Here is a 104,756-nt window from a genome sequence, read left to right on the forward strand (position 1 = left end):
TCTTATTGTGTAGAGTTGGCAAGGTTTTAGCATAGGTCAGCTCCAGCTTTTTCTCCTGTTTAATCAGAAGTGAAAGTCTGTGTTTCTTATGTTTCTTAATTATAATCTTTTTCTTTTGAAAAGCAAAATACATGAATGTTAGATATGGACATGAAAATACCCTTTCCCTAAAAGCAGAAATATAGTCTATTCAGATAAAGTAAGAGATCATGAGAGTAATGAAATACCTACGTAACAATGCACTTGTACCCTGAACTTAAAAAAAGATATATCATGTATAGAAACCACAGATAAGCAGATGTACGAAACCAAGCAAAAATGAGAATTTTGAATTACAGTCACAAGTAAACTGAAATCGTTACTTTTCATTTTTGTAAAACTTCAAGACATTTATTGTTAATTTTTTACTTTATACTTAATTTTTATTATTTCAGTAACAATATATTCTGATTTATAGTTTACTATATGCTAAATTACTTTATAAACTTTCCTGTACTTTATAAATGTAAGGTATTAGTTTTATTATTCTCAAAGAAAGACCTACAACGGAAGTATTGAAAATCTTTACATTCCTGATATACCCTGATCAACTTCAATATGGAAAGCCTTGCTTATGTACAGGCTAATCTTTTCTATCTCTGGGTAGGGAGAAAAAAACAACAACAAAAAAACACCAGCAACAACCCTTGATGTCCTTTAACAAACACAGATTCAAAATGTCCTGATTACATCTTTAAAATTAAGTCAAATGTTTTCATCCCAAATAAATTCTGTTCTTTCAAATAATATTTTCCCTTCATTTCTAATAAAAGTTTATGAGGGCAAGATTCAAAAGTGATATTTCTGACTTTTTTTATATATCAATAGTAAGAAAGTTATAGGAGCTAATTTCACTTCATATTAAACCACTTATAGATTTGGCATTAACTTTAACTTGCTAAAGTACAAGAGTTTTTATAATAACAATGTAAGCCTTTCTCAAATAAAATTTTCAAGTTTCATAAAATTATTTGTCTCAGCTAGTTAATTCACCTGGTTTTTAGCCATCTCTGTTTCCAAGAGGAGAGAATCAAAGGAGAAAATAGTTCTACAATCAAATACTATATATCTAATCCCATTAGTCTCTCAAAAAAAAGAAGAAAAGAAAAGAAAGACGGTATGAGGTTGGCTACCTTAACCCCTGCCTTAAGCAGCACAATATCCATCATTAAACCCCTCAGCCTCAATTCTCCCTTTTCTGTTTTTGTCCCAGGAACTTTATCACCCTGAATCTATCTACAGTATCCTCCCCTATCTCACACATCCAAATGGTTCATTCTATTTTATCTGTACCCCTCTTGAAGTACTTCTTCATTTTGCCATTGCATTACAATCATTATTAAACATGTCTTTCTCCTTTACTAGGTAAAAAAAGCTGCTTTTGGTTGATAGCCAGTTCGTATACATCTCCCCGCACACTGCTGGCATGATGAGTGAATGAATGAATGAATGAATGAATGAACAAATAAATAAATAAAATATTTAATATATATTCCATTAAGTAAAGGGCATATAATATAATATCAGTACACACTTGTAATTAACATGCAATGAGACAAGTGAGTTATAAAAATTACAGTACAGTAAACAATAAATAAAAACATCTTTAAAAGTATTTAAGAGACTTTTTTTGTTCAAACTTGGATAACGCACATCCTTCTCATTGAGATGCCGCTTCCTCATTGGTTTGTGCTGAAATATGAGTGCAATTTCCTGTCCCCTCAGCAGTGTTGGTTTCTCTTCTTGACTTGATGCAGGCACAGATTTATCAAGCTCCTCGGTCAACAAACACATCACCGGAAGAAACATGGGTAAGTATAAGATTAAAAAATAAAATAATATTTTAAAGTAGATAACATGCTTTGGCATAATTGTCAGCGATGTTCGCAACATTCTACCTGGTTTAGGCTGTATAAATGTGGTAATGCAAAGCATGATAAGGGAGAAAGAAATGAGGAAGACACATGGTTTCCTCTACTTTGAGCAGTGGTAAAGGGCCAAACTTTAAATTTAGAACTAATTAGGCAAAACTATAGATATAGAAAAAGGGGGTTGTTCATACTTTATTTTCTTTTCGGGAAACAGTGCTTTGGCAAACTTCATTCAGTATTTAGGAAGAAGCCTACCAGCCCCTGGCTTTAGAGCTATCTGGCACCAATCCCTCATCTGTACAATGGTCCAGTAAATACTTTTTATATCCATCAGAAAAAAATGTGATATAAGAAAGAATATTTCCAGTATTAATAAATGTCAAGTAATAATTATTAGTTAATAAGTGACTACCACAGTGCCTGAAATATATAGTAGAGTCTTAATAAGTAACTATTAAACTGATAGATGAAAGCAAGCATTTTCTATAACACTGTAGGAAAATATTGTACTTTTGGTCATCGTCATCAATGATTTGTACTATTTTTAGATCTGTTCAAGAATAGATATACTTTAATATACTGTAGACTGTCTTTTTTGACATCTGGTAAAAATTTAAAAATTAAAAACTCACCAAAATTTCTCAGTGCTTGTTCTAAAAACAATTTTCTCAAAATTTGATTAAAGGAGCCAAAATAATATCTGAAAAGATATGTGAATACTGTAATAGGAATTATATACAGTATTCCACTAAAATCTCAGATCCACCCAAATTAAATGAACAACTATTATCTGCAGAGCCTAGTATTATACATGAAGTGTTACCATATAAATTACACTCTGAGCACCTCCAGCTTTTCTGCTATGCTCTGGCTAGATGACTAAAGATGATTTCTTTTCAGGAAATGTAGGGGACAGCACAAAGATTGGTGCAGACTACCAATGTCATTAAAACAATATTACCAGCTAACGTACAGTGAATGCCTCCCATGTGCTAGGAACTTTGCTTCATATGTCATTTCATTTAACCCTCACAACAGTCTTAGAAACTGGGTACTAACTTACACATGTGAAAACTGGAACTTAGAGAGGTGAAGAAACACCAATGGGCCCAGAGTGCTGTTGAGAGGCATTCGAATTGTCTCCAGAGCCCACGCTCTTAACCACAAGCCTGTACTGCCTCTGCGTCACTACAAAGAAGAGGGCCTCTGCTTTATCAACCCATCCTGTCTTGTGGTTAAGTCAAGGCAGGAAATGCTTTTACAGCTAGAGAAATGTATTCCATTGAAAACTTTATAAACCTTTCTAAAAATCATTTTTTCATTTAATCTGTCATACCATCTTTAAAGAAAATGATGACTATCTATTGAGTAACACGGACAAAGGAGGAAGAGGCACATGCTGCCCATTACCCGACTTTGTCGGTCCTGGTCTTAAGGGGAGGATGTTTTCATGGTTCAGGTGTTCTTCCCAAGACACATGAGCCTGGTGTTGGACGTGTTGTGTGTGCATCAGAGTCCCATCCGCGGGGGCTGATTCAATCTTCCTGCATCTCAGACATTACCCTAGTGTCCTTTTCCTACTTCGGTTATATCCTTTAGAAGTTTCTTTAGTGGGGATTTTGGATGTAAATGTTCTGAGTGGTAGTTTATCTGAAAATGTCCTAATTCTTGCTCTGGTTCTTGAAATTTAGTTCTGTTGAGTATATAATTATAGGATGACATATATTTTCTTAGCAATTTGGAACTTTTAATCTTCTGCTGTCTGTTATCGCTGTTGAGAAGTCTTTTGTCCGTCTAAATTCCATCCTTCATAGGTAGTACATCTTTCCTCTCTGGCTCTTTTTTCCTTAGTCTTTGGTGAACTGCAATTTTATTGCTATGTGTCTAAGTATAGGTTTCCATTTTTGTGTTTTTAATCCTATTTGGGATTTTCTAAGCTTCATAAATCTGCAGATTTCATGAGGATTGAAGATGCATGAGGATTCTTCATCCATCCTCAAGATTCCTTCATCAGTTCTAGAAAGCTCATCATCTTTGTGAATATTGCCTTTTCAACATTCTCTCTTTTCGATCTTTATGGAATTCCAATTATGTATATGCTACCCTTTTCACCTTTTCTCCATATCTCTTATATTTTCCCATGTCCTTAACATGCTGATAATTTTGTGTTATTTCTTTATCTCTATCTTGCAATATACAAATTTTCTCTTCAGCTGGATCTAATCAGTTGGTTACTCCCCGTGTTTATTTTTAAATTTAAATTATTTTAATTTTTATTTTTAGAAAGTCTTTTTCAATCTTTCTAAAAATATGGCTTGTCATTTTTTAATCTCTTCCTCCTTACTCATGTGTTTAAATCCCTTCTTTTGTTTCTTTAAACATATTAAACATATTTTGTGTTTTATATATATATATAAATTTTATCTCTAAAGTTTTGTGGATCTGGTTTACTTTGTTGTTTCTGCTCAATCTGACACGTAGTTGCTTATTTCTCTCTCTCTGTGTGTGTGTGTGTGTGTGTGTGTGTGTGTGTGAATAAGGTCATATTTGTTAGAACTCTATCTGTAGGATTCTTTGAGGCCTGAGTTAAAGAGGACTTGTTCAAGGGGGGATCTGTGTCAACTTCTTCCAGGAGCCTAGAATTTATTTTTTCATATATAGTTAACCTTTATTTTTGGTGAAGTTATTTTCATAATTAGGTAAATTATTTATTTATTGTTTTCTCTCAATTACATTTTATATATGAGGATAGAAATAAAATCAGATTTCTTAAAAAGGCATATATGTTCCATCTGTGGGTAAAACAGATGTTTGTTTGTCAAGATGCTCTACATGCCATCTCACACAGCCTTTTGATTCCACTCTTTAATGTTTCCATTGCAATACAGTACACATGCAGCAAAATGCACATATCCTAAGTGTACAGCTTGATGCATTTCTACAAACTGAGCATGCTCATGGAACCAGCCACCCCTATCAAGAGACAGAACATTGCCAAATCTCAGAAGTCCTCCTCATGCCGTCTTCCAACAGTACTCAGCCTTTCCCCAAAGGTAGCCACTACCCAGACTCCTAACATCATAGATTAACTTTGCCTGGTTTGTATCAGATAATACATACTCTTTTGTGTCTTTTTTTTATCACTCAGAATTATATTTGTGATCTTCAACCATGCGATTGCATGTAGCGATAATTTATTCATCTTCATTGAGGTGTAGATTTCAGTGGTGTTACTATATCCCAATTTACTCATCTATTATACTGCTAGTGGGCATTCTAGTTAAGGGATATTACAAGTAGTGTTACTGTGAATATTCTAATTCTAGTACCTGTCTTTTGGTTAACATATGTATGCGTTTATGTTGAAAAAATACCTAGAGGTGGAATTGCTGGATCATATGGCATGCATAAGTGCCTAGTGTTTTTTTAATCAACAGCATATGAGTCAAGATGTTGTATTTCCTTCCTAACACTTGATAGTTTGTCTTATTTTCATTTCATTTATTGTGTTGGGTGTGTAGTGGTATATCATTTTAATTTTAGCTTGAATTCCTCTGATGACTAATGAAGTTGAGCATGTAGGTTAGCCTGAAGTTTGCAGGATCAAACTAATAATGTAGACCCAGACCTAGTTTCCAAGTGAGGACCCCACAGGCCACAACTCCTTAGGGTAGAATTTTTTATTGTAACTCCTCACAGAAGTCAAGCAGAAGCAGGGAAATTGCCATCTTTTCTCTACTGTCTGCAAATGTCTGTGGAATTTATTTTATTTTGTTTATTTTCTAGTTCACCCTTTCCCTGACAGCAGAGGTTCTGGATCCCATGTGTTTGGGATGGTCAAGGACCCCTTCTTACCTGCATAGGCCCAAGTTTTGTCTCTAGTTTCTCTGATCCCTAGTGAGTTCCTCCAGATCTACATATGTCTTCAGGCCATCCAGAGCTCCAGCGCTCACTCACCTCCCTGATAGCAGCTCCCACCTCCTTTCTTCCATCACAAATTTTTCCCCCCTTTGGAAGCTTCCCTATTTATTTAAAAGGCTGTTTTTCACATTTTATTCCTGTTTTTTAGGTTGATAAAGCTAAAAGGTTTCAGGAGTTTTAGTGCCCTGTTTTTTCGGTTGATAAACACATTTTATTCCTGTTTTTTAGGTTGATAAAGCTAAAAGGTTTCAGGATTCTGGTGCCCTGAACAGTGTTTCTAGAAAGCTTTCTGTGAAGGTATTCGCCATGTAAATAATCTCAGCCACCAGTAGGCCTCAGCAGCAAAGGGATATAGACAAAGTATTTCTCTACTCCAGTATGGAGAGGAGGATGGAACCTTTACTCTTATGTGAATCTATGACATCATAGCTTTAAAAAGACACTAACCTCTTAAACCATCAGATATAAAGGTGGAAATTAATGATTCCAAGATTTTACCCAGAATGAGAACATTCTGTCCTCTCATTTATAAAAGTATAAGAAAAATAAAGTGAGTTAGTCTACAAAGGAAATAAAAAGATAAACAGAAGTAGGATTGTCTAATTATATGCTAAGGCTTAACAAACTGCTACATTTTAAAATTCTAAAACTTTATTGTATTTCTATTATAGTATTTCTTTGGATAATAAGGTGATTTTTGAAAGTGCCGTACACCTAGATTGCATATGAAATTAGAAATTTGAAATCATATAACCATACAGTTGATCACACATGCAAAAGTATTTACCAATCACAGACAAATAACAGAATTTTTTATCTTTCGCTGCTGAAATGACTTTTTAACTTGAGTTTTGTGTTCTTGGGTTATATCCATTGAGAAATATAATTCGCTGTAATCTAACATGCCTCAGGTAATTCTTATTTGATATAAGTAAAATGTCTTGACTTGATTTTATTTACTGAAGTCAATAAGATAATTTTCCCATTTTAAACACCTTCACTGTAACTTAATGCATTTTCAATATCTTCAATAAATGAAACAAAAAGGGATTATTTCAAAATCCTGATTGTAATAAAGTCATGCATCTTAAACATCTAAACAATTTTAATTCATCTTTCATTACAGAAGGAAAGGAATTTTAAAAGGAAATACCAATCTCTGTGCAAACAAAGCCTTGTATATTCATGTTTGCATCAATCTACTGTGAGATTTATGAAGAAAAACAAATTGCGGACAACTCTCTATGTACACTTACAAATGCCTCAGTTGATCCTTGTGGGCTGTTTGTCAGCGTTCTGTGATAATGAACACATGGGCTTCTGTTTATTAAATTCAGTTGACCCCTTTAGCCAATTGCCAGGAGCCTGGATTTTTACTTCCAACTGCTGATATCTGTGTAAAAATTGATCTACATCCACCCTTTAAAAGCATTGATGAATTAATTAGAACTTTAGACAACAAAGAAAAATTGAAAAAGAATTCTCAGTAAAAGAGAATTCGATGTTCAAAACAAACTACAAAGAGACAAGACTTTTCTGTTTACTTTCTAAGAACTAATGTAATTGCTACCTTAAAAAGGAAAAAATGAACAGCACATGTATTGAAGAACAGCATGACCTGGATCACTATTTGTTTCCCATTGTTTACATCTTTGTGATTATAGTCAGCATTCCAGCCAATATTGGATCTCTGTGTGTGTCTTTCCTGCAAGCAAAGAAGGAAAGTGAACTAGGAATTTACCTCTTCAGTTTGTCACTGTCAGATTTACTCTATGCATTAACTCTCCCTTTATGGATTGATTATACTTGGAATAAAGACAACTGGACTTTCTCTCCTGCCTTGTGCAAAGGGAGTGCTTTTCTCATGTACATGAATTTTTACAGCAGCACAGCATTCCTCACCTGCATTGCCGTTGATCGGTATTTGGCTGTTGTCTACCCTTTGAAGTTTTTTTTCCTAAGGACAAGAAGATTTGCACTCATGGTCAGCCTGTCCATCTGGATATTGGAAACCATCTTCAATGCTGTCATGTTGTGGGAAGATGAAACAGTTGTTGAATATTGCGATGCCGAAAAGTCTAATTTTACTTTATGCTATGACAAATACCCTTTAGAGAAATGGCAAATCAACCTCAACTTGTTCAGGACGTGTACAGGCTATGCAATACCTTTGGTCACCATCCTGATCTGCAACCGGAAAGTCTACCAAGCTGTGCGGCACAATAAAGCCACGGAAAACAAGGAAAAGAAGAGAATCATAAAACTACTTGTCAGCATCACAGTTACTTTTGTCTTATGCTTTACTCCCTTTCATGTGATGTTGCTGATTCGCTGCATTTTAGAGCATGCTGTGAACTTCGAAGACCACAGCAAGTCTGGGAAGCGAACTTACACAATGTATAGAATCACGGTTGCATTAACAAGTTTAAATTGTGTTGCTGATCCAATTCTGTACTGTTTTGTAACCGAAACAGGAAGATATGATATGTGGAATATATTAAAATTCTGCACTGGGAGGTGTAATACATCACAAAGACAAAGAAAACGCATACTTTCTGTGTCTACAAAAGATACTATGGAATTAGAGGTCCTTGAGTAGAACCAAGGATGTTTTGAAGGGAAGGGAAATTTAAGTTATGCATTATTATATCATCAAGATTACATTTTGAAAAGGAAACCTAGCATGTGAGGGGACTAAGTGTTCTCAGAGTGATATTTTAATCCAGTCCAATAAAAATATCTTAAAACTGCATTGTACAGCTCCCTCCCTGCGTTTTATTAAATGATGTATATTAAACAAAGATCAATATTTTCTTAATGACTCAGGGTCTTTATTGTTAATGCCAATTGTTTTTGTATCTGTGCTATAATCCCTTAGAGTGAGTAAAGTATGTAGGACTGTTTCTTCCTTTGTGTCTGGGTTTATGATTTTTTTCACTCTTTCTTTGGACTCCAGGGTGTCAGCCGTCAGTTCTCCTAATTTTGTGTACCGGTCTCCAACAACTCCAGCTACTGAATACTTCTTCTAATCTCCTCATTCATTAACAAATCTTTATTTTTTTATCTTGTATAAAATAACTGCTTTATTGACACAAAATTTACATAACTTAAAATTCAACTTTGTATTGTGTACAATTCAGTGATTTTTTGAATATTCACAGAGCTGTGCAACCATCACCACACTCAAAAAATTTTCATCACCCACCAAAGAAATCTTATACTCTTAGCAGTCGCTCCCTGTTCTCCCATCCATGCCAGTTATTAATTTACTTTCTGTCTCTAAGGATTTTCATTATTCCGAACATTTCATATAAATAGAATTATACAATATGTGGCCTACTGTGACGTATTTCACTTAGTATAATGGTTTCAAGTTTTATCCATGTGTAGAATGTATCAGCACTTCATTTCTTTTTATGGCCTGATAGTATTCTGTTGCGTGGTTATACTCCATTTTGTTTATCTAATCACTTGGCTTCATTAACAAATATTTATTGAATCCATTCCATAAACTAGGTTTTGAGTTAAGTACTGGGGCTATGAAAGAAATGGTCTCATGAAGCCTCACGAAGTTTACACTAGTTCAAAAGCCTAGTCACCGAGCTTGAAAGATTTCTATATAAAGGAAAAGGAAATAGGCTCTGAGTTTTATTTTGATCTCTTTTTAATTTATAACTGGGTATAACATAGCTGAAATTACCAGAAGTTTAATGCATAGACAAATAAATAGTTCTATTATATCTTTCTTTTTGGACTTAGAATCTTAGAATATTTTGAGAATTCTTTTTTTTTTGAGTCAGAGTCTTGCTCTGTCATCCAGGCTAGAGTGTAGTGGTGCGATCTCCACTCACTGCAGCCTCTACCTCCCAGATTCAAGCGATTCTCCTGCCTCAGCCTCCCAAGTAGCTGGGATTACAGGCACCCACCACCATGCCCAGCTAATTTTTGTATTTTTAGTAGAGACAGGGTTTCACCATGTTGCACAGGCTGGTCTCGATCGAACTCCTGACCTCAAGTGATCATCCCACCTAGGCCTCCCAAAGTGCTGAGATGACAGGCGTGAGCCACCATGCCTGGCAAAGAGAGTCTTGATACAACACATTCTTTTGAATCCTCATTGTGGAAATTGCCTAGTTGTAAATAGACACTCAGTAAACATTTTCCTCACCAAAATATTTTTAAGGATTTTTCTACCCTTCTCCTTTTCTCTTTGCTTTCCTTTTCTTGCCTGTTCTTTCCACTCCCCCCAAAATGATCAGATAGCAAATGTCTTGATAACATGAGGTGCCCTCACATTAAAAAACAAAATATTGAGCCGGGCGCGGTGGCTCATGCCTGTAACCCCAGCACTTTGGGAGGCTGAGGTGGGCAGATCACCTTAGGTCAGGAGTTGGAGACCAGGCTGACCAATATGATGAAACCCTGTCTCTACTAAAAATTCAAAAATGTGCCAGACCTGGCCTGGTGGCATGTGCCTGTAATCCCAGCTACCTGGGAGGCTGAGTCATAAGCTTGCAATGGGAAAATGGATCGAATCTGGGGTGAGGGGGAAGTGATGTGGGGGTTAAGGTCCCTCTTTTCTCTTCCAAAGATGCTGTTCTTACTGCATCACTTGTGGCTGGCTAGGAAAAGCCATGCAGGAGTTTTGTTTGTGGCCACTAGGTGACGATCGTGTTCTGTACGGGACCTCTTATTAATAGTTCACCACTAGCCGCCACTCCAGAAGAGCGGAGGAACCCAGGATAATATTTTGTCAACCAAGAAACAAGAAGTCCCTCCCAGGAACTGGAAATGAATGGGGAAAATGCTGAAATCTCATTTGCACTATTCATTTCTCTTCTCTCTGGAAAGCTCGGCAATCATCAGGTCATTTCATTTGGCTTAAATTCCATATGTCTTTCCAAACTTTTAAAAGCTGGTGAAAATTGTTCCGCCCATATGTAAAAGAACATAGGCTAAGTTGTCTAATTCTTGCAGGGATGTGGATATAGCATTAAAAATATGTCTTTGTATACTTATCTTACCCATGTTAGAAAAGAGTGGCCAACTTTCATATAAATAGAAAGAGAACATTTAAGCTATATGCAGTTTGCATTTTTGTCTACTATTATGAAATTATTATCTATGAAATTCAAGCTGTAACTCAACATATGTATAATTTTAATTTCTAATTTATTGTTAGATCTCAGCACTTAAAAAATTACATCTTGTATTTGAATTGTTAAGTCTGTTCCCTGCAAAAAACAGTAACACAATCATGTTCTAATTTACTAGCATTTGCATATCTTAGAAATATAATGGCCTGTAATTTACTTTTCTTTTGCCTATAATTTTCTGAAGCTCTTTATGATGCACCGGTGCATTTTTATTTTAAAAATAGGTTGTGACTCCTCAAATAATGTTACAATTCGATGTTCAAAAAGCAATCCATGTACATAGCCATAAAGGGATGAGCTAGAGAGGTCTCCATATTATCATTCAATGTGAGCTCTAGAATAAAAACATAAATTTCTTTATCTAGCAAATGTGTGTTCATTGAACTTCAAATCTAACACATGCAAGAAACCTTACCCTGCAATGACTTGATTTGCCAATACTGTTAAAAATATTAACTTCAGTTCTCAGCATTTCATTGAAAGCTGTTAGATATTTGCTTGAGCTTGTAAGCATCCTTCTAAAAGAATTATTTTCAGAATTACTCTAAAATTTCTGGTATTCCCTCCAAGACTGTTGACACTAACAAAAAATTTAACTTGGAAACCTCAATTGAAAATTTAGAAACAATTCTTGTTCTGATCCCCAGAAAGGACAATTTTAAGGGTATTCTCACTGGTAATCACAATTGTTTGTTGGATAAATAAATAATAAGTTAATTAATCAAACAAACTAAAAATGCTGCAATTTTACAGTTTGTCCTAACCTCAGGATTCAGTTCCTAAAACCCTTAGGGCTATTTGTATTCCTGGTTGAAAAATTTTAAGATTATATGGGAAAGTAAGGTTAAAGAGAAAGAGTCTCCCTTTAGGAAAGCTGTTATTAATAATTTTTACATTTGCTGAACTAAAATAGTAGGAACAAACATTAGCAAATGACATTTTATTCATCTTAAATTAGTAGTAACAAGAATTGTCATGTTAATTTCCAGCTATCATTCCTTGCTCATGAGAAATGTTTTTAGGATATCCCTTCCTTAAATTTTTAGTAAGCTGTTCATCAGTTGACTTACTTTTGTTGCAGACTACACAGTGGCATGAATCTCTGTTCATGGAATCAGTGCTGCGAGAAAACATTGTTACATTTTGTTTATCCGCTTAATTGTAAATCCCAGCCCACATACCACCAAGCTATAGGAAATTCCATCTCAGGCATTATGGGATTGTCTTCCCCTTTTTGGTTTACACCAGAATCGGGAGGTTTACATGATGCTAAGAAAATGAAAGGGGTCTTTGATTTATAGTCACCAGTGATGGTAATAATGCCTAACCTTTTAGTGGTTGCTTGATTCCTTTACGGCCTCCCTGAATCTCTTGGGGCACAGGGCAGGACCTGATAGGAGCCCAGTTAATGGCCCAGATTCTTGTGCATCAGGTAGAGATTCCTTCAAAATGTCGTATATCCTCATGCGAACTAAAAATAAAATCCTAAAATTCTAAGCCCCCCAACTGACTGAAAAGACCCCTCTCGGCCGGGGGACCCCAGAGAAACCTTAAAAACTGAGTTCCTAGCCATGACAGAATGGGAGCTTGTACACACCTCATTGCACCCACTCTGTTTTACAACTTAGACGCAACAACTGACTAGTGTTAATGTTAAAATGGAGATCATAAGACTGACAAAATGGGCTCTTTATGGCTATAAGATACTAAATTGCAAACAAGACCTAAGGTCACGCCAAGCAAGAGTTAAGTCACGTACCCCCTGTACTTAAAGAATAAACTATGCTCCACCTGCCACAAGATTTTTCTTTTCCTCTAGCAGCTAAACAAGCACTGGCCTCGAGATAAGAAATATTGAAACAATTACAGCTCACCAATTGCCAGATGCAGCCTGATTTCACCCCTCTGTTCCACAAGCCATCACTACAGCTCTGATGTGACAAGAGGTTGATTTTGGTAACTTTCTCTTGATGAAAGACCACCAACCATGGACTGGTTCTGGCTGGTTTACAGAGGTTGCACACTTGAATGCCTCTGTGTCTCTGCTTCACCTTTTGACATACAAGGCCTAATTGTAATGCATTTATATGTTAAGTCTCCACACAAAAGTGAACATGCAACATGCACGTTTATTCAGTGCACATGCATTAGGACACCCTTCATGAATATTTATAGCTACTCTTATAACCTGCTAAATATGTATACTTGGCTAACCTGTTCAGCATAAATCCCTGTTCCATCCTCCCCTCCCTCAGTGTACCTGCCTTCTGGCTTCTACCAGAGGCTACATTTCCCAGCCTGTCAAAATGACCACTCTGCAGGCTGTAACCCTTTATGAGAAATCAAGTCTCCATTCTAAATGTAACATCTCATAATGTTTCAGCTGACACTTCAGAGCTGCCTCTTTTTAGAAATGCCTGACATCCAGACCTACATGGTTCTTGGCTTTAGCAATGGAGCATGTAGTACCTAAATAAGTCAATCAAAGCCACAATGATTGGTTCAGTGGTGGGCATGTGACCGAACTTGCTTAGATTCTGGGACAAAGGCTCTTTCTTTTAATCTGGATGTGGTTGTATGTGAATGAGATGCCTGGAATCTTTGTGGCCATTTTGTTAACATGAAATAGCCAATGCATGGGAAAAAGGAGAGCTCAGGGAATCACACAACACTGGAGCTGTGCTCTAAAGATACGGAGAGCCTTGAATATTGCAGGTACATGAACCAAATACACTTCCTTATTATTTTAATGTGAATCTGGTATTTTTGTTCCTTGAATCCTGAAGGATCCTAATGGAATTTGGAACATGGAAGTGAGGGTGATGTTACAGACTCCAGACTGTTGAATAGGCAGAGCTGAAGAGCTACAGTGGAGAAGGCAATGCCAAGATAGAGCTAGCTTGTGATGTTAGCAACCCATGTTAAGTGGTAGCAAAATCTCTGGTTAAATTATTTCCTGCTATATCCCGAGACTCAGATAATGTCCACCAAGGGTCTGGAATCAAGACTTTGGAAGGAAAAATTCAAAATGTTGGTGGTTTTTGGCTTCCTCTTATAGCTTTCAATAAACTGCCACAAAAGACAGATAAAATAATACAATTTTTGAGAGAGCTTTTCTGTTAAATTTTTCAAATCCAGAAAACACTGCTGCCCTGTGGGGCCTACACACAGAAACAGTGTGTTTTATGCTTCAGGAAAAGGGTAAATTTTAGCTAGAAAAAGCAAGTCAGCATTGTTTGTGAGTCACTAGCGAGTGGAGTCTCAAAAGCCAGACATTATGGGGAAATAAAAGAACTTTTTAAACCTCTTAGGCTCCCATCTCATCAAGAAGTAGGCCTGGCTGACTTAAAATTGGAGTTTTCTCTATGCCAGGGGGTAGTGAGAACCAATCATGATGTAAACGAAGCTTCTATCATTCAGGGAAATGAAAAAGCCTGGGCTCCTGACCCCAGTGGTCTAAGGGGAGGAGGCAAAGAAGAGTTAAAATGAGGATGTCGGAGACAAATGTTGATCCTCATGGCCTGAGATCAATAGAATTTCCAGAGTTGCCAGGATGGTCAATGCCAATAGTCTGCTTTCCCTGAAGATAGCTGCAAGCCTCTGGGGAAAACCCCATATTCAGCCTTATGCATGCACTTTACTGTGGTACAAAAATAGAGACTGGCATACAGTTGTGCAGGTTGAGTGTTGCACAAAAAATCCATGTCTAAGAGGGCACCATTCATTTAACAGACATTGAAGATTTGCACATTTATTATGTCCATTTTAAAGCATATGGCAACAAGATGCTTGCTCTAATAAAAGCAGCACGACAACTTTCCAACAACTGGAAGGAAGGTATCATAAGGAAGCCACATCTTACTTTTACAGAACGCCCCATGAGCAGCATAGCCCTGCCTCTGCCCTGCTACCATAAGGTCACGTAAGCCTCTCCAACCCCGGAACCACCATGGGAGGAGCTAAGGTAAGTGAAGTATATCTGAAAGACTGAATGTTTAGCCCAGAGTAGCTGAGCCAACCTAAAAAGACAGTTTAAGCAAGAAAACGTGGTGATATCATTAATTCGCAAGTAAAATAATTTTTTGCACTGATACCCAGTAGGTTGGTAAATCAGAAAGAAGAATAAGAATAAGGAGTAGAAGAAGAAGAAGAAGAAACAGGGAAAATAAGCTACTGTTTTAGGTGCGCATGCAGTTGAGTTGTTGTGTGACCACTGTCTCTCAGATGTCCCAGCTTTGAAAGGAGGTGGCCTCTCTGGAAAAGAGAAGAAAACATAACTTTTAAGAAAGGATGAGTTCATGTCCTTTGCAGGGACATAGATGAAGCTGGAAACCATCATTCTCAGCAAACTAACACAAGAACAGAAAACCAAATACCACATGTTCTCACCCATAAGTGGAAGTTGAACAATGAGAACACATGGACACAGGGAGGGGAACATTACATACCGGGGCCTGTCAGGGGTTGGAGGGCTAGTGGAGGGATAGCATTAGGAGAAATACCTAATGTAGATGATGGGTTGATGGTGCAGCAAACCACCATGGCACATGTATACCTCTGTAACAAACCTGCATGTTCTGCACATGTACCCCAGAACTTAAAATATAATAATAATTTAAAAAATGATACTATCCACCTATGATCTAGAATCCAGGTTGAATATAGATCCAATCACCTAGTGCAATGGTTCTCAAACTTCAATGTTTATAAGAATTAACTAGGAATCTTAGTTTAAAAGATTCTTATTCAATACATCTGAAGTGGGGCCTGAGATTCTACATTTCTAAGAAATTCTCAAGTAATGCCAGTGCTGCTGGGCCCTGGGTGTGGGTGTGGAGTTACATAATTTTAGAGTCTAGAGAAGAGGTTCTCAAACTTTAGTATGGATGAGAATCACCTGGAAAGCTTGTTAAGACAGAGCACTCAGACTGTAGGCTACTCTTGTGTCATCACTGAGTCTTGGCCAATCAAAGGTGACCAACTGTTCAAACTGTGTTCAAATGATGCAAACATCAAGTAGCAACCCATCTGGTTGTTTCTGTACCTCACGCCATTTTCTGTATGTCACTTTCTTTCTTCTATCTATAAATCTTCCACCATTTGGCTGCGCTGGAGTCCCTGAGCCTACTCTGGCTCAGGAGGCTGCTCAATTTGCAAATTGTTCTTTGCTCAATCCCTCATCCCCAGAGATTCTGATTCAGCCGGCCTAGGGTGGGGTCTGAGAATTTGTGTTTTTGACAAGTTCCCTGATAACACTGATGTGAGTGGGACACACTTCGAGAACTACTGCTCTCAAATAGAGTGCAGCCCTTTCCTAAGTACCTCCTATTAATTGCCATCTACCAGAAAAAAGGTACAGTCCCACACAGTGAAGAGATGGATCCCTCCTACCCCCAAGTTCAGGCCCAACCTGATGTTTGCTGAGACAGAAATTCTCAAGCTAAGGTCTAGGCTCAAAGACTGCAGCTAATCAGGTTTCTGGCTGTGGTGTCTAACCTGCAGAATTGAGAAGAAGCAAACTGAAAGCAGCCAGCTTTTTAAGGGATCTATGTGATCTTTCACCACTGTCTGATCTCATCACCCAGTGGTGCAGGCCACATTTGGTTCTTATGCCATGCCTTGGACAATGGTGTTCATATCCATCTCTTCCTCCAAGTTAAAAGCTATTTAAGAACAGAAATCATGTTTAATTCACGTCTTAATTCCCTCTGAGCCTATCCTCAGCTCCCTTCCTAGAAACTAGCAGAGTTTTACATATCCTAGATGTAACAGGAATCCTATTTAGAAGATATTAAATTGTTACATTTTCCATTCCCATACAAGTGATTGTTCTCCCAAAGGCTTTCCATCATTAAAGCCCAGTTTATTGCCCAGGAAAAAGGAGGAACGAATCAAAATGCCACAGTGCATGAAGGAAGATATTACTTGGTGATGCCCTACTGGACAGTGTTAAATCAAGTTTAGCTTAAAGCTGCCTCCTTGTGTATTTTAAGTTCAGCCTAAAGGTTTCTGTGTACATCATGAACTATAACCTAAATGGAGTTGCACTCAGACTGTAGTCTACTCTTGTGTCATCACTGAGTCTTGTCCAATCAAAGGTGACCAACTGTTCAAACTGTGTTCAAATGATGCAAACATCAAGTAGCAACCCATCTGGTTGTTTCTGTACCTCACACCAGTTTCTGTATGTCACTTTCTTTCTTCTATCTATAAATCTTCCACCATGTGTCTGCACTGGAGTCCCTGAGCCTACTGTGGCTCAGGAGGCTGCTCAATTTGCAAATTGTTCTTTGCTCAATTAAACTCTGTTAAATTTAATTTGGCTAAAGTTTTTCTTTTAACAACAAAAAGATTAAGTAGATATACCTTCTGATTCTACGAAGAATCCATGAGGTACAGAAAGCGAGAGCAAGAGATAGGACATATTTCCGGATTCCAAGAGAGATCAGCAAGGAAACCCAGAAGCAGAGCGGCAGAGGGGACTCATGCCTTGTTTGGGGTTCAGGGAGGAGATCACCTTTTAGGGCACCCCTGCATTAGTAAAATTGCAACAGAACAGAAAAATCGACATGGTGGTATACCATGGTAGCGATACTTAAGAAGAAAAGATAACTGGGAATAGGTCCTCTGCTGTGGGATAGGGAAGGAATCCAAACATTGTCACTTGCTCCCAGAGGAAGAAGAGTATGGAAGAGAGATGAGGGCCAGTGGGCCTCCCATGGATCCCAGTGGGAGGGAAACTTGACCCCATGGCAGAGGCTGCTGGGTGGACAACCAAGGCCCAGGGTGGATGGAGGAGGCAGCTGAGACCATGGGGAGCTGCTGCTCTAGCAAGAACCAAGATAAGGGAGTATAACAGGAGGGGACACAGTAGACCCCCAGCAGGCCACCAGATCACCAATTATACTGACTGTGGTCTCAGCAGCTTCTGCCAGGGGGATGCCTAATGGACAGACAGGACATCATCTCAAAGGCCAGAGGGGACCAGAAGACAGTATGAGGAGCAGCAGGTTGACATCCTTACAGCAAAGAGGACAGGTAAGCTTTCCTCTCCATCCAGTTGCCATCTTATGGAAGACTACATCTTGTGAGAGGCACCTCTTGTGGAAAGTGCCTTCTAGTGAGTGGCTCTCCGAGACGAGAAACAGTACTAAGAGGGGCAGGGAACTTAAACTTGATTGAGTCTTTATCCAGAAGACATAAACAAGTCTTTAAAAGACTATTTAAGCCAGCAGACATGGAAATATCTTCTACACACAAATTTAGGGTTTTTTTTTCTCCACCAATGGTGGGAATGAGGTTTTCAGGGCGCAATGATGATAGTTTCTTTCCTACATCTAAATGTAGTGTGCAAATATGTCACCTTTCAACTCATCAAATGCTTGGGAAATTATGCAGGATTGTGCTATTACACTGATTTTACATAAGCCTAGTTTATTTAAGCTAAATTTTCATCAAATAAAAAACAATAGCAGAAAATAGAGCTACTGTGAACAGCCCAGAAACAGTGCCTTGGTCATTGGATAGTGGAACAATGAATGGATGAATAATGAGGAAATTAAGTACTTTTCAAAATTTTCCTTCATCTTTACTTTAAAACTCATTTGTTTTTCTGGCATCCATTTGATGAAAATAATTTTCATCAAATGGATGCCAGAGGAAAGTATCAAAAAGCCACAGTGCATGAAGGAAGATATTACTTGGTGGAAACTTGGAGGGCTTGGAAGGGTTTTTTGAGTCCCTTTCAAGGAGGATAGACATAAAGATGCAATGCTAACAATTGCAATAACTAGCACCACATTTCACTTCTGGTAAACATTGAATATTTCTTTGGACATTTGGTGTGCTGATTAGATTTTAAGAGAGGTATCATGAAAATTATATAGTGTATTTGGTTAATTGGATTGAAGTGGGAAGATGGTATGAGCTCTCCTGGGAGTTATCAATAGGGCTGACCAGGGCTGGGTAGGGCCCTTATTTGTAATGATGTCTGTCCTTTATTGGGTGGACAGCAGTGCTGCAGTGAACGTGCTAGGAACAGAGAATGAGCTCACTTGGAGGCATAACTTTTCTTTCAGTTCTAGCTGACCTGGAAGATTGGCTACTGTTGATCCTTGTCCATGTTCAGCTCTAGAAAGGCATTTGAAGAACATACAGTACAAAACCCTCATTTTATAGGTGAGGGATCTAAGCCCAATTCCAAGTCTCCCAGTTCATAAATTTTTTCTTTACTGTAGATTTTTCTGGATAAAGGTGACAACAGATCACACACACACACACACACACACACACACACACACACAGATTATTGGTCCAGGGGAGAAAAGTGCAGGGACACTTTCAGGTATGGCTGAATTCAAATGCTCAACCTCTGTGGCCAGGAGGACATTTTCACCATCTCTCAGTTCCACCTTTTGCTATTTTATTTTGGCTTTTATATGATGTCAGAGATGGTTAACAGCATCTCCAGGCCTAGGTTCCACAGATTAGAAAATCCAGCGGGAAGAGAGCCTCTTTCTTGGTATCTCTGGAAAATGTAAAGGTTCCCCTGCCCTTGTTCCTTCCCATCTTTAAACTGATCACTGTGGTTAGGGGTGTATAGTTTTCTCATAAGCCAGGGCAGGGCCCCATGCCTGCCCTGGAGAGTAGGGTTGGTCCCACCGTAATAACAGAGACTGTAAGGAGAAGAGAGGATGGTTTCTCAAGGGAAAATCAGGATGCTGTTACCAAACGAAGGAGAGAAAAGAGTCTGTTTCTATGACTACATCTTTCTGGGCTGTGTGGTCCAAACACACCTGTGACACCAGACATGTCCCCTACATTATTTTCCATTGAAAACGATGTTTATTTCCTTTTATACATGGTGAGAAATTGAGTTTCTTTGCATAGAGAATAGACTCCTTCAGAAATATTCATTCTGGAAGGTAATGTCAGGAAGGATCCTGGCAGGCAATGGAGAGATCACTCAAATTCAGGTATTCTGAGGAAAGTTTAGTAAAGAGATATTTACAAAGGATGGGCAGGGTACAGGGAAGCCACAAGGATGATGTGGGAACTGGGGATAAGAACATCTGGGCACCCTGAGGCCCCTGGCTCTGAGAGGGCAAGCGGAGGGGGTGGTTACCAAAGCTGGAGGCACAGAAGTCTGTCTGCAGACCCCCAGGCATAGCCAGCCTATGGCCAGGCATTAAAATGAGAACTAGGGAAAGAAACAAAAATCGATACCTGCTTCTCCTCCCTCCCTCCAACTTGCTGCAGGAATTCCCTATTGAATGAACCACCAGGAAGCCAGTGAGAAATCTCTTTGTTGTAGGTCCTAAGATCAGCCTCCCAGGGCACAACGGGAGAAGGACAAAAAGTGGGAGCAGAGAAACAAACAGGAAGTCAGTTTCTTATCTATTTTTACACTCTATTCATGGGCCCATTCAGGGAAACATCCATAAGATGTCTAAGCACATGCCCTGGTCTGATTTCCGGTGGCATTGACTGCTCAACATGTATGTTAAAAATGGCCTGTGTAAACATCAAAATACATGGGACGGTGAACATATCTAACAGCAGTATCAGTGTGGTCCCTTGAGGCTTCCTCTTGATTTGGAGGCATGAGGTTTGTTTGAACTTTTGTTCTTTCATTTACAGGCTACGTGACCTTTAACAAATGAGATAACCTCTCAGAGACTGTGTCCTTGTCTTTAATGGGAGGATATTTCCCCTGCCCACCTAATGGTATCCGTTATTCAGTGCAAATGAAATATTGGATATAAAAGTATTTGAGAGTGATAAAGTACTAATGTTATATTGATCTTTTCAACCTTAAAATATGAGCATAAGAAATACAGATTAATATTTTTATGGGTATGATTTTTTGCAATGTTTATTTCAGAGTTCTACGTGGGGAAAAGAAAGAGAGATCAGACTGTTACTGTGTCTATGTAGAAAGAAGTAGACATAAGAGACTCCATTTTGTTCTGTACTAAGAGAAATTCTTCTGCCTTGAGATGCTGTTAATCTGTAACCCTAGCCCCAACCCTGTGCTTGCAGAGACATGTGCTGTGTTGACTCAAGGTTTAATGGATTTAGGGCTGTGCAGGATGTGCTTTGTTAAACAAGTGCTTGAAGGCAGTATGCTTGGTAAAAGTCATCGCCATTCTCTAATCTTGAGTACCCAGGGACACGATACACTGCGGAAGGCCGCAGGGACCTCTGCCCAGGAAAGCCAGGTATTGTCCAAGGTTTCTCCCCATGTGATAGCCTGAGATATGGCCTCGTGGGAAGGGAAAGACCTGACCGTCCCCCAGCCAGACACCCGTAAAGGGTCTGTGCTGAGGAGGATTAGTGAAAGAGGAAGGCCTCTTTGCAGTTGAGATAAGAGGAAGGCATCTTTCTCCTGCTTATCCCTGGGAATGAAATGTCTCAATGTAAAACCCAATTATACGTTCTATTTACTGAGATAGGAGGAAACCGCCTTAAGGCTGGAGGTGAGATATGCTGGTGGCAGTACTGCTCTTTAATGCACTGAGATGTTTGTGTACATGCACATCAAGGCACAGCACCTTTCCTTAAACTTATTTATGACACAGAGACCTTTGCTCACATGTTTTCCTGCTGACCATCTCCCCACCATTACCCTATTGTCCTGCCACATCCCCCTCTCCGAGATGGTAGAGACAGTGATCAATTAATACTGAGGAAACTCAAGAGACCAGTGCTGGCGCCCGTCCTCCGTATGCTGAGTGCCGGTCCCCTGGGCCCACTGTTCTTTCTCTATACTTTATCTCTGTATCTTATTTCTTTTCTCAGTCTCTTGTCCTACCTGACAAAAAAGACCCACAGGTGTGGAGGGGCTGGTCCCCTTCAGTTCTAAAGCCCATTTGGCTCATTCCACATGTGGCAGTATTTTTTTACCATGTGACACCAAAATGAATTCGTGACAAATGAACCTCCCGTTTATTGCAGGCTTGCGTGAAGGAAATGATTTCCTATGATTCTGCTTACTGCTTACAAAAATTAATCAAGTTTTCTGCCTGACAAGTAAGTAACTGTGTTTATTTTCTGTTCATGACTAGGCAAAAGCACATAACATCCCTATGTGTCCAGTGAGTTATGAAAGTTCTTTAAAAGCAGTGCATTAGCCATGGATCTTCCTGCTATCTCTCCCCTGCAGTTTGCTGAGAATGTTTTCCATAATACAACCAGGCTTATCACAATTTATTCCTGCCTTACTGACTACTAGGTCATTGCCTAGAGTTCTGAACCCCGGGTTGGAAGCTGTTAAAATTTAATAAAAACTACTTTACAGAAAATGGTCACTCTCCCTTCATCCTCTCTCACCTCCCTCTGGCTCCTTGACCCCCATCCCTCCCTGAACATGCTGGTCCCTAAGGCTCTTTTAATAGACTTCCTTATTGTCCCAGGTTTCTGGGAATTCATCAGTGATAGCTGTCATGGGTATGTTGAGAGGATACTATATGCTGAGAACTCCACATCTGATATTTTACTTAATTTCCCAACAATATTATGAAGTAGATGTTATTTTCCCCATTGTACAATAAGAGATGGAAAGCTAGAGAGGCTAAAAGCAGAACAAGAATTTGAACCCAAATGCCTGTGACTGTAACCACCATACATATAGCCTACCTGTTTCCGTGTTGTTCTAGCAGGATCCTTGTTTTCTTCCTTCTTACAGTAAAATCTGACTGATCACTGTTGAGTAACGGATCTTAATTAGGTCGAGATGCGGAAGGAGTTTGCTCCTGTAATTTCAGGAGGTCTTTGCATATACCTATTATTGCAAATAGATTTTGCTTTATTGGAAAAAGGCTATCAGTATTCCCTGGGGACTCTATTTTTACAGCTGAGACTGCTGCTCTCTATCAGTCACTATGAAGTAGAAATTCTGATTATGACATCACATAAGATTCAAGGCCACTAGTGATAAATGTTCATGAGGAGGTGTGTTCAGCTTTGTGATACACTATTGTGATAAAAATATGGCACAGGATTTTAAAAATATGAAAATGTAAAAGGAATACGAATATGATAAATGATTATAAGTCTATGTATGGAATTTAATCTATTTTTCCTAAATGCTGACTGTAAGCGGTTTAGCCCAGTGATATAAACTGTGCCTGAGAAAGGTCCCAGTCAATTTCATGCTGTTCATGTGCCATTTATTTTTACTTTTTAAGTACACTGGGAAAATACATAAGAAAAAATGTACATTCATCTTTTTAATGATATTATAAAAGATGGTGAACAAGTTAATCGGAAGAAAAGAAAAACAATTCATCTAGACATTCTTGCAATGAATTTTTGCCAAATGCTTAATTTTTACTAGATGCTAGGAGAATTGGGAAGCCTTAAGTCTGACACAGGATCCAGAGATAAAAATTACAAAGCAGTGAGTGCTATGGTAAGAGTTAAGTAAGAAGGTTGGATAAGATGTCCACTACTAGCTCAATCTTGAAAGGGTCCAGGACACTTGCCTCTGAGACCTAAATGACTGAGTGAGCATTGATCAAGAGTGGGAGGTTGTTTCAGGGTCAGCACATGCAAAGGACAGGCTCCATTTTAGGAAAATGAAAGTAGTTCAGAGTTATTGAAGCTGATGGTGAGGGAGGAAGTGGCAGAAGATAAAGGCTGGAAAGAAACAAGTCAATAAGAAGCCACAAAAAAGTTTTAAGTAGATGAATGACATGATCCAATTTGTGCTTTAGGAAGATTACTTTTGTCTCAGTGTCCAAAATAGGTGGAGGGAGGCAAAATGAGAAGCAGAGAGTTATTTGATGGTGGAAGGAGAGAGCTGTTCAAACAAACAGGCAAGATTCAGTGGAGACCTGAACTAGGCAGGTGGCATCTTGGGTTGCAAGAAATGGACAGATACAAAAGATATTTAGAAGGACAAGAAGGTATTTTAGTTGGATGACGTACATTTCAAAGGAACAAGGAAGAAGAATGGTCTGGGAATAGTATTGGTGAGCCAGGAGTCTTCACTTGAGTGGGCTGCAGGGAAAGTTGTGTCCTCAGAAGATGCCACATTTCAGTTATGGTACAATGGGAGGGAACGTTCACTGTGGCAGTGGAATCACCAGAGGGCCACAAGTGGATCAGATTGGGAAGTGGGATAATATTCCAGCCTGAATTAGATTGTACAATCCCGGGGAGCAGGAATGAGGAACAAGGGAGTAGAATAGAGAAAGAGGGGGAGTAATATGAGGATGCATTATAGGTCTAACTGCTTCCAGGTATGACTGATTGCCCAATCCCATAGGACCATCTTCTAAGAAGTTGTAATAATTTAATCACAGAGAAAAGTGAAGAATTTAGCCACTGGCTGCAGCCTCCAATTGGTCAAAGGTTTGTCTCACAGAGCATGAACCTCCCTGCACCTCCATATAACACATATTTGAGTGCAACAGGGTTCTTATATAAGTATCATCAGGGTGGCCCCAGGGAAGGAGGTGAGAAGTTGCAATAATGTCAGGTTGCGCTTGCATGCAAGTGATCAGAATATACCCTAAGAGCAAGTTATCTCAGTGGCAGCTTGAATGACATCGGTGAGCCAAAGCATATAAATTAGCACATAAAAGGTGCACAATACAGTCCACCTTCTGCACTATTCAGGGCCATTTTCCCCTATCATTATATCCAAATCGCATACTACAATATAGGTCCCCATTTTTGTGAGAATAAGTTGTCCTTATCTATTCTACAAGAGGGGAAGCACTCGTCCAATCTGTCACAAGGTCCCCTTCAAGGGAATGGTCCACCAGAGTCTGGTTGAGGGTAAGTAAGACAAACTTCTGTTCCATAGCTGGACCTGGATCTGAAGTCATAAGTAATATTTATCTCCAACCTCTTCCAGCAATTCTATATTTCCCTCACTATGGGCCAGCACATTAGCTATCTGTGTTGGTCTCCTGGTGGGATGACACAAACATTCATCGTTGAGGGGCTTGAAACTTCATTTGCCTTATCCTTTTTGGGCCATAGTTGTTGCAATACAATTATGCATCAACTTTTGACAATACAATTATGTAGGTACAATACAAACTATGTACAAATCTGTTATCGCTGGACACAGGAGCACCAAGAGATACCCTTGTGAAACCCTTGGGTTCCAGATGTGTTTCTTCTTGTCCTCACTGGTAACAGCAACTCTAGCTATTCAGCAGAGTCAGGGGCTATTACTTTTAATGATGTGCTAACTATTTATTCCCTGCTGGCCCATAAGCATGAGGAGTTCAACTGATATTTTCAGCTTCAAATTCAGGGGACCCTTACATTTTATCTGGCAGAATTATTCTCTTTCCCATCCACAGTCACAATTAAGATTTCTAATCCAATAGAGGCTAAAGTTGCAAGATGGAAGATAGTAAACACAAATTCCGTAATCACTTGGTTCCCAGTTTTATATAATTGAGCTACTGGGGATTCAAAACCATATATTGGTCATTGGCTTAATGTATATGCCATATCCTGGAAGATCACATTCAACCCTGCTAGATGTTGTCCCCAAGCTGGGATCTTAATGAACCTTTAATATGATTTCTACCATTCTCTTAGGATGGCTGCTTCTGGGTGATGGGGAACAAGGAACAATTATTAGATTCTGTTTCATGCACTCATTACCTTGATTCTTATAAATCAGTTCCCTTGGTGTGTGGCAATGCTGTGTGAAATATGTGTTGATAAGTCAAGCATTCTAAAAACTTTTGGATGGTAAGCCAGTGGAGGTACTACAGACAAGGAGGGCAAACCCAGGGTCTATTCACATTAAGGATCAATTCCTACAAGGACAAATTTCTGTCCTCCCCAACCCCCAGGGTAGAAGATGTCTAATTGTAATCTACCTGATACCAAGAGACTGGCTGATCTCCTCAATCTCTGCTGTTGACAAATTGAGCATTCAAGAGTACCATTAGCTAGACTAGAAGGAATTCATGCAAACCTTTATCTCTGCCATGAGACCACCCTTTTCCTGGGCTCACTGTCCAGCATAGAAGCAGTCAATGAGAGAGAGATGAAGTGACATACATGATGAGGTAGCCTTCCCCACTGGTTGCTGAGAGACCTGTTGGTGGTAGATGTTCTCTGGTGGGTAGTAATAGCTGCAAAATTTGTGTCCATTTTTATAGGTCAATCTATATGCCTCATCCTGTGACATCATCATTCCCCAGTTTTCTATTTGATTCCTTCCAGACTCCTCACCAGTTATTCATGTCAAGTGGATGACAAATTTACTGCTCACCACTTTCCCGCTGGCTAATTTACTTTAACCGCTGCTCTTTAGAGATACCACTGAGTGGATCTATAATATGTCAGCAGTGTATTTTTGACTAGCATCTGTTGACACACTTGTGAGCCAGGCGTGAAGTTTTTTTTCAATCTTCTATCAGTTGGTCATAGGGAATCCCCTATAAACCATAAGTGCAAGATGAGATAAAAGGTATCAGAGTGATAGAAACAGATGACATGCAAATTTGTGCCACCTCTTTGTGCAATTTACTCTTGCCTTTTGGACCTGCCTCAGTCCCATTTCCAGGCACGACATTCCATAACGTAGATTGCTGCTGTGCTAACCCAATCTATGATTTAGTGGATCTAATCATACACAGCTTGCTGTAGTTCAGATATTTGCTCCTTTCAAATCTCATCTTGAAATTTGATTTCCAATGTTGGAGGTGGGCCCTAGTGGGAGGTGTTTGGCCCACGAGGAGTGGATCCCACATGAATAGCTTGGTACCATTCTCTCATTAGTGAGTGAGTTCTTGCTCTTTTAGTTTCAATGACAGCTGCTTGTTAAAGAGTCTGGCACCTCCACTTCTCTCTCTCTCTCTCTCTTTCTCTCTCTCTCTCTCTCTCTCTCTTACTTCCTCTCTTGCCATGTGATCTCTGCACATACTGGCTCCCCTTAGTCTTCCACCATGAGTGGAAGTAGCCTGGGCCCCTCTGCAGAAACAGAAGCTAGCACCATGTTTCTTGTACAGTTTGCAGAACAGTGAGCCAAATAAACTTCTTTCCTTTATAAATTACTCAGCCTCAGCTATTCCTTTATAGCAATACTAAATGGACTCAGAAACAGCTCACACTTGGTGTCTTGTGATGTTATAACTAGGCATTCAATCTCTACAAATATCCGGTAGCAGGCCAGGAGCTGCAAAAGAAATTGCAGTCTGCAAAAGCCAGATAACTCTTTGTCAACTCTGAAGGAGATTCTCATTTCCTACAGTTCCTTCGTCATGGAGAGCTCTATCACGATTAGATCTATTGAGTTTTATAGTTCAATAGTCTGGCTCTGCAGAAGGCTCCTGCAGAGCCTTCTGTTAACTATGGCCCAGGAAAAACTTCCATATCTCCCAGAATATAGACCAAAGCAGTATTTTTAAATGCAGTCTATTCTTCCACCAAATTCAAAAAGGCTCACCAAGCAGTGTACCTCTTTCTTAGTGGTAGGAGTTGCAAGTAGAACAATGTGCTTATTTCTTTGTAAGAATGTCCTAGCATATTCTGGATTGCTGGATATCTACTAAGTTGACCAATATCATGGGAACCTGAACTTCATTGGGTTTATCACCTACCCTCTGATGTGCATGTATCTTACTGGGTCACCTAGGGTATTAACATTTCCAATAACCATGGCATCATCAATACAGTAGACAAGTGTGATACCGTGACGTTCTGCAGAAGGCTAAGATGATGGAAATACCTAGCTATTATGTTGTGACAGGGAACAGGATAGTTAGCACAACAGTGAGTGTGTAGAGTTGCCCCTCTAAATGTAAAGTCAAATTCCTTTTGATCATTTTTGCTGATGGAAATCTAGTCAACAAACATTTTATGTAAAGGGTCATACAATAAATATTTTTAGCCACGTGGTTCTGTTATAATTATTCAACTCTGCTTTTGTAGTCTGTGGTCATATTTGGCCCATGAGCTGTAGTTTGCCTACCCCTGACTTAAAAACAAAGTGTTTTCCAGATTAGTAGCTGCATATAAAACGCCAAAGACCATGTTGATCTTTTTCATGAAAGGTACCACATTTTGTCTGCAATGACCCATATTTTTTTTCAGGATACACATAAACCAACTGAATAGGGATATGATGAGACCACCACACCTTCATCCTTTAAATCTTTAATGTGTAATAAAGATTTACACATTAAAAGAATTACACATTGTGTAATTCCTTTTAGGATGCAGATTGCTTCTTATTTACCATATAGGGCATGGATGTGTACATAGGGGTGTGTGTGTGTGTGCGTGCACGCATTCGTGCATATGTGTATATGTAGGAGGAGAAGGAATTGCAGAAATTTCAGGGGTTTCCACAGAGCCCTTGCTACCGTAATGGCCCTTAATCTACAAGTCGGAGAAACAATGGGAGGGTTCTGCCAGATGCTTAAAATAACTGTGTTTTTGGAGACTAGAAAAATAACTGAGAATTTTTGTCCTTGCGATTGAACAATGAGAACACATGGGCACAGGAAATGGAACATCACACACCGGGGACAGTTGTGGGGTTGGGGGAGGGGGGAGGGATAGCATTAGGAGATATACCTAATGTTAAATGACAAGTTAATGGGTGCAGCACACCAACATGGCACATGTATACATATGTAACAAACCTGCACATTGTGCACATGTACCCTAAAACTTTAAGTATAATAATAAAAAAAAGAAAAATAACTGAGATAAACTTGAGCTAACGTTTCATTTATCACCTAGCTTCCATATACCTACTCTAACTGGAATTCCATGATGAAGATTTGAGTCCACTAGCATCAGAAAACTCGGATCCCATATTTAACGGTGCTCAAAAACAAATATATGTACTGCCTTCCCCAGTGTACAATAGTCTATCAATGGCCACAGGTCCCTTTTGGGAAGGATTATAAGGAATATTTCATATTTATATATATTTTTTCAATAGCATTGCAATGTTATTCCTTAAGGGAACTCAGTCTCCCTTTCAATTAGTGGGTTCTAGGTCTACGAAATAACTTAAATTTTGAAACTGGAAGAAAGACTACAGATTTCACTGTGGTGACTGATGTTAACACTTCTATTCTGTAGTTCTCCATTTTTTAAAATAAAATAGTGCAAGTCAGCAATCCTTGTCAGCAGTCTAGCTATCTCACACCTAAGAACACCATGGTCTATTAGCCAACACCAAAGATCCCCATTAGGGCATTTTGATTGACAGCCTGACCTTAGTGCTCATTATAGACATTATGTCCACCATGTTTCTTATAGTTCAACTATCAGAATCCCAAGCTCTGCCACTGTGGAATCCTGTCATCCCTGCTGATAATATACAGCCCAATTTAATGGCAGCATCTCCAACCCTCAGTCCTTTTACAAAGACAATTTCCATTAAACTTCTAAACAATTGTCTGTACCCTCTGCCCACTGCATTCCTTATTTCTTTGGTTAATGGAAGATATTTTGTGTTCCCTCAATGAACACAGCCGGGTGATATGTTTTTAGATGTTACATAATAAATTAATTCTAACAGCCCCATCTTTAGGATCCTTCTGATCCTTTCTTCAATACTATACATCAAGAAAGTCCTAGCATTTCTACCTCATTTACTGAAGGCCATCATCCTGTATAAGCTTAAAGGATCCATCCAAACAGATTTTCGGAATCATCTTGAGATATTTCCAAAGCATTGAAATCCAAGTGATGAATGAGCTCTCCCTTGTTGAAAATGCTCCCTACGCAGCCTTATATCTGTCTTCCCACTCCAGGCCAATGCCCTCTAGATCTACTTCCACATGTGTTCCAGGTCCTGAAAATCCTTTTCAGTATAGACTATTCCTCCTGGGGCAGAGGTTGTACTTACCTGATCAGACTGTGCTGAGACCTGACTCTGGTCATTGGCCTGAAACTAATGAGAATTGGATCTGGAAGAGAACTAGTGCCATATTGCAAAACACCTGCCTTAAGTGGTGTCATTTCATTGCCTCCAGAAAAGGGGAGACTGTTCCCCTCAGGCAAGTTGGAATCAGTTGCTTCTGCCATCCTGGGGAGTTCAGGGACATCTCGGAGTTCAGAACTCTCAGGATAATATACCCAAATATTCCTAATACAAGTTAGGGGTCCCATTCTTTTCCCATCAGGGCAATAACTTTGACAGATGAGATCTGTTGGGGCTATGCCTTGAGTCACCTGTGCAGCTCTGCTACACTGAAAACTAGATGCCGGGCCTGCTTTTCAGCAGTCTGCAGGAAATAAGAGTCTCCTTCAAAGTTGCCATAGAACACTTTGACTTTTTAAGGGTGTCTTTACTTGGCAGTTGGCTGTCATGAGCTTCTCGTTTTCTTGTGCCAAGTCTTTCATTGCAGTTAAGAAACATCCCACTCAAAATTTTGTGTAATTATCATCGCCCTCATAACATTCAATTACAACATATCCCAGTGCCACATCTTCTGCCTGCACCTCACTCCCAATTACTCTCGGGTCAAGGGCAAAAAATTACATGGAGGTATGGGGTAGGAATGCAGGAAAGGAAAATGGCCATATGCAAATTGAAAACTTAGGCCTTCTGAATAAATTGGCCTAGAGATGCATTTTGTTTGGCAGGCTCAACTTCCAGAAAAACTTCTGAACTTAAATATCTTTAGGCAGAGCATGCGTTTTTCCCATTTGCCACAGTTCCTACCAATCACGATGATGTTACTCCACATATTCTCCTTCCCTGCCTGACTTCTGAGGGCATTTGGGCTTAGCATCTCTGGGTGTCAGGATCACATCTGGTAAGAAAGCATAGTGGATTTAGCTAGCTGCAAATTTTCAAGAGGAGTTACTCTCAGCAGCCTCCAGATAGGAATGCCCCATGCCTCCTGAAAACAAGTGAGCAAAGGCCCAGATTCCCTGAGCTCCTTTGAGATTTCCAGCACAGGTGAGCAGGGAAGCAACAGGGTTAGTTGATTCCCAGAACCCTGGGCACATGTTAGAGACAGCAGCAATCTCTTTTTAAGAAAATGCTTAACATTTTCAGGGGATGAGAAGGCACTGAAGTATCTTTATGCAGATGAAGTTTCATCTTGGTTCTGATTAAACAAAACGATGTTGTACCTGGTTCTCTTCCCTACCATTTTTTAGTGGCCTTCAATTTAGTCATCATTTTCCCCCATTCTCAAGTGACATAAGAGTTAGAGTTGTTATATATCCCCGAAGCAAAGCTTGAGGTCGATTGTCTGTGCATACTGATAATATGGTAATGCCATTCTGTTAAGTGAATGATCTAGATTTGTAAGAGATGTTGAATTTCTTAAATTCACTCTGAGATAGACAATAGATACCATAGACATTTTATTAGAAAATTTATATCATAGACATATTTGAGGCTCACTCTGTGCCAGGCATTGTATTGGGCTCTGTTGATGCAAAGAGAGTTAAGATATGGGTTGCCGCTCTTGGGGAGTTCAGAATCTAGTAGGAAAACACATGATATCATGTGAAGTCTAAGCAGAGTATTATGGAGACACCAAGGAGGGAGAGAAGGCTTCACTGAGGAAGTGACATTTGTCCTGAATCTTGAAGGATAACTTGCTCCTGAGGCAAAAGTGAGAAGATGGGATGGCAGTTCAGAACAGTGAGTTAGGGACAAGATGTGGGACTGCTTGCCCCTGTCTTACTGAGCTGCCTTCACCCCATCACTCCTGTTCAGCACCTCACTTTGGTACTACTGCAGCTACCTTCATGAACAATCTCTGATAGACTCTGCCTCCCCACACGTCTGAGATGAGCAAATTGTACCAACTGCGTACAAGTAGCAAGCCAGTCACTAGTGCCCTCGACTGGGCACATGGGAGCTGGCTGAAAATCCATCCCCAGCTGTAAATTTTAAGTGTAACATTATACCAAGGACATCTGTCAGTAAAGTGCCTAGACATACCTTATTTTCCCATTTTCACAAGCTTGGAGATCAATGGGCAGGAGCAGGAATAAATTACTATGTTATCACACTTTTCTGAGCATCTGGAAGAAAAGCTGTATCTGAAGAGCTGTGGGTGAACAGAATAGCTGAGTGGGTACTTGGGTGATCAGGTGTATTATCAGTGGAATAGTTATTTCATCTTTATGATGATTTGATAGTGAATGGCATTTTCTACTTCCAATGACTCCATGTTCTCAATCAGTTATATTGTACTCTGATATGCACACAATGGGATTGCCTTGGTGCTTAAAAAATAGATGCATGGACTCCACCGTTTAAATCAGAATCTCGGAAATTGGGGCCCAGATATCTGTATTTTGAAGGCTGCTCACAAGGTTGTCATGTGCAACCAGGGTTGCTTACCACACTTCTAGACTAACAGAGAGATAAAAGATAGGGGAGCTTACACTCAAGGAGCAAGGACCCTTATTGGCATCTTCCCACTTTATATAGATATAGCTTCCATAACAACGACATGGGAAAATGTAATCAGAATTCTTCTTGGAGCAGCATTCCACTAGTTTGACAGAAATACAAAAATACTTTGATAAGCTGCTGGGGGTAAGGGGTGAGTCCTCTCAGGGGCATGCTTAGGAAACAAAGTAGTTCCCAAAATCTATGCATATGACAGAGAAGAATTAGATGGCCTTTGAGAGACCCAGAAGAAAATGCAAAAAGGAATAGGGAAAAAAAGGGCAAAGCAACCTGCTGTGAGCCTCCTAATCTTCCAGGGCCTGAATTCCCAGCGCTTGAGGTAAGGATTTCAGTGCTGAGGGTGAATGGGCAATGTGAAGCAGGAGCCAGAGAATCAAGATTGTCTCTGCAGAGGTCTGGGTCTCAACCATGGTGATGGCTAATATGCACTGAGAGTTCTTTAGACATTCAGGAGTAGGGGGAAAGTGGAAAGATTCTGTCACATTGTGACAAAAGAGAATTTGGTGATGTCGGTGGTCACCTTGGTGACAGGCTCACAGCTAGAACTGCATTTATGAGGTTCTACAGAGAGCCATTGTGACCAAAAATCCCCCTCCAGGGTGTTAAACTCCTGGAGGATACTCATAAGCCAGGACTTCCCAAGAGTGTCCCATTGAACTTGAGTTCTAAGGATGGTACATGACAAAAATCAACATGGGTTCCATGATCAAAGAAGTTTGGGAAATGGGCTAAATGAAAGGACTTCCAAGACCTTTTATCTGCTAATGAGAAAGGTGATGTTTCTAGAGGCAAGATACAGACTGCAGCTCTCTCTGCATGCTCTCATGAAATATCTCAAAGAAACAGAATTCCTTAAGGGTCCCTTTGGGAAACACTACTGCCGGTCTACGTATGAATGACTGGAGCCACATAGAATGTTTTGCAAGAAATAACCAGGACACACAAATGTATAAGAATACATACCAATGCATTTTAAATTTGCCCACTTTTTCGATCAAAAACAAACAAGTGTAAGTTGTTTTCCCTTTCCATGTCCATTTCTAGAACAAGCCCTGTGAAAAACAAGCTGCTGTCCCTGCTAGAGGCATCCTGCAATCCATGGATGTTTATCACCAAGCCATTGTTAAAGTGAGGTAACAGCTATGCGGGATTTGTTTCACTCACCCCTTGGAACTCAGATTCCCTGTGGAGAGTTGGAGTAATATATATGAGGACAATAGGGAGCCTGAAAGTTAAGAATTCATCCTGTTGTATTTCTCCAATGGCACATTCACGATGTGGCTCCATGGTTTAATGCAGACTGAAAAGCAGTTGGCATTTCACAGCAGGAGGTTAGAAATAGAGTGTGCTACTGGGTCAGGGTAGCTTGACTGGATAGAAGTGTGTGCGATGGATGCTGTAATGAGGTGGGAGGCAGGTGACCTGAATTTTAGTCCCAAAGATACCACCCTAAACTCTTGCTATGTGACCTTAGCCAAATTCTTAGTTTTCTTATCTGTAAAATGAGGTTTAGATGGTCCCGAAGCCACACACTCATGCTCCTCCTCCTCCTCATCTTTCCTGGCTGACTGGGATGATGACCATGAGGCAATGTTGGCAGCCAGGAGTAGAAAATGGCAGACTCACTAGCACACCTGAATCCCTGAAAAACAGTATCGCTGTTGCTGCTGATTAAACCTCCCCCTTGAGAAAGGAAAACATTTTTTGTAAGCTACTGGATGTTTTGGGTCCCTGTGTTTGCCATCTTCCTTATTTTATATGAGAACTAGTACCAAAAAGTAAGCACTATAGCAAACATCTAAAATGGAAGGTATTAGCTTAGCATTCAGACTGAAGGCAGGAATAAAATGGTTATGAGTGGCTAGAAAGTGAAAGCCTCATGTTATCCATGGATAACTTTAAAAATTATCATCTATGATTATTTGGAAGGTAGACCAAGAACGTATTGAGTCTGTGGCTTTAGGGAAAGCAGGTGAAAAGAGTAGGAATATTAGTGTATGTCAACTGCTATTCGTTGTTTTTAATCAAGTGCTACAAGAAACAGATAAACTCAAGCAAGAATTGGTTAGTTTGCCAGCCAAAGTGGAGCTGGAAAAAAAATACAAAGCTTCTTGGGGCTGAAAAAACTCTTGGGTTCTATACCTCAGATACTAAAAGATAAGATTTGCAGATCAAAAAAAAAAAAAGAGAGAGAGAGAGATCCAGCCAAGTGGCAAAGATAATATCAATAAAGTTGCTTTGCCACCCAGGCTATTTTAGACTTCAATGTGGATTCCATGATGGTGGAATAGATGGTATGATCCAGGAAGACAAACCTTAGATCAGGTCTAGAAAGGAATTTGGGGGTTATTTACGAGCACATGAAACAGACTGGAAACAAATAGGTCAGATACCTATCGAGTTTTTGAGAAAACTGTAATGCCCAGGAAACCACAAGCTTGAATCTGTAAAATTACCCTCATGTAACAGCAGAAAGTGGGCTCTGGGAGGTGTGCAACTCCTAGTAACATACTCCTCAATATTCACCGTATAAGGGTCCATGGAGGCTAACGGACAAAAATATTCTCCAGGAGGTCAGAGCCAAGAGACAGAGGAAAATGAGGAAGAAAGTTCCTTGCAGAGGACAGACCCAGGGTCTATCAAAACATTTTCTTCTAGGGTTTGGGGATCTTTGCAATACCTACCCTACAGGATTCCATTATTGCTCTGGACCAGGGAATTCTTTAGGTATTTTTACTGTGGTTAGCCAGTCCACTTTTGTGTATTGAATAGGCAGATGGAGCAAAGATAACTGGTCTTTTAGTTCAAAGGATGCTGAACTTTAAAGAACTGTATCTAGACTTTCAGAAGAGGCCAGAGCATCATTTGGAGATCCTAGACTTTGATATCAACAAGTAGACAATTCAATAAGTGGACAAAATTTTGGGTTTTCTCCCCAGAGTAATATGTACGTATGTTTTATGTAAAGGATGATAGCAGTGAAAGGGGCTAACTGTGATAGAGGTTGCTAGCTACCTACTAAAAATCCATTCTCCCCTTCTTACTGGCACAGAGCTAAACTGCATTACTCAGCCTCCCTCGCAGTAAAGTGGCCAAGTTTTCTTCAGTGAAACATGATTGCAGTGACACATGTCACCTCTACGTTTGGCCCATACAAACCTCACACTTATCCCAATATGTTCTTTCTTTCTACTGGTTGATTGGTGTGGCAAAGCTTTGTATAACTTCTAGATGCCACATATTGAGGATGGCAGAGCTATCCCCAAATGGCTCTATAGGGACCACTAAGTGACTGTGGAGGAGAGCTGACATCAATCCAAATCCTATTATAAAAATTTTTCGTTTTTAAGCCACTGGAATTTGGGTTTTATTTCAACTGCAGTTCAGAATACTCTAACACGTCACTGTAAAAGTAACGATGTCTATTTATGCAGAATATGCCAACTTTTCCAAGGAAGTCCACGGTTGATCTATTGAATCTAAGAGCTTTACACTGTCTAATCTGATCATCACTCTTGGTCGGATTAGATTACACGGTCCCTTCTTATGACTATTTTAAATATATACAGTCAATCTCTTCTCTCCCATCCTCTCCTCTCCTCTCTTTATCTCTCTTCCCCGACTCCCCTGTTGCACTCTCCTGGCAAAACCCCAGCTCTGGTTTCATCCAACTCTACCTATGCCCACACTCACAAGTTTCCTGTGGCTAGTTTCACTTTAAACTCATGACTGCTGATGCAAAATAAATCCATAGTGCTGCCCAATAATCTCACTACATTTCCATAATTCATTCATTCATTCATTCAATCTCATGCACAGCTATTTCATACTTTCTCTTCTCTCCACAACTGTCCAGTTCCTCCCCACTCCTCTTCTTTCTCAGCTGATGAGCTAGAATTCTACTTAAATAAGAAAAAAGAAGCAATCAGGGAGAAATTTCCGTTGGTTCCCAACACTTCCTCCACTGCCTACCTGCATCTGTTCCTATGTAATTTGCCATCCCTCCTGGGTGAATTGTCTGTGCTCCTTTCTAAAGCCAAAACCTCCATATGTGCACTGGGCACATTTCCTCTTACCTACTTAAGAATCCTACTCCAACAATTCTCTCCTCTCCTGCATCATCAAAATTTCAATCTATGCTGGATCTTTCCTTAACACACAGAACATCTTAATATATATCCCATCTTTCAAAACAACAGCAAAAAAACCCCAAAAAATGGACTTTGCATTATCTTGCAACTACCGTCCTATTTTGTTGCTAGCTTTTATACATATATTCCTGAAAATAACTGTCTATATTCACTGTCTTCCTTTCTCTAATTTCTTTCTCTTTTGAGCCTATTCCAGGCAGGTTTTCATACTCACCATTTCACTGTGTTCCACCTATGATCCCAGCTACCGGGAAGGCTGAGGCAGAAGGATCGCCTAAGCCCGAGGTCAAAGCTTCAATGAGCTGTGTTCGTGCCACTGCACTCCAGCCTGGGCAACAGAGCGAGACTCTGTCTCAAAAAAAATTTTTTTTAAACCAACTTACATCAAGATCACCAGTGATCCTCATCTTACCAAATCCGGTGGCCAATTACTAATCTTCAGTTTAGTCATCCTGTCAGTAGCATTTGATACAGCGTATCCTTCACTTCTTGAAATACTTTTTTCTCCATGGACTATTCTTTCTTGGTTCTTTGTTTTCCTTACTGGTCTCTCCTCCTCATCTCCCCAACCCTTAAATGTTGGAGTGCCCCAAGCTCAGTTCCTTATGTTGATTCTTTCCCATCTGCACTCATTCTCCAGAAGATTTTGTCAAATTTTATAGGTGTTCATACCAAATCTATGCAGATGGATCCCAAATTTCTAGCTCTAAGCCAGACGTCTCAGTTGAACTCTGGGCTTGCATATCCAGCTGCCTTCTTGACATCTCTACTTGGGTGTCTCATTATTGTCTTGAAATTAACATTCTTCAAAATCAAACTCCTGATTATCTTTACCCTCAAGGTTGCTCCATAAAAGTAGCTCCATTTCTCATTTATTTAAGCCCGAACCTTCATGATCTCTAGCTGTACTCTTTTCCTTACATCCTACAGCCAGTGCATCATCATATCCTGTTGCCTCCACCTCAAACCATATCCAGAATCTGACCATTTCTCATGACCCCCTTACCATCACCTCCCACCTAGATTACTGCAATAGTAGCCTGTGGACAAAACTACTTGTTCCCTCCCTATATCCTGTGCAAATACAATTTTCATCTGGGTACTTGGTCTTCCAGAATGTAGATTATATTTCCTAACATTTCCTGTAGCTTAGTGTGACCAAGAGGATGTAATCTGAAATATCTATAGAACCTTCTTTAAGAGATAGCTCCAAGGTATCCTTTCTTCCTTTTTTTAAATCTGTTCTTCCATCCTGTTTTTCAGTACAGAGATGACCACTTAGACCACAGGGATACATCCTTATGTTTATTCTTTTCTACTGTACTCATGGCAGTGAGTTGGAAGGTCTTGGGGTCCCTGAGGACTTGGTGAAACAGATCTGTCATCTACTTTTGGATTTTGATGTCTGAATCTATAAATAAGAGAGAAACTAACTTCTACCTAAAGCCACTGTCATTTGGGTTTTCCTCTCACCACTGAACTTCATCCAAATCAATACGCTTTCTAACTGGTTCTCTTCCGGCTACTTTATAAATGATTCTCCCCACAGCATTAGCAAGAGTAGACCCTTTAAGACTCAGACTGGCTCATGCTACTCTTGTCCTCAAAGCCCTCTGGTAGCTCCTCTTCTTTCTCCCATTGTGCTGTCACCAAAGCCATTACTGGACATCTCTGTTCTTCTATGCTGTGTTGCCTGCTCCTCCTCTCCTCTCATCCGTGTCCACTCTTCATCCCATTCCTTCCATTCCAGGGCAATAATCTATGCACTGCCTTGCAAGCACATTCCTGCTGCAGGGCTATGCAATCCTTTCGTTTTCCTGAAAGCCTCTTGGCCCTGTTATGTTATGACCCACTCACTCACTTTCCTCAAGACTGTACCCAAATATTATCTTATCAAACAGGCCTTTTCCACCCACTCAGTCTAAACTATCACCACCACCACCACCAGAACATATTCTGTAAAAATCAGAATGCTCAGCTTCTTTAGAGAAAGCAACCACTATGCTAAAACTGGGCCCAAATTCTCAAAGGGCAACAATAGACTTGATCCAGGGAACATCAAGGTGGGGCTTAAGGCAGCTCTAGTTATTCTTTCCATATAATTTCCATCAGGACTCTGTCCTCATTCCTTGGTATGGAGAATGGCTGTTGTGTTTTTTTTTTAATGTAAACTTCTATGCAAAGTTAGCTTCGAACACCAGTACCCCATCCCATTCTCTCCATTCGTCTTCTGCCAACCCATTCCCACTCCTGCCCAGCTAGATGGCCATCCTTCTAAATGAAAAGCATAAAGTTGCTATTGGCTAGAAATTGGATGGCACAGATACTTGACAGTTTACAGTACCCCAAACTCCCTGTTTCCATGTACCTCTCTGCTTCACTAATTCATCTCTGTCTGGTTTCTAAAGGCATATGATTAGCAGATAACACATTAGGATATTTCAGTCCTCCCAGGTTCATAGGAGAAAAATCAGAAGATTAAAAGGCACTTCGAGACCCCAAGGAATGACTCATCAATATGGAATTCTAGATATCAAGAGACAATCATTCCACGTAGTAACTTTCTTTTTATTATTATTATTATTATACTTTAAGTTTTAGGGTACATGTGCACAACATGCAGGTTTGTTACATATGTCTACATGTGCCATGTTGGTGTGCTGCACCCATTAACTCGTCATTTACATTAGGTATATCTCCTAATGCTGTCCCTCCCCCCTCCCCCCACCCCACAACAGGTCCCGGTGTGTGATGTTCCCCTTCCTGTGTCCATGTGTTCTCATTGTTCAATTCCCACCTATGAGTTAGAACATGCAGTGTTTGGTTTTTGACCTTGCGATAGTTTGCTGAGAATGATGGTGTCCAGCTTCATCCATGTCCCTACAAAGGACATGAACTCATGATTTTTTATGGCTGCATAGTATTCCATGGTGTATATGTGCCACATTTTCTTAATCCAGTCTATCATTGTTGGACATTTGGGTTGGTTCCAAGTCTTTGCTATTGTGAATAGTGCCGCAATAAACATACGTGTGCATGTGTTTTTATAGCAGCATGATTTATAATCCTTTGGGTATATATCAAATGGGATGGCTGGGTCAAATGGTATTTCTAGTTCTAGATCCCTTAGGAATCGCCACACTGATTTTCTATACTTTCTACTTTTAAGACTGAACTCCTTCTACCAGATTATTTTACAAAGCCAAATGGCTCACTCCTGGAGAGTTGTTTGATTTGGTTCAGAATCCAAGTCTGTTTTCTTTTGAAATGTCAATACAGACCAACCAGGTTTTGAACACGTGCAAAGATTATTGAAAACAGATTAATTTTTCCTAAGAGAGAATCTAGCCTTGTGCAAAGGAACTATTATTTTAAATGACTAAAAGAAGAATTGCATTGTTTAGCTTGCAAATACTATATTTAAAAGTTACTAAAGATATAAATTCGAATCATTGCCAGGTCAAGTGAAGTTCAAATCTGCAAAGTGAATAGCTTCTAAGAGGTTTATACAGAGCTTGGTAGTTCCCTGTTACATATTTATGTTGCATTTTTATTAAAGAAAAGTGTTGGTAAAATTAGCATGCTTCCATGTTAATTTTACCATGTCTTTATAAATTCTCTCAAAACCAGATGCTTGGAAATGGTAACAAAAACTACTTTGAATGGAGTTTATGGACTTTTCTTTTTAGCAGTTTGTCCAGGATTAAGCAATTACTGTGAAATAACCTCATTTGAATGGAGTTTATGGACTTTTCTTTTTAGCAGTTTGTCCAGGATTAAGCAATTTTTGTGAAATAATCTCAATAATTAATTCTTTCAGCAAAATCATGCAACAAATATTTGCACAGTGACTAAATGCTAGTCACTGTTCTGTGCTCCCTGTTCACAGGGGTAAACAAAGGGCAAAGTCTGTGCTCTTTTGGAGATATTGTCTGATTGAGGGGAGAGGTGATTAACAATTGTGTAATATGTATGGACTATGAGGAAAAGTGTTAGCAAAGCAAACAGGGATGGAGTTTTATTCACATTTGCATCACCAGCATCTGGGGCTTGGAAAGGGGCTTAAGGGATGAATGGATTAATGACTCAATATAAACTGTACCTGCAGAATCTCTGATCAGACAGAACATTTGCTCCAAAGCCATTGAATGGGCTGGGATGGAGCATGCATGGTTTTAGCTTCATCTCCCACAACTGTGGCTTTGTTATGTGTTGGTGGCAGGTGGTTTCCAAAAGGAAAAGCTTTGGGAGATAGAAGTCCTCGTTTTGACCTCTGCCCTCCTTGTACACCAGGAGCCAGAAAAACTTCATCTCTTTTACAAGAAACATTGAGATTCCTGTAAAATTAAGAAATCACACAATTTGATGGTCTACATTATCTAAAGCAAATGAGACTTCTATTTGGAACAAAGACTACCTTGTTGGGAAATGAGTCTGCAAGTTAAAGTGTTTTCTGGTAAGTTTCTTTGGTCCTTAGCTTCCTTAAAGGGGAAGTAATCATTGCCCATGGGCCCCTTTTAATTTCCCCAAGTTAGTTTATCTATTGAGTCATTTATGGTAGTTTCGAATTGCCTCATAGAACAAAGTCAGCACTTCTTGTTTACGCATACTGTGCCACACTGGCAGAGTTATCTGGGTCTTCTCTCTCTCAACATTTCCAGAAAGATGGTATCTGTATCATCTAGACTGTGTTTGCCCTGAGGAGAAACTAAGACAGACATGCCCAAAGGCTGAACTCAATATCTTTGTAGAAATTATTAAAAACAATATCACCTTTAGCCTTTAACAAGACCTTTTCAGACCAAAGTGCCCTCAATACCAGAGCATGTAGTCACCCACCCCAGGTTGACCCCGGAAGTATGAGAGAGCTAGGGTGGGAGCCAGAGGCTGAGACAAGAAAGGGGGTGATCTAGTTCATGCCAAATGAATCTCACAAGCAAGACTAGATTGTAAAATCAGCAAAGTTGCTCACAGCTGCATTATGTCCTCCCTGAGCTCTGGGCACTTTTGCCTCTGTGACCTCCTTCCTCCAACAATTAACATTAAAAATTGTATTTTATTATAAAGACAAACATAATCATGACTGAATTTATTATTACAGATATGTTATGATTAGAGTAATTTTTGTTCTAACTTTAAAAGAAATGAAAATCAAACATTTTTGTGGACCCCAGGCACTGTACCTCCTGTGGCTTATGGAAAAGTGTGCCTTAAAGTTGGTGCCTTAGCATCTTTGCCTCCTCTTATTTTTCCTGTGTGTGTCAACTGTCACTTTGCCCTTCTTTGGGACACCACTTTTTACAAACGAATGTCTCAGTTATCTAACACATTTGTGTTTCCATTGCCTCTCCTGCCCGCTGACCCGATTGAAATATTTTGGCCAGCAACAGAGTTAGGAGGGGTGTGATTCCCAATGCACTTCCCATTTCTACTTCCTCATTGCCCACTTGGCACTAGCTTTTGCTGCCACTTCTCCATTGAAACTGCCCCTGTAAGGTCATCAGAGTCCACTAGATTGCCAAACTCATGGATGATGGGCAATCTCTAACTTTAGACCTTCCTGTTGCATTTGACACTATTCTTCATTTAACTAGTTTTTACTGAGTACCCACAATGTTTCAGGCTGTGTGCCAATTTGGGAGGCATAATTATCAAGTAATCAGACAAGATTCTGGCCCTCATAAGGCTTTTTGGCTAGTAGGAGACACAGATAAATAAACAGCAAGTACAATACATTTGGGGATACTATAGAATCACCTAATTGGAACTTGAGAAATCAAGAAATGCCTCCTGGAGATTACACTTAACCTAAGACCTGAAATATGAATAGAAGCTAGCCTGGTAAGGGGAGGAAGAGTGTCCTAGGTGGAAAAAGCAACATGCACAGAGCCCTAGTGATAAAAGGAATAGCTGCACACTCTGGTAATAGAAAGTAATTGCACATGGCTAAGGCCTAGATATATATGCATGAGAGGGGAGTTTGTGCTGGGTAGTGTCATGAGCATATTGACATTATATGAAGATGGCTCTAGTGTCAGTGTAGAGAATGAATTGGGTTGGAGGTGACACTGGGGTCAGGGAGAGCCACCAGAGAGCTGCCGAAGGGATGTGGTGGCTGGGATGTGGACAGGACATGGTAGGGTTCTGAACCAGGGAAGCAGCAGAGGAGAAGGAGAGAAGTGAACAGATTGAAAAGATCTGTCTTAGTAATAAATTGGATTTGGGGGTGCAGGGGAAATAGGAATCAAGGACAGCATCTGTATCTGGGCTGTTAGTGGCAAAAAAAAAAAAAAAAAAGAATCCCTTTGCTGATTAGTCAGAAAGGAGTTTGAGGATATTAAGAGGCAACTCAATCTTTGGGAAGGGCAGAAAAAAAAAAACACACCCAGTTAGGAAAGCTCACATCCAGGACCACCGTAGCCAAGAGCAAGCCCAGCTGAACACCACACCACTGAGCAGAATTATTCTTCTTGTTCTTTGGCTCCCATAATACTAGGAACTGGACACCAAGAGCTTTCCTGCAGCTATCCCGGAAGAGCCTAATTCCTCCACATTTGCCATTGTCACAAGAGGCTACTTCCCCTCACCCAACAGCAGGTCCTGTTGCTCACTTCTGCCTCCTATATTTGTGCAGGTGCAAATGCTTGACCAAACCTGGGTCCCATGTTGAACCAAGTGGTAAAGAAGCTTGGAAAACGTGGTTCCTAGCTTTCCAGGGAGGCAACTACAGAGGAGTTGAGATGGATGCTGAATTCTTTATTGTATCAGCCATGATTGGTGGCTCTAGGGCCAGGCACATATTTTCTGAGGTTCTTCCCTGAGTCACTTCAATCATATACCATCTGGGCCATCTAAACTTGAAGCTCCCTCTGCTTCTGGCCCTATGTTAACTTTTGAATTGTCACCAAGTAGTGTTTTTGAACAGAAGTTCAAGATATTCAGACTCACTGAGTAATCCATGTTCACAAGGCTCTCAACCTCACCAGCATATGAAACTTCCACAGTTAACCTGCCCTGCATACTTTTCTATTTATTATTAAAAGTTGCACACATGCACAAAGCAGAGAGAATGGTGTGATGAGCCCCTGTGCACAGCAACCAGCTTTGACAATGATTTGCATTTTGCTATTCTTGGTGTCCAGCATTCTTTCTTCTGCCTAGATCCAGACTCCTTCCATGCTGGGCTTTGTTCAATCCCAGTTCTCTGTTCTGTCAACTTCATCCTCCAACTCAGAAATCCTCTCAAGCTGATGATACCACGTGTACACAAAGTCCTCCTACCCCAGCTTTTTCCCAAGCAGCTGAAATACATTCTACTTTGACTGTGGCTCCCATCCTACCAAACTCATCTTTCTCATTTATTAAGTAAAGTGGTATTGTTGGACCAGATGATCCTTTTCCACAACAAAATTCTAGGATGGAGTGTGAATTTTCACCTTTTGGCTTTAGACTCAATAACAATGTTGAATGATTTTAATTGGATTCTTGAGAGCCAGGACTCATTCTTTTACAATTAATACTCCTCCCCATCCCCGTCTTCTGGGAGCCTCTACCAACTGCGTCAAGCAGCTCCCCCCAACTTGGCCAGGCACCCTGTGTCCACCTCTTCCACAATATTTAGTACTTTCATTTTCATTCATATTTGTTTCCCAACAAAGGCACCTGTACAATTGTTTCCTACTACCCTGCTTGCTGCTTAAGTCTGATGAAGACATTCTTCTTTGGAGTCTGACAATAGGTAATAAGGACACATAAGGTGATTTGAGTCCCTAACTGGACTCAAAAATGAGATGGCTTTTGTTTGGGAAATGCTTTCACTTCACACCAACCAACTTACTTACAACAAATGATATATAGCAGTGAGCACGTGAGCCGGAATCCACTAATCCTATCATACACCACACCACTTAGAGCAATGGGACAGCTCTTTAAATGTGCAGCTGAAGCACCGGATTGGAGATAATACCCTGCCAAGTGGGTGCCATCCTCCAAGATGTGGTATTCTCCCTAAATCAGTGACCATTAAATGGCACCATGTCCTCAGTAGCTAGAACACACAGGTTTGCGTACCAACAAAGAGAAGCAGGAATGCCCTTGCCTTACCATAACATCTGGGGAAATTTGTGCTCTTGGCCTTGGTTGCCCAGGGCAGTACTTAGTCATTATCTTATTCCTTCTTGGCTTCCTTCCTCCTCTGTGTCACTTCCTAGTACCTTGCCGTACTCTCCTGACATTCCCTCCAAAATAAGCTACTTGCACCTGATTGTATGTCTCAGAATGTGTTTTGGGGAGATTCATGCTGAGGTGTGGGGTTAATGCTAATATTCATCTCACAGATTTGTCAGGAGGAACAAATGGAGAATGTACCAAGCACCACGTCTGGCTTTGAGTAAGTGCTTGGTAAATGACAGTTATCATTGTTGGTGACATCATTATCATTATTCTCTTGCAAAGAGAGCTGAGGCTGGGCTTATTCAAAGTTCTAAGAGAGGCAACATTAACACACTGGCTTACTCTTTCCACATCTTCCCTCCAATAAGTAAATTATTGATTATATTAGTAGCTGTCTTTTGTCTACTCTGCTAGGTACTGGGCTAATTGCTTTGTATGAATTATTGCAGTACAATGTTGTCTCAATGGCCTTACCAGATTACAATAATCAGGAGTATAATTATAATCCTCATAATAATAGACAACATGTGTTGAGATTTTTCTATAAACTGGAAGAATCTTCTGAGTGTTTCACGTGTATGTAGTACTGTAGTATCTTTCTATTTTACATGTGTAGCAATAGGCTCAGAGAGGAGAAATGGTTTGCCCTTGGCCACACAACCTGGACAAGGAGGAATCTGGATCGGAACCCAGACCTAACTGACTCCAGAGAGCTTGCTCTTTTTAGACCACAGTCTTATAATCACTTCTTGTATTTCTCTAGATGTGACTGTATATTTGTGTGATTTAAACTTTTCAGGGTAATGAAACATTGTCCTTCACAGGAGCTAAAAAGAAAACTACCACTCAACATAGACGAGGAAACTTCACAGGAAATCTGACCCTGTGACAATAATTTTAAGGAACAAGAAGGCATGAGTCACAATCCAAAATAGCAAGAATAAAGCATAGGATTCTGCTTATGCCAAAATATTCCTCTGTGATTTAAACAGATGCAGGGACTTTGTTTCAACCATAGTGGATATGGGAGGGAGAAACGTCTACTGTAAGTTGGGATGTCTACAGAAGAAATGGATATCCAAGACACAAATAACTATTTTTAAACAAGTACATAAAAGACAGGGATGTGTCTATTAAATAAATTCTTATCATTTTCTACCCTTAGAAAAGTTTTACTTAATCAATAATTTATGCTAATGTGGAATTATTCTTAGAAAATTAAAATTCAACCTTATGAAATAATCCACTGAAATCTTCCAAGTTAAGATTACACGTAATACAAAAACATTCTTACTAACTACAATCACAGAAGGAAAATGGAGTCATTTTACCAGCTCTTCGAGCTATAAAAAGTACATCTGATAGATTCTCCCTGCCCTGTATTATTTTCAATCATCACAATGGCTACTATTTTTCAGAGGCTTGTCATTTGCTGAGAACTGAGTTAAGACCTTTACATTATTTCATTTAATTCCTATAATAACCCTAAGAGGAATATACTATCATTATTTTCATTTTACACAAAAGGGAACTATGGATTAGAGAGGTTAAAATCTTGCACAACATCACTCAACTAGTATGTGGAGGAATCAAGACTCAAAATATGATTAACCAATGTTATTGACTGAACGGATTATTCCTCTCATTGTTCTTTCTACGTAGACCCAAACATCTAAGTTCCACAATGGCTGGAATCAGGGTAGACAAAAGTACAATGACAAAAGACACTGTATTACTGAGTTCTGAAACTAAAGATTCAAGGCCCTTCTAAAAGTGACATCTTAATAAACTGCTCCAAGAATTGGCTTTTCTTGGGGACATGCAAAGAGCTCACTTTTTGGCACTGTGATTTACAGATAAGTAGCCTCATTGTCAGGCTGTGGCAGCCATCACAATGAGTCAAAAACACAGGCTCAAAAATGTATACTTCTCCAAAAACAAGAGTCATAATTCACACTCACGGTACAAAATTATAAACATCCTGCACCACCCAGTGACCCTGAGCCAACTTGGTGATCAAAGGTGATTCTGAATTTAGTAGGAACCAAGAAGTAAACTGTATTAAATACTATAAATTCCTTAGTCCATCTGTTACATGCAAATACTAATAGTAGTTTCCAGGTTGATTGTTGAAAACCAAAATGAAAATTTGAAGAAGTAGAGGCAAGGGACATATAATGAATGTGTCTTCATCATAAAGATCTTCAATTCAGCCTGATCTATGACAATGATCATAGATCATTATATTGAGATATAATTCACATACCATAAATTCACCCATTTAAAGAGTACAATTCAATGGTTGTTAGCATATTCTCAGAGCTGCACATCCATTACCACAATCAATTGTTGAAATTTTCGCCACTCCAAAAAGAAACCCCATACCCTTTAGCAGTCACCTCCCATTCTCCACATGCCTTCAGCCCTAGGCAAGCCCTAGGCAGTCTGCATTCCATCTATATAGATTTGCCTATTCTGGATATTTTATATAAATGGAATCATATATGTAGTATTTTGTGGCAGGCTTCTTTTACTTAGCACAGTGTTTTCAAAGTTCACCTATGTGTTGCAGCAGGTATCACTATTTCATTTATTTTTATAGCTGAATAACATTCTATTGTATGGATATGCCAGATTTTGTTTGTCCACTCATCAGGTGATGAACATTTCAGTTGTTTCCACCTTTTGGCTATTAGGAATAATGCTGTAATAAACTTTTTGTGTACAAGGTTTTGTGTAATATGTGTTTTCAGTTCTCATCAGTATATACCTAGGAGCGGAATTACTGGGTCATAAGGTAACTCTATCTTTACTTGTTTGAGGAGCCACCAAATTGTTTCACATTTCTGCCAGCAACATATTAAGGGTTCTTATTTTCACATCCTCATCAACATTTGTTATTATCTATCTTTTTAAATTTTATTTTTTATTCAATAATTTTTTAAGGAACAGGTGGTGCCTGATTACATAAATACGTTCTTTAGCGGTGATTTCTGAGATTTTGGTGCACCCATCACTCAAGCAGTGTACACTGTACCCAAAGTGTAGTCTTTTGTCCCTCATAGTTTAGCTCCCACTTATGAGTGAGAACATACGATGTTTGGTTTTCCATTCCTGAGTTACTTCACCTAAAATAATAGTCTGCAATTCCATCCAGGTTGCTGCAAATGCCATTATTTAATTGCTTTTTATGGCTGAGAAGTATTCCATGGTATGTGTGTATAGATACACACATATATATATATATATATGTGTGTGTGTGTGTGTATATATCACATTTTCTGTATCCACTCATTGATTGATGGACATTTGGGCTGGTTTCATATTTTTGCAATTGCCAATTCTGTTGCTAGAAACATGCATGAAACATGCATGTGTGAGTATCTTTTTCATATAATGACTTCTTTTCCTCTGGGTAGATACCTAGTAGTGGAATTGCTGGATCAAATGGTAGATCTACTTTTAGATCTTTAAGGAATCTCCACACTGTTTTCCATAGTTGATATGTCAGTTTACATTCCCACCAACAGTGTAAAAGTGTTCCCTTTTTACCATATTCACGCCACCATCTATTATTTTTTAATTTTTTGATTATGGCCATTCTTTCAGGGGTAAGGTTTAATTTGCATTTCCCTGATAATTAGTGATGTTGAGCATTTTTCCATATGCTTGTTGCCCATTTATATATCTTATTTTGAGAACTGCCTATTCATGTCCTTAGCCCACTTTTTGATGGGATTGTTTGTTTTTTTCTTGCTGATTTGTTTGAATTCTTTGTAGATTCTGGATATTAGTCCTTTGTTGGATGTATAGATTGTCAAGATTTTCTCCCTCTGTGGGTTTTCTGTTAACTCTGCTGATTATTTATATTGCTGTGCAGAAGCTTTTTAGTTTAATTAAGTCCCATTTATTTTTGTTTTTGTTGCATTTGCTTTTGAGTTCTTGGTTATGAAGTCTCTGCCTAAGCCAATGTCTAAAAGGATTTTTCCAATGTTATCTTCTAGAGTTTTTATGGTTTCAGGTCTTAGATTTAAGTCTTTGATCCATCTTGAGTTGATTTTTGGATTTTTGAATAAGGTGAGAGATGAGGATACAGTTTCATTCTTCTACATGTGGCTTGCCAGTCATCCCAGCACCATTTGTTGAATAGGGTGTCCTTTTCCCATTTTATGTTTTTGTTTCCTTTATCAAACATCAGTCAGCTGTAAGTATTTGACTTTATTTCTCAGTTCTTATTCTGTTCCATTGGTCTATGCGACTATTTTTATGCCAGTACCATACTGTTTTGGTGACTATGGCCTTGTAGTATAGTTTGAAGTTGGGTAATGTAATGCCTCCAGATTTGTTCTTTTTGCTTAGTCTTGCTTGGCTATGAGGGCTCTCTTTTGGTTCCATATGAATTTTAGGATTGTTTTTTCTAGTTCTGTGAAGAATGATGGTGGGTTTTTTTTTTTTTTTTGAGACTTAGTCTTGCTCTGTTGCCAGACTGGAGTGCAGTGGCGCGATCTTGGCTCACTGCAAGCTCTGCCTCCCAGGCTCATGCCATTCTCCTGCCTCAGCCTCCTGAGTAGCTGGGACTACAGGTGCCTGCCACCACACCTGGCTAATTTTTTTGTATTTTTAGTGGAAACGGGGTTTCACCACATTAGCCAGGATGATCTTGATCCGCCCGCCTCAGCCTCCCAAAGTGCAATGGTGATATTTTGATGGGCATTGAATTGAATTTGTAGATTGCTTTTGGCAGTATGGTCATTTTCACAATATTGATTCTACCCATTTCATGGTCATGGGATGTGTTTCCTTTTGTTTGTGTTGTCTACGATTTCTTTCAGCAGTGTTTTGTAGTTTTCCTTGTAGAGGTGTTTCACTTCCTTGGTTAGGTATATTCCTAAGATTTTACTCTTTTTGCAGCTATTGTAAAAGGGGTTGAGCTCTTGATTTGATTCTCAGCTTGGTCGCATTGGTGTATAGCAGAGCTACTGATTTGTGTACATTAATTTTGTATCCTGAAACTTTGTTGAATTCCTTTACCAGTTCTAGGAGCTTCTTGGATGAGTCGTTAGGGTTTTCTTGACATGCAATTCTATAATCAGCAAACCGTGACAGTTTGAATTCCTCTTTACCAGTATGGATGTCCTTTCTTTCTTTCTCTTGTCTGATTGCTCTGGCTAGGATTTCAAGTACCATGTTTAATAGAAGTGGTGTAAGTGGGCATCCTTGTCATGTTCCAGTTCTCAGGGGGAAAGTTTTAAACTTTTCTCCATGCAGTATGATGTTGGCTGTGGGTTTGTCATAGATGGATTTTATTACCTCAAAGTATTTCCCTTCTATGCCAATTTCACTGAGGGTTTTAATCATAAACGGATGCTGCACTTTGTTAAATGTTTTTCTGCATCCATTGAGATGATCATGGGATTTTTGTTTTTAATTATGTTTATCTAGTGTACCACATTTATTGACTTGCATATGTTAAGCCATCCTTGCATCCCTGGTGTGAAACACACTTCATCATGGTGGATTATCTTTTTGATATGCTGTTGGATTCAGTTAGCTAGTAATTTATTGAAGATTTTTGCATCTGTGTTCATCAGGGATAGTGGACTGTAGTTTTCTTCTTTTGTTATGTTCTTCCCTGGTTTTGGTATTAGGGTGATACTGACTTCATAAAATGATTTAGGGAGGATTCCCTCTTTCTATATCCTGTGGAATAGTGTCTATAGGATTGATATCAATTCTTCTTTGAATGTCTGATAGAATTCAGCAGTGATTTTTGTCTGGTCCTGAACTTTTTTTTGGTTGGCAAATTTTTTAATTACCATCTCAACCTTGCTGCTCTTTATTTGTCTGTTCAGAGTTTCTGTGTCTTCTTGTTTCAATCTAGGAGGGTTGTATATTTCCAGTAATTTATCTGTTTCCTCTAAGTTTTCTAGTTTATGTGTGTAAAGGTGTTCATAGTAGCCTTCAATAATCTTTTGTATTGCTCTGGTATCAGTAGTAATATCTCCCTTTTCATTTCTAATTCATTTAACTCCTCTCTTCTTTTTTTGGTTAATCTCGTTAATGGTCTACCAATTTTATTTATCTTTTCAAACAACCAGCTTTTTGTTTCATTTATCTTTTGTGTTTTGTTTGTTTGTTTGTTTCAATTTCATTTAGTTCTCCTCTGATCTTCGTTATTTCTTTTCTTCTGCTGGGTTTGGATTTGGATTGTTCTAACTTCTCCAGTTCCATGAGGTGTGACCATAGATTGTCTGTTTGTGATCTTTCAGACTTTTTGATGTAGGCATTTAATGCTATGAACTTTCCTCTTGGCACTGCTTTTTCTGTATCCCCGAGGTTTTGATAGGTTGTATAACTATTCTTGTTCAGTTCAAATAATCTTTAATTTCCATCTTAATCTTTTTGTTTACCCAATGATCATTCAGGAGCAGGTTATTTAATTTCCATGTATTTGCATGGTTTTGAGGGTACCTTTTAAAGTTGATTTCCAATATTATTTCACTGTGATCAGAGAGAGCACTTGATATAATTTTGATTTGCTTATATTTGCTGAGATTTGTTTTGTGGCCTCTCACATGGTCTATCTTGGAGAATGTTCCATGTGCTGATGAATAGAATGTATATTCTGCAGTTGTTGGGTAGGATGTTATGTAATTATCTGTTAAGTACATTTGTCATAGGGTATAGTTTAAATCTATTGTATCTTTGTTGACTTTATGTCTTGATGACCAATCTAGTGCTGTCAGTGGAGTATTGAAGTCCCCCATTATTATTGTGTTGCTGTCTGTCTCCTTTCTTAGGCCTAGTAATAATTGTTTTGGAAATTTGGGAGCTCCAGTGTTAGGCGCATATATATTTAGGATTGTAATATTTTCCTGTTAGACTAGACCTTTTATCATTATATAATGTTCCCCTTTGTCTTTTTTAACTGCTGTTGCTTTAAAGTTTTTTTGTCTGATACAAGAATAGCTACTCCTGCTTGCTTTTGGTGTCCATTTGCATGGAATATCTTTTTTACCCCCTTACCTTAAGTTTATGTGAGTCCTTATGTGTTAGGTAAGTCTCCTGAAGACAGAAGAAACTTTGCTGGCAAATTCTTATCCATTCTGCCATTCTGTATTTTTTAAGGGGAGCATTTAGGCCATTTACATTCAACATTAGTATTGAGATGTGAAGTAGTATTCTATTCATCATGTTATTTGTTGCCTGAATACCTTGTTGTTGTTTCTTCATTGTGTTATTGTTATATAGGTCCTGTGAGATTTATCCTTTAAGAAGGTTCTATTTTGGTGTATTTTTAGGATTTGTTTCAAGATTTACAATTCCTTTTAGCAGTTCTTGTAGTGCTGGCTTGATAGGGGAAAATCTCTCAGCATTTGTTTGTCTGGAAAACACTGTATCTTTCCTTCATTTATGAAGCTTAGTTTTGCTAGATACAAAATTCGTGGCAGATAATTGTTTTGTTTAAGGATGCTAAAAATATTACCCTAATTCCTTCTAGCTTGTAGGGTTTCTGCTGAGAAATCTGCTGTTACTCTGACAGGTTTTCCTTTACAGGTTTCCTGATGCTTTTGCCTCACAGCTCTTAACTTTAGATAACCTTCATCTTGACTTTAGATAACCTGATGACTATGTGACTAAGCAATGATCTTTTTGTGATGAATTTCCCAGGTGTTCTTTGAGCTTCTTGTATTTGCATGTCTATATCTCTAGCATGGCCAGGGAAGTTTTCCTCAATTATTCCCTCAAATATGTTTTCCAAACTTTTAGATTTCTCTTCTTTCTTAGGAACATCAATTATTCTTAGATTTGGACACTTAACCTAGTTGCAAACTTCTTAGAGGCTTTGTTCATTTTTAAAATTATTTTATCTTCATCTTTGATGGATTGGGTTAATTCAAAAACCTTGTCTTCGAGCTCTGAAGTTCTTACTTCTCCTTGTTCGATACCATTGCTGAGACTTCCCAGTGCATTTTGCATTTATCTAAGTGTGTCCTTGATTTCCAGAAGTGTGATTGTTTTTTATTTATGCCATCTATTTCACCAAAGATTTTTCCTTTCATATCCTGTATCATGTTTTTTATTTCCTTAAGTTATACTTCACCTTTCTCTGGTGCCTCCTTGATTAGCTTAGTAATTGATCTTCTGAATTCTTTTTCTGACAATTCACAGATTTTGTCTTGGTTTGGACCCATTTTTGTTGAGCTGGTGTGATCTTCTGGGGGCATTAAAGAAACTTCTTTTGTCATAGTACAAGGATTCTTTTTCTTGTTTCTTTTCATTTGGGTAGACTATGTCAGAGGAAAGATCTGGGACTCAAGGGCTGCTGTTCAGATTATTTTGCACAAAAGGATGCTCCCTTGATGTAGTGCTCTCCGCCTTCCCCTAGGGATGGGGCTTCATGAGAGGTGAACTGCAGTGATTGTTTTTACTCTTCTGGGTCTAGCCACCCAGTGGAGCTACCAGCCTCCGGGCTGGTACTGGGGAGTGTCTGCAAACAGTCCTGTGATGTGAACCATCTTCCGGTCTTGCAGCCATGGATACCACCACGTGCTCTGGTGGAAGTAGCAGGGGAGTGAAGTGGACTCTGTGAGGTCCTTGGTTGTATTTTTGTTTAGTGCACTGGTTTTGTGTTGGTTGGCCTCTAGCCAGGAAGTGGTGCTATCAAGAGCACATCACTTTCAGTACTATAGGGAGGATGCAAACTTTCCCTAGGGTCACCTGGTTACGTATCCAGGTTTCTCAGGTGGCGGGCAGGGCCATAGAGCTCCCAAGAAATTATGTCCTTCATCTTTGGCAACCAAAACTGGTAGAGAAAGACCACAAGATTGGGGCAGGGATAGGCATGTCTGAGCTCAGACTCTGCTGGGGTGGGGCTTGCTGTGGCTGTGGTGGGGGGTGGGGGTGTTGTTCCCAGGCCAATGGAGTTATGTTCCCTGGGGGATTATGGCTGCCTTTGCTGAGTCATACAGGTCCCCAGGGAAGCGGGAGAAACATGGTAGTCACAGACCTCATCCCACTCCCATGGAACCTGCAGTCCTATAGGCTGTATGGAAATCAATCTATACATCTACAATGAACTCATTTTTGACAAAGTCACTCATTTCTACCATGCCCCAAAATGAGGGAGCACCGAGTCTATTTCCAGGCATCCAGTGACCAGGGAAAAGAACTTGCCCCAGACCACCAGCCTCCCCACTGAGAAAGCAAGCAGATTCACAGTTTTTCGGCATCTCAGGGAGCCTGCTGTGGCAATCCAGTTTCTTCAAAGGGTCTGTAGATTCTCTCAGCTTTCCTTGTAGGTTCCTTTAGTAGTTCTTGAAGCAAAAGATCACAATGTGAGTCTCCACATGCTGGCTGCTCTTTCTGTCCAAGCAGGATCTGCAAGCTAGTCCTGCCTCCTATCCACCATCTTAAACCTATCTCTCACCACTGTTATTCAACATAGTACCAGAGGTCCTAGGTAGACCAATCAGGCAACAGAAAGAAATAAAAGGTATCCAGATTGTAAAGGAAGTAGTCAAATTATCCTTGTTTGCAAATAATATGATCTTATATTTGAAGAAACTTTAAAACTCTACCAAAAAACTATTAGAACTGACAAATTCAGTAAAGTTGCAGGATATAAAATCAACATACAAAAATTAGTTGCATTTGGCCAGGTGCGGTGGCTCACACCTGTAGTCCTAACACTTTGGGAGGCTGAGGCAGGCTGATCACCTGAGGTCAGGGGTTTGAGACCAGCCTGGCCAACATGGCAAAACCCCGTCTCTACTAAACACACAAAAATTAGCCGGACGTGGCGGCTCATGCCTATAATCCCAGCTACTCGAGAGGCTGAGGTAGGAGAATCTCTTGAACCTGGGAGGCAGAGGTTGCGGTGAGCCAAGATCGTGCCACTGCACTCCAGCCTGGGTGACAGAGTAAGACTCTGTTTAAAAAAAAAAAAAATTAGTAGCATTTCTGTATGCCAATAACAAACAAGCTGATAAAGAAATCAAGAAAAAAGCTCATTTAAAATAGCTACAAATAAAATAAAATATCTAGAAATTAACTTAAAAGAAGTAAAAGATCTTTGCAATGAAAACTTTAAAATACTGATGCAAGAAATTGAAGAGGACACAAAAAAAAGGAAATATATTCTATGTTCATGTACTCGAAAAATTAATATTGTTCAAATGTCCGTAGTACTCAAAGCAACTACAGGTTCAATGGAATCCCAATCAAAATACCAATGACATTCTTTGTAGAAACAGAAAATCCTAAAACGTATATGGAACGATGCAAGACCCAGAATTGCCAAAGACATCCCGAGCAAAAATAACAAAACTGAAGGAATAACATTACCTGACTTCAAATCATGCTACAGACTATAGTAACCAAAACAGCATGGTACTGGCATAAAAGCAGGCACATAGACCAGTGGAATGGAATAAAGAGCCCAAAAATAAATCCATACATCTACAATGAACTCATTTTTGACAAAGTTGCCAAGAACATGCATTAGGGAAAGGGTAGCCTCTTCAATAAACGGTGCTGGGGAAACTGGATACCCATATGCAGAAGAATGAAACCAGACACTATCTCTCACCATATTAAAAAAAATCAAAATAGATTAAAAACATAAATCTAAAACCTGAGACTATGAAATGACTAAAAACAAACACTGGGGAACCTTTCCGGGGACATTGGTCTGAGCAAAGATTTCTTAGGTAATACTGCACAAGCACAGGCAACCGAAGCAAAAATGGATAAACAGGATCACATCAAGTTAAAAAGCTTCTACACAGCAAAGAAAACAATCAACAAAGTGAAGAGATGACCCACAGAATGGGAGAAAATATTTGCAAACTATCCATTTGACAAAGGATTAATAACCAGAATATATAAGGAATTCAAATCTATAGGAAAAATATCTAATAATCCAATTTGAAAATTAGCAAAAGATCTGAATAGATACTTCTCAAAAGAAGACATAGAAATGGCAAACAGGTATATGAAAAGATGCTCAACATCATTGATCATCAGAGAAATGCAAATCAAAACTACAATGAGATATCATCTCACTTCAGTTAAAATGGCTTATATCCTAAAGACAGGCAATAACGAGTGCTGTCGAGGATGTGGAGAAAAGGGAACCCTTGTACACTGTTCATGGGAATGTAAATTAGTACAACCACTATGGATAACAGTATGGAGGTTCCTCAGAAAATGACAAATAGAGCTACCATATAATCCAGCAATCCCACTGCTAGGTACATACCCCAAAGAAAGGAAATCAGTATATCAAAGAAGTATCCACAATCCCATGTTTATTAAAGCACTATTCACCATAGCCAAGATTTGGAGGCAACCTAAGCATCCATCAGCAGATGAATATCGGATAAACAAAATGTGGTACAAATACAAAATGGAGTACTATTCAGCCATTAAAAAAAATGAGATCCTGTCATTTGCAACTACATGGATGGAACTGGAGGACATATCATGTGTAATAAGTCAAGCACAGAAAGACAAACTTCACGTGTTCTCACTTATTTGTGGAAGCTAAAAATTAATACAATTGAACTCATGGAGATAGAGTAGGAGGATGGTTACCAGAGGCTGGGAAGGGTAGTGAGGGGAGGGGAGTGGTGATGGTTAATCGGTGTGAAAACATAGTTAAATAGAATTAATAAGATCTAGTATTTGCTAGCACAACAGGGTGATTACAGTCAACAAAAATTTATTGTACATTTTTAAATAACTAAAAGAGTATAACTGGAATGTTTGTAACACAAAGAAATGATAAATACTTGAGGTGCTGGATACCCCATTTACCCTGATGTGATTATTACATCTTGTATGCCTGCATCACAATATCTCATGTACCCCATAAATATACATACCTACTATGTACCCATAACTATTTTCAATTTTTTAAAAAAAGAAGTTGTTTGTGGAAATCCAGGGAGTGTTTTGTCCCCTCCCCTTTTTCCTTCTTAAATTGTTGATTAATAACTTGATCCCATTCTTAGATTTGCCACCTTCTAAGAAACAAAAAAAGGGAAAATAAGCATCCTTTCAAATATGTATCATGTGGTTCTTAAGATGTATGAGTCTTAAACCAGAAGGACGTTAACAGATGATCTCATGAGATAGTACTTACCAGAAATAGGCTGCTGACCAGCTGGCCACCATCTGAGTTCTATTCCTTGGTTGAGTGCCTTCTCTAAGAGCTGTCCTGTTGTCTTGCTAAATCATCAGAAACACCTGGGCTACATAAGCTTTATTCTGGCTGAAACACTTCCCTTAGCTTTCGATTTATTTTGAGGTCCTTGGCCATAAGGAGAATTCTTCTGCAAGTTGTAAAAAGTAAAACTGTTGTTGACAACCCTTTCAATGTCCTTCATTTAAGAATGCATGTTTTAAATTTCTCTTACAATTTAGGGAGAGAAAATCATTTAATACAAATGAGTTTACAATGAAACCAAAGTGTTTCTCTTGGTTTTCAGAAAGATGAGAAACAAAAATCAGTAAGCATTTTCTTCTGCTTAAAATAATTATTTGCGGCCAGACGCGGTGGCTCACGCCTGTAATCCCAGCCCTTTGGGAGGGCGGATCAAGAGGTCAGGAGATCAAGACATCCTGGCTAACACAGTGAAACCCCGTCTCTACTAAAAATACAAAAAATTAGCTGGGCGTGGTGGCGGGCGCCTGTAGTCCCACCTACTTTGGAGGCTGAGGCAGGAGAATGGCGTAAACCCAGGGGGCGGAGCTTGCAGTGAGCTGGATCACGCCACTGCACTCCAGCCTGGCGACAGAGTGAGACTCTGTCTAAAAAAAAAAAAAATAATAATAATAATAATTATTATTATTATTGTTATTTGCCTGTTCTCCTGAATGATTTCCAGTTTTCCTTTTATTTCTATTTAACTGTCTTTTATGTATTTTACATACAAAGTACATGTTTCTATGGCATACATATATTTTTTACAAGTCTTTACAAATCCTTCTACAAATGATAAATAAATACATATCTAGATACCATATGTAGAAGATAGTTCACCATAAAAACTCCAGAGGTGATAGAAGCAACGACTATTCATCCAGGTCTCTTGAGCTAATCCAGCTGTTAAGCTAGTGTGAGGTAAACTTGTGAAGGAGGCGAAGATGTTCTGAATCCTAGCCTCTCCCAGGCCCCTTGATTATCTATTGCTGTATATCAAATCACACCCAAACAGTGGTTTAAAAACAATAGCCTATCACTCATTTCATTCATGAATCTGGAGGTTCACTGGGATCAGCTAGCCAACAGTTTTCAAATACGAAAAACCACTTTTTCCCTGGAGGACATTTGGAAATGTCTAGAGACATTAGCTGGTGTTAATGAAGTGGCACCATCAGATAGGTAAAAGCCAGCTAAAACACAAGATTTAAATAACATGCAGTCTTAAAGCAAAATATCCCAAATGTCCAAGTTTCAATCAAAAATCTCATATACCAAGAACTATTAGGAAGATCTCAAATCAAATGAGAAAAGACAACTGACAGAGGACAACACCCAGATGACACAGATGTTAGAATTATACAATAAGGATTATAAATCATCCATCACAAAAATGTTTCAACATGCAATTATGAAAATGAGAAAAATACAGAAAGTCTCAGCAAAGACTTAAGAAGATATCAAGAAGAACAAAATACATATTTTAGAACTACAATAAAATACAAAAACCAAAATTAAAAAACTAAAGTATGACCACAACAGAAGAATGACTGGAACAGAGGAAAGAATCAGTAAACTTAAAGATACCTAATTTGAACAACAGAGAGAAAATAGATTGAAGAAATGAGCAGAGCCTCGGAGACGTGGGACTATAACAAGTTTCAGGAGAGCAAAAGAAGGTGGGGACTGAAAAAATATTTCAAGAAATAATGGCTGAAAAAGTCTCAAATTTGGCAAAAAAACAAACCAACTACAGGTTCAAGAAGCAAAGTGAATCCCATACAGGAAAAATTCAGAGAAATCCACAGCAAGACACATCAGAGTCAAACTTCTGAAAACTAAAAACGAAGAAAAAATCTTGAAAATAGCCAGAGAATAACAATACATTATCAACAAGGGAAAAAACAACTGGAAGGACAGTGGATTTCTCACTAAAAAGCATGGAGGCCAGAAGAAAGTGGCACATTTTTCAAATGCTGGAAGGAAAGAATTGTCAACACAGAATTTCACATCTAGCAACAATATCCTTCAAAAATGAAGGAGGAATCAAGATACTCTCAGTTAAAAGACAACTAAGTGAATTTGCCTTGCCCCCAGCACACATACATTAAAGAATGGCCAAAGGAAGTTCTCTAAACACAAATTATAAAAGAAAGAGTCATGGGGACGTCTGGAAGTAAGAAAGAATATTATAATAGTAAAAATATGGTAAATAAAATTTCCTTCTCCTCTTGAGATTTCCAAATTATGTTTGATGACTGAAGCAAAAATTTTAACACTGTCCAATGTGGTTCTCAATGCATGTAGATAAAATATTTATATTATTAATGAGAGAGGGTAAAGGGATATAAATGAAGGCAAGGTTTCTAAACTTTACTTGAACTGGTAAAATATCGATGCCAGTAGACTTTGATAAGTTATGTATGTAATACCTAAAGCAACTACTTAAAAAGCTGCTCAAAGATACATACTGAAAAACACTAGAAATAAAAATGGGATTCTAAAAATGTTCAACAAACCTATATAGAGCCAGAAAGAAAAAAAAAACTGAATTTATTGCTCACTGTGGTAAGGGAGAGGTAAACCGGTTAGACACAGTTTCCCTGAGCAAAACAAAGCATTGATTTCATATTGGGTTTTTGGGAAACATGGAGTTCAAGGCTCGGCAGACTTTAAGAGGTGTGAGGGGTTAATATCATTTGTAGAAGCACGATTACTGGGGTGAGACCCTTGTTGATTGGTGTGCTGTCCCTGGCGTGTTTACAGGAATGAGTCCATCACTGATTGGCGAACTTTTAGAGGCAAAAGACTGACACTGATTGGTTGGCTATATGCACGTTCAGTGAGATGAGTTGTCTTGCCTGTGGAACAGGTTTAAAACTGGCCCTGGTAGCTACTTCTTACCACGGCTAAAGAAAAATCCATCTTTTCCTAACTTTGTAGCAAATTTTAAATTGTCACTGGTATTGCTATTTGAAAGCATGTATTTTAAACTTTATTTCTATTATTTCAGTTTTTTGTCCCTCACATCTGGTAGAGTGGGGAATGTTTGTGAAAAAAGATTAAAGCATATCCTTTCTTCTTGCCTACTCATAACCAACTTTTCCCCTTCTGACAACAATATTCATCCCTCCACCCACACTCATCTGACAGATTTGGGGAATTCTTCCTTTCCTACATCAACCACATGGTTCTGATGAGGGCTGACATTGTCCCAGCCACATAAATGGACATGTGATCCAGACCTAGCCAATCAGAATACCACACTTCCTTGATTACAGTGATTGGTCCAGAAATGAGCATATGACTCAGTTTAGGCCAATCAGTATTTTACCCTTGGAATTTTAAGTAAAGTTTCCTTTTACTCTTGAATCACTAGGCAGAAATACAGTAAGACACAAGCTATTCATGATAGTGTTTACCCCTGCAGAAAGAAAGCACATCTGCAGGAGAAAAAAATGAAGTTACCAGCAGAGAAAAACGGAGATGAGAAATGGGGTGGGGAGAGGTGGGTGGAGAACAGCGTCCACAGCATTCCAGACCCTGTTTCCACATGTCAGAGGCCAGCTCCACCCATGCCCTTCTTAATTTCATGGGCCAATAAAGTCATTATTTGATTAAACTACTTTAAAAGTGAAGGAATAAGGAAAGGCTGGGAAAATAGAAAGCTTTAAGGGTGCTTTGAAATAGAGGAGGACAGGCTGGGGACAGTGGCTCACGCCTGGAATCCCAGCACTTTGGGAGGCCAAGGCGGGCGGATCACTTGAGGTTAGGAATTCGAGACCAGCCTGGCCAACATGGTGAAACCCCGTCTCTACTAAAAATACAAAAATTAGCTGGGCGTGGTGGCACATGCCTACAATCCCAGCTACTTGGGAGGCTGAAGCAGGAGAATCGCTTGAACCCGGGAGGTGGAGGTTGCGGTGAGCCGAGATCAGGCCATTGCACTCCAGCCTGGGTAACAGAGTGAGACTCCGTCTCAACAACAACAACAACAACAAAGAAACAGAGAAGAACAAAGCCAGCACTTGGTCCAAGTGAACATGCCATCCACATAGAACTAAAATAGCTTTTAAAAGATACTTTGGGCAGCAGTAATGAGAAAGCTATTGTTTCAGTAGGTAGTTGCCTTGGTGAGAAAGGTCATTGCGAAGAGTTTAAACCACTGAGTCTCTAGACAACAAGATTATCATGGTTTTTGCTGTGTGCAGACTTTCCTGTCAGATTATCTCTCTCACACTCAGCTACCCTATGAGAAAAACCTTTAGAAGCAATATTTATTAGCGGTCATGTAATATATGAGTCATAAGCGGGTGAGACCATTGACCTCGTTCATCTTCGACCACATGGTAAGGTTTTCTGAATAAAACCAGTCCTCCCTGCTCTAGAATGCTCTGTATTTTTCTCTATCATATCACCCTGTGACACTTCATTGCATAGATATTGTTCTGTGACTGCCTCCCCCAGTAGACTGAGTTCCTGGAGGGCAGCGACCATATCTGACTCATTGGTGTATATCTAGAGCTTATCATCATGCTATTAGGTGCTCAATAAACATTTTCTGATTGCAGGAATAAAGGCATGAATGGGCAATGGGTCAATAATTGGGTGAATACTCAGCTATTATTTGTGAAATAAACAACAGATGTAGAAACTCTTAGAAAATCTAGGGTAGGAAGATATTTAGGAGGGCTCATCACCCAATAACCAGTATTGCAGAGATTGTAGCCCACAAGTTATTAGGTTCAGGAGCTGACCATTTATAGTTTTTCTCTCTAAAAGGAACCACCGAAGCCCTTGTCTCCTATGGGGCATGGAGCAGGCAGGGGAGTAGTGCTTAGCTGCCACAATCAGATAGCCTCACATTTGTACAGAATTTTCTAACTTTCACAATGCGTTTTACTTTGCAGTCCTTCATTTGATAGCCTGTGCAATTGGAAGGACATTCCCAATTCTTCTGATAGAGCCACTTCGGCAGCTTGCTCACACTCATGCAACTAGCACAAGGAGATCAAGTCTCAAAGTGGCTTTCAACAAGTCCTTCTGGAGGTTCACTGTGTACCACACATGGTGCTAAGTCCAGTGTGTTTGATTTTTGTTGTTGCTGCTATAACAATTACTATAAACTTAGTGGCCTAAAACAGCACAGATTTATTCTCTTACATTTCTGGAGATGGGAAGTCTGAAATCACTTTCACAGGGCTAAAGTGAAGAAATCATCAGGGTTTCATTTTATCTGGAGGCTCTGAGGGGGAGAATTCATTTCCTTGTCTTTTACAGGTCATAGTGGCTGCCTGTGTTCCTCGACTTATGACCCCTTCCTTCATCTTCAAAACTCCTTACTCCAATATCTGCTGCTGTCATCACATTGCCCATTGCCTTTTCCTCTGACTCTGACTCCTCTGTGTCCCTCTTATTTGGATTCTTGTGGTTACACTGGGTCCACCAGGATAATCCTGGATAACATCCGCATCTCAAGATCCTTCACTTAGTCACATCTGCAGAATCCCCTTACCAGGCAAAGTAACATATTCAGAGGTTCTGGGGATTCTAAATGAACATATTTAGGGGCCATTTTTCAGCCTACCACATCCAGTAAGCAAGTAAGTCTGCCCATCCTGAAGCCCATACGTGGGCTCCTCTATGACCCCTAACCAGATACCAAGGGCTTGGGTCTTCATCTCAGCAGTTGACTTATTTCTTCTTTATGTGCCACACGCAGGTTTGCCAAAATCAAAAGTAGTGATCCCAATTGGTGGTCTCTTAAAGACAAGGGGACGCACCTTTAGGGTAAAATACCAAAGATACCAGAAGAAGACACAGCTCTGACTGCAAGTATTATCAGAGCCTTTCCCACCCTCCCCAAGGAACCCCATCCTGTTGCAGTTGCTAGAATGGTGAGGCCAGTGTGTCACCCAAGGAGAGATATTGGGGCTGCTGAGTCAAGTGGATGTCAGCCAGCTGTGTCATGTGGGACAGCTCTGTACTTTCTGCAGACATTAGGGCCAGTGCTCAGACTGCCCTCTATTTATATCCCTTAGTAATTCTGAGCATGGGATACAATTGCTCTTCTAAGAACTCTTGAGCAAATAAAGAGGTAGTAACATCAATGACCAAGTGGGTAGACCTCAAGTGTCAGCAAAACTTTGTAACTGGCTGCTACCCATGCCATATTGGTGTGTCCCAGGAAGGCTGAGGGAAGACAGCAAAGTCATAACTTTCTAGGATCTAATTCCTACTGAAAACTCAGAGTAAGGATTGCAAAGTTAGGCTAACAAGAGTCCAGTAACTTAGGTCCTAGTAATCTTGAGCAAGTCACTTAACTTCTGTGGTCCACAGTGCCTCCATCTGATAGTCAGTCCTTTTCATCTCAAAAACCCACCATTGTACTGCCTCTAAGTTTCAAGATGGGAAAGCAGGTCCAGTCTCCAAGGCTGGTGCCATGGCCAAAAGGTCACCCCAAGTCTGAGCAAGGTGGAGTTCCTTTCCTGCAGGCTTTTGTTTTGTCTCCTACCCTTAGCCTCTTTTAACAGAATGTTCAACGGTTGTGGCATGAATTGAGTAAAAGCTCCCAGTAATTCAGGATCTGTCCACTTTGGAGAACATCGACTCCAAAGTCCTTGACCGTGAGAGATGCTACTTTAGAAATGATTGAGTACATCAGTGACTGCCTGGCTTCCACAGGAAAATGTCTCTGTATTCAGGATGTTTCCTTCAGATTCTTTCTCATGAACCTTGTGTGTTTTCCTGAATGTACTACACAACAGTATTACTGGAAGTGTAATGATAGAGGATTTGGACAGTCTTTGATGATGTATTCCAATAAATGATGATGATACATAATAATAAGGTTCATGTTTGATGACACTGGCTGAAAATATAATTATGATGAGGAATTAATAATGCTGACAGAAATTATTCCCTCTAATAACTCTCTAGAAGTTATTAAAAATGTTATTTTTGGAAAGCATGATGAGTTTAAAGTCTTGCCTTCTGTACTTCCTTCAAACACATAAAATGTATTCCAAATTTAGTTTTCATTCCTGATAAGAGATTGGTTTGTTGGGAAAAGAAGTGCAATGTCACAAAATCTTGGAGCAAAAGAATTCTCAGGAAAAATTAAATTCAATATTTAATTTTGCAAATGAGAAGACATGTTTATAATGGACATTATGTGAGTTGCTCAAAGTCACACTATAGTTGTCAGGACTAAACATGACTCTCTCTATACACAATATGTCTCCATATCTATGTCTACCTATATCCAGGGCTTTGTATCTACCCTGATACCCACTATCTAGTAGATATCTATATTCATTGCACCAGTATTTTCCAGATTTCAGTACTTCATAATTCTCAATCTGTACCATATGTACTCACCATCTTCCTATTATTTGTTTCCTTCAAGTCAACTCAGATTTTCCCTCGTTTATTTAAAAACAACATTTGTAACACCAGTGTAAATAAAAAACCAGTTTACTTACCATAAAAGACTGGCAAAATAATCAATTTTTGTCTATGTACTAGAAGAAGTTTATTTTCCAAACCTTGTGAAAATCTGTCTCCTCCCAGGGTGCCTTGCCTATGAAATAAATAGAACCTTGAAATTCTTAAAAGATTAGGGATCACTGGCCTCAGATAAAAGTAATCAACAAATAAACTTGTAGGCTTGAAACAGTTCTAATGTACTGAAATATCACAGAAAATTGCTATTTGTTTTATTACAATGTCTTGCCTTACCAGTTCACACAATTTTCACTTGGCTTATAGGGATGATATTGAAACACTTCATTGTGTGCAACAGGGAAAAGTAGGTCTTAGGGAGAGGTAGATATTTCACAAAAGAAAGCTGAAGCTAGTAAAACATCTCCAGTTGGAACAATTATGCTATCTGTGTGATATTAGACTCATTTTAATGTCTCAGAGCCTTAGATTTTTCTCATTTTAAACATGTGAACAATTGGTACATTTCAGAGTTATTGTAAGGATTAATGAGAAAATATAAATAAACACACAAAATAATTAGCACTCATAAAACATAAACACAAATAAAATAATTAGCCTGGTATAAAGAACAAAATGGAATTTCAATACATATATTTATATGGCAAGTTGGGTTGTTTTTCCTGTTCTCCCTTTTCTGGAGTCTGATGCCTTTTATGGTTTTTGTAATGTAATTCAAAAATGAGAAGCAGAGAAATATTGTTTTAACATCATAAGGTATAGTCATTTTTATTTCATTTTTCAGACAAAGAAATTGAGATGTAGAATTAGTTTAAGTAATGTGTCTATCCAGGTAGTAAGTTCTGAAGCCAAAATACTCTCCATCTTCAGAACTTAAGCTCCTAACAATCTATACTATCTATTGCATAGTATCCAATCTATACTATGAGTCATGGCAGATTAAGATGACCACAAATTCTTTTGACACTCCTCTCACTGAAAGATGGATTCTATGTCTCCTTCTCTTAAAACCAGGTTGGTTCTCTGATTATCTAATGGAATATAAAGGAAATGATGTTGTACCAGTTTGCTGGCCCAGGTCTTAAGAGACTAGTAACTTCAGTGTTCTATTTCTGTAATTACTTATTCTTAGAGCTCTGAGGATGCATATAAGAAATCAGACTATCCTGCTAGAGAGACTATGTGCTCTCCAGTTCAGGGCACAGGCTTACCAAAAGACTGAGACCTAGCCATAGGACTATGGAATGCTTCCCACTCCCCAACACCTTGCCAATGCATTACTAAAGGCCTGTTTACCACAATTCCTCTTACCCAGTACACATCATGTTCACCTGCTATGGTTTTCATGTTTGTCCTCTCCAAACCTCATGTTAAAATTTGATCCCCAATGTAGCAGTGTTGGGAGGTGGAGCCTGGTGGGAGGTGTTTGAGTCATAAGGAAGGATCGTTCATGAATAGATGAATGACCTCCCTTGGGGCTGAGTGTGTTCTCCTTCTAATAGTTCCCAAAACAGCTGGTTATTAAAGACGCTGACACCTTTTACCACTCCTTCACTCCAACTTCCTCTTTTACCATGCAATGTCTTAGCATACACTAGCTCCATTTTTCACTTCCATTTTTCACTGTTAGTTGAAGTGACCTAAGGCCCTCACCAGATGTAGTTGCCCAGTTTTGAACTTCCCAGCCACCAGAATCACGAGCCAAATAAACCTCTTTTCAAAATAAACTACCCTGTCTCAGGTGTTCTGTTACAACAATGAAAAATGAACAAAGACACCACCTTTCATTGAAAAATTACAAGGCTAAAGAAAACATAGTTTGAAGAGTCTAAACAAGCATCAGAACTAGAGTCAGATGTACAGAAATACTGGCATTATCAGACTAGGAAATTAAAATAACTATGATTAATATGCTAAGGGCTTTAATGCAAAAGTAGACAACATGAAAAAACAGATGGATGATGTAAGTAAAAAGATTAAAATTCCAAGAAGGAATGAAACAAAATGCTGGAGATGATATACAATGTAACAGAAATAAAAAATGTCTTTGATGGGTTCATTAGAAACCTGAACATGACTGAGGAAAGAATCTCTGCTCTTAAACATTGGGTGTACATGGACATAAAGACAGGAAAAATAGATACTGGGAACTACCAGAGAGGGGAGAGAGGGAGGGAGGCAAGGGCTGAAAAACTACCTATTGCATACTATGCTCACTACCTGGAGTACATTCATACACTAATCCTCAGCATCATACAATATATCTTGGTAACAAACCTGCTCAAGTACCCCCAATTCCAAAATAAAAGGTAAAAAAAAAATGAAAAAAGGATCTCCGAGTTTGAGGATATGACAACAGAAACTTTTAAAACTAAAAAGCAAAGAGAAAAAAAGATTGAGAAAAAATAGGACCAAATAGCCAAGAACTATGAGAAAACTACAAATGGTATAAACTACACATACTGGTAACACCAGATGGAGAATAAAAAGAGAAAGGTACAGAAAAAAGTATTTGAAGCAATAATGACTGAGAAATTCCCAAATTAATGTCAGACACCTAATCAACAGATACAGAAAGTTCAGAGACGATCAAGCCAGGTAAATGCCAAAATAAAGTACACCTTGGTACATCATATTCAAACTTCAGAGAATCAAAGATAAAGAAAAAATCATGGAAGAAGTCAGAGGAAAAACAATCTTACCTATAAAGAAGCAAAAATAATAATTATATTTGACTTCTTTTTAGAAACCATGCAAGCAAGAGAGTGGAAGGAAATATTTAAAGCGTTTAGAACCAAAAAAAAAAAAAAATCCACCAACTTAGGATTCTGTATCCCATGAAATTATCCTTCAAAAGTGAATGAGAAATAAAGACTTTCTCAGGCAAACAAAATTTGAGGGAATTTGTTTCCAGTAGATCTGCTTGCAAGAAATGTTAGAAGTTTTTCAGAGAGAAGAAAAATAATGTAAGTCAGAAACTCAGACCTACAAAAAAAAAAGCATCAGAGAAGAAATAAGTTTAGATAAAATGAAAACGTTTATGTTTCTTAATCTTAATGGATCTAATAGATAGCAGTTTGTTCAAAATAATAACAAAAATATGTTTGATTACATATGCTCGTGTGTGTATGTTTATGTGTAAGTGAAATGAATGACAAGTTACAAAGGACAGGAGAGAGGAATTAGGAATATTTCGTTTGTCGTTATTATAAGGTACTTGCACTACCTGTGAAGGGGTGTAGTGTTACTTGAAAGTGGGGTTGGATTATATATGTACATTGCAAACTCCAGGGCAAGCACTAAAAATGTTTTTTTTAAAAAAGGATAGGGGCCAGGTAGGATGGCTCACACCTGTAATCCTAGTGTTTTGGGAGGCCATGGTGAGAGGATCACTTGAGCCCAGGAGTTCAAGGCTGCAGTGAGCTATAATCACACCACTGCACTCCAGCCTGGGGGAGCGCAAGGTCAAACAAACAAACAAAAACCATAATTGACCATAAGTGATATGCTAAGAAAGGAGATAAAATTGAATCTCATACAATGCTCAATTAAAACCACAAAAGGCAGAAAAAGTGTGGAAGGCAAACTAGGAAGAAAGAACAAAAACACAAATAAAAATATTAATGAATATGATATATATTAATCAAACTATATCAATAATGATTTTAAATGTTAATGATAGAAATATACCAATTAAAAGACAGAGATTTTTAGAGTGGATCAAAAACAAGAACAAACTATATGCTGTCTAGAAGAAACCCACTTTAAATATAAAGACACATGGAGATTAAAAGTGATGAGGGAAAATATAATATGCTAACACTAATTTAAAAAAAGAGGAAGTAACTATACTAATTTCAGACATAGCAGACTTTAGAGCAAGGAATGTTATCAAGAAGGAATAGAGGTATTACATAATGATAAAGGAGGTAAATACTTCACGGAAACATAATAATCCTCAATATGTATGCACTTAACAACAGAGTATCAAAATATGTGAGGTAAAAACTGATAAAACTGTAAGGAAAAATGGGTGAATCCACTGTTAGGGCTAGACATTTTAACATGTCTTATTAGAAATGGACTGATTCAGGCAGAAAATCAGTAAGCACATTGTTGAACTCAACAGCACCATCAATCAACTGGATATAATTGAAATTTATAGACTACTTCATCCAACAACAGCAGGTTACGCATTCTTCTCAAGCTCACATGGAACATTAACCAGGATAGACCACATTTGGGGTCATAAAACATGCCTTAACAAATTTTTAAAGATAAATATCATAAAACATCTACTTCCAGACTACAGTGAAATTAAACTTGAAATCAGTAACAGAAAGATAGCTGCAAAATCCCAAGATAATTGAAGATTAAACTGCACTTCTAAATAACACATGCCTCAAAAAAGAAATCTCAATTTTTTAATTTGGAACTAAATGAAAATACAACTTATCAAAATTTGCAGGATGCAGCAAAAGCAGTACTTAGAGAGAAATTTATGGCATTGAATGCATATATTAGAAAATAAAAAGTATCTAAAATCGATAGTTTATGCTTCCACCTTAGGATACCAAAATAAGAAAAGCAGCTTAAATTCAAATTAAGCAGAAATAAATAAAAGAGCAGAAATCAATAAAATTGAAAACAGTAACTCAATATAGAAAATCAATAAAACTAAAACTAGTTCTCTGGAAAGATAAATAAAATTGATAAGCCTCTAGCCAGGCACCAAGAGTAGAAGAGAAGACACAAATTGCTAATATCAGGAATGAAAGTGGGAACATCACTACAGAACTCATAGACATTAAAAAGATAATAAGGAATAGTATAAACAACCCTATGGCCACTACTGTGATACCTGGATAAAATTGACCAATTCCTTGAAAGACAGAATATACCAAAATTCAAACAAGAAAAAAAAGACAATCTAAATAGCCCTACATCTGTTAAAGAAATTAAATCAATGATCAATAACTTCCCAAAACAGACAGCACCAGTCCCAGAGCAATCACTGGTAAAATCTACCAAACATTTAAAGAAGACACTATGCCAATTCTCTACAATCTCTTCCTAAAAAAAGCAGAGGGTATCCATCCTAATTCATTCTACAAGGCCAGCATTACCCTAATATCAAAACCAGACAGAGACATTTTAAGAAAATAAACTATACATAAATGTATTTTATGAACATGAGAGATGAGATGCAAAAATCTTCAACAAAGACTTAGTAAGTCAAATCCAAAAATGTGTTAAAATAATTGTATACCACTACCAAGTGGAATTTATCTCAGGTATGTTAGGCTAGTTCAACATTTGAAAATGAATTAATATAATCCATCACATCAAGAGGCTAAAGAAGAAAAATCACATTATCATATCAATAGATGTAGAAAAAGCATTTAACAAAATCTAACATCCATTTATGATTTTTTAAAAATCTCAGTATGCTAGAAATAGAGGGGGACTTCCTCAATTTGATAAATAAAATCTACTAAAAAAAAAAAGCCTACAGCTAACATCATGTTTAATGGTGAGAAACTCAAAGCTTTCCTGATAAGATCAGAATCACGACAAGGATGGCCCTGCTGACTACTGCTTTTCAACATGATACCAGAAGTTCTAGCTAATGTAATAAGACAAGAAAATAAATAAAGTTATATCAATGAGGAAGGAAGAAATAAATCTGCTTCTGTTTACCGGTGAAATGATTGTCTATATAGAAAACTCCAAATAATTGACAAAACTAATAAACAATTATACAAAGGTTGCAGGATAGAAGCTAATATATAAAAGCCAATCACTTTCCTTTATACCAGCAATGAATGAGTGAAATTTGAAATTAAAAACATGTTACCATTTACATCAGCATCCTCACAAAAATTCTTAGATATAAATATAGCAAAGTATATACAGTATCTGTCTGTGGAAAACTAAAAAACTCTAATGAAAGATATCAAAGCAGAACAAAGTAAATAAAGACATATTCTATGTTCATGGATAGAAGACTTAATATTGTCAATATGTCAATTTTACCCAAGTTGAATTAGAGATTTAATGCAATCTCAATTAAAATCTCAGCAAGATATTTTATAAATATCAACAAATTGAATCTAAAATGTATACGGAGAGTGAAAAGACTCAGAAGAGCCAACTCAATATTGTAGAAGCAAAACAAAGTCAGAAGACTGACAGTACCTGACTTCTGTATTTACTACAGTAATTAAAACACAGTAATTAAAGCTACAGTAATAAAGACCATGTGGTATTGATGAAAAATTAGAGCAAAACAACAACAACAACTACAATTAATGGGATGAGTAGAGAGCCCCAAAATTGAACTGCATGAGTATAGCCAACTAGCTTTAACAAAGGAGCAATGGCTATTCAATGGGAAAAAATATTGTGTTTCAATGAACGGTATTAGAACAACTAGACATCCACATAAAAAAACAGAGACACAGACCTTACACTCTTCTCAAAAATTAATTCAAAATATATAAAAGACTTAAATCCAAAACTGTAGAATTCCTAGAAGACAACATAGGAGAAAATCTAGGCAAACTTGGATGTGACGATGACTTTTTAAATACAACACGAAAGGCATGACCCATAAAATAAATATTCGGTAAGCTGGACTTCTTTGAAATTGAGAACTTCTGCTCTGCAAAAGACAATATCAGGAGAATGAGAAGACTAGCCAGAGACTAGGAGAAAATATCTGTGAGACACACATCTTATAAAGGACTAGTATCCAAAATATACAAAGAGCTAAATTCAGCAATAAGAAAAAAAAACAAGTTGATTTTAAAATAAGCAAAATACCTGAACAGACACCTCACCAAAGAAGATATTAAAGTAAACATATGAAAAAATGTTCAACATCAAATGCCATTAGGGAATTGCAAATTAAAACAATGAGATACCACTGCACACCTATTAGAATGGCCAAAATCCAAAACACTGACAACGTCAAATGCTGGGGAGGATGTGAAAGAACAGGAACTCCCACTCACTGCTGGTGAAAATGCAAAATAATACAACCACTTTGGAAGACAATTTGGCAGTTTCTTACAAAACTAAACATACTCTTACTATACAATCCATCAATCAATCATATTTTTTACCCAAATGATTGAAGGCTTATGTTCACACAAAAACCTGCACTTGGATATTTATAACAGCTTTGTTAATGATTGCCAAACCTTGGGAGCAACCAAGTTGTCCTTCACTAGGTGAATGAACAAATAAGCTACGATACATCTAGACAATGGAATACTATTCAGAGCTAAAAATAAATTAGCTATCAAACCATAAAAAGGCATGGAGGAAATTTAAATGCATATTACTAAGGGAAAGGACACAATCTAAAAAGGCTGTAAACTGTGTGATTCCAACTATATGACATTCTGGAAAAGGCAAAACTATGGAGGCAGTAAAAATATTAGTGGTTGCCAGGGGCTACAGGGAGGGAGGGATGAATACATAAAGCACAGAAAATTTTTAGGGTAGTGAAACTATTCTGTATGATACCACAATGAGGAATACATATCATTATACATTTGTCCAAACCCATAAAATGTACAAAACCGAAAGTAAATGCTAATGTAATCTATGGACTTTGGGTGACAATGATATGTCAATATAGCTTCGTCAGTTGTAAAAAAGGTACCACTGTGGTGTAGGATGTCCACAGTGGGGGAGCTTGTGAATGTGTGGAGGTAATGGGGTATGTGGGAACTCTCTGTACTTTCTACACAAATATTCTGTGAACCTAAAACTACTCTTTGAAAAAAAAGTTTATTAACTTGAAAAACATTTAATGAAAAGACTTTTAAATTCCTTCAATAAGGTCATTCATTTCTTGAATACTTTTATTAAACATCTTCTATGTGCCAGTGTATCAGTTTGGGTCCTCCGAGGAGCAGGCATCAAGACAAGACTAAATGTGCAAGAAAGTTATTAGGGGAATGTCTATGAAAGAAATTGGAGACTTCCAGGAAAGGCTGAGAGAACCATTAGACTGTGACGTAGGCCCGACTTTGAGTAAAGAACAGAGAGAAGGAAGGAAGGCTAGGTAGAAGCTTGCTAGATTGCTATGCAGTCTAAGGAAAGTTGGACAAGGCCATTGCAGAGCTCTCGAGCCAAAATTGCCCATTAGTGGAGTCTTGCATCTCTCAGAAATGGGTCTGCTTCGGTGTCGCTGCTGGGCACAGCCAATAGCTGGGAAACACGGATTTGACACAAACTCAGTGATGGATTTCACAGCCAAGCAGCTGGAGCCCTTGGTCCCTACAGTTGGAGATCTGAGAGGCACATTCTCATGGCCACCACGGAGAGGAACTTTTTTATCCACCAAAAAAATGAGAAGAGAGGTTCTAGTGTGGAAAGGAGGGGAGGACTTAGCCTAATCCTGCTTCTAACCCAGTACCTGTCCCCTAGAAGCCATTCTGGTGAGGCAGCAAAAGCCTGGGCCTTTACACCAATCCTCCCAAATATGGAGAGATGCAGACAGAGCGAGAGGATTTTGTCTAAGTTTATTCAATCAAATTGTTGATATATTTTTGGCTGGTTTGTACTCTCCCCTGCCCCCTATTTATTAAGTATTGGAGAATACAGATCCTGTGAGTTTATTTCAATTCACTATTTTAAGTCGTAAGTCCTCCATTAGCTTTCTAATATCACATCAGCTACTATTAGGGGAATGGACTGAAGCAAAGAGACAATTAGGAGCCCAGACTAAAGTAGCGTCAATGGAGGTAAAGATAAAAGAATTGGGCTGGACACCGTGGCTCACGCCTGTAAACCCAGCACTTTGGGAGGCTGAGGAAGGTGGATCACTTGATGTCAGTACAAAAATTAGCCAGGCGTGGTGGCATACGCCTGTAATCCCAGCTACTTGGGAGGCTGAGGCAGGAGAATTGCTTGAACCCGGGAGGCAGATGTTGCAGTGAGCCGAGATCTTGCCACTGCACTCCAGCCTGGGCAACAACAGCCAAACTCCAACTACAAAAAAAAAAAAAAAAAAAAAAAAAAAAAAAAAAAAAAAACAGAGAGAGAAAAGAATTGATTGAAAATATATTTTGGAGTCGTAATCAATAGGATTGCAGGTAGATTAAATGTCCCTGTCTTCAAAATTTGCACACTTGGACAGACTGCTGAAGTATAGACAGTCAAAAGGCCATTACAATGTGGAAATATTAAGTGCCGTAACTCCTTAGCTTCTACCACAATCTTACCATGGAAAAGCCATCTCAAAGGATGCTTTTAATTGCATCATTTCCTATCCTCTTGTGATTCCCACACAAAAAAGACCTATCACTGTCATTTTCATTTGTTAATATTGTGTTTAAATTTTCTTTTCCAAATGAACTCATCTACTAAAAGCAAATGAGAACTCAAAACCATTTTATAAAACCATCTGGGTAATAATGTAACAGCTCAGCAATTTTCAATTAGGTGGAGACAATGTCCCCAAATAGGAAATTTGCCTGAATGTTGGAAACAGGGTATTAAACAGCACATACCAAACATCTTGTGAGCCTTCCATATCTAACACCCAAGAGATCATACTGCATTTTTCAGTGAGAACCCAGGATTACTCTAAGAAGTTGTCTTTGATTTCTTTTCCGAGCACAATACCTGCTTTAATTAGCCTAAATGAAAGTGTCTTCTATTAGACCATGCTCAATCTCTAAACCTGGCTACTGACATTCTTGGAAGAAGGGTGAGTGTACATGAATGTAAGTGGCCTTCCCATGCACAGTGACCTCAATGCCATGCTCTTCACATGGGGTCTCACTAAAGTGCGTTCTGAGGAGTGGTATGCAAATTTGCATCCAGAGAGCAGACAATGAGCACCATGAGGGAGAGTAACCCACCAGCTCCAGAGAGCTGGTGAGATTCAGAAAGGAAAAGCATATCTAATGAGGCTGCTGAGGTGTGATGTAAGTGGGCCCTGGGAGATATAAGTCCCACTTCCATATCACCTACGAATTCTTCAGTGACATATACATCGTACATGGAAGCATTTTAATGAATAGTCTGAACTTAGTAAGAATACAAACAGTAATAGTTTTATTTTTCTCTTTCCACTGCTTTCTGCATATTTGCAGTGATTATCTAATCCCTTTTGTTTTTTTACAAACAATCTCCTTTCTAAAGGAGATTTTTACATACTCTAACATTCTGTCTAATCTAAAATAAAACTTGAACCTCACTTCTAATTTCAGGCCCTTTCCCTTTCTTTTCTCCTCACTACCTTCCTCCACTGCCCACTCCTTCTCCAGTCAGGCTTGAACTTGGCTTGGGACTTGCAGTAGAGGTTGAGCATGACCTGTTCTTCCACCTTCTTCCCTCTCTTCTGCCCTTTTTGGGGTAAGTGCATGAAGAGGGATTAGAGGAAGAGGCAAAAGTCTCTTTTTCCCCTTAGATAGTCACTGTTATCTTTCTCCCTTGGCTGACACTAGGTGGCCCTTCTGTGTTGCCCACTTTCAGATGCTGGCTTCTTGTGAGATGTGTCTGAGTTCTCAGAGTCACAGTGGGAACTGCCTCACTGTTCAGGTCCTGGAGGGGATGGGGTGCTCTCCAGTTGCTCTCTTTGGACCATCTCTTAGCTCCTGCCCCCCACCATGGTACTTTCCACAGTTGAGTCCCCTCCCACATGTGCTGCCCTCTTAGGAAGATGCTTTCTAGATCACTTAAGCCTGGCCAGCTCCTGTGGCAAGGAAAATGCTTGCCAAATGCTGGCCCTCTTATCCTTTTTCTCAACCCAGCCATTGCAGGCTGCACCATCCATCCTCATACCTCCACAATCGTCCAGGTTGTAATTATGCCCCATTCTCTATATGCAGGGATCACTCTAAGCTCCAGTGTCAAGGAGTCAAGTCCTTCAGGAATTCTCTGCCTCCACTCCCTGTGGCAGAGCTAGAGTGGCTACCATGCTTCTGAGCTCAGCCAGCATCCAGAGAGAGTGAGATACAGCCTCCTCTTCTTGAAGCACCCACTTCTAAACTCTATGACAGTTTTCTTGGAACTCTGTTATGTGGGTCTGGAGATGACAATGTCACAGCACTCCCCTCTAAGCCTAAATTCCCTCACATCAATGAACTATTAGGTGAGTTTCCTTCAAATGTCATGTCTTCACTTTATATAGGATAGTTAGGATGTGGTGGGCGGTAGTGATAGTCAGAGTATCAATAGATTACCCAGAAAGCCATAGAGGGCACCTCTGCCAGCTTCCTGACACTTGTAAAAATATGGGGGAACTTGTCTGCTCTCTTCAGCTTTGGGGCTTTACAAGAAACTCTGAGAAAATAGGGAAAGTCTCATGCATAAGCAGGTTATGCACACTATTGCATTGGTGTGAACGGGTCATTCACTGTAAATATAAGAGCTGTGGAGGACGTGCGTTCAAGATTGGTACTAGGTGAGAACCAAAGCCTCTGGGGTGAGGGGGCACATATAATGCATACATACAAAAAGGTAATGTTATAAGCAGTTTCTGAGCATCCTGTGCTGGGTGGACAAAAGCACATCAGAGACTGCATAACGAGGGAATTTCTAATGAATCAGCAAATATTAACAAAACCCATCAATGTGCCAGGCAACTGTGACAGGTGCTAGAGATATAGAAATGAATAGAACCCAAAGGTGGTGGAGGAGTCTCACTTGAAAAACATTGTCCAGGCACCTAATGGTTAGGTGAATACAAACAAAAGTCCCAATCACACTCTTTCCTAAATGGATTTGTAATTGCCTCCATTGGGAGCAGATTGCAATATCAATAACTACAGTATAATGAACTGACTTGCTATTCCATTTTCATGGGGAACTTTGCAGTTTCTCCACTAAGCCATGAATCATGTTTATTTGAAGACCAATTTCACCCCCTCCCAGTATCCACAGGAAGAAGTGCACTCATCCCAGAGGCTCAATTACTCCCTCCCGCTTCCCAGCACTAGCCTGGAGAAAGCTCCGAGAATCATACATTATTGCCTCTGAACTGCGGCTAATTTCTTAGAGTGTTTAAGAATTTGTATAAATGGTTATCTTTAAAGATGCATCAAATTAGAGGAAAAAAATAAATAATATCCTGAAGTTTAGAACTTCATCAACTCAATCAGTGAGCATTTCCTTTTGCCAGTTAACTCTTCACTTACTGTGATTTGTACCTTCCAATTTGTATACATAATTACTAAGTTTCATTGGCTTGCATAAGTAAATGGTTTTTGTTTTGGGGTTTTTTATCTACATACAATTACTATGTATTAAAATCTTCCAGGATGCTAGGAACTTTGTATGGATTAGTTCCTAGGTAGTGTTATCCCCATTTAATAGGTGATTAAATGAGGCCCAGAGCCATTAAATAATTTGCTGACACTCATGCAATTAGCAATGTGGACAGAGAATTTCAAGCTAGGTTTCTCTAATCCAGATCTTAGAGTCTTCCGCTACTGCATCTCTCTAAAGAAGATTAAAGAAAAATATTCTGAGAAATGTAGCCAAGAAGTGAAAAGAAAAGCTTATGCATCTCTACTAAATAGGTCAACAGTAGCAACACACCACCTTGGATATGCTATGTGCCAAATACTCTGGAGTCCTTGTCTGAAAAGCTTCAAGAAGAGTGACATAACTGTTAATTTTCTCTACCTTAGTGGTGTATCACCAAAATGAGAATATCCACCGCTCTCATTACTGCCACATTTCCCCAAATCTCCAAAGGACATCTAAGTGTCATCTGGTCCCACGATCCCTCCCTAGACCCACCACGTTTGCTCTGAGCGGTCCTCTAGTCCCTACTGGAACGCAGTCGGGAATGGGCACTCACGGCCTCCCCAGGCAGCCCCTTCCATCTTTGCGTGGCTCAGAGATAAAATTATTCTGAGCCTGGATCTCATGCCCTGTGGTTTCCGCTCGTGGTTCTGCCTTTCGAAATTCAGAATAATTTTAATCCATCTTTTACATGACAGCTGTCATATATTTGAAGGCATCTCTTATATTCCCAGTTGAAACATCTAAGCATCTCCTGGCTTTTTAAGTATAAATATGATATGATTTTAAATTCCTTCATTATTCTAGTCATTCACCTCTGGTCTTGACTGCTACTTATATGTCCCACCGGGACAATTGCAGTAGCTTCTTGGCTAGTCTTCTTCTTTCATTCATAAACTATAGTCTAAACTCCACTCAGCACCTGGGATATTTCTTTAAAATGTATGATCCTGTCTTTCTCCAGCTGAAAAACTTCCAATGGCTTCATTTAGAACAAAATCCATACTCCTCACTTCAGTGCATTAGGCGCTCACTGTTTTACTCTCAGAGTGACGGTTAACTGACCTGAAACAATAAAACTTCATCCTTGCTGGATGATTTTGCAACTGCTCTGTATTTTATTGACATTCAGATAAATACCCATGTGAAATATGTTCAGAGCAGATTCAAGGGTACATTTAATTTGTCATGAAATGCAAGCATGATCTGAAATTCAAACAGGTCCTAAAGTAAAATACCCTAACTTCTGACCCTGATGCTTGGAATATTTTATGAACTTTTCAACCTCTTATAGAAGCTAGCTCTTCTGACACAAACTCTAGCTTTTATGTTATTATAAACATCTAGGATGTAGAAGGTTTTTTATCTTCTCATCAAAGAAGGACATTCCGTAGCCATTCTAAATAAATCCAAAATAATATAACTAAAAATATAAGTGCAGTATGTTTTATGCTGTAACACCTAAGCTAGGTGTTCTTGATCTGGAATCCATGAGGCTCTGAAATTCTCTCTTTCAGTAAATTTTGATTTTAAAACGTAATCAGTGAATGAAAGGGAGACTCCTCTTTGTAGAAATCTCTGCGCGAACCATAGAAGTTGGTTGGCAAGATCAGATATGTTGATGTTAACCACTCACCTATGTCTTCATTCCACTATAACTGTTGCCTGTTGTCTTACTGAGAGCCAGCACCAAGCTAAGTGCAGGGAATCAGTGGGGAGCACTCAAAGCAGAGCACCTGGAGAGGATGTGGAGAAATAGGAACACTTTTACACTGTTGGTGGGACTGTAAACTAGTTCAACCATTGTGGAAGTCAGTGTGGCAATTCCTCAGGGATCTAGAACTAGAAATACCATTTGACCCAGCCATCCCATTACTGGGTATATACCCAAAGGATTATAAATCATGCTGCTATAAAGACACATGCACATGTATGTTTATTGCGGCACTATTCACAATAGCAAAGACTTGGAACCAACCCAAATGTCCAACAATGATAGACTGGATTAAGAAAATGTGGCACATATACACCATGGAATACTATGCAGCCATAAAAATGATGAGTTCATGTCCTTTGTAGGGATATGGATGAAATTAGAAATCATCATTCTCAGTAAACTATCGCAAGAACAAAAAACCAAACACCGCATATTCTCACTCATAGGTGGGAATTGAACAATGAGAACACATGGACACAGGAAGGGGAACATCACACTCTGGGGACTGTTATGGGGTGGGGGGAGGGGGGAGGGATAGCATTGGGAGATATACCTAATGCTAGATGACGAGTTAGTGGATGCAGCGCACCAGCACATCACATGTATACATATGTAACTAACCTGCACATTGTGCACATGTACCCTAAAACTTAAAGTATATATATTAAAAAAAAAGCAAAGCAGAGGACCTGTCCTCAGAGAGTTCAGTCCTCTGTTGGAGACATATGTTAAATCAATAATCATAGAAATATGTCATTACAAACTGTGATAAATGCTGGAAAACCTAATTTAATGACAGAGCCTTGGACAGCCATCCTAGGGAAAGTAATGTTTTAGCTGAAAGCTAAAGGTTGAAAAGTAGTTCACCAGTAAGGAATTCCTGCTAGACCCAGCACTGAAGGTCTCCAGTGCTTCTCTGTGGGTATGTTTCCTGGGAAACTTCCCAAGGAGTGGGTACCTGTGTAGTAGTTTGTCTCCAAAGACAGCCCCCATCCTATTCCTAATGGGTTCCTCTTAGTACCCACAGGTGACTCCAATCTCTGGGTGAATTTGGGTTGGCCTTTCGCTGTTTAGAACAATAGAACATGGCAGAGGCGATGCTGTGCCATATTTGTCACATGGAAGGGCATTAGGGACCGGACATGTGAGTACCGAGGCCAGGCTGATATCTATTTCATTTAGGCCTTCTGATGACGCCAGCTCCTGCAGCTATCTAAGTGCAACCATGTGAGACAGCCCAACGAGAACTGCCAAGCCAAGCCCATCAACCATCAACAGAGAATCATAAGTCATTATTTCAAGCCAATAAGTTTTGGGATATTTGGTTACACAGCAAAAGATAAGCAGAATACCTGTCCATGATCTTGAAAGACTCTTTTGGGGGGCTTAGCCTAAGAGAACTAAGTTTAGATCAGCTGACAGGGCCTCCTGAATAATGTTTATTCAGATGTTCTTACTCCGATGGCAGGAAAAAAGAGTTTGTCCTCCCAGTGGACCCAACCCTTACCTCTCCACATGCCAAGACTCCTCTTGTTCAGGTCTGGATGGAAGTGACCCAGGATGTCTCTGACAAGACCCTACCCTAACACTTGACTGAACTCTCCGTGAGAGCCTTTACCAGTTTTGTTTAACTTCTTCCAGTTTTTGCACTGCCATGGTTTCCAAACCTTTCATAAAAATCCAGCTCCAAGACAGATAAAAATGGTGTTTCTCTTTCTCAGGATGGGGAATTTTATTGTCATTGTCATCTCTTGCTTTTTTAGGATCCAGTATCTGCTGGAGGAGCCCCACCTTCTGCTACTATTATGTTCTTCAGATGAGTAGAAGAGAGTGGGGAGGGAGACAGCAGGAAGAAGAAAGGAAGAATAATGTCTCGAATTTGGTAAGAGCGTTTTTGTTTGCACGTCCTGCATTATTAATATTTCTTGTTTAGCATAATTAGCTACCCTCTCAAGCTTACACACAACCTGTAGTGTTTATGCCTTCCGTTGATAGCTAAACCATCAGCAAAGCAGTCCAGGTCCCTGAAGGCTGAATGCAGGTGGTTCTGAAGGCTGCAGGATGCATTCGAAAAGCAGGATACATAAGCTTTAATTGTTGCTAAAAATACATTCACTAGAAGAATCGGACTCCTTCTATCTGTCTGGAGTGGATAAAAGCCATCTATGAATTCAGTAGTCTTAAGAAAGTCACAGAAGAACAAAGAAAAGGTAGACAAATGGGCCCAAATGAACTTCATTAATGAGAAAAAAAGATAACTAATATAAGACAATACCACTTCTCTTTATTCAAATAATTGGCAGTCAATTTTACTTGGACAATAACTATGGCCTCAAATGTGATTTCAGGCTCAACAAAGCAGTGCAATTTAAGGTCTATCATGCCTTGTTGTCATGCTTCACGCAGCCTGGAATAAGTAATTCAATACCCCTTACAGGATCACCAGCTATTAAACCAGGATAAGAGCTTAGAGGCAGAATTACACATTCTATGATATATTATTATTATATAATGTATTATTTGTATTCTATTATTACATGTATACTTCAGTGGCCTGAGTTAATATTTTTCCACCAGCCACTAATTCCATACTCAAGAGTTATTCATGAAAAAAAAAATGAACTATTTTGACCTGTCAGAAATGGGTCAATATGAAAAGAATGTACACGTATGGGAGTGTGTGGAAGTAACTGTCCTCAATTTGATTAGCAGAACATTCAGCAGGAACTGTGGAAATCCAAGTCAAGTAATATTCTCAACAGGTATTAATATAGTGCTAATTATTTGCTAGATACTGTTCTCAGTCTTATCTATATATTAATTCATTCAATCCTATAAAAAATCTCTTTGAGGTAGAGACTTGACTAGCTCTCATTTGTTAGATAAGGAAATTGGGACATGGAGGTTACATAAATCACCTAAGTTCACATTATTAGTGTCTGCTGGAGTGAAGGTTTGGACCCAGGCAGTCTGGCGCAACCATCTGTGTTTAATCACCACACTAAATTGCCTCCCAATTCAAAGTTGAATGTTTCCATATTTACAAGTTATCAGGCTTATTTACCCTAAAACAAGTCATTCCTTCCTTTTTAGTGTACAGAGTGCTTTCACATATATTTTTTCATTTGATCTTTGCATCAGCTTTGAAAAGTAAGCATGGCAAGAACGATTATCCCGATTTACAGATGAAGGAACTTAACAGGCATCTTCCCCAATTCCTTTATACTTCTGGCAAGAAAAGTAAAGCTGAATGTCTAAATAATGCCTACACATAAATATTAAAATAAGACAAACAATTCAATAAGAAATAGGGAAATCCATGGGCAGATGTTCTGCAGATGAAACACATGGCTTGCAAACATTCAAAGAGGTGTTGAACGTTATCAGGGAGCCGGGAAATGCAATTAAGGCCGGAATGGGGTACCAATTCCCATCGCTTTTTCAGGCAAAAATGTAAAAATCAATCTATGCCAAGAGATAAAATAGAGCCACAGGATCTGTATGTTGCTGATAGAAATGTGAATTTAGAAAAATTTGACATTCTCTACTAAAGTTGAAATTAATATATCCTGTGACCCAGAAATTTCACTCCTGCATATATCCTCAAAATATATTCTTATACATCAATAAGAGACATGTGCAAAAATGTTTGCATCAGCATTTTCACAGTAGCAAAAAATCTAGAAACAATTCAACTGTCCATCAACATGAGAGTGAATTAATTCATCGTATAAAAATTCACTTAATGGAATATTATTAAGTAGAGTTTAAATGAATGATTATAAAAACATATGTCAATATGGGTGAATCTTAGCAGTATAATACTAACTGACTAAAAAGCAAATCTCAAGGTAAATAAGTTGATAGAGAAAGGAAAGCTAAGGAATGACGAGATTTGGAGGGAGAGAGTCAGGAGTGTGGGAATTTGGAGGAATTCCATAGGGGTAGTGTGGAAGGCAGAATTCTTAAATGACCCCCGGTGACCCACACTCTTGTATAATCCCTTCCCCTTAAGTGTAGGTGGGATCTGTAACTTTCTCCTAACCAATACAATGTGACAAAGGTGATGGGATACCCCTTCTGTAATTAAGTCCTGTTATATGGTAAAGATGAAGGAATTTTGAAGATGTAATTAAAGTCCCTAACAATTGGATTTAAATAATCAAAAGATAAATTACCCTGGGTGGGGCTTACCTAATCAGGAGAGCCCTTAAAATGAGTTTAGAAGTCAGGTACTCAAAGCAGCAGAAACTCTTTCTCTTCATTGCTGATTTTTTTTTTTTGACTTTTAATTTAAGTTCAGGGGTATATATGCAGGGGTGTGATATAGGTAAAATCGTGTCACAGAGGTTTGTTGTACAGATTATTTCATCACCTAGGTATTAAGCCTAGTATCTTTTAGTTATTTTTCCTGACCCTCTCCCTCTTCCCATTCTCCATCCTCCAGAAGGCCTCAGTGTCTGTTGTTCCCCTCTATGTGTCCATGTGTTCTCATCATTGGGCTCCCACTTGCAAGTGAGAACATGCAGTATTGGTTCTCTGTTCCTGTGTTAGTTTTCTAAGGATAATGGTCTCCAGCTTCATCCATGTTCCTGCAAAAGACATGATGCTGACTTTGAAGATGCAAGCTTCCACATCTACAGCCTCAAGGAAACAAATTCAGCCAACCAACTGAGGGAGCTTTCCTTGTCCTGCCTCAAGATGAGATCACAGTCTGTCCAACACCATGATTTAAGCCTTGTGACACCTGGTATGGAAGACCCAGTTAAGTTCTCTCCAAACTCTTGACCCACAGAACCTGTGAGAAAATATACGGATATTATTTTAAACTGCTAGATTTGTGGTAATTTGTTATGCAGCAATAAAAAAACTAATGCAAGGAGATATCAATTATTGTAAAAATCTTCTTTTGTTTTAAAATATAGTTCACCAGTAGTAAGTTACTAATAAGTAACCAAACAAATAAAAGCAAGCCATTTACAAATCAATAATAAGAGTTAGTCATGAACTAAAGATTGTAATTAATCAATTTCTGTACTCCTGTAATGAAAATAAAGGAGGAAAAGAAAATGAAAGAAGAGATCAGGGACCCGCTCTCTTCCTTTGTCAGGGAGCTCAGATTAGAACTTCCAGTCCAGTGCTCTTTTCTACTATAATTGGTTACCTCCTAATTCAAATTCTAAACACCTAGAGTCACTAAAAAGTGTTCAGAAATCAATGGTTATGCAAAAATTATATTCAACCCATGAAACCTTGAGTGAATCAACCCATCTTTCCCCACGCCAAACCTTCCTATGCCCTGTCTTCTGCTACTATTCTTAGAGAAGAATCTATGAAGAAGACTACAGTCTCCATACTTGTTCATAACCAATACTCTGGTCACAGCAGATTGAACCAGAGTAGCCACTGATCCAAAGGCATTTAGTGATAGGCTGGCCAACCACCTATGAAGAAGACTGTGCAATGTTTAGACTAGATGTGAGAGTTGAAAGATATCTTTGGGTACATGTCCAAAGCTTATTCCATTTTCTTTTGATGATATATAGGAAAAGAAAAGGCATACATTGAATATCCCATTCAAACACTGAATATCCCATGTCTTTGGTTATTATGAAAACAATTCAGACTTCCCCTCACACTCATAGGATATAAAGAGAACGAATAATGAGGAGAAAATAATAGGGACAGCATATCCAAACTCGCTGCTGACCATGGCTCCTGCTTAGAGAAACTGAGTGAGAAACTATATGGCAAAGAGTCTTTGAAGGTGAGACATATCCAGCAGCACTCTTGGTGACCTTGAGAGGCTGGGCAGACTATCCAAAAACGGTGACTGGCTCAAAAGCCTTACCCAACTGGACATTCAGTACTGGAAGACAACTGGCTGATTTCATCAGTTCTCTGTTTAGAGAAGACTATTTATTGTTAATGGAAAATAAGATAAGCAGAAATGTGTACACATTGAGAAGACAAAATTAGGAAGCCACGGGTAGCAGAAGACATGTATAAGATGTCATATGGTAACTGAGTAGAAACAGCCAATAATTGAGCGAAATAAAGACGAGAAGCCTGAGAAGTGGTGATTGGCAGCAGTAGGAAGTGACTGAGTCACCATATTGGTGCCACAAAAGTAGCTACCAGCTCATGCAGCTGAGGAGATGACCAGACACCAGGGCATCTCAGGTGATCACTAAGACATTTTTCTGATTTTTCTGACCTCTCCATTGATTCTAAATACAGTCTTCCCTTACTGGAGGTAACACGAGAGTGTCTGTTCCTGTCTCTCACAAGACACTGCGTAAGGTAGCAATGAAAAGCAGGAGCTCTGGAGGTAGACAGCCCAAGCTTTTACCCAAACTCCATTACTTCCAAGCAATGTCACCTGGCGCAAGTTCCCTAACCTGCCTGTGCCTCTGCTTCCTCATCTGTGAGATGATAATATTATTAGTGCCTAGCTTATAGGATCACTATGAGGATTAATTTAATTATTGTAAAGTGCTTAGAGCAGTATTTTGCACATAACTAGTGGCATATAATAATTTGTTGAATGAATAAACTTGTCAGAGGGGGAACTCTCCTTCCCTACTCCCAACTCTCCCTTCCGTGTGGAGGGATATCAATTAGTGTAACGTTCTGTCTGGAGGAGATGGAATAATTCATTTGATTGGAGAGTATATAGCTTAGAATAGGACCCAGCCTTAAGGGACAGGAAACTCCAAATAATAGTGACTTAAACAAGATAAAGGTCTTCTCTAGCCAGGCACAGTGGCTCACACTTGTAATCCCAGCACTTTGGGAGGCCAAGGTGGATCACTTGAGATCAGGAGTTCAAGACCAACCTGGCCAACACTATGAAACCCCGTCTTTACTAAAAATACAAAAATTAGCCAGGTGTGGTGGCGAACATCTGTAATCCCAGGTACTTGGGAGGCTGAGGCAGGAGAATCACTTTAATCCGGGAGGTGGAGGTTACAGTGAGCTGAGATCATGCCACTACACTCCAGCCTGGGTGACAACAGTGAAACTCCATCTCAAAAAAAAAAAAAAAAAAAAAAAACTAAAAAAGGTCATCTCTCTCCCATAAATAAATGTTGAGGTAAGCCATCTAGGGATAGCATGATGTCTCCAGGGCCGCAGGTTCTTTCCAATTTGCTTGTCATTCACAAATTCCAGTTTCCATTTCATGATCCAGAATGGACACCCCAGATCCACATTCTTGTCAGAAGAAAGAATAAAAACTAGGCAGAAAAGCATATGTCTTTACTCTGCCTAAAAATTGAGCACAACATTTCCCTTATTTCTGTCCACTTAAACTAAGCCATATGGCCACACCTAACTGCAAAGGAGACTGGGAAATGTAGTCTTTATTCTGGGGAGCTGCCATGCCCCACTAAAAAGTGGAAGTTGTATTGGAGGAGGAGGAGGAGGAGGAGGAGGAGGAGGAGGAGGAGGGGGAGGAGGAGGAGGAGAGAAGAGATTTGAGGGAAGAGGTAGCAGTCCCTGCCATGGTGAGTTTGTAAGGAGAAACTGAGCGAGCATGCTTAATTCATGCACTTGCTAGGGAACAAGCTTATCCTAATCTAGCCTGGCTGGGGGATATCTGTCTAATTCTAGGGCTCAGTACTAGGAAGCTTCCTTGGCCACAAATGTAAGCCATACTTTTCCATATTATCTTTCACACCAATAAAGTTGATAGGCTTATCTCCATCCGCTAAACAACTTTGTCTTCTTTTCAATTGTTTCAGAGCTCAGATGGAAAAGAATGGTGTTACTGAGACCCTTCAAGATTCCCAGTGTAATTCAATAAAGAAAAGGCAACACAAAGGAGTTGTATAGAATTCCCCACATTATGGACCCATGTCATAGAGAGAATCCATGGTGCATTTGTTAGCTGCATTTAAATTACAACACTTTCAGATCCAAGATTTATTTGGTAGGCAAATATATCTGGATGCAGACTTTTAAACAATGCCATTTCACATCTTCCATTCTGGAATGGTTTTATACTGAGTGGGATCCAAAGCTTTAGTGTTTATCCTTTAGTGGAGTGAGGATTTTGGGATCTAAATTGACTATTCTCTAACATGTACTGTTTTAACATTTAGAAAGTGTCCATTTTTAGCAAAATCACAGCTGTGTGAATGTAACATATTGGTGTGGAGGAGGGTTACATTTCAACTTGCTATATTATAAAAATAAGAAAATTACTAACTCTTAGATCTGGAAGAAACTTACACATTATTGAGCCAACCCTCCTATTAAGGATGAGAAAGCTGAAGCCCAGAGAGGGAATGTGATATGTCCTTGGTCACTCAGGCTAATAAATTATAGGATGGCATGAAAGCCCAGTAACTGCTGGTCCAATATTCTTTCTAGCATATGACACCATGCAAAACTCTACTTTCCTCTCTTTCACTGTCCACTGCTCAGTAGCAAGCACCGTACTGAGCTCTGAGGATATCTGAGTTGAATCCGATCATTTCATGATGTGAAAGAGATGATAAGTACGTGAACAGATAAATGACTACATAATATATTAAAGGCAAAAATAGGCAAATGCACCTATGAGGTGGCAATGAGTGACCAATTAATTATCTTGGTTAGTGGTGGGAGATGGAAGGTTAACAAAGACTTCCTGATGGAAATGACTTCTGAGCTTAGCTTTTTAAGTCAACTAGAAATTCATCAGGTGGAATACCATCCCTAAAGAAGCAGTAGCATGTACTAAGGTGCTGAAGCAAGAAACCCCATTTTATTCACTAAAAATAGCAGAGTGCAGTTAGAAAGTAAGGTACCAAAGGGACAGATATAGGAGGCAGCTTGGGCAGGAACCAGAACATATAGACCATTCAGTCCACCCTGGGAGCTAAAAGTTTATCTGTCAATAGAGAGGAGCTTGTTGAATGTTTTTGAGCAGACAAAGGTATGACCAGATTGCCTTTGTTATGAGTTGAGGAAAAGGGCAAATTAGTTGAGGCCAGGAGCAGGGAAGCCAGTTAGGAGATAAGGTTGAGGGTTCAGGTTGCCCATCAATATCCATTCTCTCTTCTTCCATAGGGATAAAAATTTACCTGGATGCAAGGCTATTCAGAATGAAGATTAATGATATGGTTTGGCTGTGTCCCCACCCAAACTTCATCTTGAATTCCCACGTGTTGTGGGAGGGACCTGGTGGGAGATAATTGAACCATGGGGGCAGGTCTTTCTCATGCTGTTCTCATGAGAGTGAGTAAGTCTCATGAAACCTGATGGTTTTATAAGGGGGAATTTCCCTGCACAATCTCTCTCTCTGCCTTTTGCCATCCATGTTAGACGTGACTTGGTCCTCCTTGCCTTCTACCATGATTATGAGGCCTCCCCAGCCACGTGGAACTGTGAGTCCATTAAACCTCTTTCTTTTGTAAATTTCCCAGTCTCAGGTACGTCTTTATCAGCAGCATGAAAACAGACTAGAACAATTACATTTCCCAGCTATCCCCTTGCACTGAGATGAGCCATATTACTAATCCTGTCAAATGGGATGTGAGTTTAAATTACATGTGAAACCTCTGGGTTTCACAGGAGGAATCTGAACCCCTGCAAAGAAAGAGACCCCAAACAGTCCTGGATCATTATGTGACAGAGAGAATCACTTCTATCTTGTGTTTTAAAATACTGTTATGTTTAATCTCTGTCATGGCAGTAAAACCTATATTGGAACAAGTCCCTGAGGCTGCCTAGGTGAAAGGCGATGGTCTGAGGCAGGAACAGGGTGAATGAATTAATGGGGATAATAGATCTGAGAAAAATTGTTGGACTTATTGACAGGATGTAGGAAACAAGAGAGAAGAAGGTGTTAATTGCACCCTCCCGCCCCATGTGCTTTCACTCCAAGACTGGGTAAATGGATGGTGAAGTCATCAATGAAAAAAAGAGGATGTGGGAGAAGTAAGGTTACTTCCAAACATTTTAGAGGAGTTGGAAGTTTGCTGGGAAAAACCTGTTTTCAGTTCATTTGTTCATCGATTCAAAAAATTTTTACTAACCTCTTACTATGTGTAAGGAACAAAGGATTTTTTTACAAAAAAAAAAAGAGTTCATTAGCAATAGCGTAGGTTTTTATTACAAAAACAATAAAGATGGGAACCTCAGCTGTAAAAGTAGTAAAAATACAGAACTCTGTAGATTATGCACAGATTTGTCAGGCCCTTCATTGCTTGAGCTGTTTACAGATCATCTAACATCTCACTTAGTATTGTCTCAGGTTTGCACAAGCAGCCAGCCTGGACAAGGGAAGTGTCTGAGGCACACTTTTAGCTTTAAGATTTTATAAAAGTCCACCTGTTTGGAGCTGAGGTTCATATAAGAAAGAGAAGGCCCCTACAGTGAGAAGAATTTCACATAGCCACTCATGTAGTTGTACTGTAATCCCAAATATCCTTAGGAGAGTCATTCCAAATAAACATATGTACATGTACATTCAGGGCAAAGAGTATGTGTATGTACATTCCATACACTTCAAAACACAGTCCTGTTTAAATCATCTCTGCACATTTTCATAGCAGACTTTCTTTTTGCCCTATTTATCCTCCTACATAAGCAGTTTAAATAATCACCCTATATGATATTCTGAACTTCCTGAGTAGAATAGTTTTTCTCATATTGACTAAAAATTCAAAGTATGTCTATACATCAGGAAAGTCATTTAACATTCATGTTAACAGTCACAAATGTTAGGCTGCTTCAAACATATCCTACCATAGATTTCTTAAACATAAAATATATATGAAGGAAATCAAACTTCTTCACTCTCAGTTTTTTAACAAATGGTCTGGGATCATGTTAACTCCTCTGATCTCTGCTTCCTGCAGGGTGGTCTGCTGCTGATCAAATGAAAGTATTCCCCAGCTAAGTCAGACAACAGGAAAGCATTCATTTAATTAACTGGCATTCAATGCAATTCAATGGGTTATTTCTTAAACACCTACTATGTGTCAAATCCTGTCCTATGCCTAGGTGGATGCAAAGGTAAGTAAGATTTAACATGGCTCTGACTCAGGTTCATCGAAGAGCCCTAGGACCCTGAAGGGAAAGATTAATTTCTTGTGATTGTGATGAAAGGAAAAAACACTTCCTAAAGATTCCTACGTAAGAGCTAAACTTAGAAAGAAAGAAGGGTGGGAGTGAGGTCTCAGAAGAAACAACTGACACCTTGATCTCAGATTTCTAACTTCCAGAACATTGAGAAAATATATTTCTAATGTTTAAACCATCCAGTCTGTGCTACTTTGTCATGGCAGCCTAGCAAACTAAGACAAGGCATAACTCTCCAACATTTATAAAGGAGTGTCAAATACGTCACTGTTGATCTTCACATTAACCCTGCAAGGTACATATTATTATGCACATTTAAGGAAACTGAGGCTCATCAGATAAGTAACTTGCCCAAAATCACACATCTACAAGTAGCAGAAAGATACATAGAGAACTGGGAGCATACTGAACATATTTTTATCTGCCGTTTTTAACTCAGTTGTTTTATCATGGACATTTCCCATATCACTGAAAATCAAAGTATGTCAATTTAGGTTTGCTTATCTCAACTTTGAATAAGCTGCCTAGGGAATCTATGTAACAGAGGAACATCTTGAAAACTAACATTGGAAAAAATAAAAGTGAAACATAACTTGTTAAAACCAGCAAGGAATTTAGTGATCACCCAAGAAGGCCAAACACTATGACAGGTGACAACAAGGATATGGCACATCCTGGGTCCTAGAAAGGCTGTCCTAGTTTATGTGAATATTCTGGGAAGGACTTTCTCATCTTCCTTGACCCCAAGAACTATGGAGGGCTGAACAGGCAGGTTGATCCCTCTCTAGTTCTGGGTCTGATAGAGCAAAGAGGATGATGCTATTAGGGTTCACCTCACAGTGTATTAAAGGAGGGAAAGACTTAAAATGGTTTACAGTGAGATTTGGGAAACATTAGCAATGATTTCTGTGATTTAGAAGATAAAAATAAAAAATTCTATTCTTGCTTTTTATATATAGATTATCCAGTTTATTCTTGATAACCATTTTCAGAATGACATGGATCATCACTGCAAGACCGTAAGTGTACATCCAGTAGAACTCGGGGAAGAACCAGTATCATGGAAGAAGAAAGAGAAGAAAATTGATGTATTCATTACCTCTAGAAGCTTACTATCCAGTTGGGGATATGATAAATCTTAAAAACAAAAATTGGAAAGAAAAAAGATAAGAATTGCTTAAAGTAGCCACCAATTGTTTTTAAAAGACCTAATAAGAATTTATGTGAAAATACTTTATAAATTTTGAAGCACTGTAACAGGTTCTTAAACTACTACATGTTTTAAAAATACTGATTTTTTTCTGAGTTTCAGGCACTATTTTGTAATTATTAGTAACTAGTGCGTGTAAGTTAGCATAGCAGAGTTGAAACTGAGTTAGTAGTTGCCTAGGAGACCTAAAATAAAGAAGCAACTCACGAGAATTGGAGGTTGCCCTCGCTCACACTGCCACAAACATTTTTAAACACCACCATGGCTTACGGACAAAGTAGACACGGCACAGGTTTAAACTCAGGGCTGGGGCTGGAATGCCAGCTCCACTACTTAGTAGTTATTTGACCTAAGATAAGTCATGAAAATGCCATTGATGATAATAGACCTTGAAGCGCTCTTAAAAGATTTCATGATAATGCATGTAGAGTACCTGGCCCACAGTCAGGGCACTATAAATGGAAAATCTTATTACTCTTATGAGCTATTATTAGTTTTCTAGGGCTGCCATAACAAAGTTCCACAAACTGGGTGGCTTAAAAGAAGAGAAATTTATTTCTCACAGTTCTGGAGGCTAGCCATCCAAAATCAAGATGTCAGCAGCGTTGGTTCTTTCCGAGGGCTCCCAGGGAGCATCTGTTCCATGCCTCTCCTAGCTTCTGGTGATGGCTGGCAATTCTTGGTGTTCCCTGCTTGTAGAAGCATCACTCTAGTTTCTGTCTTCTTCTTCATATGGTGTTCTCCTTGTGCCTCTGTGTCTTCACATAGCCATCTTCCCTCTGTTTCTCTCCTTTTCTTATAAGGACACCATTTGTATGGATTAAAGGTCCACCCTATTCCAGTATGGCTTCATCTTAACTAATTATATCTGCAATAACCCTATTTCCAAATAAGATCACATTCTATAGTACTGGGAGGCTGGACTTAAACATATCTTTATGGTGGCAGGGGCCACAAGTCAACCCATAACAACAACTTAAGTTCAGCTTCTAGTCCCACAAACCAGCCAGGTGACCTTGAATGAAGCACTGCCTCCGATACTCAGTATACTCAGTATCGTCATTTATAAATTAAGACAATAGTATCTCTTTATAGAATCTCCCATAGAGTCAGAAGAGACTATAAGTGAGAGTGCTTTGTAAACTATAGAGCATTATATAATTTAATTATAAGCATTTCTATAAAGAATACAGAGTATTTTGATGCCCATTTTATTCTTAGCTCAGCTCCTATAACCCCTCTGAATTGTCCATTGCCCCACAGTTCCTTGCTTGCCTTCAACAAACTCAAATAGGACATTTTTTAAATGATTTGTCCTCTTAACTCTAAGCGAACTAAATTACGCCTGTGTATTATTGGGCTGGGGCAATTGAGTTGCCTGACCATTTCCATGAAGTCACAGTGCTAACCTAATGCAATGTGACAGCTTTTTCCTGTAGCACATTCTTAAAATTTGATTATTCTGAGTAAGAAAATATTCATTGAGAGGCTCACCAGGATTGCACCAGGCCTGTTTAGTATCCATATGTAAAGGTTAAGCTCCAGGAGTGAGAGCCAGAGGGCAGCTGAGCTGCCATCAATCATCTTTCCCAGGCTCCAAATTGAGGAGAATTAATGTGTACCTGCTTCTGTAACCTTCCACTGCAGAATTAGACCATGAATAATAAAATCCATGATTAGTCATAAATTGGAAGAGATGGGTTTTTTGTACTGCAATAAAACAATTGAAAAGTAAACAGGCCTTTTATACTTTCATAAAACAGGCACATTAGAGCATCCGAAATAGCCTTCACTTGGGTTCTTCATTACACTGATAATGACTGCATATTGCCAGTATGTGCCCTCTTAGTGAATAATTTTTTAAGGGCAAAAAACAGAGTACATTGGTATTTGGTTCATTCTCATTAAGTTTTGTACTGAAAAATGTAACCTCTTTTTTCTATTTTCAGATGATGCATATCATAAATTATTACTCACCCCATGTTCCCACCCTCGAGAGACCTCCAAACAATCACCATGCCGCAGTGAACATTCAGTAACAAAAATTCAGCCAGGGTTTTCACCAGCATGAATGGCAGTGATTCCAATTAGGAAAACAGAAAGAGGAGAGTTCAGAGCCACCTAGAATGGCTCTTGCAAGATACGAAATCAAGGCAGCAGCAACAGGGCTGAACATTCCTCATCCCTAACTCTCCCTTCACCAGTAGGAAACCCAGGATAACTGCAATCACCGCAGGCCCATCTGGCCTGAGGTTCTACTACTAGTAGCCCTCCATGGGACCTTCTTAAGGAAGCATGTCAACTCAGGTAAGGGATGTAAGGGGATGGATGACCCTTTGAGACCAAAGTTGGAGCAAAAAACACCAGATGTTCCTGTGCACTGCTCCTAAGAGATGGTTCTGAAGACCAGTTCGGGGAGAGGTCAAAATACTGGACAGAATCTCAGCAACATGGAACCTCAAACTAAATGACAGTCACAGACAACTCTTCCCCAAAGAAAATAAGCACAGACATGGTTTGTGGTAAGCAGAATTATAAAGATGAATTCCCATCTCCCTGTCAGATTACCAGTATGGTAAATTACCAGATTACCTGGTTATTTATTCAAACACTAATACAGTTATTGCCTTGATGGAAACATACAGATACAATTAAAATCCCAAGTACCAAATAAATTGACCTTAAGACAAAGACTAAGTAAATCACATGAGCCCTCTACAAGCAGAGAGTTTTTCTCCAGCTGGTAGCAGAAGCCAGAAATTTGAAGCATAGGAAGTATTCAACACATTATTGCTGGCCTGAAAATGGAAGGGGCCACATAATGAGGGAAACCGGTGGCCTCTAGAAGCAGGGAGCAGTCCCCTGCTGACAGACAGCAAGCCAAGACCTCAGTTCTACAATTGCAAGACACTCAATTCTGCTAAGGACAAAAATGAGCTTGGAAGTGAACTCTGAGCTTCAGGTGAGAACACGGCCAAACAACACCTTGATTTCAGCTTAAACAAAAAATGCAGCCACTCCATGCCAGAATTCTGACCTGTAGAAATTTGAGCTAATAAATAGATGTTTTAATAGCTTCATTGATACATACTTCACTTACTGTAAAATTCATTATTTTAAAGTGTACAATTCAGTGGTTTTCAGTATATCCACAAAATGCAACCATCACCACTATCTGATTTCAGGATTTCTTTTTCTTTTCTTTTTTTTTTTCAATCCCATAAAGAAAATCCAAACCAATTAGCAGTCTTTCTTCCTTCTCCCTGCTCCCAGCCCGTGAAAACCACTAAATTACTCTGTTTCCATGGATATGCCTATTCTGGATATTTTATATAAACCAAATCATGCAATATGTGGCCTTTTGTATTTGGCTGCTTGCACTTAGCATAATGTTTTCAAAATCCATCCATGTTGTAGCATTTCTCAGTATTTCATTCCTTGTATAGCGGAATAATATACTACACAAATATATCACATTTTGTTTGTCCATTCATCATTTAATAGATGCTTAGGTTTTTCCATTTTTTAACTATTATAAATAATATGGCTTTTAATATTTGTGTACAAGTTTTTCTGTAGGCACAGGTTTTCATTTCTCATGGATATAAACCTAGAATGAAATTGCTGGGTCAAATAGCGGCTCTATGTTTAACAATTTGAGGAACAGCCAAACTGTTTTTTGAAATGGCTGCATTATTTTACAATTCTGTCAACAATGTATGAGAGTTCCAATTTCCTGACGTCCTTGCCAACACTTGTTAATGTCTGCTTTTGTATTTTAGGCACCCTAGTGGGTATGTCGTAATATTGCATTGTGATTTTGATTTGCATTTCCCTAATGGCTAATGTTGTACATCTTTTATATGTGCTTATTGGCCATTTGTTTATGTTCTTTAGAGAAATGTTCTGTTCAAACACTTTGCCCAGGTTTTAACTGGACTAATTATCTTTTTATTGTTGAGCTGCAAGAATTCTACATGTATTCTGGAGTAGTTGTTTATCAGAAATACAATTTGCGAATATTTTCTGTCACTGTATAGGTTGTCTTTTTACTTTCTTGATAGTGTTCTTTGAAGCAAAAAAGTTTTTTTATTTTCTTGAACCCCAGTTGATCTATTTTTTTCTTCTTTTGCTGCTTGTACTTTCGGTTTTATAGCTAAGAAACCATTGCTTAAATCAAGGTCACAAAGATTTACACCTCTGTTTTCTTCTAAGAGATTTACAGCTTTCTTTTTTTTTTTTCTTTTTTGATAGAGAAAGGATCTCACTATGTTGGCCAGGCTGTTCTCAAACTCCTGGGCTCAAGTGATCCTCCTGCCTCAACCTCCCAAAGTGCTGGGATTACAGGCATGAGCCACCACGCCCATCCAAGTTTTACAGCTTTAGATGTTGCATTTAGATCTTTGATCCATTTTGACTTAATTTTTATACATGGTGTGAGATAGAGGTTCAGCTTTATTCTTTTGCCTGTAGATATCCAGTTGTTTCAAGCCACAATGAGATACCACTTCACACCTACTAGGATGGCTACAATAAAAAAAAAAAGACAATAACAAATATTGATGAGAATTTGGAGAAATTTGAATCCTTCAATTTGCTAATAAGATGTAAATTAGAGGAACCACTTTAGAAAACATTTTGGCAGCTCCTCAAAATTGGTATATACCTGTAATTTTATGTTTAAAACATAACTGAAATTTTATGTTTAAAATTACTGTTTGACTCAACAATTCCACTCCTAGGTATATACCGAAGAGAAATGTAAACAAAGGTTTACACAGAAGCTTGTAAAAAATGTTAATAGCAGCATTATTTATAATAGCCAAAAAGTGGAAACAAGCTAAATGTTCTTCGACTGACGAATGGATAAAGAAAATGTGGTATATCAATATGATGGAATATCACTCTACCATTCAAAGAAACAAAATACTGAATCATGCTACAGTATGGATGAACTTAAAAACATGCTAAGTGAAAGAAGCCAGACACAAAAGTCCAGATATGTGTGATTCCATTTACATGAAATATTCAGAAAAGGCAAATCTATAGAGACAGAAAGCAAATTCGTGATTGCCTAGCGTGGGGTGCAGAAAAAAGTGGGGATTGGAGGGTGATAACTAAGGGGTGCAGGGTTTCTTTGGGGGGTGATGAAAATGTTCTAAAATTAATTATGGTGACTGTGGTTACACAGCACTATGAATATACTAAAAACCATTAAATTATATACTTAAAATGATTGTATTGTGTGGTATATGAATTATAATTCAATAGAATAGTAGAAAAAAACAGGTGATGGAAAGCATTTGCCTGCCGTCTATAGTTTTTCTACTCCTGGTATAGGAGAACAAGAACAAAGAGGTCACCCAGATTGTTTTAATTGCCTTTGTACTAAGGAGAAAAATAAGACGTATGTCAGGCACATGGGTAGATGGTTCCTCATAAAGGCATAAGACAAAACCCAAGTAAATAAAAATGAGTTTGTATTTTTCTGATGAACCTTTTTGTATATGTTTTATGTGAACTCCTGTGAGGCAGAGGCAGAGTCACTATACATGATTTCTAGATACTGGCCATAAAACTTTCTTTCTCATCGTTGCTAATAGGAGAATCAGAGAGCGTATAGTTACAACTAGTTTTTTAATTCAATCTGGCAATCTCTGTAGTTTAATTGAAGTTTTTTATAAAATCTATACTTAAGGCCAGATGAGGTGGCTCACGCTTGTAATTCCAGTACTTTGGGAGGCCGAGGTGGGTGGATCACGAGGTCAGGAGTTCGAGACCAGCCTGGCCAAGACAGTGAAACCCCGTCTCTACTAAAAATACAAAACTTAGCTGGGTGTGGTGGCAGGCAGCTACTTGGGAGGCTGAGGCAGGAGAATCACTTGAACCTGGGAGATGGAGGTGGCAGTGAGCCAAAATTGCACCACTGCACTCCAGCTTGGTCAACAGAGCCAGACTCTGTCTCAAAAAAAAAATTATAGCTAATGTAATTTTTAACATACTTTTGTTTTCAACCCCCATATTTCCACCGAGTTTTTATTTAACCTCTATTTTTTCTTCCATTTGCCTCTTTTTCTGCCTTCATTTGGATGATTATTTTATATTTGATATTAGCTTATTAATGACTATGCTTTCTATTATTTTAAGTGGTTGTTCTAGGTCTTAAAATACATATATTTGACTTAACATAGTCTTTCTCCAAATATTACTTTAACCACTTCACGTATATTGTAACAACTTTACAAGGGTATAATTCCATTTTCTTTCTCCTGTCCTTTATCCTAATATGTATACTTCTATATGTGTTATAAATTCCACAACACATTGTTATTATTGTTGTTTCAAGCAGTGAATTTTTTTAAAAAAATTTAAAATTAGGACAAAAGTCTGTTATATTTAACCAGTATATTTACCTGTTCCAACATTCTTCAATTCTTTGCATAGAGCCAAATTTCTTCCATTATTTTCCTCCTGCCAAAGACCTTTTCATAGCCTTCTTACATTGGAAACCTGCTGGTAATGAATTCTTCAAGCTCCATTTTTATATTAAAAAAATTCCTTTTTAAAATCATTTTTATATTATTACATGTTATTGAATTATCATTTAACAGTATTTTGTTTGTTTTTGTTTTGTTCCCTCCACCCCTTTCTCATGAAGTAAAAATGTTTCTCAATTTTCTTTTGATTTACATAGTTTCTGATTTAAAGTCTGGCATCAGTCTTATCTGGTTTGTAATGTTTATTTTTCTCTGGCGGCTTATAAAATTCCCTTTATCACTGATTTTCATCAATTTGATTACAACGTGATGGTTCGTTTATACTTATTCTGCTTGGGATTCATTTATCTTTTTGGATTGCTTTATAAATTTCATCTCTTACGGAAAATGTTCATTTACTATTTCTTCTCTTTTTTTTTGTTTTGTTTTTTCCACCCTGGGACTCCAATGACATATATTTTAGACCATTTAGTGCTTTTATACAGAAAAATGATGCTCTGTTTATTCTGTTTTAAGTATTTTTTTCTCATTATGCTTCTTTTTGGATAATTCCTATTGCTATACCTTTGGGTTCACTTATTTTTTATGGTGTCTAATCTGCTGTTAATCTCATCCAGAGTCTTTTTGATTTCTATTACATTTTTCATCACTAGAAACTCTATTTGAATCTTCTTATAACTTCCATTTCTCTCCTCATTGTGGTTATGCTTTACTCATTTTTCTTAAATCAATGAATGGGCATGTTTATAAGCTGGTTTAATTTTTTGTTAATTTCATGTTTTATATCATTTCTGGGTCTGTTTTACAGACTAGGTTTTTTTCCTTGCTATGGACCTTATTTTCCGAAAATACTTGGTAATTTTTGATTAGTTGATCAACATAAATTTTAGGTTTTGAGGTGTGATATTTTGTTTTATTGCTTAATATTATATTGGACCTTATTCTGGTTTGCACTTATTTTAAATCAATTTGATCTTTTTCAGACTTGCTATCATACTATGTTAAGGTTGATCCAGAGTAGCCACTATTTTAGAGCTAATTCAGCCCACTACTAATATTACACCCTTCTGAGGATTCTATCCAATGTCCTACGTATTATGATATCTTCCCATTCTCAGTGATAGCAACATAAGCTTTTCCTCGCTATGTATGAATTCTAGAAATTGGTTACATTAGTGTTTTCTGGTGTTTTTTCCTCTACCTAGGGTAATTTCCTCTGCACTTACGTACAGATTAATAACCAAAGGCCAGGTGCGGTGGCTCACGCCTGTAATCCCAGCACTTTGGGAGGCCAAGGCAGGTGGATCACGAGGTCAGGAGATCGAGACCATCCTGGCTGACACGGTGAAACCCCGTCTCTACCAAAAATACAAAAAATTAGCCAGGCTTGGTGGCGGGCGCCTGTAGTCCCAGCTATTTGGGAGGCTGAGGCAGGAGAATGGCATGAACCTGGGAGGAAGAGCTTGCAGTGAGCTGAGACTGTGCCACTGCACTCCAGCCTGGGCGACAGAGCGAGACTCCATCTCAAAAAAAAAAAAAAAATTACTCAACCAAAGATACAAGGGGACTTCTCCACAGATCTCTGGAGCTCTCTATTGATCTTCCTCGTCCAAATTCTAGCCATATTGGATTCCCAAATTCTTGGCCCTGTGTCCTTCACTCAGCAAGACAACCAGGATTTGGGTTTGAGTTCCTCCATCCTGTGCTGCAATCTAGAAACTGTATCTAGAAATTAAACTGAAATGATTATAGGGCTCACTTTATTTGTTTTTTTTTTCTTGGAAGTTCGAGTCCAGTGCTGCCTCTTTCCCATTGTCATAAATTATTGTATTACAGAGTTTGTCTTCATTTTTAGTTGCTTGAAGTGGGAGGGTAAATTAAATCTGTTATCCCATCATGACTGGAAGCAGGAGTCCAGTTTTGCCTGTTTTTGAACTTTACAGAAATGGATCTTTGCAGTATGTTTTCTTTTGCCTCTGGCTTTTCTTGCTAAACATGATGTTTGTGAGTGCTAACCATGTTGTTTCAGGCAGCATTAGTCCATTCATTTTTACTGCTGTTCTTTATTCACAGTTCAACAAATATTAATTCATCTTTTGCTATGTGTGCTAAGAACTGTGTCAAGTTCTAAGGATACAAGTTTTATCAAGATAGGCATAATTCTCACTCTCAAGAAATGTATAATCTAGTGCAGGATTCAGCAATCTATAGCTCATGGGCCAAATGCAGCCTGCTACCTGTTTATTCAGTAAGGTTTTATGGGAACACAGCCACAGCCATTCATTTATGTATTGTCTATGGCTGCTTTCATGCTACAGTGACAGAATTGAATAGTTGTGACAGGAACAATACGGCTCACAAAATCAAATATATTTATTTTCTGGCTGTTTAAAGAAAAAGTTTGCTACCTGTATTAGTCTGTTTTCATGCTGCTCATAAAGACATCCTTGAGACTGGGCAATTTACAAAAGAAAGAGGTTTATTGCACTTGCAGTTCCACGTGGCTGGGGAAGCCACACAATCATGGTGCAAGGTGAAAGACATATCTCACATGGCAGCAGATAAGAGAAGAGAGCTTGTGCAGGGAAAGTCCCGTTTTTAATATAACCATCAGATCTCGTGAGACTTATTCACTATCACAAGAACAACACAGGAAAACCCTCCCTGAATGATTCAATTACCTCCCACCGGGTCTTTCCCACAACACGTGGGAATTCAAGATGAGATTTGGCAGGGGACATAGCCAAACCATATCACTACCCCTTATCTAATAAATAATATTAGTAACTTCTTGCTATAATAGAGTACAAATGTGGACAGACACTGTGGCTTCGAAAGAATAAATTACTTATTTAAAATTCTTGTAACTTAAACCTAGATCTGTCCAGCAGTGTGCTGGTAACTGTTCTCTAAAAAAAATTATGTATATTATACATTGTATCTTTATTATAAATTATAAAAGATATGTATACCACAATTTATAAATAATAAATAAAAGCATAATATTCTTTTTAACAGCTTTATACAGCACTTCTTTTGCTGTATCCCATAGGTTTTTGCAAGTTGTGTTTTGATTTCAAGAAATCATTTGTTTCTTTTGTTTCATTTGTTTCAAGAAATTTGTTTATTTCTTCCTTAGTTTCTTCTTTGACCCGAAGGTTATTCAGGAGCATGTTGTTTACTTTCTATATATTTGTACAGTTTCCAAAGTTCCTCTTGTTTTTGTTTTCTAGTTTTATCCCACTGGGGTCTGAAAAGATATCTGATATAATTTCAAGTTTTAAAATTTGTTGAGACTTGTTTTGTATCCTAACATATGGTCTATTCTGGAGAATGTTCCATGTGCTGATGAGAAGAATGTGTATTCTATAGCTGTTAGATGAAATGTTCTGTAAATATCTATTAGGTCCATTTGGTCTAATGTGCACTCTAAATCAACCATTTCTTTGTTAATGTTCTGTCTACATGATTTGTCTAATGCTGAAGATGGATTGTTGAAATTGCCAACAGTTATTATATTGGAGTCTTTCTCTTTCTTTGGCCTACTGTATCTGAATGTCTAAATCTCCTGCTAGACTTGAGAAGTTTTCATCTGTTATTTCGTTTTGTAGTATTCCTAACCTTTTAGTTTCCACTTCAGCCTCCGGGTCACCAAAAATTTGAATCTTTGTTTGCTTTATGGTGTCCCATATGTCACATAGGGTTTGCTTGTTATTTTTAAATCTTTTTTATTGTTTTTGTCTGACTGGGTTATTACAAAAGATCTGTCTTCAAGTTCTGAGGTCCATTCTTCTGTCTGATCTAGTCCATTGTTGAAGCCTTTGAGTGTACTTTTATTTTATTCAATACATTCTTTAGTTCCAGCATCTGTTTGGTTCTTTTTTGATGTCTATCTCATTGACAAACTTCTCATTCATATCCTGAATTATTTTTCTGATTTCTTGGTATTATTCTTTAGTATTTTGTTGTATCTCACTGAGATTCTTTAGTACCTATTTTGAATTATTTATTTTTCTAGGATTTTATACAATTATTTTTTATTGGGATCTTTTACTGGAGAATAATTGTGCTCCTTTGGAGGTGTCATATTTCCTCGCTTTTTCATGTTTCCTGTGTCCTTACATTGATATCTACACATGTTGTGTAACAGTCCCTTCTAATTTTTGAATTTTCTTTCATAGAGAAGAACATTTTCCTGGAGATGTATCTATGGTACTGGTTGGGTAGGACTCTTTGGCTTTGATTCTGAGTGTGTACAGTAGTGCAGATTTGTTTGATTTCTTCAGCTATTTATATTTATTAGCAGTGGCTGATATTTCCTTGGTAACTTAGGGTACACTTGTTAGTAGAGGCTGTAGTGAAATTTTGTTGGGGACTGGGATGCCAGGTCAGATAGTCTTTGAGTTTCATTAGTGGCAACAGTGGACTAAGCATGGCTATCCTTGGGACCCAGGGTGGCATACACTAGCAATGATGTTAGTGGTTCCAAGCAGGCTCATTCTTGGATCTCCAGGTGTCTTGTTCAGGTGCCAGCAATGGCAGTGGTGGGCCAAGTGTTGGGTGGTTTATCAAGCCCCTGGGTAGTGGATATAGTATGGGAAATGGCAGTAGCAGTGGTGGTACAACCCTCTGGGACCAAACCAGTCTGTGCCATTGTTGTGATGGCTGCAACAGACTGGGCAGGCCAGTCCCCAAACACACAGGTAGTGTATGTGGGTGGGTGTCAGCTGTGGTGGTAGTGGCAGTTTGAGTGGGCACAACTTCAGACCCCCCCACCCCACCCAGGAGGAGTGCTCAGGTGTCAGCAGTATTGGACTGAGCTGGGTAATCCCAACGCCCTTGTATGGCATATTTGGGTATGAGAGGGTCGGGGAACTGGGCTGGGTTGACCTGCCCTCCGAACCCTATGCAACTTGCAGGTGCTGGTTGTCATAAGCAAGGGTGGGGTGATGCCCAGGCCCCTTGTGGAATGCTCAGGTAGGGGCATCAGCAGCTTGCCATAGCCCTGCTACTGGGGAGGGTGGTTTGCTTTCAGTGGGAGCAGCTGCAGGCAGGTGGCAGAAGGGTCCATGCTTATTTTGCATCCTGGCCTTGCGGCAGCCCACAGTGGCAGTGGTTGCAGGCAGTGGAATTTGGGGCATATGAAAATATGCAGCCGTTCCTCTGCTTGGGGGTGGAGTGAGGTTCCTGCCAGTGATCCCCACCCCTTGGCAGTGGTAACTGTAGGTGGGGAATGTCAACGGGGTTCTAGGAATGTGGAGATGCAGAAGTTGTTGAGCCCTAAAGCAAGACACAGTCTACTGGGGGCCAGGCTCTCAAAATGGCATGGTGCTGCAGCTGCTTAGGACCCAGTGTGAGCTCTCTCTCTCTTCGAAGCAATGCCTTCACATGGACTGTAAGTAGCTCACTATGTTAGCCTCAGGGCCTGCAAGGGCCAAGAGGCTATCCCGTGGCTAGGATTGTAGAAGTCTACACTGGAGATGTGGGCCTGTGGGAGACTCTTATTTACCCTTTCCCCACATGAGGGAGCCTCTTCAGACTCCCAGCAGATCCTGGCTGAACAGACTGCCTTGCTTTTCTCTCCTTCCTTGCTTTCATCACTTCCCATCAATTATCTGTTTAATTCCAGTGTTCTCCCTTAGATTATCTATTCAAAGTGTGATTATCAACTTGCTATTTTGGTTCCTGTCCATGGAAGAGGCGAGTATCAGATGCATCTAATCAGCCATCTTGAAGCCCCTCTTTCTTTATCACTGTTTAAGTCTAGACCAGGGATCAGTAAACTTTTCCCTAAAGGGACAAATAGGAGATATTTTGGGCTTGTGGGCCAGTTTACTGAATAAGGTTTTACTGGAACACAACCATAATCATTCATTTGTGTATTATCTGTGGTCTCTGTTGTAACCACTCAACTTTCCCACTGTAACATGGCAGTAACCATAAACAATAAACAACATATAGTTATTTATTTAACATAACATAAACAATAAATAAATAACACAACATAATAAATAAATAACATAACATAACATAAACAATAAATAAATAAAAGGAAGTGGCTGTGTTCCAGTAAGTAAGACTTAATTTACAAGAACAGGTGGCAGGTCTGCAGGCTACAGTTTGCCAATCCCTGGTCTAGACAATCAACAAAACAAACCAAGACCTAACTTTTAATGTTTACCAATTTCTGGGGTGTAAATACTCCCACCAATGCTACAAGGATTTCAAGCTATCAACATGACATCACTGAAAGCAGAATTATCAAGAGAGGCACAGTAGCAAACCACTGTATGGCATTCCCATCAGTTATATGAGGATATAAATAACTTCAACAACAAAAATAATCAAAAATTGAGATAAAATAACTAGGAAACAATACGTTTATAGTATTTCTGACTTTTGTTTTTAATGTAATTTATTTAATTATAAGTTTATATAGTTTAATTTTTCTAATGCTGTGTTTAACAACTAACTCTCAAAGTTCCTGAAAATTTAACAATCAGCTCTAATAGCTGATACAGAACAGCACTAGCACATTACTGGATCTGTCTGATTCCACAAACTGAGGTTTTAATTACTGATGTAACTAAGAGCTAAAACACGAGAAAAAAATGTTCAAAAGGTCACATAAGGCTTCATTCCTGCCTTTTCCCTCCTCGTACAAGACCTGACTCCATCAATGATTCTCCCTCCGTCCCTGGACTGTTTTGCATTGCTGGTTCCTCCTTCCCTGGTTTCTCACCCTCTACCCATGCACATTTTCAAAGCTACCCCACACTAGAACATTTCCCTAATATATCTTAAATTCAATCTTCCCTCTCCATTTCTACTAACACTAATCTAGATAGAGTCTTCATCTTGTTCCAAAATTATTTCAGTGAGATCTCAATTGATATTAGGTTTCAGCTCTCTAATCCATCTTCCATACTGCACTACTGCCTTCTGAAGTTATTCTATTCCTTGATTGTTAAGCCACCTGCTTTAAAAACAAACAAACAAAACAAAAAATTAAACCTTCAAGCTCCCCAATGTCTATGATGTTGATTCGCTATTCTCTACCCTGGCATTCAGAGTCCTTCAGGATGTGGTTCCAACCACCTTTACCATGATAGTTTTTGAAACTTAATTTCAAGCCAGATCCACCAAACAGTCTAAGGCAGGTGAGCCTCTCTATTCCACAAGATCCCAAGGGGATGCAGGTATCCTCCATCTTGTTGCTCAGTCATCTTCTAAGGATATGATCAAAGATTTTCTATGATCCAAAGTTGTTTGCTACCATGTCTGCCTTCCAACTGACGAGAAGGAGAAAATGGGGACATAGAGAACAAGTAATTTCCTTTAATGGAGGTGACACAGAAATTGTACATATTCCTTTTGTTCACATTGTGTTGGGGAGATCTTATTCACATGGTCACGTCTAACTTCAAGTGAAGCTGAGAAATACAGCCTCCATCTGTGCATGCATTGTTCTTCCAAAATTCAAGGATAGGAGAGTGGCATGGTATTCTATTAATGAAAGGAAGACAAAATAATCAAGTATTGAAAGTATAGTACTTAAGATATGAAATCCATGGAATATATAAGGCATCTATCTTCCTGCATCATTATTGATGATCTTTGTT

At 38.8% G+C, this 104,756-nt stretch overlaps 1 protein-coding gene and 3 long non-coding RNA genes across 5 annotated transcripts; 2 read left to right on the plus strand and 2 right to left on the minus strand.

The window, feature by feature from the left end:
• Window positions 1-1,551: 1,551 nt before the first annotated feature.
• LOC109029508 (uncharacterized) lies at window positions 1,552-22,816 on the minus strand. 2 transcript variants are annotated; one of them, XR_002008612.2, is made up of 5 exons: window positions 22,625-22,816; window positions 12,058-12,107; window positions 7,734-7,855; window positions 7,402-7,536; window positions 1,552-1,815 (listed from the first exon to the last, which is right to left on the minus strand). It is a non-coding gene; the product is annotated as an uncharacterized lncRNA (long non-coding RNA). The 2 variants fall into 2 exon arrangements; XR_010130811.1 differs by lacking the exon at window positions 12,058-12,107.
• Window positions 1,763-8,643, plus strand: GPR65 (G protein-coupled receptor 65). The gene is made up of 2 exons (XM_004055546.5): window positions 1,763-1,850; window positions 6,958-8,643. The coding sequence occupies exon 2, from the start codon at window positions 7,417-7,419 to the stop codon at window positions 8,428-8,430; it is 1,014 nt and encodes a 337-aa protein (XP_004055594.1). The 5' UTR covers window positions 1,763-1,850; window positions 6,958-7,416; the 3' UTR covers window positions 8,431-8,643.
• Window positions 21,088-83,424, plus strand: LOC109029509 (uncharacterized). The gene is made up of 4 exons (XR_002008615.4): window positions 21,088-21,207; window positions 21,944-22,018; window positions 80,118-80,236; window positions 82,909-83,424. It is a non-coding gene; the product is annotated as an uncharacterized lncRNA (long non-coding RNA).
• On the minus strand, window positions 31,292-32,914 carry LOC109029507 (uncharacterized). Its single transcript, XR_002008611.3, has 3 exons — window positions 32,640-32,914; window positions 31,893-32,001; window positions 31,292-31,549 (listed from the first exon to the last, which is right to left on the minus strand). It is a non-coding gene; the product is annotated as an uncharacterized lncRNA (long non-coding RNA).
• Window positions 83,425-104,756: the final 21,332 nt, after the last annotated feature.

This window comes from Gorilla gorilla, chromosome 15 (assembly GCF_029281585.2).
Source record: "Gorilla gorilla gorilla isolate KB3781 chromosome 15, NHGRI_mGorGor1-v2.1_pri, whole genome shotgun sequence".
Classification (NCBI taxonomy): Eukaryota; Metazoa; Chordata; class Mammalia; order Primates; family Hominidae; genus Gorilla; species Gorilla gorilla.

Coding starts and splice junctions, on each gene's coding strand:
- GPR65 (XM_004055546.5), top strand. CDS start 7,417: ATGAACAGCACATGTATTGAAGAACAGCATGACCTGGATCACTATTTG.